The 144,179-nt window shown below is 40.7% G+C and overlaps 1 protein-coding gene and 1 long non-coding RNA gene across 2 annotated transcripts; one reads left to right on the top strand and one right to left on the bottom strand.

The window, feature by feature from the left end:
- Window positions 1-52,198: 52,198 nt before the first annotated feature.
- On the bottom strand, window positions 52,199-60,136 carry LOC124607251. Its single transcript, XR_006978793.1, has 3 exons — window positions 59,797-60,136; window positions 57,966-58,170; window positions 52,199-52,279 (listed from the first exon to the last, which is right to left on the bottom strand). It is a non-coding gene; the product is annotated as an uncharacterized LOC124607251 (long non-coding RNA).
- A 1,663-nt stretch (window positions 60,137-61,799) lies between these two features.
- Window positions 61,800-126,241, top strand: LOC124605101 (splicing factor 3B subunit 1). Its single transcript, XM_047136550.1, has 21 exons — window positions 61,800-61,947; window positions 62,413-62,591; window positions 62,724-62,810; window positions 67,069-67,195; window positions 88,806-88,885; window positions 93,024-93,227; window positions 97,841-98,045; window positions 98,261-98,551; window positions 99,033-99,173; window positions 101,754-101,935; window positions 105,622-105,903; window positions 107,450-107,807; window positions 109,621-109,766; window positions 110,649-110,921; window positions 113,051-113,272; window positions 113,585-113,767; window positions 113,889-114,077; window positions 118,867-119,042; window positions 119,632-119,904; window positions 120,205-120,421; window positions 125,614-126,241. The coding sequence occupies exons 1-21, from the start codon at window positions 61,920-61,922 to the stop codon at window positions 125,770-125,772; spliced, it is 4,002 nt and encodes a 1,333-aa protein (XP_046992506.1). The 5' UTR covers window positions 61,800-61,919; the 3' UTR covers window positions 125,773-126,241.
- Window positions 126,242-144,179: the final 17,938 nt, after the last annotated feature.

Below are 144,179 nucleotides of genomic sequence, written 5' to 3'. Positions count from 1 at the left end.
TCATACCGCTAATGTTAGGCGCGGATCGTCTCAAATTAATTAGAAATTCTGCGGTGACATAACAAGAATGCATAAATTGATATAAATTGATTTTTTTCTAAAATGACAACACGACCTCTCCCTTTTTCATTCTACATTTAATTTATCACTGCTTTCAGGGTTCAAGTGATACACGACAAACAAGTTCAATTACTTTCAACTCTCAATAAAATAATTAACATTTACACATTGTATATGTGATTATTAAATCTTTATCCCCATATATGAGAATGTTATAACTAGCAAGCATTTAAAACCTCATCAGTGAGATTTACATCTACGTTGTCGTAGCTGTTCAATGGCCTAAGATGGTGGAGAATGAAATTTTATCTTTTAAACTAATCCAACTCTCATGTACTCAATGGTGAGTATGTTAGTATTCAATTCTTGAAATTCTCTATTCAATGCGTACACAGGTTGGAGTGAGCAAACTCTCGACTCAACATTTGATGTCACCTAATGCGCGTTGGTACATTACCATTCAGGAACTGTGTCGGCGTTGTCTCCGTGCTGGATCTGAAACGCTAATTCCCTACTCTGGCCTTGACTGAGACAGTCAGTCTCAACTTTGCTTCGTTAAATTTTCCCTAGTCGAAATAATGGCTATTGCACACTCGGTAAGGGATGGAGCGACGTGCACAATGCTCTGCCCACAAAAATTCCCGCAGGAATATGAACTACCGCTTTACACCTGTCGCCACAATACGTGAAGTGTACCACTCTCACTTCGCAGACGTAAAGGTCTCAACGTCTTCGCTATTTTTCCACAAATAGCTGTGGCCTGCTGCGATACGAGAGAGCTCTGTTAATTTAGTTCTCAAAACTGTTTTGTACGACGTGACTCTCCCCACCGTGTCTCTTCTACGACACAGTATGGCTTCAGCCAACTGCTTCCTCGTTATGGGCGAATTTTTTATTTTTCTTACCGGGTCGCCGCTAGCCTTGGTAATGCTGTCTAGCCATTTACCCGCAGTCTCAGCTGTGTTTATTTAAAAGGTATTATATTGTTCCCACCCTATTTCTTTCTGCGCTGCAGCTGGCCCTTCTTTTGTTAATGTTAATTGGGTTTTCCCAATGCCATTAGCCATGTGCACAGTCCGCCTCCAAACTGCATTCACTTTATCTCATTTATATATGCCCCTGTCGTTATAAGAGTAGATATTGTTTTGTTATTCGGCACATGAGATTATTACAAATGTTTCCTGTTAACAATATAGAGTTATTTTCTGGGGATTTTATTCTGTATCGTAATTACAAAGCTCATGTAAGGTCCGAAAAATGCGGACGCCTCACAATTGGCACTGGGACAGGGTTGATGTCCAAGCTCGTCTCACAAGTGCTGTACTGGCAACAGATCACAGTATCTTGTTGGCAGTGGGAGTACGTCAACATCATGGATACTCGTGGCGTACGTGGACGAGTATTGGCCTGAAGAAAAATGACATTACAATACTATGAATGAAAAATAAGAGATGAGAAAGCAAGATGTGTCTAACTTACCATTGTGCCTTGTGCGTTCCCTCATTCATTACCAGCCGTGACATTTAGTCATACCCTATTGGATCCCCTTATCATAATGACAGGAGTAACACGACTCTGCCTCTCCCAAATATTGGAAAAATGGGACCTCTCCCGAGGTTGCGGCCATACCCACCGATGATGATTACCCAGAAGTGCGATTTATCGCTGAAAGCAGTGTGGCATCATTCAACAACAGCCCATTCTTCCTGGTCACGCAGCCACTGCAGACGAATCCGTTTGAGTTGTGGTGTTACCGGCAGCCTAGGCATGAGACGGCAATTCCCTAGACCGTCTGTTGCTAATCTCTGACCAATGGTGCACCATGACACAGGATATTGCAGGGAATCCATTAGTTGTTGTCATATGGGAGGTGCACATGTGAAAGGGGACGATGCGCTTGGTGCACATTACAGTGATTCCAACTTGTGGTGGTCAGAGGTGGTCGACCAGAATCTTGATGACCAGTACACCTGTCTTCCTCAGGTTCCCATGTAGTCCAACATTGGACCGCCGTCACGTCCGAATGTTCCAGAGATCTATATCCTGCGCTATTCGTCCACCCAGCCAAGTGGAGACCCACAGTGGGGCCCTTTTCAATCTCAGCCATGTGCTGATAACGCTGTCTCAGACGAGTACGCTCCTCTCATTTGCAGATAAGAGCTCATCTTACTTTTTTTCCAGTGGGATGAGGTGTCGATGCAGTAATCATTCATGGCGTCACCAAAGAGATACTTAGGGACGGTACATTTATTGTGGAGGGAATGAAGTAACTGTTATTAATAAATATTTTCTAACAACAGTTGTCTTTTGCCACTCAACCATTAGGAGGAGTCTATGGGTCATAAATACGAGGGTTGGAACTTTAACAGTGGCAACTATTTATTTAAAGCTCGTACAAAATAGATACGCGTTTATAAATTTAACTGACCTTCAAAATAGACACCAGCATTGTGTGTAACACGTTGCCAGTGATGTGGAAGTCGTAGGATACTCTTATTAGCAGTGCCAGTTGTGTTGACAGTTCGAGCGGCGCGGTCTATTACCGGACGAATTTGTAGCAGCTCTGAAGCGAATGCCGTGAAGTGTTCTCTTCAATTTAGAAATCGAGTTGAACTCACTCAGGGGAGTGCAGTAGGTAGTATAGCACTTAGCAGCCTCATCAGTCAAACAAATCAGTAACAGCTTGCACTGTACGTGACTGAGCATTGTCCTGCAATATGATGGTCATGTCCTGCAGAAAGTGTCATCACTTCTGTCTCTATGTTGTTCATTTTTGGAACACAACCTGCGACCAGCTTAGAGACGGAAGTGATGACACTTTCTGCAGGACCTGAGCATCATTTTGCAGGACAATGCTCAATCACGTACAGTGCAAGTTGTTACTGATCTGCCGGCCGCTGTGACCGATTTGTTCTGGGCGCTTCAGTCCGGAGCCGCGCGACTGCTACGGTCGCAGGTACGAATCCTGCCTCGGACATGGATGTGTGTGATGTCCATAGGTTAGTTAGCCTTAAGTAGTTGTAAGTTCTAGGGGACATGACTTCAGATGTTAAGACCCATAGTGCTCAGAGCCATTTGAACCATTTTTTGTTACTGATCTGTCCGACTGATGCGGCTCTAAGTGCTGTGCCACCTACAGCACTCCACTGACTTAAGTCCTTGTGAGTTCAACTCAGTTTCTAAACTGAAAGAAACATTTCACGGCATTCACTTCAGAACTGCTACAAATTCGTCGGGCAATAGACCGCGCCGCTCGGACTGTCAACACGACTGTCACTATTTAGTTTCAACCCTCGTAACACCTTTCGGTAGTTTTACAATGCCAGGGAACGTTGATACTAATAAATAAATGAATAACTTTGGCATAATCGATGATGTACGGCCTAATACCAACTACACCGATTGTACTCTCAAGTTGCAGACTGTGTGCCATAGTCGGCAGTCGTCGATAGGATTCCTTTCGATCTAGTCATGCGGTAGACCGAGCTCTCATACCGTTGATAGTCGTCTTATAATCAATGTGAGCAGGTTGATTTTACGGTGTTCCATAAATAAACGCACCATAATGGCATTCTTTGTAAAAATTATTAGCACAAGAATACTTCTTCACGCTTCATTACGTAAAACATAGACAGGAATATTGCACTTTCAGAATCCGACGGCGCTCCTTCGGTTCTGCAAGGGGACATTAAACTACGAGAACATCTCCGCATAACAAGTAGGTAGAAGTACTACGCAGCGGCTCACTAAGTCAGTTCAAGGACGGACTGGCTTACTTATTGCAAAACTCGGGTGGGAAAACGTGGCCATGTACACTGTACGCCCCTTATACCACAATCTACGGACTGACCAGATAAACTGAGACATTTCTGGAGGTTTAGCACGAGTGGGGAGGTTCTTGCATTCTTCGCGACCTGTACAGTGCTCACTAAACATCTGACGCTCTTCACGCCTCTTATATACAGGGTGTTACAAAAAGGTACGGCCAAACTTTCAGGAAACATTCCTCACACACAAAGAAAAGATGTTATGTGGACATGTGTCCGGAAACGCTTAATTTGCATGTTAGAGCTCAATTTAGTTTCGTCCACCTACGCTCAATGGAGCACGTTATCATGATTTCATACGGGATACTCTACCTGTGCTGGTAGAACATGTGCCTTTACAAGTACGACACAACATGTGGTTCATGCATGATGGAGCTCCTGCACATTTCAGTCGAAGTGTTCGTGCGCTTCTCAACAACAGATTCGGTGACCGATGGATCGGTAGAGGCGGACCAATTCCATAGCCTTCACGCTCTCCTGACCTCAACCCTCTTGACTTTCATTTATGGGAGCATTTGAAAGCTCTTGTCTACGCAACCCCGGTACCAAATGTAGAGACTCTTCGTGCTCGTATTGTGGACGGTTGTGATACAATACGCCATTCTCCAGGGTTGCATCAGCGCATCAGGGATTCCATGCGACGGAGGGTGGATGCATGTATCCTCGCTAACGGAGGACATTTTCAACATTTCCTGTAACAAAGTGTTTGAAGTCGCGCTGGTATGTTCTGTTGCTGTGTGTTTCCATTCCATGATTAATGTGATTTGAAGAGAAGTAATAAAATGAGCTTTAACATGGAAAGTAAGCGTTTCCGGACACATGTCCACATAACGTATTTTCTTTCTTTGTGTGTGAGGAATGTTTCCTGAAAGTTTGGCAGTACCTTTTTGTAACACCCTGTATACAGGCCTGGTAACAACACTAAACACGAACAATGCTAATGCACTGTAGTGGCTGTTGTACCTGGCATTGACAACTGCAGTTCTAATCATTCACATATCTGTCCTTGAAGTGTACATGACATCTGACGGTGTCTTCAAAGTGGTTCGGGCAGTCTCTCTTTATCTCAAATGCCCCAATTTTGTAACAGTCTATTACATAATGTAAGGTGATTTCGGTCAGTTTTATCATTAGTACTATACTGTAATATACCTTTAGGGGGCATATTACTGTTTATTTCTGGCCTCGACACTGGGCCTGGTTTGGCGCTCGCCAACGCGCAGCGATGGTAGTGTAAGTATGCGTGAGAGAGTCGCTTCGTGTCCGATACCCAGACCTCTCAGACACTCCGATCGGTACAAAACGTTGTATGTCGATAGAGTATCAACCAAAGCTCCGGTTTGGTTCGTACTGTCTGCCGTCGTCCAGAAGAACGGGCATAAGTAAATGTAACACCAGACCTACGGAGCACAGGAAAAACATAATGGTGAGCAATTAACTCATGCTGCTTCCGTCGGGAAGTTGGTAGAGCATTTGATCATAGTACCGAGAGTCCCAGTTTCAAACCCAATTACGACATTTTTTTTACTGTATTAAGCGTGAAAGTGTTGAATGGGAAAACGTGATTATGAAATGTAAAAGGGCTCTTTGGAATTTACAGCAATGTTCTCTCGGCAGTCTTCTTTCGCTTCGTTTCTTTGAAAGTAGTAAAACCATGGAGCACACTTTTAGTTTTACAAAATACACTACTGGCCATTAAAATTGCTACACCAAGAAGATGAAGTGCTACAGACGCGAAATATAACTTACAGCAAGAAGATGCTGTGATATGCAAATGATTAGCTTTTCAGAGCATTCACACAAGGTTGGCGCCGGTGGCGACACCTACAACGTGCTGACACGAGGAAAGTTTCCAACAGATTTCTCATACACAAACAGCAGTTGACCGGCGTTGCCTGATGAAACGTTGTTGTGATGCCTCGTGTAAGGAGGACAAATGCGTAACATCACGTTTCCGACTTCGATAAAGGTCGGATAGTAGCCTATCGCGATTGCGGTTTATAGTATCGCGACATTGCTGCTCGCGTTGGTCGAGATCCAATGACTGTTAGCAGAATATGGAATCGGTGGGTTCAGGAGGGTAATACGGAACGTGCTGGATGCCAACGGCCTCGTATCACTAGCAGTCGAGATGACAGGCATCTTATCCGCATGGCTGTAACGGATCGTGCAGCCACGTCTCGATCCCTGAGTCAACAGATGGGGACGTTTGCAAGACAACAACCATCAGCACGAACAGCTCGACGACGTTTGCAGCAGCATGGACTATCAGCTCGGAGACCATGGCTGCGGTTACCCTTGACGCTGCATCACAGAAAGGAGCGCCTGCGATGGTGTACTCAACGACGAACCTGGGTGCACGAATGACGAAACGTCATTTTTTTTTCGGATGAATCCAGGTTCTGATTACAGCATCATGGTGGTCGCATCTGTGTTTGGCGACATCGCGGTGAACGCGCATTGGAAGCGTGTATACGTCATCGCCATACTGGCGTATCACCTAGCGTGACGGTATGGGGTGACATTGGTTACACGTCTCTGTCACCTCTTGTTCGCATTGACGGCAGTTTTAACAGATGGGTTACGACCCGTGGCTCTACCCTTCATTCGATCCCTGCGAAACCCTTCATTTCGGCAGGATAATGGACGACCGTATGTTGCAGGTCCTGTACGGGCCTTTCTGGATACAGAAAATGTTCGACTGCTGCCCTGGCCAGCACATTCTCCAGATCTCTCACCAATTGAAAACGTCTGGTCAATGGTGGCCGAGCAACTGGCTCGTCACAACACGTCAGTCACTACTCTTGATGAACTGTGGTATCGTGTTGAAGCTGCATGGGCAGCTGTACATGTACACGCCATCCAAGCTCTGTTTGAGTCAATGTCCAGGCGTATCAAGGCCGTTATTACGGCCAGGGGTGGTTGTTCTGGGTACTGATTTCTCAGGATCTATGCACCCAAATTGCGTGAAAATGTAATCACATGTCAGTTCTAGTACAATATATTTGTCCAAGGAATACCAGTTTATCATCTGCATTTCTTCTTGGTGTAGCAATTTTAATGGCCGGTAGTGTAGGTCCTCCTGCTGTCTTGGAACTAGCTGCTGAAACACTCCTTTGTGTTAATTCGTCCCCATTAATTAATTTTTTGGTCATACCAGAGCTACGACTGTGTTTAGTCTCTGGAGATTCATTCAACGATAGCTTTCCCAGTCTAGCGACGAGTAACTGCCGTGGTCGTACAATCCTGCCCCAGTCGAACTGAACTTATTCAGTCCTAAAACACGTCTATGGTGGTGGTCTATTGCCTCTGTTCTTATGCACCATCGCGTGTGCAGCGTGACGTCACCCAGAACACGTTAATGCTATGTCTGGGGACAAAATATAATGTATAATTCCTTCTGAATGTAGACCTGTAAGTAATTACATGCCACCGTATATCAATTTGTTACGTTTTAATTACGTTCTATTACGTTTGAAATTCTCAGGAAAACAGTTACACATTAAAAATCGGAAGATCGGACTAAAAAGGTCGTAACGAAGGGTTGTAATTTTTCTCCCTACTGTTCAACCCGTACGTCGCTGAAGCAATGGACAAAAGATAAGACGGTTGCAGAAGGGGGAATGAAATTCAAGGTGAAAAATATCAGATGTTAAGATTCGTAGATGACATTATTATCCTCGTTGAAAAAGACGCATTATTACAGCACCAGCTGAATGGAATTAACAGTCTACAGAGCGCAGAGTACAGACTGACAGTACATCAAATAAAATCGGAAATAATGAGCTTAGCGGCAAACTTAACACAAAAGTTGGGATCACGTAATTGAGGAAGTGAAGGAATTCTGATACCTTCTTGCCAAATAACGCATGTCGGGGGTAGCAAAGAGGACACAAGGAGTAGACTAGCAAAGGTAATTAGGGCTCTCCTCGCTATATTAAAAAGATAACAATAGTTATTTAAAAAATAATAAATAGTAGTGTCAAATAAAAGGCCTCAATTTCAGGAAGAAATTTCTGGCAATGAAATACACTCCTGGAAATGGAAAAAAGGACACATTGACACCGGTGTGTCAGACCCACCATACTTGCTCCGGACACTGCGAGAGGGCTGTACAAGCAATGATCACACGCACGGCACAGCGGACACACCAGGAACCGCGGTGCTGGCCGTCGAATGGTGCTAGCTGCGCAGCATTTGTGCACCGCCGCCGTCAGTGTCAGCCAGTTTGCCGTGACATACGGAGCTCCATCGCAGTCTTTAACACTGGTAGCATGCCGCGACAGCGTGGACGTGAACCGTATGTGCAGTTGACGGACTTTGAGCGAGGGCGTATAGTGGGCATGCGGGAGGCCGGGTGGACGTACCGCCGAATTGCTCAACACGTGGGGCGTGAGGTTTCCACAGTACATCGATGTTGTCGCCAGTGGTCGGCGGAAGGTGCACGTGCCCGTCGACCTGGGACCGGACCGCAGCGACGCACGGATGCACGCCAAGACCGTAGGATCCTACGCAGTGCCGTAGGGGACCGCACTGCCACTTCCCAGCAAATTAGGGACACTGTTGCTCCTGGGGTATCGGCGAGGACCATTCGCAACCGTCTCCATGAAGCTGGGCTACGGTCCCGCACACCATTAGGCCGTCTTCTGCTCACGCCCCAACATCGTGCAGCCCACCTCCAATGGTGTCGCGACAGGCGTGAATGGAGGGACGAATGGAGACGTGTCATCTTCAGCGATGAGAGTCGCTTCTGCCTTGGTGCCAATGATGGTCGTATGCGTGTTTGGCGCCGTGCAGGTGAGCGCCACAATCAGGACTGCATACGACCGAGGCACACAGGGCCAACACCCGGCATCATGGTGTGGGGAGCGATCTCCTACACTGGCCGTACACCACTGGTGATCGTCGAGGGGACACTGAATAGTGCACGGTACATCCAAACCGTCATCGAACCCATCGTTCTACCATTCCTAGACCGGCAAGGGAACTTGCTGTTCCAACAGGACAATGCACGTCCGCATGTATCCCGTGCCACCCAACGTGCTCTAGAAGGTGTAAGTCAACTACCCTGGCCAGCAAGATCTCCGGATCTGTCCCACATTGAGCATGTTTGGGACTGGATGAAGCGTCGTCTCACGCGGTCTGCACGTCCAGCACGAACGCTGGTCCAACTGAGGCGCCAGGTGGAAATGGCATGGCAAGCCGTTCCACAGGACTACATCCAGCACCTCTGCGATCGTCTCCATGGGAGAATAGCAGCCTGCATTGCTGCGAAAGGTGGATATACACTGTACTAGTGCCGACATTGTGCATGCTCTGTTGCCTGTGTCTATGTGCCTGTGGTTCTGTCAGTGTGATCATGTGATGTATCTGACCCCAGGAATGTGTCAATAAAGTTTCCCCTTCCTGGGACAATGAATTCACGGTGTTCTTATTTCAATTTCCAGGAGTGTATACATGTGCAGCGCAGCATTGTAAGAATGTGAATCATGAACTGTGACAAAACCAACTACGGAGAGAACACAAGCCTTTGATTTGTGGTGTTACGGAAGAATGCTGACAATTAAATGCAGTGGTAACATAACAAATTGGGAATTTGTTCGCGAAGATTGTGAGACAATTAATATGTAGAAAACAGTGCCTAGAAAAAGGAAGAGGATGACAGGATACGTATGAAGACATCAGTAAACAGCTTCCAAGGTACTAGAGGGAGCCGTAGAGGACTAAGGCTGTGGAGGAAGACAGACACTGGAATAAATACATCAAATAATTCACGACGGTGGGTATAAGTGCCACTCTGAGCCGAAGGGCGTGTCACGAGAGAGGAAGCAGTAAGAAGACGGGTGATAAAAATAGCTGACAAGTCTGTTATACTATTGCACAGTGATCTTTGCAGGCATCTGTATTACTAAACGGCTAATACGAGGAGTGGTTTTTAGTTGCAAGTTGCCTATCTAACGGCTTCCAGGGGCAAGAAAAATATAATTGTTCTACATTACATGTCGCTATTGGCCGAATTCAAAAATTTAAATTCTGTCCTAGTCTATTCATTAAGAGCTATTCTCTTAATAACCTAACACAGTGATGACAGTGGTACAGTTAGAGACTGTGCATATGTCTTGATGCAGGCTAACTCACGGCCCGCAAATTACCCAGACCATATTCATTCACTACTCGAGAACAGATTCACTTAGCGACTTGCAGAAAACTTTACAGATAATTTCAAAGCTTTACGAAACTTATGGATGTCAATCTTATTGTGTGGACGAGCAGATGATGATTTCCAGGGTGTAAATTTTAAGTTGACAAACCAGAATAACTCGAAAATAAAGCTTCACACGAAAAAATGTGTAGAATCCAAACTTGATGATTTTCGAGAGGGACATCTGCTGGTGCTAAAATTAGTCCGCCACACCAGCCCCCTGGGGATTGGGGCGGGAAGCAACTTTAAAATTTCAAATGGGAACACCCTTTTTATTGCAGAATCAGATTCTACATAAAAAAACTACGTATATTTTGTCTTAAACGTTTGTTTTGATTCTTGGTAGTTGGCGCTGTAATTCAAGAAACTCCATGTTCTCATTTTTGCGTCGAAGATGGTTACAGATAAATAAAAAATGCTTATTTACTTCATAAATTTTGATTCGCTAAAACTAAAACTCTCCCTCTCTCCCCATAGTGTGGGGTTTGAGAGAGAGGAATTAAGAGTTTTACAAATGTTGACCACGAAACAAACGAAGCTTATCAGAATCTGCGGAAAAAATAATATTTGGGTCAACATTTGTGAAACTCTAAGTCCTCTCTCTCCAACCCCACCCCATGGGGAGAGACGGAGAGTTTTAGTTTTAGCGAATCAAAATTTACGAAGTAAATAAGTATTTTTTATTTATCCGTAACCATTTTCAACGCAAAATTGAGAACATGGATTTTCTTGAATTACAGCACCAACTACCAAGAATCAAAACAAATGGTTCCAATTATTTTTTTTATTTTATTAATGACCCAAATTTTTTTTACAAATAATTGCTTTATAATTAAACTGAAATGAAACTACTGAACATATTGCCAAATGGCTGTGTTACAATGTAAGTTTGACCACTAGGAGTGCTGTATATAAGTTTCATCTCTCTAGCTTGAGTGGATTTTGAGAAAATGTTCCTTATATTCGAAAAATTCTAATTTACGGGAAATGGCTATCAAAGTTTCTCAATACATTCCTGCACTATAGGATGGATTATCAGGGTCTTCTTCTTCATCCTCCAAAAGCTTCCTCTTCTGTCTTCTTTTCTGGCCGGTTGTTCCATCATACTTCATATGCCTTTCTCTTCTTTCTGCTCCTCTTGTCCTTTCTCTGTCAATATTTCTAGTGCTCGTACAGTGTTCACCCCAGCTGTAAATCCTAATGCCTTCAGAACTTCACACTTCACACTGTGCCCTTGGTTGTAGGTTGCTATTGCATCATAAATGCCAAAGTGCAGTGTTTTTATGCTTGCAAACACCCTTTTAGGAATCACTTTCAAAATCAAATTGTTTACGCTCTCACTAAGATTCTGCGTCTTTCCGTGTAGACGTTTGTGTAACAATTCTGGTTGTGCTAAGTCATGAAAAATTGGTTTTATTGCATTTATCACAGCTGCTGGCAAACCATGTTTGTGATCATAGTCCTTTTTTGCATTGTATTTGCACCAGGAATCTTTTGGGCACAGGTTGTGTTGAGGGTATTCATTGGAAGAGGCAGTATGAAGGAACGATGCCCACACTGCTTTTCGCATGTCACTAACATTACTAGTATTTTGCCTTATAGCATACCCATAATATCTCTGTAGACGTTCAATCACCTCATCAGTAAGCCTGCCTCTCCCTCCTATTGTCTTTCCATCACTGAGCTTACTTGAACCCAAAGTTTGTTTGAGCCTTCGAAGCTGTGCACCCATACGCTTTTGCACATGCCCAATGCATTCCAACTTTTCAACTACAAATGCATTTCCATATGGTTTCAGTTCCTCTGTAGTCTTGAAACCTTTGGAGTCACTATCCCAAAGGTAGTATTTGTACCTAACGTTGTATCTGGGAACTGAACGTTCAAAAATTTGTTTCACTCCATCCACTTCCATTGCTCCACTTGATCCACTAAAATTTGCCTCACAGGTTCCACTGTGCTCTCCTTTCATTTTATTTTTGCACCTACAATGTTTTGATAATATTGTAACATCTATCACTTTTGCACTATCACCACAAGTAGCAGTTACAACCCCATTCAGGGATTTATGACCCCTCTTTTGCCAGGAACCATCTAATGCCACTACCAAATCCCTCTTAGCGCTTCATTTGTCAAAGAAAACAATGTAGCCAACCCTTGTACACTCGCTGTATGCGTAACATAAGGTACAGTATGCGTAACACGCCGAGAAAATCCCAAGCAGTTCGCCAGGAAGTCACGAGACGGTGTTAGATGCATTCAGCGGCCGCCCATTTCCTCTGCAGGCGTGGGGGAAAATGGTAATAACTCCACTTCTAGGGCGCGTAGAACAATAATTCAAAGTTTACATGAAAGAGGAACGTTCCAATTAATTTTGGGTAGCAAAAAAAAAATCTTAATTTTTTGGATTTGACGACCTCCGGCTCCCCTTAAGACAAAATTTATGTAATTTTTTATGTAGAATCTGATTCTGCAATAAAAAATGGGGTTCCCATTTGAAATTTTAACGTTGCCTCCCGCCCCACCCCCAGGGGGCTGGGGTGGCGGGCTAATTTTAGCACCAGCAGATGTCCCCCTCGAAAATAATCAAGTTTTGATTCTACACATTTTTTTGTGTGAAGCTTAATTTTCTAGTTATTCTGGTTTGTCAACTTAAAATTTATACCCTGTATATGAGAAAAAGTGCCACCACAGCTTCATCTTGAGAATGTCTTTATTTTACCACACGACTAGTTTCGGCGGCACATTACCGCCACCTCAGTGCCACCACTGCTGCCAAAAGAGTGTTTAATTTCTTTGGCTCATTTGCTAGCACATGTACTATTGGCATAGGAGACAACACGGTGACGAGTATAGAGTCGTAGTGAAAGCTAGCCTACGTGTGCTAGTAACATGGATCCTACAGTAAATGCGCCAAGGGAATTAAACACTCTTTTGGCAGCAGTGGTGACACCTGAGGATGGCGGTAATCTGCCGCCGAAACTAGTCGTGTGATAGAATAAAGATATTCTTAATTAAGATGAAGCTGAGGTGGCTCTTATCCTCGTACTTTACGTAGCTTTTTCTCGCTGACATACCCCGCAAAATGACGAAAGGAAAAAAGTATATCGCTTACCACATTTTCACTGTTCATCAGTAAACACTTTAGCACCAAGCACTGAAGTTTCAGTTTATCACTTACTTACCTACTACTAACTTAATTCGCAACCCATTTTTTAGACTGCATCCAGATGTACTCGTGCTACTCCATGCAGGGGACAGCGGGGAATACCGTGCACGTAAGCCATTTTTCAAATATTTCGTATTTTTCGAACTCAATTGAAATGCTGAACACCTTTTTTTGGGCAAGAAGACAATGCCCCACATGTTTATGGCTTCATATTTGCTATATGAGATCGATTTACGTTCCTACAGCTGTTTTACAAAAGTGTTACGTTGCACGGTAATACCGCACAATATATCTTATGATACAGCATAGCACATAAAATGACAAAAACTCTGTAAAAATAAATCAAATTAAGAAATTCAAAACTCAGAATTTATTTCGAACTGAAAAACATAAATTTTACAACTTATTAAAGTTTCTGAAGACAGAAAACGCTTTTACTGGTAAAACAAAATTATTGGATTATGGTGTCAACTTGTCTCTAAACACATTCATCCCCTGAATGAGATTTTCACTCTGCAGTGGAGTGTGCGCTGATATGAAACTTCCTGGCAGATTAAAACTGTGTGCCCGACCGAGACTCGAACTAGGGACCTTTGCCTTTCGCGGGCAAGTGCTCTACCGTCTGAGCTACCGAAGCACGACTCACGCCCGGTACTCACAGCGTTACTTCTGCCAGTATCTCGTCTCCTACCTTCCAAACTTTACAGAAGCTCTCCTGTGAACCTTGCAGAACTAGCACTCCTGAAAGAAAGGATACAGTGGAGACATGGCTTAGCCACAGCCTGGGGGATGTTCCCAGAATGAGATTTTCACTCTGCAGCGGAGATACCCTTCTCAATATTAGCAATCCTCGTGAAGGCTTTACTAAAGATAGGACAAATGTCGTAAGAAGTTATTTTCTGGTGGGGATTAGACTTCATAAAATTGTCACATTCTTGATTAAATGCAGCCTTCAGGCTACTGAAAAAGTCCACATCTAAAGGTTGTAGCGTGAGTGAGCAGTGAGGCGGCAGTGTTACCACTACTATTCCATTGTCTTTACAAAAGTTGTAGGCTTCTAGAGAGACATGGCTAGTGTGATTGTGTAAAATCAGGAGAATGGTGTGGTCCTTAGAGGCTTTGGTAAAGTTAGCAAAATGTGTCAGCCACTTTGGGAAGAGCTCCTCAGTCATCCAACCATTCTTGCTACATTCCTATATTTAATTTGGTGGTCCTCCTCTCTGTAGGGCAGGCCTCATCCTAAGCCTCGGAAAAATAAACATTGGAGGCACATATACCCCACTGGCACTCACTGCACAACACACTATAATATTTTTCTCACGCTCCCAGCTTGTTGCTGAGCCAACTTGTTTAGTTCCTTTGGGTGCTAAAATTTTTCCTGGCTTCCGATCCGTTGTTAGTCCTGTCTCATCAAAATTGTAAATTCTGGAGGCATCGAACTTATGGACATCCATCACAGTGGTGAGATTCGAGAAAAGAAGCTTAACTTCACTTCAATTAAAAGCTGAGATCCGATTGAGACTGGTAGCCTCAGGTTTGCGAATGCTGACTGATGGATTTCTTCTAAGAAACCCAGAGAGCCAATCCTGTCCAGCTCTTTTTGATATTTATTAAAATTATGCTGAATATTATTTGCTTCGACATATTCATAAACTAATCTCCTCAACTCCACCGACGATATTCCATAAAATGTCTTTGCTAGCACAAGAACATGCTTAGCTATATCATCTTCCTGTTCTTTTGAAAATATAGGCTTTCTTCCCAAATTTACATTAGAGCAATCTCCTGTTTTTAGCCTATCTTTTAAAGTAGAAAGAGGTATTCCGTACATGCTTGCAGCTACTCTCTGTGGCTTTGCATTTTCTATAACATCGTGGAGTGCGCAGTTCATTTAATGTTCCGTCCACCCTTTGCCCGTTTCTGTGGTTCTGGCTCTGTTTCTCACCATCTGTGATTAAAAAAAAAAAGAAAACTTGTAAGAAGACACACATACATACACACTTCCAAATATGTAGTTCATGCAAATACCAAAAGAAATTACCATATGGAGCAATACCGTTCACCACGGGGCAATACCGTGCATCGGGCACGGTATTGCCCCGAGACAACATGACTCGCCATTGTAAATTCTAACCCAACAATCACGAAATTTAACGTCTAACATTTGATGTTTAAAAGAAGATCAAGAAATGCGTAATTAAATAGAGCTACTTTAAATATTGTTGCTATTAACATATTTCGTTGAACGGTATAGACCCCTCTGTATCTGATTATAGTTACTTCCGCTATGTGGCAGCACCGTGCAGCGCTCTTTGCGCTCTCTGGGAAACTGGATAAAGCGGTGCACGGTATTACCCCGCTGTACGGCATTGCCCCGCTCTCCCCTACCTGCAAAATTACATCGTTTTGCGACTCACAGTTTAGGAAATACGACATTGTAAACGTTGAGATGCATGAAAGAACGGAGCTTAAAACAGAGCGCAAATTACCCCCACTGTACTCATACAGTGTTTGATAGCCAAAGCATTTAGCGACTTCCAACAAACTTTAAACACAATTTCATAGCTTTTCTAATATTTTTGTCGCTGACATGTTTACCATCAAATATTTGAAGCATTAAATAATTTGTAGAGTTGGAGTCTTTACAGAATCAGGGGTAAATTCATAAATCACTAGCCAGATAATACAGACAATAGCCAATGCAGCATCGTTAGACGGTAAGGCCAGACATAAGGAGGAAGAGTTCAGTTGACAGGTGCGGAACGGAGTGAGGTGCAGCTGGGCGGAGCCGCGCGGGCGGCAGCAGCCTGTGCCACGTGTCGTGTGTGCCACGTGTCGTGGGGCACGGTGCCACCCCGTCGCTGTCTGTTACTCCGGGGATCGCCTCGGGGAACTTCGGCTCGGAGAAAGACAAATGCCGTAAACCGCGACAAGCGCGAACACGGTGGAAGCGAGGCACGTAGTCCTGGAGCTCAAACGTACGTGGCTCTAAGGAAGAGCAGGTGAAGTAGCTACACTGCTGGCCATTAAAATTGCTACACCAAGAAGAAATGCTGATGATAAACGGGTATTCGTTGGACCAATATATTATACTAGAACTGACATGTGATTACATTTTCACGCAATTTGGGTGCGTAGATCCTGAGAAATCAGTACCCAGAACAACCACCTCTGGCCGTAATAACGGCCTTGATACGCCTGGACATTGAGTCAAACAGAGCTTGGATGGCGTGTACAGGTACAGCTGCCCATGCAGCTTCAACACGATACCACAGTTCATCAAGAGTAGTGACTGGCGTATTGCGACTAGCCAGTTGCTCGGTCACCATTGACCAGACGTTTTCAATTGGTGAGAGATCTGGAGAATGTGCTGGCCAGGGCTGCAGTCGAACATTTTCTGTATCCAGAAAGGCCGGTACAGGACCTGCAACATTCGGTCGTGCATTATCCTGCTGATATGTAGGGTTTTGCAGGGACCGAATGAAGGGTAGAGCCACGGGTCGTAACACATCTGAAATGTAACGTCCACTGTTCAAAGTGTCGTCAGTGCGAACAAGAGGTGACCCAGACGTGCAACGACGCCGGCTGATATGCCAGTATGGTGATGACGAATACACGCTTCCAATGTGCGTTCACGGCGATGGCGCCAAACACGGATGCGTCCATCATGATGCTGTAAACAGAACACGGATTCATCCGAAAAAAATGACTTTTTGCCATTCGTGCACCCAGGTTCGCCGTTGAGTACACAATCTCAGGCGCTCCTGTCTGTGATGCAGCGTCAAGGGTAACCGCAGCCACAGTTTCCGAGCTGATAGTCCATGCTGCTGCAAATGTCGTAGAGCTGTTCGTGCAGATGGTTGTTGTCTTGCAAACGTCCCCATCTGTTGACTCAGGGATCGAGGCGTGGCTGCACGATCCGTTACAGCCACGCGGATAAGATGGCTGTCATCTCGACTGCTAGTGATACGAGGCCGCTGGTATCCAGCACGGCGTTTCGCGTTACCCTCCTGAACCCACCGATTCCATACTCTGCTAACAGTCATTGGATCTCGACCAAAGCGAGCAGCAATGTCGCGATACAGTAAACCGCAATCGCGATAGGCCACAATCCGACCTTTATCAAAGTGGTGATGGTACGCATTTCTCCTCCGCACACGAGGCATCACAACAACATTTCACCAGGCAAAGCCAGTCAACTGCTGTTTGTGTATGAGAAATCGGTTGGAAACTTTCCTAATGTCAGCACGTTGTAGGTGTCGCCACCGGAGCCAACCTTGTGTGAATGCTCTGAAAAGCTAATCATTTGCATATTACAGCATTTTCTTCCTGTCGGTTAAATTTGGCGTCTGTAGCACGTCATCTTCGTGGTATATCAATTTTTATGGCCAGTAGTGTATTTTTGCAGGAGAGGTAAAGACGATTATATCGGCTCAGACGGACTGCGTACTGAAGCGCCGCTTCCGTGACGAGGAGGTGGGCCGACCCCGGATGGAATCGGCCCTGCGGATTTACGACAAGGGTCTGTGAACTGGCCGGCCTGGATGTGATTTTTAGACGGTTTCCCACATTCCATTAGGTGAGTATCGGGCTGACGCAAGGTTCGCCTCAGTTACACGATTCGCAAACGTTTAGAAAGCTGTGACTATTGTCAGGCTTCCCCGACAATTCTATTGCAAATTTCCCTCAGAGCTCGATTCGGCGACGATCCCGAGAAACGTATTTGCATTTAGAAAGCCTTCCTTCACTCCCACGCGAATAACACTACTCGCAGACAGTTGAAGTACACATATTCCGTCTAGGGGATAACAGACTTATGACAGGAAGGGCCACCCCCTACATTAACCATGCGAAATCTGTTAATCACCATGCTGACCCAGCGTCGGTGCCGGACAAAGGCACAAGAAAAAGAAGAAGAGACAAACGTGGTAATGCTTTGCAATAGTGAGCGCTGCAAGTGGTGGTTAGCACGTTACAAAATGTTTACATATGCTGGTGCTTGTTACGTTTCATGAGCCAACGCTAGACAAATATTTCATTTAATTTTTTTCTGAAACATTAACCATCACAGATACGATTTAGTACTGCCCTGCACATGGAACACTTATTAAATTTCCTGAGCAGTTATCTTGCTGCAAATCATAATTTGGTAGCATACTGTGAACAGAGAAAATGTGCAGAGTAATAAACTAAGGCGTATTCAAGCGACTGGGTGGGTAGAAAATTATTTTCACAAATGTGCATCACACACACTCTCGGTCTGTAGGCCATATTTCGAGACGCAATTGTCTTCTACATGACGCTATAAGAGACAAGACAGGACGAAAATGTGGAGTACGAAGAAGACTGATGAAAGAAAGAGCAACAGAAAATGTTTACAGTTGTCTAAAGAAACTGCAGATAGATGAGTTACATACTAAAGTAAAAATATCGCAAAACCAACAAGGATATGAGCAACATAAACGAACGTTGCTCGGCGTCTTTCTACACGTAAAAGATGATGTTGTTGTTGTGGTCTTCAGTCCTGAGACTGGTTTGATGCAGCTCTCCATGCTACTCTATCCTGTGCAAGCTTTTTCATCTCCCAGTACCTACTGCAACCTACGTCCTTCTGAATCTGCTTAGTGTATTCATCTCTTGGTCTCCCTCTACGATTTTTACCCTCCCCGCTGCCCTCCAATACTAAATTGGTGATCCCTTGATGCCTCAGAATATGTCCTACAAACCGATCCCTTCTTCTGGTCAAGTTGTGCCACAAACTTCTCTTCTCCCCAATCCTATTCAGTACTTCCTCATTAGTTATGTGATCTACCCATCTAATCTTCAGCATTCTTCTGTAGCACCACATTTCGAAAGCTTCTATTCTCTTCTTGTCCAAACTATTTATCGTCCATGTTTCACTTCCATACATGGCTACACTCCATACAAATACTTTCAGAAATGACTTCCTGACACTTAAATCTATTCTCGATGTTAACAAATTTCTCTTCTTCAGAAACGCTTTCCTTGCCATTGCCAGTCTACATTTTATATCCTCTCCACTTCGACCATCATCAGTTATTTTGCTCCCCAAATAGCAAAACTCCTTTACTACTTTAAGTGTCTCATTTCCTAATCTAATTCCCTCAGCATCACCCGACTTAATTAGACTACATTCCATCATCCTTGTTTTGCTTTTGTTGATGTTCATCTTATATCCTCCTTTCAAGACACTGTCCATTCCATTCAACTGCTCTTCCAAGTCCTTTGCTGTCTCTGACAGAATTACAATGTCATCGGCGAACCTCAAAGTTTTTATTTCTTTTCCATGAATTTTAATACCTACTCCGAATTTTTCTTTTGTTTCCTTTACTCCTTGCTCAATATACAGATTGAACAACATCGGGGAGAGGCTACAACCCTGTCTTAATCCCTTCCCAACCACTGCTTCCCTTTCATGTCCCTCGACCCTTATAACTGCCATCTGGTTTCTGTACAAATTGTAAATAGCCTTTCGCTCCCTGTATTTTACCCCTTCCACCTTTAGAATTTGAAAGAGAGTATTCCAGTCAACATTGTCAAAAGCTTTCTCTAAGTCTACAAATGCTAGAAACGTAGGTTTGCCTTTCCTTAATCTTTCTTCTAAGATAAGTCGTAAGGTTAGTATTGCCTCACGTGTTCCAGTGTTTCTACGGAATCCAAACTGATCTTCCCCGAGGTTGGCTTCTACTAGTTTTTCCATTCGTCTGTAAAGAATTCGTGTTAGTATTTTGCAGCTGTGACTTATTAAACTGATAGTTCGGTAATTTTCACATCTGTCAACACCTGCTTTCTTTGGGATTGGAATTATTATATTCTTCTTGAAGTCTGAGGGTATTTCGCCTGTTTCATACATCTTGCTCACCAGATGGTAGAGTTTTGTCAGGACTGGCTCTCCCAAGGCTGTCAGTATTTCCAATGGAATGTTGTCTACTCCGGGGGCCTTGTTTCCACTCAGGTCCTTTAGTGCTCTGTCAAACTCTTCACGCAGTATCATATCTCCCATTTCATCTGCATCTACATCCTCTTCCATTTCCATAATATTGTCCTCAAGTACATCGCACTTGTATAGACCCTCTATATATTCCTTCCACCTTTCTGCTTTCCCTTCTTTGCTTAGAACTGGGTTTCCATCTGAGCTCTTGATATTCATACAAGTCGTTCTCTTATCTCCAAAGGTCTCTCTAATTTCCCTGTAGGCAGTATCCATCTTACCCCTAGTGAGATAGGCCTCCACATCCTTACATTTGTCCTCTAGCCATCCCTGCTTAGCCATTTTGCACTTCCTGTCGATCTCATTTTTGAGACGTTTGTATTCCTTTTTGCCTGCTTCATTTACTGCATTTTTATATTTTCTCCTTTCATCAATTAAATTCAATATTTCTTCTCTTACCCAAGGATTTCTACTAGCCCTCGCCTTTTTACCTACTTGATCCTCTGCTGCCTTCGCTACTTCATCCCTCAAAGCTACCCATTCTTCTTCTACTGTATTTCTTTCCCCCATTCCTGTCAATTGTTCCCTTATGCTCTCCCTGAAACTCTGTACAACCTCTGGTTCTTTCAGTTTATCCAGGTCCCATCTCCTTAAATTCCCACCTTTTTGCATTTTCTTCAGTTTTAATCTACAGTTCATAACCAATAGATTGTGGTCAGAGTCCACATCTGCCCCTGGAAAAGTCTTACAATTTAAAACCTGGTTCCTAAATCTCTGTCTTACCATTATGTAATCTATCTGATACCTTTTAGTATCTCCAGGGTTCTTCCATGTATACAACCTTCTTTCATGATTCTTAAACCAAGTGTTAGCTATGATTATGTTGTGCTCTGTGCAAAATTCTACCAGGCGGCTTCCTCTTTCATTTCTTAGCCCCAATCCATATTCACCTACTATGTTACCTTCTCTCCCTTTTCCTACACTCGAATTCCAGTCACCCATGACTATTAAATTTTCATCTCCCTTCACAATCTGAATAATTTCTTTTATTCCATCATACATTTCTTCAATTTCTTCGTCATCTGCAGAGCTAGTTGGCATATAAACTTGTACTACTGTAGTAGATGTGGGCTTCGTATCTATCTCGGCCACAATAATGCGTTCACTATGCTGTTTGTAGTAGCTTACCCGCATTCCTATTTTCCTATTCATTATTAAACCTACTCCTGCATTACCCTTATTTGATTTTGTGTTTATAAGCCTGTAGTCACCTGACCAGAAGTCTTGTTCCTCCTGCCACCGAACTTCACTAATTACCACTATATCTAACTTCAACCTATCCATTTCCCGTTTTAAATTTTCTAATCTATCTGCCCGATTAAGGGATCTGACATTCCACGCTCCGATCCGTAGAACGCCAGTTTTCTTTCTCCTGATAACGACATCCTCTTGAGTAGTCCCCACCCGGAGATCCGAATGGGGGACTATTTTACCTCCGGAATATTTTACCCAAGAGGACGCCATCATCATTTAATCATACAGTAAAGCTGCATGCCCTCGGGAAAAATTACGGCTGTAGTTTCCCCTTGCTTTCAGCCATTCGCAGTGCCAGCACAGCAAGGCCGTTTTGGTTATTGTTACAAGGCCAGATCAGTCAATCATCCAGACTGTTGCCCTTGCAACTACTGAAAAGGCTGCTGCCCCTCTTCAGGAACCACACGTTTGTCTGGCCTCTCAACAGATACCCCTCCGTTGTGGTTGCACCTACGCTACGGCTATCTGTATCGCTGAGGCGCGCAAGCCTCCCCACCAACGGCAAGGTCCGTGGTTCATCGGGGTAAGTAAAAGATGATATCTATTCAAATTTGGCGCCGGCTGCATAAGACTGGCGTTAGTAGCGGCACTGTGTGGAGGCAAATCAGGTTTGCTTCAAATAGACGCTGTAACAGTCGTGAGAGTTAGTTACTTTTGAGATTGGTCGTGGTGAGTTGATGTAAGTCAAGAACGCCTTTAAGCCGACAAAGACGCCATTGTCAACACTTCATCGCATTTGAAAGGGGTCGTGTAATACGGCTACGAGAACCTGCTGTTCCTTCTGCGATATTGCAGAGAGACTTGGCAGGACTGTAGCCACTGAACACGATTGCTGGCAGCGGTAATCACGATAATGCACGATCGCAAGAAGACCTGGCTCCAGACGGCCACGTGGCACTACCGAGAGGGAAGACCATCGTGTTCAACGTATGGCACTGGCGCATCTGAGCAGCAGTTGGAACCACAATGACACAACGAACTGGTAAAATCGGTTGCTTCAAAGACAGCTCCGAGCCAGACCCCCATAGCGTGCATTCCACTGACCCAAACCAGCGCCAACTGGGACTTCAATGGTGTCAAGCAGGAGCTCACTGGATGATGATGATGATGATATTTCGTTTGTGGGGCGCTCAATTGCTCACGTATAAATTACCAATCTTTTCACAGTCAATGCAAACACCGAGTCCCCAGGCGGAGAAAATCCGCGACTCGGCCAGGAATCGATCCCCGGGACCCCATTATCCAGATGCAGCAATGCTAACCATTAGACCACGAGTTGCGGATAGAGTTCGCTGGAGGGCAAGGTGAAGATCTGTTGTGTTTTTGAATCAAAATTTGTTCTGCCTCGGAGCCAGTGGTGGTTGTGTGTTGGTTATAAGGAGGCAACTGAGAGGCTGCAACCAACCTGTCTGCATGCTAGACACACTGGACCTACACTTGGAGTTACAGTCTGCGGTGCGATTTCATATGACAGTAGGAGCACTCTCCTAGTTATCCCATGTACACTGGCTGCAAAACTGTACGTCAGTCTGGTCATTCGACCTCTTGTCATTCATGAACAGCATTCCAGGTGGTGTTTTCCAACAAGATAACGGTCGTCCACATACCGCTGTTATAACCCAGCATGCTCTACAGAGTGTCGACCCTCCTGACCATCTACGAACCTCCCAGGGTGAACACTATTGCTACTAACGATAAACAGTGACGCTTACTTACGAGATAAAGGGGGTAAGGCAACACAAAACAAAAAAGCCAAAACTGACTGGTTTAAGGTGTGCTTACAAAGTGATTAAAGGCGACACATACTTTCCCTATGATGTTGCTTTTAATAAAACTGACTTTCAATAAATTCACTCTCTCACCGCCACTGTCGAATAATGTCCTGGATCATACTCACGGTAACGTGCGAAAGTCAGCCCAAATTGTGGTACAAAACACCACAGGACCACTTCTGGCCTCAACTTCAACCTCCACACACCTCATTGGGCCGCCGACGCACTCGATGTCTTGGGTCATTTCAGAAGAGCCGAAATCGTGACTGATCGTACCACAGTAGATGCCCCCAGTCACTGAATGTCCAGTATCTGTACGGTCTGGGCCACAGTAGAACATGCCGCTGCGAACAGTGTCCTTTTTCGAGGTACCAGACTCCAAATATACAGCGCATGCAGTTCGCTTCACACTACTCTGTCAGGAACTGATTGAGATGAATCTGCTGTCAGTAATAGCAGCAGTTCCCGAAACCGAATGTCACAGAAAAGGCGTGACACTCGTTTCCGGTCCTTGTTAATTAAGTCAGTCTCACACAGAGTAAGGTTCCCTGCAAGATTACTTGCTGGCTCACACAATGGCTCCCTAATAAGGTCCGTTAACTTCTAGCCTGCTCCCTTACAGGTAGCTTTGCATGGTTTCCCTGACGATCCCGGCGCTGTTTCCCTAGCAGGACGCCCTTAATGCTACCAGCACTGGCCAGTCAGGAGTCCTGTTGGCGTGTGACGTCACAGCCTGGAGACAGAACAGAATGTCATGTACGTGCTGGCTGCTCTGCAATCCTTCTCTCACAACTTAAAGAAAAAGTTCACTTGCATCTCATTGCCTCATTCCTCAGCTTTCAAACGGTTCAAATGGCTCTGAGCACTATGGGACTCAACTTCTGAGGTCATCAGTCCCCTAGAACTTATAACTACTTAAACCTAACTAACCTAAGGATATCACACAAATCCATGCCCGAGGCAGGATTCGAACCTGCGACCGTAGCGGTCACGCGGATCCAGACTGTAGCGCCTAGAACCGCACAGCCACCCAGTCCGGCTCCTCAGCTTTATAGTGAACTGTCTATCATTTCGTTAATGATATGGTTATTGGGATATTTCGAAATTAAGAAACCTACTGCACGAAATTCGAATAGTTTTCAATTAAAAAGTGGTGGACGCTATGTCTTTGGGTCGCTACATAAGAAATGTAGACATACTAAATTAAACTTTAAACGTTGTTAGGAGCAGATCTATATCTGTCTCCAATCTCGAGAAACTGGATTGTATAAGGGGCGATCAAAATGTTTCCGTTTAAGGGCGTTTGCCGCGTATACGCAACCCAGTGCAACTCCGATGCGGGTCTGTAAGGACCGACATGTAGGCAAGGTGTTAGTGTGGGCTTCGGACGGAAACTTTTTGATCACCTTTTATACATAGTACACTTACTTCCATTAGTATATGCCAAAGATAAAATGAGGATTAAATATTCAGAACATCCCACGTATTTTATAAAAGTTTTGAGATAATAAAACGAGTTTTCGGCAAACGATAACTGTTCCGGAGATTCGACAGGAAGTACACCACGCCATTCGCACCATCAACAGAACAGGCTCTGTGTGGGTATACTACGCCTTCCACATCGCTGGCAACGAGTTATACACAACGCTGGTGACTACTTTGAAGGACAGTAACAGGTGCAAACATGTAACTCTTTTGTATCGGTTGTGAATAAATGGTTGCCATTATTTAAATTCCAACCTTCGTATAATGCCCGCCCACACACGGCGACAGTTTCTACTGCTTGTCTTCGCCCTTGCCAAACCCTACCTTGGCCAGCAAGGTCGCCGGATCTCTCCCCAAGTGAGAACGTTTGGAGCATTATGGGCTGGGCCCTTCAATCAACTCGAGATTTTAACGATCTAACGCCTCAATTGAACAGAATTTGACACGATATCTCACAGGGGGCTATCCGATAACTCTATCAAACACTGTCGAGTCGAGTAAGTGCTTGCATAGGGGCCAGAGGTGGACAACACTTTATTTACTTGTTCAATTTTTGAAGATCGATCTTTTGAATAAATCATCCAATTTTTCTGGAATTGAAATTATATTTTTGTCTATGCATTCATATAATTCCTTCATGATACGTCGTTTTCCTTTCTTTCTTTCTTTTTTTTTGTCTTAGAGTGTAAGTGGGTTTCCCAGCAAAATATCCAGTCCCTCTTACTTGATACCACAATGTAATAGTCCTTAAACGCTTGTCATTATGTGGTACCATGTAACCATTATGTGATATGGGCTAATTTTGGTAGCAAACATCTTTGCAGGTTTTTTTAATAAGAATAAACACCAGTGCATTATTTATTAATGTGTAGTTGTTTATAATACATGAGATCAATGATAAATAACTGTCAAAGACGAATAAACACCAGTGTACTATTTATCAATGATAATTAACTGTCAAAAATGACAATATAAATTATTTATGATAGCTACTTGAATCTCTTAATTTGTATCTTTAATCTTTCCACATCCCCAAAGACTGTCTTTCGTGATGGGTCGTATCAAACACGATATATGAATGAGAAACAAGGTAACTGAACCAGAGAATCCGTGCCATGAAGCCTCGTCTCGGAATGCAGCACTGCTCTCGAAAGACTCCTTACGCTTGAAAGGTGGCTGCACTGTGCCACTGCGCCAGAGATTGCGCCAAAGAGTACTATTAAGCCGCCTCCACAGTGGTTGTCGAGAGTTCATGGCAGAGAGTGCTTGTTGAGAGTTCGTGGAGGTCAGTGCTAGTAGAGAGCTCGTAGAGGACAGTATGTGTTAAGAGTTCGTACCGAGATGTGCTAGTTTTATAGTTGCTGGGGACTTAATTAATTAACTGTGTTTACGAAAATTTTCTTACATTGTTCTTTGCAGTCAGATAGCGTAATAATACTAGTCTGGGCCAACCGATTACGAGACTGCGTAATCGGACAGACATACAGCTACCTAAAAATCATTTTCTATCATAATATTTAATTAAGCCCCCATGCAGGTGGCGACCCTACAAAATCCAAGCACAAATGTAACTGTTCTGTATGTGGGAGTGTGACTCAACGTCCACATCTGGCACGGTTCTTTTCCAACAAGACAAGAATTTTTTTAAATATCCACTATGCTGACGTGACAAAAGAAATTTAGAAAAACTATAATTACGCAAGAAAACAGAATTCACTCTAATACAAGAACACAAGCCAGATGCTTTGTTGACTGAACCTGTAGTGACGCATTATTTCAGACACACAATTAATAAAAGAACATTGTAATTTTTACCTTCATATATATTGACGAAATGCACTCATTACAATAACATCTGCTATCTCTCCCATCAAATAACTGCATAAAACATGGAACAACACTCTCCACTATTACATCTTACTCCGACTTCACGACAAGCAGTGCCCACTAGCACATCTCGGTACGAACTCTTAACACATACTGTCCTCTACGAGCTCTCTACTAGCACTGACCTCCACGAACTCTCAACAAGCACTCTCTGCCATGAACTCTCGACAACCACTGTGGAGGCGGCTTAATAGTACTCTTTGGCGCAATCTCTGGCGCAGTGGCACAGTGCAGCCACCTTTCATATGCCCCTCCTCCACAGGCCAGAATTTGATGGTATTTTTGCCAGCATTGGTGGTGAAAATACCACCAAATTCGTCCACAAAAATACAGACAAAAACAAAAGATAATATTAATACCTAAATATCACATAATTAGTTAAAAATTTTGGCTTTGCACTGACCTTTTACTAACCTAATATATGAAATACAGTAAGCAATACAACTTCTTTTCATACATGTGACTTTACATAATAGTTTACACAATATACAAAAAATCAGTTTATACAAATGTTCACATAAAATGCTTTCAATGATTAGTTTATACAAAAAAGAACACCAACAGGTAACATCTTTTCAGTAAAAGCAGTCCATCAGTTGCACCCAGTAAAGTTTAGCAGGTACACCCAGCAACAAGTCACATTAGTTCAGTAGAAGCAATCCATCAGATGCACCCAGCAATGTTAAGCAGGTGCAGACGCCAACAAGTGACTTCATTTCAGTAAAAGCAGTTCACCAGTTGCACCCAGCAATGTTGAGAGCAGGTGCAGACACCAACAAGTGATACCATTTCAGTAAAAACAGTCCATCTGTGGCACCCAGCAATGTTGAATAGGTGCAGACAGCAAAAAGTAACATCATTTCAGTAGAAACAGTTCTAACAGTGGCACTCAGTAAAGTTCAAGAGGTACACACAGCAACAAGTCACATTAGTTCAGTAGAAGCAGTTCATCAGTTGCACCCAGCAATGTTGAGTAGGTGCAGACAGCAACAAGTGACACCATTTCAGTAGAAGCAGTCCATTAGTGGCATCAGCAATGTTGATCAGGTGCACACAGCAACAGGGGACATCTTTTCAGTAGAAGCAGTCCATCAGTGGCACCCAGCAATATTGAGTAGGTGCAAACAGCAAAAAGTCACATCTCTCAGCAGAAGCAGTTCCATAAAATTCACTAGCACTGATCACACTGTTCATCAGAGTTTATGATCACAAATTAAACATGTCCTAGTGGCACCAATCATGTAGAAAGGTACAGGTAACAGTCCATAATTTTTTTTTTTTTTTTTTTTTTTACAATCACTGATCACATAGTTCATCAGCAGAAATTAAACACGACCAAATGTCACACATCATGTTGAAAAGTGCAGGTAACAGTTCAGAATATTTATCTTCACTAATCAGACAGTTCAGGCATGAACAATAGTTTGAATGCACATACAAATGCTTTTACAGTAACATACAAATCATAACAAACACACAAATGATGTCAGATAATTGTCCTATTAACTATTACAATACACACATACCAGTAAACCTATAATATTCATGGGTGTCAGTGCAAGCCACTACCAACAAATAAAATAATATTTACGAGATAGGTGGGTAGGATTAGGAAAGGAAAACACACAAAACACACTCATTCCTCTTTCATTCACATTAAGTACTACTGTGTAACTGAATAGTGTTAACTGTGTAAATGTAATTCTGTCAAAATGTGATGTTCATCATGTGTATCAAGTAATAGTGGCAGCAATGTATAACAGTCACTAATAGTTAGGTCAACGTCATAGTCATCATGTCAAGACCAATGTTTGCCAAGCCAGATCAAAATGTACTGTTGTTGAACAACTGTCAGTGAGCCAAGATATGCAATTACTTCCTCTCTCCAAAAAAAAGTATATACTGCTTAGTTATTTAACAAAGTGTGTGTATAGACTATCTTCCTTCTATTTTAGTGTTCTAGTCTGCTATCTTCATCCTCCTTGTTCCATAAGACCAACAAAAAAAATATGCTCCTCACTTACTTTACCTCTTATCCACCAAAACTCCAATAATCATCAGCTTCACACAATCTCAATAATACCTCAATAATACCTCTTCAATACGTCTTATCATCAATATCATTTACCTTACCTCTTGTCCACAAAAACTCCAATAATCATCAACTTCATATAATCTCTATACCTCAATAATACGTCGCTACATATAAACCTCAGCACCAATATCATTTCACTTCCATAACAACTCTTTCCTCTAGTCAGTCTCCTCGAACAAGTACAGATAAAATCCTAATGCAGCTTCAATTCAGCATCCCATACAATCCGAAGACACAGTGTCCACACGCAACCTCTGTGTAATCCATCTGACCCAAATTTTCTACTCATTATAAATTATAAGATACATTTTGGTTCCTTGTCCATCATTAAATAAAAGAAATGCATACCTGACCTCTAACAGACTTAGTTCGAATAACTCTCAGTAATTAAGTACGATTACGGAGTGTGAATGATCACAATATTTCACAGTGTGTACACCACTTCAAGAATCATAGCAGAAGCAAACATGTGGAGTATTTTTTGTGTCAAGTGTCACTTCCTATTTCAATTGCTCACGAAAATGCAGTGTGATACTGTCAATGGTCTAAACCTAGTTTTGGTCTGTCATGTCGTTAGCTTCCTTCCTATTAGCATAAATTTATACAGCTTCCATAAAACCTCAGCTCATGTGACTTCAATGACTTTCTTGTACTAATGTCGTTCGTCGAATTATAGCAGTTAATTTTCTTATCTTAAAAACATAAGGCACTAAGCGTAAGCAAAACAAGCAATAGCGAGTAAATATACCAGTAGAGAACCGAATGTCAACAAGTGGATGCAGCACAATTCCTACAACGAGGCTCTGCCAAGCGAACAATCTATAATTAATACCATAGTGTGACCTAAACTCTATGTTTATACACTGTACATCAGCATTTCTATACACCAAATTAAAGAGCAGTTATGGCAACAAAACAGAAATGTGTAAATATGTAATCCATACGCATAGCAGTAAACATATATCTTACGTAATAAACAAGTCATTAGCATCATATCAGCATAAGCAAATAAATGTTCATATGTCATCTTAGTAAGTAAACATGAAGGCGCAAGCAGATAAATCACAAAGTATAACTTACATACCTACACATATCAGCACAATAAATCAGGTGACAATTATAATTTAAATAAATAAGCACAGCAGGCACATAATTAAAAAAAATATGACATCAGTGAAAAAGCATAGCAGCCAAGCGATGCATAATATACACAAGTTACAACCCAGTTCATTAATAATCATTGTCAAATTCAGTTAACGTACGCATGCGCGTCGCTTCACACGTAAATTCATAGAACATGAAATTAGCACAAAGTATGAATCACGTAATCGCAAGCAGCAAATTACGTCTAAAGTACGTACCTAAGTGGAAATTTGTTACCTGAAAATAAACTCAATTAATAGTTACCTTTTTTAGTTTATTAGTTTCTTCTTCGAAATTACATTCTTCCTGAAAATTTCTCGATAGCAAGTCGTCTTAACGTCGGACACGCACAGAATTTACCTGAAGTTCTTAAATACTTTATACAACCGTATCCTGCAAAATACTGAATGTTAATAACAGAATTCATCAAGTCACTATAGCTTTATACTGAATTTAGTCGGAGAAATTAGACTGTGTGTTTGTTTACGGCTGTCAGTGCATTCGCACTGAGCGCTCGATCAGCTGTAGGCGCGTGACGTAGGAAGCAATTGTTCGCGGTCAACGACTGCCTTGTGCGGCGCGCAGACTTGACTGTTGCTTTGAGTATGTGCCGCCGCCAAAACACAGCGCGGTATCCTTGTACTCTCCGCATGTTTACATGTAGCTGTTAGTTCTCCAAAGTATGTCATTCCACAAAAATTTTTACGTTAGATATATGATGTATTCCCTTAGAGCGTCGAGATTTAAGAGTTTCTACTTCGACAGTGTTATCATGTATAATTTTGCGAATTCTATATGGACCGTTATAAAGCAGAAAAAATTTGCGACACAAGCCTTTTCCTTTGTGAGACAAACGGTGGGACTTAATTAATACCTTCTGACCAACTGACAAGATTTTTAAACGACCAGGACGTTTTGCTGATTTCTCTCTTCTTGCAGCCGCAGACGCAATATTTCGTAGAGCCAGGTTGACAACTTCAGAATGCCGCAGTTTCCGTGAAGGCGGAAAAGGAATGATTTCAGATATGCGATTTGTTGGTACTTTATTTTTTAATATTAATAGAGGCGGTAAAGAAGTTGAGTCATTAGGAAGTTCATTCAGAATGTTTTGAAAAATATGAAGGTACTGATCCCAAGTTCTGTGATTCTGATGACAATAAAGACGGCACAATTTATTGATTTCCTTCATCCATCTCTCTGAAGCGTTAGATTGAGGGTGAAAAAGTGAGATGAAGATTGGTTTAATTTTACGACGCTGAAGAGTACGAAGCCAAATTTTAGAACGAAACTGTGATCCATTATCTGATATAACCTTGTCCACATGACCAACTTCCTTAAGAAAATGTTTGATGAAAGCATTAGATACTGAACGAGCTGTTGCTTTGCGTAACGGTGTAAAACACACATATTTTTACGTCAACTCCACTGCTACGAAAATGTACGCAAAACCATTAGTAGAACGAACCACTGGACCAAACAAATCGACTGCAGCCATCTCCTTTAATTTCGCTGGAATGATGGGAAACAACGGTGCTCTGTGAGAAATCGTTGGAGGCTTAGCCATTTGACATAATTTGCATTTGGCAAGAACAGATCGAATACGTTTTTCCATATTACTGAAGTAACAATTTTCTCGTAATTTATGAAAGCATTTTCGGGGACCAAAGTGTGCATAACTGAAATGCGTATACCAAATCAATTTATCGACCCACTCATCAGGAATACAAACTAACCAAACAGAGTTGTCGACCGATTTCCGTTTAAAAAGAATGTCATTGCGAACTAAATAATGCTGTCTAATCGCTACGCTTTCCTTTCTCCTCCACTTCTCCTTAATGTCCTTCCAGATTGGATCCTTATTTTGCTCCTTAGCGATGTCCTGGAGCGAAGACGAAATAAAGTTCTCAAACGCAACACCTTGAATGTACATCAAACAATAATGGTTTTCTTTGCAGTCCTCTTCAGCACTTTGTTTCAAACCCATAGGTGCACGTGATAAAGCATCGGCAACAATATTTGAAGAACCCTGTATGTAAACAATACTAAAATCAAATTCCTGTAGGTACAACGCCCATCGTGACCATCTGCCATGAGTTAATTTTGTTGACATAAGAAATTCCAGAGCCCGATGATCGGTATAAACCTTAGTATGTCTGCCAAACAAAAATGTCCGAAATTTTGTAAAAGCCCAAACAACAGCCAAAGCTTCAAGTTCCGTAATCGAATAATTCTTTTCTGATTTAGAGAGAACACGACTTCCAAATGCAATAGTCTTCTGTACTACAACGCCGTTTTCTTCTATTTCTTGAAATAAATGTGCACCTAGGCCTTTGTATGATGAGTCCGTCGCCAAACAAAATTCTTTAGATAAATCCGGATGTGAAAGAAGTGGAGCAGCAACTAAAGCATCACGAAGCTGTTCAAATTCTGACTGAGCTTCCTCATCCCAACACCAATTAGATTTCTTTCCAGATAGTTCACATAAACGAGGTGTGGCCAAATCGTCCAATCTAACAAAGCGTCTAAGAAAATTACAGACACCAAGGAAACTACGAACATCACGTTTTGTAGTAGGAACAGCATAATTACGAATAGCATCTAATTTTTCTGGATCAGGAAGAATACCTTCTGTAGAAATAATGTGACCGAGAAATTTCATCTATGAACGACCAAATTCAGATTTTTCTAAGTTCACTGTAATACCAACTCTTGCAAAGATACGTAACAATGAATCCAAAATTTTGTTGTGCTCATTCCAAGAACGTTTAGCAATAATAATGTCGTCAACATAAGGAGTAATGTTGTCACGAAGAGAAACAGGTAACATTTCGTTTAGGCTACGAATGAATGCTGCTGAAAATATAGTAAGTCCAGACGGTAAATTCCAAAGTCACTTTTGGGTAAAACAGTCATATCCGGTTATTGTTCACTTACTCACTAGATAGATTGATAGTGGAAGAGTTGGTTTGACAGATGCAAAGAATAGTAAAAGAGTCGGCAGCGGTACAGAAAACTAAAAGAGAAATAGCACCACTACAGCTCGGGGCCCTATGCTCGCTAGGCACATATTCACTTAGAGTAGTGAATCCCCTGAGGACTTTAATAACTGCACATAATTTCAAGTTTGTTACTTAATGGTAAATTTGGCGGAAGTGCATGCATAAATTGATCTAGCCATGAACATGGATGTATGTCATTCTTAGAATTGCGGAAGATCTTAAATTTCCGGACAGTCAAAAAGTGTTTATAGTCAAAGTTTTCGCCTCGTGGCGACGAAGACCTACCGCGTCTGTCCCAGTCCGAATGTCGATTATTGTAAAGTTCGCGCGCCTGGCGCTCTCTTGTTGCATCCCGTAAATGAAATAAATTACTTTCTTCATACCCCTCTGCTATCTGTGAATCTAAGTTTCTTCTACTGTCTTTTCCTACTATTTCGCCTTCAATTTGTTTGACTTGCTTCCGTAATGCCTCAAATTCCTTTTTCACGCGTTCATTAAATTTTCCCTGATTTTCAACATGCTTATTTATGTTCTGGTATTCTTCGGTTTCTGCAAATGGCAATGGAGCTGTATCATCCGAATCTCTGTCCCCATGTAAACTAAGATTTGTCAGTTTATCTGAAATTTCCTCAACTCTTTCCGATAAGTCACCTAATTGTTCTTTCTGTTTATTTACGTCTTCCGTAAGTGTCGCGACTCGGGTTTCGGTATCGTCACATTTAGTAGTTAACTGTTCACACTGTTGCGTTAAGTTATTTATTCTGTAATTTGGTACGGATTCCTCGATTCTTTCAATTATTTCTTCCTTATCGTGTGCACGTTGTAAATTTAATTCTGAAAATTTCTGTACTATCACGCGATCTCTTTCTTCCTGTTCTCTATCCTGTTCCCTTTGTCTGATTTCTACTGCAATTAATCTATTATTGTGAGCATTCAAAATTGGTTGCACTTCTTCTCTGATTTCTTTCTTTAATTCATCTTTCATATTTTTGAAACATGTTCCTATTCGTGAATCTATCCGAGTTTCCATTGTTCCCAACCGTGTTCCCATTGTTCCCATATCAGTTTTAATTGTTCCCATCTCTGTTTCTAAACGTGTTGCCACCGTTTTTAATTCAGATCCCAAATTTAATATTGCACCCATCAACTGCTCCATAGTAGCCGGTTCGCAATTCTTTTCGCGCCTAACATTTCCCGCAAAACCAGTTTCCTTCGTAATAGCTGTAAAGCTATCTGTGTTCGATACTATTCCAGAATCTTCTATCGTTACTCTCGTATTCTGTGAATTTTCTGATTGAGAAAAATTTTGAAATGGTTCCGGACTATTTTCCCGACTTATTACATTGTTTTCCACTTCATTATCCATCATACTGTTTTCCTCTGTTGGCGAATTCGCCATGTTAACAATTTCGTTATTCTCTCTATTCATCATTTTTGCCTTTTTCATTGATCGCGTAATCATTTACAAAACATACGAAAGATTCGTCACTGTACGAAAATTACACACAATGACTCTTTATCTCCAACAATACTATTCACATGAAATGTCTCCCTCAGACACGATCAATCGAACAATTGAAATAATTGCACTAATTTGTCAAACGCGTATACAAGGCAATAATTTAAATTCTGAGAAAAAAATATCATTAGAAGAATGCCAATTACCAAATCTACACATGCAATATAACCTACAATTACTAAACTACAAATTACTACAACAATACTACAGTCTACAATTTTCACAATCAGAAGAATCCAAGGGACGATCCTGGCAGGGTCGCCACCTGCATGGGGGCTTAATTAAATATTATGATAGAAAATGATTTTTAGGTAGCTGTATGTCTGTCCGATTACGCAGTCTCGTAATCGGTTGGCCCAGACTAGTATTATTACGCTATCTGACTGCAAAGAACAATGTAAGAAAATTTTCGTAAACACAGTTAATTAATTAAGTCCCCAGCAACTATAAAACCTACAAAATCCAAGCACAAATGTAACTGTTCTGTATGTGGGAGTGTGACTCAACGTCCACATCTGGCACGGTTCTTTTCCAACAAGACAAGAATTTTTTTAAATATCCACTATGCTGACGTGACAAAAGAAATTTAGAAAAACTATAATTACGCAAGAAAACAGAATTCACTCTAATACAAGAACACAAGCCAGATGCTTTGTTGACTGAACCTGTAGTGACGCATTATTTCAGACACACAATTAATAAAAGAACATTGTAATTTTTACCTTCATATATATTGACGAAATGCACTCATTACAATAACATCTGCTATCTCTCCCATCAAATAACTGCATAAAACATGGAACAACACTCTCCACTATTACATCTTACTCCGACTTCACGACAAGCAGTGCCCACTAGCACATCTCGGTACGAACTCTTAACACATACTGTCCTCTACGAGCTATCTACTAGCACTGACCTCCACGAACTCTCAACAAGCACTCTCTGCCATGAACTCTCGACAACCACTGTGGAGGCGGCTTAATAGTACTCTTTGGCGCAATCTCTGGCGCAGTGGCACAGTGCAGCCACCTTTCACGCTATAGAACAAAATCACCCCTACTGACGTTTCTACATGCAACGCCTTACGTACACCTTCTTCTGTCGCAACTATACACACTCGAACCAAGGGAGACCATTATACATACAGCTGGTAGCAGAAAAAATTACTTAATTGTTTCCGCTGCAGCTCAAATTTCATGGCACAACCAGTGTTATCCTGGTAAAAACAAATAATACCAACAACAAAAGAGAAGAAACCTCCTGACAGATTAGAACTGAGTGCCGGAACAGGTCTCGAATACGGGAACTTCAGCCACACTCCACTGCAGAGTGAAAGCTCATTTTGGAAACAAAGGACATACTTGGCCGTTACAACAGCTTCTTCAGTTATATCATAAATGATTGGACAAGAAACCACTGAATAATCGACGTCAACTGGATAGTCTTTGCCAAGTCTGATACCCAATAGTTAATACACTAAAACAGTAACACCAGAACGGATAGCAAGCACCGAAGTTTTATTCATTGCATGCGTACAGTATAGCAGGAAAAATACACGATTAAATTTGTAGGTGATTTGAGGGCACACAGAATTCGAAATCCAGTTCACGGAGCTACCACGTCTTACAGTAGCCATGGCTGTAATCCGACTGGCATCCAGTCAAAATGATCTCGAATGACGTCATTCCAGGCTGCTTCAGCTCCCTGCCAGTCGCGGCGGCTGACGAGCGGTCGCTAGACAAGACGTCACCAGATGAGACAAAGTGCGGGCCCGAACAGCAGTGCAACGATCTCTGTGCTGAGGTAGGGTCACGCCGCCACTAAAAACATGCAGTCATGCATTCTGTTGCCGAAAGATGACGTCACGGAAACCCCGAAGGTAGGGCACAGCCTCCGGCCTCGACACGTCATAAACGTAACGGCTGCTGTCCAAGTCAGCGGCTGCGCGATCCAGAGGTGATCATGTTGTGTGGACAAAGACATCTCATACTATCACGCTGGACAAAGAGCCAGTGTGATGTTGACAAAAGCAGTCTGGGAACGTTCGTCCTCTTCGGAGCCTACACCTAAGGATACACCCACGAACAGCCGCCGTGGCGTCTTTCTGAGGTCCGCAAGACGTCTGTTGCACTGCTTGTCTGGATCCATCACTTTCTGTAAAAAAGGCCATTTCCTGACTCAAGGTAAGTGACGCGACTGTACGATCCAGTATGGCCGAGACAACACTGCGCATGTCCCCTCCGGGACTAGCCACGTGGGGCTGTCGAGATCCTGTGTGGCGTTGAGTCCTCCTGAATCCATCTATTCCATAATTCACGAAAATTGTGGTGTCTCGACCAACACGAGCAGCAGTATCGCGGAACAGTAAACTGGCGTGTCCTCTCGGGTGCTAGTCGTGTGGGGCTGTCGAGATCCTGCGTGGCATTGAGTCCTCCTGAATCCATTTACCCCACAATTCATGAAAATCGTGATATCCCAATCAACATGAGCAGTAATAACGGCATGACACTGCCGATGTTGAGTTCCGACGTGTGCGGGTACACATTCCTCCTTCTTACGTAACGCAAACACCGTCTTCCCATACACTACCAACATTCGAATGTGGTTTCTGAATGAGAAACCCGTTGATTAACCGTTCCTTAGACAGGGTGTCACAGAAGGAATGGTCAGCATTCATAGATATGACAGAAACAATCATTCGAAGCAACAAAGTCTAGTAGCCATGGCCTCTAAAGTGAATATTTCTAAGCTATGAGCAGTTGTTTAATGGAAGAGATGTGTTTTGCAGAAGCGAAGATGAACAAGTGTTCTTAGCTCTTAAGACGCACATATTAAATACCTTGTTCACTGGACATTTTTCCATATTTTTGTGTACACTAGCACCTGTAAAAATATGGAAAACAAAGAGCTTGCAGTAGAAGAGATTTGTTTCACAGCATCCAAGATGAAAATACGTTCGTAGCTCCTAAGGTATGGACCTGAGAATTAATATTTACTAGACTTTTTGCTTCGATTGATCGTTCCTGTCACATCCCTGAATATCGAGCGTTCCTCCTGGCCACACACTTCAAAAAATGGCTTTACTTTTCCTACTTTGTGTAATTGTGCTGAAATGCTTATCGTTTGTATATTCAAGCACGTAGTAGCCTTCGTGACAGTCTGAAATCCGTTGCAGTCTGCCTTCATGATGTCGCAGCTGCAGCATCCAGCAATGTAACACGCCCACTGTACTCCTCTAGTAGCAGAAGTGGTGCGCCTACAACGTTCCAATGCGGCAACCGGTGCACCTTCCCTGTCTCGATGTTGGTCGCCGCTGACAGGCGTTCGGTTTGTCTGTCTTTCCTCAGTCCCAACTACTACACTGGTGTGCAAAGGTTAAGCGGAAAGTAACCATCGCATGATATGTCACAGCCAAGTAACACAGCTCGACAAATTCGTGCTATATATATAAAGAATTGCTGCACTATAATGCAGAAGATAACTGAACGAAATACGCAATAAGACGAACGGAAATGACATTTTTATTCGAAAACAATACACTGACGTGACAGAAGTCATGAGATACCTCCTAAATCGTGTCGGACCTCCTTCTGCCCGACGTAGTGAAGCAATTCGACGTAGCATGGACTCAATAAATCGCTGGAGGAATCTTGCAGAAATACATATTCAGTCATGCTCTCTCTACCGCCGTCCATAATTGCCAAAGTGTTACCGGTGCAGGATTTTGAGCACGAACTGAACTCTCGATTATCGCCCATGGTCTGTCGATGAGATTCATGTCAGGCGAGCTGGGTGGCCAGATAATTCACTCGAACTGTCCAGAATATTCTTCAAATCAATATCGAACAATTGTGGCACGGTGACGTGGCACATTTTAATCATAAAAATTGCACCGTTATTTGGGAAAAGAAGTCCATGAATGGTCTTAAAGTTGCCGAACATTACCATTTCCAGTCAACGATCGGTTCAGTTGGACCAGAGGACCCAGTCAATTCCACGTAAACACAGGCCATACCATTATGGAGCCAACAGCAGCTTGCAGTTCATTTTTGTCAACTTGGGTCCATGGCCTCGTGGGGTCTCTGCCACACTCTAACCCTACCATCAACTCTTACCAAGGGGAATCGAAACTCGTCTGAACAGGCCGCTGTTTTCCAGTCTCCTAGGATCCAAGGGGTATGGTAATGACCCCCAGGAGAGGAGCGGCAGTTGATGCTGTGCACTCGAGTCGGTCGCCTGCTGCCATAGCCCATGAACCCCAAATTTCGCCGCACGTCGTCACGAATACATTCGTCACACGTCCCACACTGATTTGTGGGGTTATTTCACGCAGCGTTGCTTGTCTGTCAGCACTAACAACTCTATGCTAACGCCGCTTCTCGGTCATTAAGTAAAGGCCGTCAGCCACTGTCTTGTCCATAGTGAGAGGTAATGCCTGAAATTTGGTATTTTCTGAACACTCTTGACACTATGAATCACCAAACACTGAATTCGCTAACGATTCCCGAAATGGAATGTCCCATACGTCTAGATCCAACTACCATTCCGATTTCAAAGTCGGAAACTTTTCACTTGAATCACCTGAGTACAAATTACAGCTCCGCCAATGCAGAACCATTTTACATTTTACGAGGGTTGGAACTTCAATACTGGCAAACATTTATTTACAGCTCGTACAAAATAGATAAGTGTTAGAAGTTTTACTGACCTTCAGAGTAGTCACTAGCATGGTGTATAGCCCGTTGCCAGTGATGTGAAATTCGTAGGATACTCTTAGCAGTGCCAGTTGTACTGACAGTTCGAGCGGCGCAGTCTGTTGCCCTACGAATTTGTAGCAGTTCTGAAGCGAATGCCTGCCGTGAAGTGTTTCCTTCAGTATAGAAATCGAGCTGAACTCACGAGGTCTTAAGTCAGGGGAGTGCAGTAGGTAGTATAGCACTTAGCACCCCCATCAGTGAAACAAATCAGTAACAGCTTGCACTGTACGTGCTTGAGCATTGACCTGCAAAATAATGGTCAGGTCCTGCAGAAAGTGTCATCACTTCCGTCTCTACGCTGTTCATTTTTGGAACAAAACCTATGACCAGCTTAGAGACAGAAGTGATGACACTTTCTGCAGGACCTGACAATCATTTTGCAGGACAATGCTCAGGCACGTACAGTGCAAGCTGTTACTGATTTATTTGACTGATGGGGCTACCGCACTCCACTGACTTCATCCGTAGTGAGTTCACCTCTATTTCTAAACTGAAGGAAACACTTCACAGCATTCGCTTCAGAACTGCTACAAATTCGTCGGGAAACAGACCGCGCCACTCGAACTGTCAACACAACTGGCACTGCTAAGAGTATTCTACGACTTCCACATCGCTGGCAACGGGTTGTACACAATGCTGGTGACTACTTTGAAGGTCAGTAAAACTTTGAAACACGTATCTATTTTGTACGCTCTGTAAATAAATAGTTGCCACTATTGAATTTCCAACCCTCGTATATGCGTGATACTAGCGCGATATGTATATGTGATAGCGATACCGCTATCACATGACTCCACTCAGGTGTAATTATACTGAAGTCACCGCGATTGATGATGGTCCCCTGGACATAATAAAAGGCAGGACATTGTACTTAATAGAGTACGTGGTCACCACACATCCACTGACGCGAATAACAAATGCTGAATGTTCGTCGGTTCATGTGGTCCAGGTGTTATGGTGTGGGGAAGCACAATGTTGCATGGGCGAGCTGAACACCAAATCTTTGAACACGGTAAACTCACGAGTAAACGTTGTTCTGACACTATGCTCCTTCCTCATGCGCGTCTTATCAGCGGTGCATTCGGCCCTGACTTCATTTATATGGATGACAATGTGCGATCGTATCAACCGCACAGATGGAAAAGTTGTTGGGTATTGGGCGAATAGACTGGCATGCCCGTCCTCCCGACTTAAATCCCATCGACCACGTGTGGGATGCGTCGGGGAGGCGTATTGTAGGACATCGACGTGTCCGAACAGCCATACATCTGCTATCGATCGCTCTGGGTGAAGGAATGGAACGTCTTACCTCAAGAAGTTCACATGGCTCAAATGGCTCTGAGCACTATGGGACTTAACATTTGATGTCATTAGTCCCTTAGAACTACTTAAACCTAACTAACCTAAGGACATCACACACATCCATGCCCGAGGCATGATTCGAACCTGCGACCGTAGCAGCAGCGCGGTTCCGGACTGAAGCGCCTAGAACCGCTCGTCCACAGCGGCCGGCTCCTCAAGAAGCCCTTCACAACCGTTCACTGCGGTCCGTGATGGTCACATATCCTATTAGGAATTATACAAACATGCCGTCATTTGCCCTTCGGACAGATTGCTATGGACGACATAGTAATAAGCATCCTGACGTAGAGAAACAACTGAAAGATTTGAAAGCAAATAAGTCTCCAGGTCTGGATGGAATCCTAATTCGGTTTTACGAAGAGTACTCTACGGCACTGGCCTCTTACCCAGCTTACATTTATCGTGAATCTCTCTGCCAGCACAAAGTCCCAAGCGAGTGGAAGAAAGCGCAGATGACTCCAGTATATAAGAAGGGTAAAAGAACGGACCCGCAAAATTGCAGGTCTATGTCGCTAACTTCGGTTTGCCGCAGAAACCTTGAGCATATTCTCGGTTGGAATATATTAAACTTTCTTTTCCACGAATGAGAATGATTTTAAAATGCATCTCTCATGCGAAACTCAGCTTCCCATTTTCTCACATGATGTACTGCAAACTATGGATGAAGGGCAACAGATAGATTCCGTATTTCTAGATTCCCGGAAATTATTTGACAGGGTGCCCGTTGCAGGCTGTTAACGAAGGTAATAGCATACAGAATAGGTTCGCAGATATGTGAGCGGCTCGAAAACTTCGTAAATAATAGAACCCAGTATGTTGTACTCGACTGCGAGTGTTCATAAGAGACAAGGGTTTCGTCAGGAGCGCCTCAGGGTAGTGTGATAGGACCGCTGTTGTTCTCTATGTACGTAAATGATTTGGCGGACAGGTGGGCAGCAATCTGCGGTTGTTTGCTGATGATGCCGTGGTGTACAGTAAAGTGTAGAAGTTGAGTGACTGAACCAAGATACTAGACGACTTAGACAAAATTTTCAGTTGGTCTGATGAACGAAAGTTGGCCCTAAATGTGGAAAAATCTAAAATAATGCCGATGAATGGGGAGAAGAAACCTGTAATTTTCGGTTACAGTATTACTAGTGCCCTGTCTGACACAGTCATGTCATTTAAATATCTGGGCGTAATGTTACAAAGAGATGTGAAATGGAACGAACACGTGAGAACTGTGGTAGGGAAGGTGAATGGTGGTCTTCGATGTATTGGGAGAATATTAGGAAAGAGTGGTTCATCTGTAAAGGAGACTGCATATAGGACGCTGGTGTGACCTATTCTTGAGTACTGCTCGAGTGTCTGGGATCGGTACCAGGTCGGACTGAGGGAAGACATCAATGCAATTCGGCTGCTCAGGTAACCACACGTAACTGTGACGGAGCTGCTCCAGGAACTCAAATGGGAATCTCTGGACGGAAGGCGACGTTCTTTTCGAGAAACACTGTTGAGAAAATTTAGAGAACCGCCATTTGAAGCTGCCAACATATACTATCTAATCAAAAGTATCCAGACACCCCCAAAAACAAACGTTTTTCATACAAGGTGCATTGTGCTGCCACCTACTGCCAGGTACTCCATATCAGCGACCTCAGTAGTCATTAGACATCGTCAGAGAGCAGAATGGGGCGCTCCGCGGAACTCACCGACTCCGAACATAGTCAGGTGATTGTGTGTCACTTGTGTCATACGTCTGTACGCGAGATTTCCACTCCTAAACATTCCTAGGTCCACTGATTCCGATGTGATAGTGAAGTGGAAACGTGAAGGAAAACGTACAGCACAAAAGCGTACAGGCCGACTTCTTCTGTTGACTGACAGAGACCGCCGACAGTTGAAGAGGGTCGTAATGTGTAGTAAGCAGACATCTATTCAGACCATCAAACAGAAATTCCAGACTGCATGAGGATCCACTGCAAGTTATATGACAGTTAGGCGGGAGGTGAGAAAACTTGCATTTCATGGTCGAGCAGCTGCTCATAACCACACATCACGCCGGTAAATGCCAAACGACGCCTCGCTTGGTGTAAGGAGCGTAAACATTGGACGATTGAACAATGGAAAAACGAATGACGGTACACAATGTGGCGATTCGATGGCAGGGTTTGGGTATGGCGAATGCCCGGTGGACGTCATCTGCCAGCGTGTGTAGTGCCAACAGTAAAATTCGGAGGCGGTGTGTTTTCCATGGAGGGGGCTGGCATCCCTTGTTATTTTGCGTGGCACTATCACAGCACAGGTCTACATTGATGTTTTAAGCACCTTATTGCTTCCCACTGTTGAAGAGCAATTCGGGGATGGCGACTGCATCTTTCAACACGATCGAGCACCTGTTCGTAATGTACGGCCTGTGGCGGAGTGGTTACACGACAGTAACATCCCTGCAATGGATTGGCCTGCACAGAGTTATGTTCTCAATCCTACACAACACCTTTGGGATCTTTTGGAACGCCGACTTCATGCCAGGCCTCATCGACCGACATCGATACCTCTCCTCAGGGCAGCACTCCGTGAAGAATGGGCTGCCATTCCTCAAGAAATCTTCCAGCACCTGACTGAACGTATGCTTGCGAGAGTGCAAGCTGACATCAAGGCTGAGGGTGGGCCAACACACTATTGAGTTCCAGCTTTACCGATGGAGGGCGCCACGAACTTGTAAGTTATTTTCAGCCAGGTGTCCGGATAGTTTTGATCACACAGTGTATATTGCCCGTAAGGACTGCGGCTATAAGATTTGAGAAACTAGGGCTCATACGGAGGGGTATAGACAAACGTTTCTCCCTCGCTCTATTTGCCAATGAAACAGGAAAGGAAATGAGTAGTAGCGGTACAGGATACCCCCCGCCCCGCACCGTACGGTAGCTTGTGGAGTATCTATGTAGATAAACCTTGTCTCACCTTTTCAAATGACCAGAGGACCATGAAAAATCGTGGTGAATTCAGTGTAATTATTGTCTTTGAATAAATGTCTCATTAGTATTCGTTTCACTGCGTATTTCATTCAGTTATCTTCTGTACTATACGGTGGCAATTATTTCTATTTATGGTCCAACTGCACAGCTACTGCCATTTCGTCGCTGTTATCGATACATTTAAATAAATTTCCCTTGGCTATTACCCAGCAATTTACAATATTTATATTATAAATACAATCAGTTATATACATCCAGAAATAAATATACTATTTTATCCACTACATATTAAATATAGTGTCTGTAATAGAAGTAGAGTACAGATTATCAGCAAATATTAAATGGCGAAAAATTCTGGATAGTGCAGAAGGTATTTTATATGCATTTTCGATGTTACAAGTTGTCTGCTTAAAATGTACCTCTGTTAGAGACGAAATTTTGAAGGCTACGTATAGCGCCATCACCTGTCGGAACGTCATGAAAGTACAGGGGCTGAAGCAGGGATATTCCACGATGCCCCACAACGAATTCCACATTCTTTTCGACCGAAACTGGCCAAGAAATGGTATTGCATTTCTAACTGAACGCCCCTCATATAAGGCTTCTGAGCCAGCCGGACTGGCCGAGCGGTTCTAGGCACTACAGTCTGGAACTGCTCGACCGCTGCGGTCGCAGGGTCGAATCCTGCCTCGGGCATGGATGTGTGTGATGTCCTTAGGTTAGTTAGGTTGAAGTAGTTCTAAGTTCTAGGGGACTGATGACCTCAGCAGTTAAGTCCCATAGTGCTCAGAGCCATTTTTTTTTAGGCTTCCGATCGTAATTATGTGGAGACACTCTGGAGACTGGCCCTGCCGCGTGTTTCCGTCTCTGCAGATAAATGTGTGCCGTGCCTAATGGCGACAAAAGTATTGGTAATTACGCCCAGCAAGAGTACTGGTAATTATAAGTAGATAAGACTTAATCCGTGCGTTGTTTCTATATCAGATGGAAAGCGCGATACAACCGATAGCTGGAGGTTGACCATCGAACAGGAATTGCTAGAATTTACGTGGGACATGGGCGCTATAAGCAACCGCTGGAATTGGCTATATCTGTGAGCGAGAGTGTGTGTTGCTTGTGGGTTAATTTCCATTCTTGAGAAACACGTCACTCGGATTTGGTGGGAGACAGCCTTCGTACTGCGTTTGCTGTTTAGTAACTACAGAAACCACGGGCAAAATGGTATGACTGAGGAGTATGGAGTTGTTTGGTGAGCACCTAACGTGTAGACTGAACGATATGCTATTCGGAGCTATCCGCTGCGCCATGGGATTCTTCCTTATGTGTTTTAAGGCTGAATTAACCTCGGCGTTATTGAAATGGAAGTTTACGGATCCCCTTAACTTCAGTTGGAATTTTATATGCCACTATTATTCCTTTCTATTGGCTTTGAGCTCTGTTGATTTTTTTATAAGTATTGTGTGAGTTGCTGCTGAACTCTATTGTATACTCAGCGTAAATGCAAGTTCAGTTTTCCTGCCTTACATGGAGACATGAGCGTTATCGTTCGAATTTTTCAAAAAATGGCTATGAGCACTATGGGACTTAACTTCTGAGGTCATCAGTCCCCTAGAACTTAGAATTACTTCAACCTAACTAACCATGCCCGAGGTAGGATTCGAACCTGCGACCGTGGCAGATTTTTCGCTCAAGAACGAAAGAAACTGGTACACCTCCCTAATATCGTGTAGGGCCGCTGCGAACACGCAGAAGTGCCACAGCGCGACGTGGCATGGACTCAACTAATGTCTGAAGTAGTGCTGGAAGGAACTGACACCATGAATCCTGCAGGGCTGTCCATAAATTCCTAAGAGTACGAGGGGGTGGAGATCTCTTCAGAACAGCACATTGCAAGACATGCCAGATATGCTCAATAATGTTCATGTCTGGTGAGTTTGGCAGCCAGCAGAAGTGTTTAAACTCATAAGAGTGTTCCTGGAGCCTCTCTGTAGCAGTTCTGGACGTGTGGGTGTCGATTGTCCTGATGGAATTTCCCGAGTCCGTCGGAATGCCCAATGGACGTGAATGGATGCAGGTGATCAGACAGGATGCTTACGTACGTGTCACCTGTCAGTGTCGTGTCTAGACGTATCAGGGGTCCCGTATCACTTCAATTGCAGACGCCTCAGCCATTACAGAGCCTCCACCACCTTGAACAGTCCCCTGCTGACTTGCAGGTTCCATGGATTCATGAGCTTGTCTCCATACCCGTGTATGTCGAATCGCTCGATACAATTTCAAACGAGACTCGTCCGACCAGCAACATGTTTCCAGTCAACAGTCCAACGTCGGTGTTGACAGGCCCAGGCGAGGCGCAAACCTCTGTGTCGTGCAGTGATCAAGGATACACGAGTGGGCCTTCAGTTCCGAAAGCCCATATGGATGATGTTCCGTTGAATGTTTCTCACGCTGACACTTGTTGATGGCCCAGCATTGAAATCTGGAGCAATTTGTGAACGGGTTGCACTTCTGCCACGTTGAACAATTCTCTTCAGCCGTCGTTGGTCCCGTTGTTGTAGGATGTTTTACCGGCCGCAATGATGGCAGAGATCTGATGTTTTACCGGATTTCTGATATTCACGATATACTCGTGAAATGGTTGTACAGGAAAATCGCCACTTCATCGCTTCCTCGGAGATGCTGGGTCCCATCGCTCGTGCGCCGACTATAACAGCACGTTCAAACTCACTTGAATCTTGATAACCTGCCATCTAGCAGCAGTAACCGATCTAACTGCGCCAGTTGCCGATCACAGCGCCGTATTCTCCCTATATACATATCTCTGTATTTGAATACGTATGCCTACACCAGTTTCTTTGGAGCTTCAGTGTATTTATACACTCTTATGTTATTGGTCTCAGTACTCTCAATTTAAAAACAAGCTATGGAGATTGATTGAGGTTTCTGTCTGTCCATGTTACAAATATTCCTGCCTATCGCGCGCGAGCTCGGTTTGTAACTTATCAGTATCATTTGTGCTAGCTTTGGTACTGAGGGTTAAGATTACTGCTTGCTGTTGAAACCAATTAGACATTGTTTTTTATATTTTATTTACACATCTTTTATCGTTGCCCATTTCCTTCGCAATGTTGCTTTATAGTGCACCATTGCCTGTTCTGATCTGATAACAAAATGTTATTAATTTCAGATTTATTATCGTGAAACATTCGATAATTGAAATGTTGTTCTCGATGTTTTTGTTCACACTGTGCTTTGACCACGGTAATCTATGTAGAAACAAAACTATCGGAGTGGCATGAAAATCAACGGTTTGATGTTTCGAGTTAAACTGCTCAGTTTCTGGTTGTAAAATAGTATTGTTCATATGCTTCCATTGAGATTTCTCAGGCTTGGCGTGTTAAAGAAATACATAATATCTACTTGGTGTGTGCTTTTAAAAATAAAGTTGTCCAGTCTGGTTTAGAAGTTATGTTTTTGTGATATGACATACCACTCCAAATTTGTCGCTTGCTACAGTATATCACTTATTTGGTCAAAAAATGAATCGCACACTTTTGTAATAATATGAAGCACGGAAGGAGTTAATATGTTTAATTTAAAGGGAAGTGTAAATTATCACAGTCAGAGCGTTTGTTGGCGGGAGGAGTGTGGCGGAAGAGGTGCTGCAGTGGGTCTACAAAAGCTATAGCGCGGCGCCAGCCCGCCGTAGCCCCAGCAGAAGGCCTTATACAAGAACTAAGTGTGGCCACGCACAGACACTGACTCACTTGACTGCCTTCTCTCAGGCGTCAAGTCAAATTATGAGCTGTTCCTGCAATTGACACCTGGAGCTACAATAATTAGGGGGACATACCTATGTTAGTCTCGGCTATAAAGATGTCTGTCGTTTGCTGCACTATATTTGTGAACGAGACCAGCAGAGACTTGAAAAATCTTTTAACTAAGTACAAAGACTTTCTGGGAGACGTTCAAAGAATTTAGGGATGGTTCATTTAAATATCTAGTGATGTTTATCAAATATTCCTCCTTGCAAAAAAAATGTGAATCTCCCAGAAGACACGGCCAAATGTCAATGTAATTTTTACATTTACACTGGCTACTATGTAAATATTTAGAGCTGCAATTCTCTGTGACAGGTAAAATGGGCGCCAGAATGCATTAATGCTGTTCAAGTTTAGTGCAGTTACCACATCTGATAAGGTATGATGTGTCACATCATTACCACCTCACAGGCGTCATAGCAATCAAGTTTCCGTGAGATGCCAACAGCAGTCGTGGGGGATCCAGTGGACCGATTGGAGTATGCTCACCGAGTTATGTTTCTAGTAGTTCAGTACTGCCAGCACCCCTCGGCGCCACAATATATACACTACTGGCCATTAAAATTGCTACACCACGAAGATGACGTGCTGCAGTCGCGAAATTTAACCGACAGGAATGCTATGATATGCAAATGATCAGCTTTTCAGAGCATTCACACAAGGTTGGCGCCGGTGGCGACACCTACAACGTGCACACATGAGGAAAGTTTCCAACCGATTTCTAATACACAAACAGCAGTTGACCGGCGTTGCCAGGTGAAACGTTGTTGTGATGCCTCGTGTAAGGAGGACAAATGCGTACCATCACGTTTCCGACTTTGATAAAGGTCGGATTGTAGCCTATCGCGATTGCGGTTTATCGTATCGCGACATTGCTGCTCGCGTTGGTCGAGATCCAATGACTATTAGCAGAATACGGAATCGGTGGGTTCAGGAGGATAATACGGAATGCCGTGCTGGATCTAAACGTCCTCGTATCACTAGCAGTCGAGGTGACAGGCATCTTATCCGCATGGCTGTAACGGATCGTGCATCCGCGTCTCGATCCCTGAGTCAACAGATGGGGACGTTTGCAAGACAACAACCATCTGCACGAACAGTTCGACGACGTCTGCAGCAATCGGAGACCATGGCTGCAGTTACCCTTGACGCTGCATCACAGACAGGAGCGCCTGCGATGGTGTATTCAATGACGAACCTGGGTGCACGAATAGCAAAATGTCATTTTTTCGGATTAATCCACGTTCTGTTTACAGCATCATGATAGTCGCATCCGTGTTTGACGACATCGCGGTGAATACACATTGGAAGCGTCTATTCGTCATCGCCATACTGGCATATCACCCGGCGTGATGGTACGGAGTGTCATTGGCTACACTTCTCTGTCACCTCTTGTTCGCATTGACGGCACTTTGAACAGTGGACGTTACATTTCAGATGTGTTACGATCCGTGGCTCTACCCTTCATTCGATCCCAGCGAAACCATACATTTCAGCAGCATAATGCACGACCGCATGTTGCAGGTCCTGTACAGGCCTCTCTGGATACAGAAAATGTTCGACTGCTGCCCTGGCCAGCACATTCTCCAGATCTCTCACCAACTGAAAACGTCTGGTCAATGGGGATCGAGCAACTGGCTCGTCACAATACCCCAGTCAATACTCTTGATGAACTGTGGTATCGTGTTGAAGCTGCATGGGCGGCTATACCTGTACACGCCATCCAAGCTCTGTTTGACTATGCCCAGGCGTATCAAAGCCGTTATTATGGCCAGAGGTGGTTGTTCTGGGTACTGATTTCCCAGGATCTATGAACCCAAATTGCGTGAAAATGTAATCACATGTCAGTTCCAGTATAATATATTTGTCCAATAAATACCCATTTATCATCTGCATTTTTTCTTGGTGTAGCAATTTTAATGGCCCGTAGTGTAAGACAGCCGGCGGCAGCTGAGCAGCCCATTCACATTCGGAATCCCATCGCTACGTGAAACTACAGACGCCACCTAGTTGCGGCTCTGTCACCCTCGTTGTTGCTGTTGTAATAGCTGAACTCTGTTTCTTGCCGCATCACTTATAATAAATCTTCATGTCCTTGGAGAAGTACAAGTAAACGTTAGTTCCGAGAACATACCTTCACCGAAGAGTCAAGCAGTATATTGCTCCCTCCTACGTATATCTCGGGAAGAGACCATGAGGATAAAATCAGAGCCATTAGAGCCCACACAGAAGCTTACCGGCAATCCTTTCCACGAACAATACGAGACTAGAATAGAAGGGAGAACCGATAGAGGTACTCAGGGTACCCTCCGCCACACACCGTCAGGTGGATTGCTGAGTATGGGTGTAGATGTAGATGTGGATTTATTGTCTTAACTTGTTCGCTAATCATTTACGCTCCTGTCCAGCTTTCCTGAGATGACGTTACGACACTACTGTGTAGCACAGCTACCCTTACTGTTGTGTAAGCAGTCGTACACATGTGTAAGGGGGTGTGAACAGCGTCATATGTTATGTGGCCATTGCGAAGGATGCAGAGATGCCACGTACTCGTGGGAGACAGCGTTGCCAGGTCATAACAGAGTCTGAAAGGGGTCACATTGTGGGTCTCTACCAGTAGACTGAATTGTGCAATATCTAGATTTCCGGGGCATTTGGATGTGAAAGCAGCCGAGTATTGCACTGCATGGAAACCTCAGGGCAGGCAAACTCATTGTCAAGATTCCATTCGACCAGATCTGACCACCCCAAGACAGGATTGCCATATTGTGTACCAGTAGCCCCTACACATCTGAGCCTGTCATTTGAAAGTAATGGACTCCATACAAAATTCTGTATCATCCCACAGCATGTGTCAGACTAGCAGCAGCCAGATTAGGGAATTACCGTGGCACAGGTAGGCTGCCGTTATCACCACAGCATAGAATGGCTGCGTCTGGAGAGATTCTGTGGCAAGGAACTGTGACTGCTGACCAGTGAATGGCGTCACATTGTATTCAGCGATGAATCGCGGTTCTGCAGTTCCCCTCACAGTCATCGTCGGGCAGTATGTCGGCGACCTGCTCAGAGGCCATTCTTCCAGCGTTATGGAAAGGCACAGTGGAGTTACAACTGGCGTCATGGTGTGGGGACGCATAGTGGATGACTTAAGGTCATGGCTCTTAGTGACTGACTGCACTCTGACGTGACAACTGTAAGTCACTGACGCCCTGTGACCTCAGGTGTTTCTCCACATATGGTAGTGTCCTGGTCCCACTTAACAGGACAATGCTCGTCCACGCCTGGTAGGTGTCTGTACGAGCTGCTTGCGTGCTGATGTGCTACTCTCATTGCCAGTAAGACATTCAAATGAGCCTTCGACAGAAAATGTGTGGGAACAGCTCAGATGTCAGTTCCATCCCAGTGCCAGTATCCGGCATATCAAGGATCAGTCGTGTGCAGTGCTCTCAAAGTGAATGAAGAAGGGTCTGTCACAAGAAGAAATGAGTAATAAAAAATATGTTCGCAAAACAGTTTGTCGCACCAAAATCATGTGTTTAAAAATCAAGGCAGGTGTTAACTCGCTGATAAAATTCATATTTACATCGTTTAGTTTGTAGATGACAAGCTATCAATGCAGAACACCATAGAGGCAGTCCTGCTAAACCGTATAATGTAAAATTAACGTAAGAACAGAAACTAAAGAAAACTGTCTTTAGGCCCCATTTTGTTAGCTCAGTTACAACCTAAAATATGTTCACATTTTACAGTGTTTCAATAAACAAAAATCCACTGATGATGGCACAAAGGTGCCGAAACATGTTTCGGTTACAAGAAAAAGCAGTCCAATAATTTAACTACAAATGCACTAAAAATACAACAGCTGCATATCCAAAAAATGAAATCGTTTAATGTATTTGAGATGACTGTAATTTAAAGTTAAATTAAATAAGAAAAAAACACTTAGTATCATTTTTACAAGTGAATCAGCAAATTAGATGAGTTGCAACATCCATTCTGCAACGAGTATTCTACAATGTTTGTCAGTTTTCCAATATATTGCCTGAAGCACCTGTAAGTTATTGTCACACCTGAAGTCACACGTGATAATTACATACTTCTTCACACACAAGACAGTTTGTGTCTATTTATTAATAAAAGATATAAATTTCCTGTGTGAGTCTGACCACTGAGTTGTTTCCCCCCTGTATGGCAGCACGTGGGTCTGCCCCTGAAAACTCGGGGTAGGCTGATTGTAGGAAGCTAGGAGGAGCAGGTGAGGTAGAACACTTGGTACTGCAAATAAAAGTGGTTTTACTATGTAGTTCACTTCGGCTGAGATGAACACGTAGGTGAGAAGCCGTACACCAAGTTACAAACGCTCGCCCGCTATGAAATAGAAAAAATTGCTTGGTCGTCTACTCAGAATCAAATGGGCTGAATCTGGAGCGGAGCTCGTAGAGCTGCACAGCACCGGCTAGGGGGCGCTGTCGTCGGTGTCGGTGTCGTAGTGCCAATCTAGCAGAGCGCACCTACATTGTGGCATCGTAGCTATTGATACCACAACCATCCCCCCTGAAACAGCACACCATCGTTGACTAGGGCTTCTGACGGTGGGTGGAGGGACCCAGGGGCTGCGCAACTGAGCGGGTGGACAGCAGAACTGCTGGGGCGCGCTGGCCACTCGGGTCCCCAAATTGCTCGCAAGGGGGGGGGGGGGGGGGGCGAGGAAAACGCCCCGTGGAAAACCTGCCCAGGCCGCGCACCACCACTGGGTATGCTCAGATGAGGAGGCGGAGCAACGACCTCCATCGGCGGCGGCGGCGGCGGCAGCGGCGTGACGGCAGCCTCAGCGTTCATAAGTTCAGGCACCGGGGAGCAACGCGGCGACGGCGACGGCGACGGCGACGGCGACGGCGACGGCGGAAGCGCCGTCTCAGTCGTGGACTGAGGCGGCGGAAGCCGCGAAGCCTCCAATTCTGTCGGAAAACAACCAGAAGCAGAAAACCAAGGACAGCACAAACGGATCTAGTTCCGGTGTCGCTTGACAGTGCCGGAGGGAACAGAAATGACTAAGGCATGGCCAAGCTGGCGAAGAATGTGCCCCTGCTCCCAGCGCTGCCTGCCAGAGAAAACGCGATGGAACAGCAAATCATGTGGCGCCAAGCCAGAGTGAGACGAAGCAGTGGGAGCGCGCGGCGGCGGGTGCAATAGCTGCAGGAGCGGCCGATGGGCGCGGCCATGTAGCAATTCCGTTGGGGAACGGGTGCCGCGTGGTTGGGAGCGATATGAAGCAAGGAAAATCCACAGCGCGCGCTCGCGAGAGTGAGTGGCGCGAAACTTGGTCATCTGCGACTTAAATGTATGCAGAAAACGTTCAGCCTCATCCTTCAACTGGGGGTGCAACGGGGCTGAGGTCAGATGGCGAATGCCATTAGCAGCAGAGAACTTCTCAAACTCTGAGGACATGAATTGTGGGCCTGAATAGTACTGGCAGATGTAGTAGAAGACATAGGCACAACAAAAGGAAAATTTCTGTACGCATCAATGACTATCAACCAGCGGGTGTCGCAGAAAGGACGTACAAAATCAATATGAATGTGCTGCCAAGGCGCAGTATGGGTCGGGCATGCAAAGAAGTGCTGAAGGGGAGCAGATTGATGCTCCACACAAGAGCGACAATTAGCAAGCAAACTCTCAATTTGTTTATCAATGCCGACCGAAGTGCAGTGACAATGCGCTAATTGCTTTGTCCGCACTATACCCCAATGACCAGCATGCAGCAATCGGAGGATTTCCGATTGCAGCGAACGAGGTACAACCACACGAGACTGATCATTGTCAGTTCGTAAGAAGATAACACCATGGTGTACAGGCAAGTTGTAACGTTGCACAAAGTAACGTCGAACAAGTGGATCACGAATCTGTGTAGCAGATGGAGGCCATTGAGTACGAATATACTGCAAAAGAATCTGCAAAGAAGCATCAGCAGCTGTCGTGGAAGCAATGCAATGAAAATCCACAGGAAAACCATCAGCTAATTCCTTATCTTGCGAATCAATAAACATGCAGGACAATACGGAAGAATCAAACAATTCGTCAGGACCGATAGCAGGACCGATAGGTAGACAAGACATAGCATCGGCATTGCCATGCTGGGCTGTAGGCTGAAACAATATTTTGTAATTGTAGTTAGACAAAAACGAAGACCAACGTTGCAATTTTTGTGCAGTACGGGCTGGAACTGGTTTTGACGGGTGAAACGACTTCAAAGGCTATTGGTCGGTGACCAAATAGAACTTGCGGCTGTACAAATAATCATGAAACTTTGTTACTACATATAAAATAGCTAAAGCTTCTTTCTCGATTTGAGAATAGTCTTGCTCGGCAGAACTGAGCAACTTAGACGCAAAAGCGATCGGGCGATCGACAGAATTAATGCAGTGTGAGAGAACCGCTCCGATGCCGTGGGAAGATGCATCGACAGCCAAAACAACTTGTTTGGAGGAATCGAACGGAACCAAACAGCGATCACTCAAGGCAGATTTAAGCTTTTGAGAAGCAGCATCACATTCCAAAGACCAAAGAAAAGGAACGTTCTTACGCCAAAGGCGATGCAAAGGCGCTGCAATCTACGCTGCATTTGGTGTAAACCGAATGTAATATGTAATTTTTCGCAACACAGACTGAAGTTTTTTCAAGTTCCTGGGTGCTGGCAAGTCTCTAATCACACGGAGATGTGACAGCAAGGGGAGGATACTCTGCCCGTTAATCATATGTCCTAAATACTGAATCTCAGTTTGAAAAAATTTGCACTTGTCTCTGTTACACTTAAGTCCTGCCTGCAAAAGTACAGTAAATAAGGCACGCAAATTCTGCAAATGTTCATCAGGGGTCCGACCTGATACAACTATATCTTCCAGATAATTGGAACAACCAGGGACAGTGGCACACAACTGCTGCAAATAAGACTGAAAAATAGCAGGAGCCGAAGCACAACCGAACGGAAGGCGGCGAAACTTGAACAATCCAAGACTGGTGTTGATCACAAAATAGCGCTGCGACTGTTTGTCGAGCAGAATCTGAAAGTATGTGTCCCACAAGTCAATCGTGCAAAAGAATTTTCTCGCACCAAGCTTATCAAAAATGTCTTCAGGATGCGGTAAGGGAAAGGTAGCTACCACTGTCTGGGGATTTCCTGTAGATTTAAAGCCAGCACAAATACAGTGACAACCGTTTGGTTTCTTCACACGCACTAGGTGAAGCCTATGGCGAAGCAGAAACTGGTTCAATAACACCACTGTGTGACGGTACAAACCCCCAATTACTAGATGAACAGGTGGAGTATGCAAGAATCGCTTTGTGGAGAGCGAGCGAACTACATGGTGCGCGATTCGCGGAAGCGCGTGGTGCGCCCGCTCGAGATTTGCAACGGTCGCCGGGTGGCCACGTAGCCTGCAGCTTGGGGCATTGTTTGGTTTTTCGCGGATTACGCGAAAACTATGTAACTTTCGGTGAAGAGCGATGCCGCAGTGGATTGTGGTCAGCAATATGCACCTTCTGAAAGATCGATCTTTATTTCAAGTCACGAGACGCAAAAGTTATAGTAACCTCAAAATAGAAAATTCCTGGCAGATTAAAACTGTGTGCCCGACCGAGACTCGAACTCGGGACCTTTGCCTTTCGCGGGCAAGTGCTCTACCATCTGAGCTACCGAAGCACGACTCACGCCCTGTACTCACAGCTTTACTTCTGCCAGTACCTCGTCTCCTACCTTCCAAACTTTACAGAAGCTCTCTTAATCTGCCAGGAAGTTTCATATCAGCGCACACTCCGCTGCAAAGTGAAAATCTCATTCTGGGAACCTCAAAATTGGTGAATAAAACGTTCAAATGTGTGCGAAATCTTATGGGACTTAACTGCTAAGGTCATAAGTACCTAAGCTTACACACCACTTAACCTAAATTATCCTAAGGACAAACACACACACCCATGCCCGAGGGAGGACTTGAACCTCCGCATGGACCAGCCGTACAGTCTATGACATGAAGCGCCTGAGACCGCTCGGCTAATCCCGCGCGGCAAATCTCTTAATACCACGAATACTGAAAGATTAATAAAAATAGTAAATAACTTACAGGGATGAGCGAGCACTCAAAAATGTTTCGTCATAGCGGAACGAGTGCCGTAGTCATATGTTAAGGTTCATATATAATTAAGCCCGTGAAGAGCAATAAACAAAGTTTGAGGGAAAAGTCTATAAAATTCAATAGAAAATTCATGCCGTAAAGAACGGCACTATATAATATTTTGGGTGGCATCACGCGTATTTTAAACTAGTTAAGTTATACTATATACTTAACTTGCAATAGTTTTCATTGTTTGCAAATTATTAACATTTATCGCCCATAATTAATTATTATAGATATGAAGATTGAGCAGCGCAATGTGTAGATCGCTATAGATTACGTCTAAAAACGGTGGTATATGCAGTTCTATGTTAAAACTTTGCAGCACAGATGTCAAACATTTGCGCTAAATGGCGAAATTTTGCAAAAACTAAAACTTGATTTATGGGCGATAGAATAATCCTAGAAATTAATGTAACATAGTAAATAAGATGTACTTTTAAGCGCGGTTCCGATGGTGCACTTATTTCTGTCGAAGGATGTATGTATGGAACCGCGCGACCGATATGGTCGCAGGTTCGAATCCTGCCTCGGGCATGGATGTGTGTGATGTCCTTAGGTTAGTTAGGTTTAAGTGGTTCTAAGTTCTAGAGGACTGATGACCTCAGAAGTTAAATCCCATAGTGCTCAGAGCCATTTGAATCATTTTGAAGGCTGTATGTATCAAAATTTGTAATCTTAACTGGTGAGACTGGTACTTAAATAACCAGTGGTTTGGACATGCGAGCCTATATAAGCGAGCAGCCACCTTGGCCAGGGGTCAGTCGGTGAGTCGTTTTGGAGAGTGGGTGACGAGCAAGCCTCACTGGAGGTGGGCCCAGGGGGTCGTTTGAGAATTCTTTTTCGCGCCGATTTATTTCGACAAAGAGTATTGTTTAATAGTGCAAGTGTGCAAGCAAATATTTGGTGAACTGGAAATGCTACGATTATTTGTGTGAGTGCGATTTACGAGGTATACATCGTCGTAAGTGAACATGCGGCGAACTGTGATTACGCGCCAAAACTGCTAGAACAAAGAGGACAGTGGGACTTGTGGTTCTGTTCGTATTATTTGAATAAATTTCGTTTATAGCAGCCTACATTATTGCTATTGGGGGCTCGAAGTCAAATTATTATTAAAGTAAAACTGTAAACTGTCTCACTAGTTCTAATTTCATTGTGTGAAAGAAAAGGACAACGCCAATAAATAGTGATTGAACTGTGTTATGAAAAACATTTTAGTATTATAATCGCCTAATTCTTGTTCCCTAGCATAAACTGTACTTATGTGTGAGTGAATAATTAATTAAAGAACTATAACAAATGCGCAGGTGTGGAAGTGTGCTAATGCACCAAGTGTGGAAATCATCCCCTGAGACATACGTGAGAGCCAAAATTTGCAACAACATTTTTTTAACCAACATTTGTATATGCACATTTCATGTGAAAATTCCGCAACCGCACTTCTTTATTTACCGTCCCGTCGCTACTGTCTTGCAATTGCGTAAGTTCAGCAGCTATGGCGTCGCGCAGTGTGTGCGGTACCAGGAGTGAGCGCCAGAAAATAGGCATGGCATTGTCTTTTAACTACAACATGTGCTGCGAAGTCTGTGGCACAACCAAGGCCATCAGAAAAGAGTTCAGCAAAATCATCGCAAAGTGCAGAAACACTGTCTGCATGGTCACTAGCGTTGATGCAAAGTACATTGTCTCGAATCACGAGGCCAAAAATGTTCATATCATCACTAGAGCAGAGCACATGCAAAGATACCGTACGTGTCATTGCACTATATGTGGCTTGCAAACTACAGACGCCGAGCACTGATTTCCTGTCCAGTAAATGCAGTCAGTGTGGAATGTGAACGACGAAGCGGGAGCAAGCCAAGCAAGTCATACGTCGATCTGTTCAGTAAAAAAACCGACGCACCAGTGTCCAGGTGCATACGAACAGAACGTCCACAAATGCTCAAAGTCACAGAAAGTTTCCTCGCATTGCGCTGAATGAGAGAGGAAGTCTGGCAAAACTTGATTCACACGACGAGCTGTAGAAGTACGTGAAGCAGAAGGCTTTGAATAAATGGCATTACGCCCATAGGCTGATGTGAATGATGATCACGGTGATTTCCATTGCAAAGACGGGTTTTTAAATTTGAGGATTTGCTCGCGGATGCGGTGACTCACCACATTCTGTGCAATAGCATCTCTAATCATTATATCCGCAAATGAGCGTCCACATGAGCAATTAATGTTACAATCACAAGTTAGTCCCTGAAGTCCGCTAACCAAGATTTATTGGACTGAGTAGGGCCACGCCGGAGACGAAAGAATTTGTAGCATGCAGCTACCACATTGACACTATGACGGAAGTGGGAATTCAAAGCGTCAATCACTTCGTCGTAAGTCGAAGTTTCTAGGTGGGTGGTGGGAAACAATTTCACGAGCACACGGTATAACACAACATGCGCGTTGGCAATGAAAAAGGCAAGCCACTCTATACCTGGTAAATTGTATGCTGCGAAGTAAGCCTCGAGCTGGGCGATGTATTCTGGCCAGTGTTCAACGTCGTGATTGAAGGCACGAAATGGTGGCGCCGTTGGCGACGGCGTCGGTACAGGCAGTGGCGTCAGAGGCGCCGACGTAGCTCCAGTTTGTAGTGTGACCAGTCCTTTTATGGCAGCAAGCAACTGCGTCATTTGCTGAGCCTGAAAACGTACAAGATCGGACAGTAAAGCCTGTTCCTGTGGCGAAGCCATGTTCTACACAAATGAAAGACTTATACCGAAAGGTTGGAACGCACATTCACTCACACGTGGATAGCACAAAAAAGATAAAGCAGTGCCAAGCTAAAAAAAAAAAAAAAATAGGAGAGGGGAAAAAAATTTTTAGTCCTTGCTCGTCGCCACTTCTTGTATCCCGCCCGGATGGTGGCGCATGGGTCTGCTCCTGAAAACTGACGGTAGGCCGATTGTAGGAAGTTAGGAGGAGCAGGTGAGGTAGAACACTTAGTACTGCAAATAAAAGTGGTTCTACTATGTACTTAACTTTGGCCGAGATGAGCACATAGGTGAAAAGCCGTTCATAAAGTTACCAACGCTCGCCCACTATGAAATAGAAACAATGTTGCTTGGTCGTCTACTCGGAATCAAATGGCCTGCATTTAGAGCGGAGTTCGTAGAGCTGTACAACGCCGGCTAGAGGGCGCTGTCGTCGGTGTCGTAGTGCCAACCTCGCAGAGCGCACCTACATTGTGGTATCGTAGCTATCGACATCACACTGAGAATATTTTGTAAATAAAACAGTCTCGATCGTTATTAACATATTCCTTATTTAGTATGCCATTTTGACTACTTCTGTAATCAGATATCACCAATTAAGATTAGAAAAACATAAAGAGTGACACATGTTTGTTACACAAAAGAAGGTAGAAAAGATGAAGAGTTAAAAAGTTAAAACATTCAAAAATATTTTTAAAAGTGCACTCACTATAAACTTAGAACTTGCAGAACAAGGTGTAGTATCGATAAACCTATCCACAATCAAGGCGTCATCTAACAGTTGGCTCAAACTTTTGCACAAATATGTAAGTTCTAGCTGCCAGATAGCACTACGAAGGGGGCTGTTGCTTTCAAATTTTATTGTATTACTTACATTTCGCTCTCTCTTCATACTTACAGATAGATAGGTAGATTTTAAAATATAAACAATCAGAGTCAGATTATAAAATACAATTCAAATAATATCAGGTTTTCAGACGGCATATGCACATCACTTCTACACAAACAGATCGTTGTGTATGGACAGGAGATTTGCGCAGATACGTAATCTGCGCAAACCTTGACGTTGGAATCTGAGTTTTGAGGAAAATGGCTCAAATCTGTGGGCACCAGTCACGTGTGCACACATAAATCGTAGTGTGTGGACGAAAGGTCGCAGCAAATGCTGCGCGCAAAATGTTTTGAGTCGACTATTTATTCAGTCTGTTGTTTCTTTTTTGTGTGTGCACAGTGAATTTTGAAGTGGCAAATATACTTTAGTGTTCTGGACAGTTCATTGCAGAATTTATTTATAGGACTTAACGCATATTAGTAGAAAACTAGGAGCAGGAAGTACGCTTCGAGGTAAGATGGCAGAATGTACTGAGTTTCAAACACGTCTAAAATATAAAAATATTATCTGTAATTTGTCACAACAGATATACATTATGGGATAGAGATATTTTATTTCGTCAAGACATGGCAGAATATACTGAGTGTCAAACATGTCTAAAATATATTGTCTGTAACTTCTCACAACAGATATATATTACAGGATAGAGATATTTTACTTACCTTCAAGATTTCCTTCTTCAGGACAGTGCAAATAGCTTTCCTTGTGTTACCTATGATTTCGTTGAATTCTTGTTTCGGAATTTCAGCCAAAAATTACATGTCCTTCTGTTTCTTTCTGATGCAAGAAATCGTAATGTCAATTTCAGCTGCTCACGTGGAGAAGTTGCTCTTCTCATACAAGTATTTTTTCCTTGGTGTATGCTCGGTTTACACTAGCAAGTTATTGCAGCAATTTACTTGCACGGAGGAACTTGCTGCGCGATTTGCGAATGTAAACATATCGCCAAGTCGACTTGCGACTGTAGCAATTTATTGCGGAAGTGACTTGTTGCACGTTTTCCGCTTCCAGTGTGAACACCACGCAAGAAGTATCTGCAAGTAACTTGCCGCTTTTAGCATTTATTTCTATTTCCTGCAAGTAGGGAACGCAAGTTATAGTAAGTATGTTGTCTGCATAACATTAATATTTAACATTTTACTTAATGTGGTGACTTAATTTTATGCAACCATCTTACGTATTATATGCAAACAAATTTCAGAAATGGAGGAGAAACGGGAATGGATGAAGCAGGGTACAGAACATTTTATTGAAGCCGTGGAGAGCTACCCCGAAATACGGAACGTGCATAACCGAGACTTTAAGGATAGAGTGAAGAAGATGAGCGCTTTAAATGAAATCTCGTCGATATTCGACACATCTATAAAAGAAGTACATAGGAAGTAGCATAACTTGAAGACACAACCCCTTTACCACCTGCATCCACTCACTTGTTGTTTTAAGAGTCTAGAAAAAGATGATGTGTAATTATGAAGTGTTCTATTTACTTAGCTTTTCACTTTCCATTTTATGAGCATTAGAAAAAAAAACATTTTTATAAGCATATCAGTCTGTAAAATGCAGTTTATTTCAATAAAAATTTGATTTCATTGTTGGGTTTTCACATACCTTGAAATAATTTTCCCTTTTCAAGATGTTAAAAAAGGCTCTACATACATCGGGTACGATCAGAGAAATCGTGCAGACGGGAATATGAAACAAGTACATTAGGGACTTGTATGAGTCTCCTACAAAGAAAAGATTTCAAAATTCAAACTTTTTTGGTTGTATGTTTCACATAAATAAATGAAATGCCTATTTTATTCGTAGCTCACCAGTAGCTATAAATCATAGAGCGACTAGCAAACGTTCCTTTGCTAAAATAGCAGTACCGAAGTTTATGTCTCGTTTTGATATGACGGGCGCTAGTAACATCAACAAATACTGAGGATCTTTTGAGGACATTCTGCAAAAGTATCCATGCCCTCGATACTAAGTTCTTGCAAAAGGTTATTACAGGCACCACTTTGCGATCTTCTTATTATCTACTCTATAACCAAAATACTCCTCTTTTTCTTTTCCACGTTTTTCATTACAATTACAAGAGCTGCAGCATATCTCACCCGCCTACTTGTCATTTTACACCTCGGCTGACACTCGTAGTGGTACTGAAAGCATATGTAAACAGTATCAGCAAGTTGTTGACGCAAGTTTCTTGCCAAAGAACTTGCGGAAGAATCTTGCTTAATTCTTGCGCTGATGTGTAAACAGCAGCTAGCAATAACTTGCAACAATAACTTCTGCAAGCGACTTGCTAGTGTAAACCCAGCTTAAGATGGGCTATATGTCTGTTTGTTGAATTTTGTGTGCATTTTTTTTTTTTTTTTTGCAACACATTTGCGAAATAAACTTAGAGGTTGTGAGAGCGTAGTCGCTTGTCGCCAAAAATTCTTTCATAGACCGACAGATGGCGGGCCAGCGGTAGATGGAAACTTGTGTGGTGTCGGCATACTACATTTTCAGTGATCGCATGCACAGACTTTTCTGCATATATTGTGGCAGACAGTTTAGGACGTTATGCCGTGTACATTTTAGTTCATTGTAGATTCTGAAACACTGTGTTTCTTTCTTTTTGACGAACAGTAAATGAAATCAGATTTTATTCTACTTCAAAGAATTGTTGTGTACCGTCTCATGGATACGGTTTCGCAAATACGTGAAATAATCTAGACTTGTAATATCTTTGACTGTGGTATAGAGGTTTGTTTATTAATCGCTGACTGCGTATGATCAATGTTACGTGAAAATGGCTACCATACCAAGAACTCATGAAGGTAAAAAAATTAAAGTTTTATTATACCTGTGAAATTACTTTATTGAAATATTTGTTATACTTTTATTGAATTTTAAAATTTTGTACAACTCAACACTCTCCAAACTGTGAATTTCGAACAGATGACCTTTGTGTTTACTTTTGTGTAAATATTGCTATAGAATGATCTATTGTGCAACAGTTAATGAGATCCCCATAAATATATGTTGTAGCTTTTGTCACTTTGTCTCCCTGAGTTAATTTGCGGTGTTTGGTATTTTCATTTCACGGTACAAAATTACCGTAAATGTAAGTTTTGATTAGACTTTGATATGGTCTTCAGTATACAAACAAAACAGTGCACAATTTCTGTTTGACCTAGGAAGTTTCAAAAATGTTTACCATATCTACGACTTATAACCGTCGTTCTTGTTATTTCTTATAGCCTTGACGATACTATGTTTTTAACATCTTTTGTCGTTTGCAGATATTGAAGCTCAAATTCGCGACATACAAGCCAGAAAGAAGGACTTAAACGAGGAAGTCAATGAAAAGGATCGTGTTGGATTAGGAGAAAGCGGATACTATGATCGTGACATATACGATGGAGGCGGCAGTAAATTTGACGGATACGTCACATCAATTGCTGCAAATGATGAAGTTGAGGTATTTGAAATACAAACCTGGAATATTTATTTCTTACGTTCGGTGATAAATTTTGAGTTGACAACCGCATTGCTTTTAATAACGTTAACCTTTTGTGATGTAAATGTTTATTTTTTGTATCCATGTTTACAGGACGAGGACTATGACGTAGTATCCTTCAGCCAAAATAAAAGAGCAGGCTACACAGCCCCAGCTGCTCTTCTTAATGATGTTGCTCAGGTAAGTTTAGTCTGTGAATAGGACATATTTGAATGACCTTTATTGTGTACTTTGCTAACAGAAGTGATGGTACAGTATTAAAAAAGAAGAAAATAAATGTGTGCAGTTGTAAGCTTAGGAAGTGACAGTTTAGGAAGCCGCATAAACGCCTCAACTGGAAAGATGATTTTCTTACAAACATGTCCTCCACTGTTCCCAACTTTGTTCCTTGCAAAGATTTCTGGCCATACTTGTGGCAAATCTCATAGAGCCGATTCTATAAATGCTGCTCACTGGAGATCAGTTTTGACCTTGGTTCACAAATTTGCTGTGTTGTGTAACACTAATTTGAACAAGTTGCAGAGTAGTTCTAAATGAATGGAAAATATGTTTGGCAACACTGGTGATTCATCTGTCCATCAACATTATAATTGTACTTATAGGTTGGAGGTTTTGTGTTTTGAAGATGGTGGAAAATAAATGAAGAAACTTCTCATACTTCTGCAGAGCCAAGAGAAATCTAAATAGTCAAATATCCATAAAGTAAACAAATAGAAACAATGTACTTCTCGGCACTTAAGCTCTTGAGCACAATGCTGTGTGGACGAAAGTTTTGTTAGCTCCATGATTTTAAAGCTGCTGTTATTCAGTGGCAAAGAATCTGTCAACAGAAAGTGGCAGTGCTATACATTTTCATGTGCACTTAGGGAGAGTTGTCATCAACACAAAGGTTTGTTTGACCAGTGATGTATTTTTTGGAGGTGATATACTCTTCCGTTCCTCAGATGTCCATCCTGATATATATGCACCAATAGTTTAAGTTGGACTGCAAACCATAATGCAGTTCAGCATTTTGCCAATTAATGTTGCCAGAGGAAAAATGTGGCTGGAGGGGAGAGGACCATGTGGGATCAAACTCTAGGCATTTGGCACATAACCATTGAGCCACTGGTACACAATTTTATTTCATTAACAACAGATAAACATGACTTTGCTAATAGAGTACATATTGTGATGGCTGTGCTGATTTATCCACATGTCTGTCAGTCAAAGTGCGTGCAGTTGTCATTGCTAATTAAGCACATGTAGGAGTTTAGTAGTTCGATTATTACCCTCATGTAACCAGTGACATGCCTGGAATTTAATATGAATTGTGTAGTTTCTGCTGTTCAATCGTAAGGAGATTTTTTTGTAAGTGATGTTGGTTGGAATATAATAGTCAGTCACCTCCCTCCCCGCCCCCCCCCCCCCTCCTGTCCCCCACTCCCCCCCCCCTTTCCAAAATCTTCTGAACAGTGATAGGCAGATCTGTTCACAACATGAAACTCGTTCTTCTTTTGTAATGACACTATTCTGGGCTAAGAATAGCGAAGCAGAGTGGAGCAAAGTAGGGGCAATGGTGTCAGTTCACTGGTGCCTTGAGATGCAACAGCTTTGCATTTCCATACTACCTTTTTGTACTCCCTATTAACATGCAGTATTGAATTTGCATTACACGATCTGTGTTGCTTAAAGAACACACTCCTGTGTAGAAAATGATACTGTTTTCATATTATGTTTGTGTCTCAACAAAAGCAACAGGACTTGCATTGTCTTTTACAACAATCAGTGTAAGTCATGTTTAATTGGCTTATTCAATGCAAACAGGGTGCTCAAATGGTCTAAACCCTTCTTGTAAATACGATAACATGAAAGTAATATAAGCATAAACTGCTCTAAGTATTTACTGATCACTTTAACGTGCATGCAGTTTTCCGCACTTGGGCAAAGCGGTATTCCTTAACAGTGGGATGATATTTATTACAGATGTTAGAGATCAGAAATGTGTTCCGTATAACTGCTTTAAACTAGGCAGCAGAGCCTATGACATCATCACTGTTTTCTCGGAAACCTGACTTGAGTCTCTGGCAGTGTCCAGTTATAACTATAATCCTGTCACTTGAGTTTTGTCAGGTATATGATGAACTCCACCAGCAAAGAAAGCACAAGTATCAAAGTTCATAGCTACAAGCCTGCTGTTTGCCCATAAACACAAGTTGCCGTGACTTCTACATAAATAGTGCTCTTCTTGGTCACATAGATATAACAACAATGTTGCTGTGTACTTCTGCTTTCATTTGACTGAGCACATATGTTCTCTCATGGGGGGGGGGGGGGGAGGTGGAATAAACAAGAATATAATCATTTTGTTTTCATTGGAGGAGCTTTGTATGTTTTTCATCTGGAGGGTGGACAACAGCATTGAACTTTTTCCAGGCAGTAGACTTTCTCTAATGGAGCACATTTGCAATTGTATATACTACATCATTTAATTTTCGTCTTGCACTCTCCTCAGTATCACAAAAGACAGCTTCATTAGAGGTCGTCTGAACCTGACAACTGGTCATTTCACCCTACCAGTTATATGTAAGTTGGAAGTGATTCAAGTGCCACAGTACTCAGACTTGTGGAACTATAATGGGAAGGAAGAAAGCCATTATAGCACTGATGAAACAACAGTGTCTTGGTTTCTAAGATATGCAGCGCTCAACATTAGACTCATATTCACTCTTTTTCTGATGTCTTCAGACATTTCACTCAAAATATTAAATACAAACCAAGTCTACAAACAGCGAAGAAGACAAATTATGACAGAGGGTAAATTCTACTTAGTTCAGAATCACTTCCTTCCTCAACATCTGTGCTCCGTGGAAGAATCACTTGAAATACCCAAGAATATAATTATATTTGCAATACTACCTTCTATATTCGGAAATACGGAAGCGTCTGATCCAGCCTGTCTGCTTTGACCCATGATGTCACAAATATGGCGGAAACGACCATAAACTACAATTCCAATATGGCGCATATAAAGTCAGTACGTACACATTATGAGGACAAAATACATCGAAAAACAAACACACACACTTTCCACAAAAAGCCTAGTGACACTAACGGGACAAGCGCGGGAAATGGGGTGTTTTTGGGTGGGGACAAACTAAATATAAACAAATTTAGACACCCACCCCCATACAAAACCACACAAGATGACGAGAAAACCGACATCACAAAACTCCCCAAATACCACTAAACACAATATCATCTGGAATCAGACACTTCCCTTGACCTATATAGCTCAACAGCAGCTCCCGATCCCATAAATTAGGATCAAACACTTCCCTTGGCCTATATAGCTCAAAAACATCTCCAGATACCAATATCAACATACACAGCCACACATTGGGGTCGAAGACTTCCCTTGACCAGCCCAGTGTTAATTTTATCCGTCATATCCATTCCTGAACCAAAACAACAACCGATTAATTTTACTAAAATTACCACACAATGTACAGCGAACAACACTAAATTAACCTTAACACAAAATTGTTAACTCACTGAAACGAATTCCACTACAAACACAGCCGACACTCGAACAATTCTGGATAATGAGCAAAAGCAAACTGAGCCCATTACACCACACAAACGAAAACCCTCAACATACCACCAGAGAGCACAACAAACCACAACATAACGACATCTACAAACATACCACACTCACAAACCGAACTCCACGCAGTCATGACGTCATGTACGACAACACCCTTAAGTCACGGGTCAAAGCCGACGCGTGGGATCGGACCCTTCTGTCGACCCCTATATTCAGTCCTCTTTTTTTTTCCAGGCTGCTTTAAAAGCTGCTTTTGTGTGGCGTATAGCTTTACTCCACATCTTTTGGTTTGTTTGTGTCAATGGTTCCTCTGAATTTCTGCTACTGTGAGTGGTAGTGGTATGGCGGGTGCCTAAGAATCTTGTGACTATGTTCGTTGGACATCTCATTAACAACTTTCTGTTTAACTGTGGCATATTTAGTTTCAAGAGTTCAAGCCTTGCCTTAGACATCAGCTTGCACATAACAGTGTTATGTTTTAAGCATTCAAACAGTTCACTTTTCTCATTTCCATTGTTGGAGCTTTCTATTTAATACATACATGAGTGGTATGTAGCATTATCCAGTACAGTGACAGCTGATTAGAGTTTTCTAATAGTTGCCCCATGAACCACTTCAGAAAACTATTATTCATCTCCTCATGATAGTCACTTGTTTTCCTTGATTTGTAAATCAGAAGAAAAGCAGAGATCAGTGCAGCAAAGCAATCACTCACTGTATTTGGAAACATATTCAAGACAAAAGTATCAACAAGTATATCAATCTCATAAATCAGTCCATACTCTATACTCTGATGTAGGGATAAAGGATAGCATGTCATTCTAAATTATTTCTGTTGCATTTTTTTTACAGAGTGAAAAGGACTATGACCCATTTGCTGAGCGCCGCCGTCCAACGGTTGCAGAAAAGGAGGATGAGTATCGACAGCGGAGGCGTCACATGATAATTTCCCCTGAGCGGGCTGACCCCTTCGCAGAAGGTTTGTACTGTAGTATACTCTTCAGTTATTGCTACATTTAATTTCCATGCACAATCTGAATTATGTTTATGTTGGAATGTGGTGAGAGGCACTTAAGAAATCAAATGAGAAACATTCTGTAAAGTGGCTGACATGAAAGATTGTTGTTGCTTTGAAGTGTGTTTCATTTATACTTTATGGCATTGTAAGAGTTGGTAGCTTCAATTAAATATTAAATAAGTAGCTTGTGAAATAATTAATAATCTCGTAAGGTGTGTTATCGAACTGTAACGACGTCTTGAGTTTGCAATAGAAATCCGAAAATGCTGTCTGCATTTAGATGGTGCTGTAATATTGTAAAATTCCAAAATTAGTCGTCAACGTTAGAAGGTGGTGTTGAAAGAAGCATTAAAAAAATATGTAAATACCAATGCTCAAATGCATGATGGCTCATTTTTAGCATGTGACTTAGTGCGAACGGGGTCATGTAAGTCCAACATTAAAATATATTGGAGTCATAAAAGGGTGAACCAAACATTCTGCAGAAAGATAAAATGTAAAAACTATGGAATATTAAAGGTTGAATGGGAAGGGATTTTATGCTGGTCTGCAATTAATGTAAGAGAGAGATAATAGAAAGAGTGATTTCAGTAAACCCATTCATGAAGTCTGCAAATGAAGTAAATGTATGCAATAGAGATGAAACCCATAGGTATGATGACATGGTCCAGTGAGGAAGCTGAAGATTTAAGTGCATAGAACAAAGTGTGAGGGTTTACTGAAGGAATCTCATAAAGATTCTAGATGTCTCATCAAGTAAGATGAATCACTATTAAATGAAGTGTTCTTACTAAACTGGAATGACAATGTGAAGAAGTAGTGTTTCGAAATGCAGTATGTCACCTCATCAAACGGTGCCTTTTACCCAAGTGGAAAATTTTATCACTGTGTATTTGAAGTAAATTTGAAATGTGCCTCTTATTCTGTCTATGAAATCATCTAATCAGTATGGAAATGACATGGCCAGAATTTGAGTCAGAAAGAGTACAGAATTAGAGATGGTTATTTATTTACATTTGTGAAAATTTGTTGTGAAGAGAACATATACTGCATCAGCATTAGTATTTAATGTGTTGTGAAAAGTTGAATAAAATTATATTGGAAGTACTGATTTAAAAAAGAGAGAGAGAGAGAGAGAGAGAGAGAGAGCGACAGCTTGAAGCTCTAGAGATATGTATAATAGAACAGTTGTAAACATTTCTTGACAGCAGCATGTTGTTAAGAAAATGCACAAGTTAGGTCTCAGGAATGGGAACTATGAGGGTGAGAAGGTTCTGCAGTATATGGCCAAAGAAATGAGCAGGACTAAAATATCTGTGTATAATCTAGATAAAGTAATTGGTACTGTTGTAAAATATAGTTTACTCTTGAGTACTTCTTTGGGGGGGGGGGGGGGGGTCAGGATTTGGCAAACAGTGGCAGCTGTTATAAAGAAAACTATTAGTTTGCAGCACAAAATCCTCTGAGACTGGAAAGTTCAAACAAGAGGCAGTTGCAGAGCTATGTTTTAAGTTTTGTAGAAAATAAGTATTCAAATAGTGGAAAAAGTTGATGAACATAGCCTTAATTTAAGGCTCTGAATGACCCAAAATGAGTTGGCAGATAAAGAAATGATCAGTGTTCTATGGGGGGGGGGGGGGGGGGCAGATAAAAGATAGTTAATAAGTTTGTTATGGGAGTTGATTCCAACATACCTTGGATGTTGATGAGAGAATTGGATATAACATTTTGCGTTAGAGTGTTGTTTACTGTTCGGCAGTCTTTTATAGAAAGTTGATAGACCATTATCTAAATTTACATTGGCAGTTTATAAGGGCTAAAAAAAAAATTATTAGAGCTGTTGAGTAAGAAATATAAAAATTCTTCAGTAGCTCATTGATTAAAAAAGAGGAAGAACTTTTGAAATTAGTCATTTCTGTTCCCTCTGAATTATGTCAAATCTGTTGTTTTCATTAAACTCACCATCTTTGAGGCTTCGTTCACTGACATGATCTCCCATGGTGAATTTTAGAGTATATGTAGTTGGTTCAAATCATAAGGATGACAGGAATTTCCATCACCCCTGCATGGCAGACAAGGGGAGATAAGCTGACACTGAGCAGTTACTGATTTTAAAGCTGTATAAAGTTGCAAAAGTTGCACAGAGTTAATTCTAATGTCTCCTTAGTCCCTTGTGAAATGAGGACAACAGTTGTTGCCAACAGTGATCTGATTGATACACATTGAACTTTCACAGGTATGATACACTTAGGTGAGAGTTTTGAGCCCCTGTTTTGTACACCAGCCTGTAGTTTTATGCTGTACTGTATTATCTTGTGGTCTGCATTGAATCTAGAAGGCAGTACACAAAACCGGGTGAAATACAGTATGGCCATGGCAGTTGTGCAGTATTTGGAGCATTTTGTGTCCATGTCAGCTTTTAATGTGACCTCAATTAATTCGTAACAGTCATCTACTGACTGAGTAAAAGTTCAGGTAAATAATTTTTTTTTTTTCATAATTTCATTATGAAGCATTCACTGTTTTTGTTTGTGCAAGATTAGTGGTCTTTGACGTAAGTATTTTTCCCTCCTGGACATAGCCCTTAGCCATTGTTACACTTAAAGTTTTTCTTCTTTTGTACAGTTTGTCATTATCATCATCTGTTTTTAGTGTTAGGCTTTTCCACCTGTTTTGAACTCGACATTACACCCACTGTGAGTAATATACAAAGACAGGCCAGTACTTACCTTAGCTCAGTGCAGCTGACAGTCACACAAAAACTGACAAACATAAATGGGGAAAATCTAGCTTTCGAGATTTTGCCCCTTCGTCAGAGGAGGAGGAGGTGGAAAAAAGGGAAGAAGGAAAGGTGGATGTAGGTCACTCACAATTTAGATTATGGGGTAACAAGGAGAAGGTAAGCAAAAATGGAGTAAATGATGTGAAAGGGAAGTCAAAGATTGCACATCATAAGTACTGTGTCGGCTTCAAAGCAAAGAGGATAGTTTGAGAAGTGAAGAGGTATATGTGAGTTGAATAAGAAAAATAATACTACAGAGAGAAAGATAACAAAGTAAAAATTTAAAAAAAACATGAAAAGTGAAAAAATTAGAAATGAAAAATAAATGAGTAAAGAAACAAAGAGGAGACAGGAGTAGAGGTTCGCATAAGTTGAGTCCAGGGTGATGGTGGGATGAAAGGATGTGTTGGAGTGCAGGTTCCCATCTCTGCAGTTCTGAGGATCTGATGTTGGGTGAGAGCAAACCAATGGTTTGTGTGGTGTAGCAGGCACAGGGGTCTGTTGAGTTAATGCAGGAGGGCATGCTCCACCACAGGGTATTGGGCATCCCCCAACGCACGGTTCATCTGTGCACGTTCGTGCTTTCAGTCAGTTTAGTGGATGTCATACCAATGTAAAAGACTGTGGAGAGAATACGTCAGCTGATAGATTACGTATGTTGTTTCACATGTTGGCTGTGCCCTAAGTAGTACATGTTTTATCCAGTGGTGGTGTTGGAGTATGTAGTTGTGGAGAGTGCATGAAGCATGATTTTCAGTGGTGTCAGTTACAGATGTAAAACCTTATGCACAGATGATCTGGGAATGTCATAATGCTGGACAAGTATATAGTGGAGATTAGGACGCTGACGAAAGGCTGCTGTGGATGGCATGAGGATGATATAGTGGAGGGATGATCTCATTTCAGGGCTCGATTTGAGAAAGTCCTAATCCAGGCAGAATAATTTGTTAAGGCATTTAAGGTCAGGATGGGTGGTTGTCAAAGGGGGTGCTCCTTTGCGGCTTAGAGGCAGAAAGGTTAGGATGAAGACTATGTAGTACTGTGTAACAACGAACTGCTTTCAATGAGCTGACATCACAACTGGTAGCATTTTGCGGGAAAATATTGTGGTTGGTGGTTTGAGAAGCACTACTTTCAAAGTAAATTTCCTTTTTACACGAAATGAATTGTGTTAAGTGTGAGAATGAGTGATGAATTTCTTAAATCACTGAGCATTTGACCCTCATTCAAAACTTAAACTTTGAGAACTAATCACTTAGAAAAATTTCGGGTCCACAAGACCAGCCATTAATGCCATTATTTAAAATTTTACCGGCACATTTGTGTTTGATATATCTTAACGGTAAAGATAACACATGTCGGAAAATAACAAGTATCAAGGTTAGTTTCTCATATTTATTTCAGTTCTTTCGTAGATTAAAACTGATGCAATAATGATGGTAAGAAGTGTAATTAAAAATTCTTTCAAAAAAAGTGTATGAAGTGAGTTCTTGAGCAGTTTCACACATAATTGGCTTTTTTATGGAAAAGTCGAAGTGCAAGTGTAATCAGCCAGGTAACGCATGAGGTATTCAGCACACAGCAGTGAAATTTATAATTTTTCTTTTCAGAAATATTAAGCTGCTGCAATTTAAGCTGTCCTCTTACGATCCGGCGTAACCACACCTTCAGAAAAAAACAATAAAAAATATTCGGCGCCCAATATTATATGTGAAAGCTTATCTTTTCTCGTACCTGTACTGCATGTATATTAATTTAAACCATTAATTTTTCCTATCGTTGTGTTCCCATAACTAAACAGTGATGTTATTGACTGACTACATAATGTGTCCTATGCTCAGAATATTAGCTGTCGTTGGCTGGTGAGATCACGTGACAAGCTCTGATTGCCCGACAAAAGCGCATCACACAGCATAATCTTTATTTCAGTGTTTTGGAAGCTACTATGCTGTATTTGATGGAAATTGAATTTATGCTTTTGTGATATGAAAATATGCAGTTTACGTGTTGACATGCATCAAATATTTCTCCAAAACACGTTTGTTTTTTACTAGGTTTTGATTCCTAAAGTGCTTGGAAGTTCTATGCTGGTGCATAAAACCTTTACTATTCAAAGGATTGATAAGTTGTACAGCTCCGAGGGTATGTATGTTATCACTTAACACGGAAAAAATGTAATCCTACCTTGGATATAGTGCATTTTCATCTGGTAAAAAGTGTGTTTTTAATGGGGAGATCTGGGAAATTTTTTTCTTGTCTTCCTATACATCCTGGTGTAGTTGTTGAAGGATTTGTCATTAGGGCAGAAAAGTTTACCACAGATACCTAGGCTGCAGGGAATGGAGCATTTGATGTGGAAGCAATGGGAGCTCTGAGAGTGGAAGTACTTTTGTTTGTGGGTTTGTTATGGGAAAAAGTTTGGATGTGAGCCTCAGCTGCCAGAAAGGCAACATAGGTTCTGGAGAAGGACCAGGTAAAATTCAGGTTATTAGAGTTGAGACTTTGAAGGAAGTTACAGAGTTTATTTTCACCACGAGTCCAGACCCCTAAGATATTGTCAGTAAACCTACACCAAGCCAGGGCATGTAGCTGGTGGATCTTCAGGGGCACTTCTTTCATGTGGCACTCAGAAAGGTTGACACCTCCACTGCGTCCTTCCCTACCCTGTAACTGACCCCACTACAAAACATGCCCTATGCATCCTGCAACTACATACTCCAGCCATGTTCATTAGCAAAACTTGTATAGTTCAAGGTAGGGCACACGCAAAATAGCATGTCATCTACACCTGACATTTGTTCACTGCACAGTCTTCTACTTTGGTATGACAACCACCAAACTTGCTGAGCTCGTGAATGGGCACAAATAAACTGTCCGCCTGGGGTTGCCCAAGACCCAGTGATGGGGGATACCTTCCAGCATAACTCTGGAACGCAGGCACCTGCTACACCACACAAGCTGTTTGGATCCTCCCACCTCTGACTCAGAACTGCGCAGATAGGAACTTGCACTCCAGCACGTCCTTTCATCCCGCACCATCACATAGGACTTGAGCTACGTGAACCTCTGTCTTCTCTTTGGTCCTTTACTCATCCTGTCAGTTTTCATCTTCTTTCATTTTTTATTTCATAATTTTCCTCTTTTTCATTGTTGTTATTCATCTTTCTCATCTCGCATAGACCTGTTTACGTCTCACTCTCTCCTTTTTGCTTTGAAATTGACGCAGTATTTACGATGCACAATCTTTGACACCCTTTACTCCATCCACTTTTAATTCTGTTCCTCCCTCTCTCCTCCCGATGATGGTTTTTTATTTTATTTATTTTCATCATTGTTTTGTGTGACTGTTCTCTGCACTGATGGTGAGTGTAGGTAATTACTGGCCAACTTCTCTGTCTCTTTGTATATTTTTATCATCTGTTTAAGAGTGTTCCCTTTTAATGAATTATAGATTACATCCACTGTTTCTTTGCATCTTGTTTTGAGCCTGCTGACTGTGGAAGCTATCTAGAGAGGTGATGCTGTGGTTAAGACACAAGACTCTCATTCAGGAGGACAGTGCTTCAGATCTACTTCGTGCAATCCATCTTTCGGTTCTCCTTGGTTTCCATAAATCACTTAAGGCATTATTGTAATGGTGTCTTTATCAGCCTTCCCTATCCAAGTTTGTGCTCTGTCTTTAATGACCTCATTGTCATTCCTGCCTCACTTCTCTCTTTCTCCCACAGAACATAGCTGTGTCGTGCAGAGCTTCATGGTGAAGTAACACACAAGTAAGAATGGCACTTACATATTGAAACACTTAACCGATTTATCTATGCTGATCATGCAGTCACTGAAATGCATTTGTTTCTGTTTAGTGAGGGGTGTAGCCATCGTAGCATGTAAAAGATATAATATGGTATTTTGTACCTCGTTGATTTCGAGACAATCTCCAAGAATGTAGACTTATTGCGTCTGCAGGTGTCTTTGGATGTAAGTTCACGAAGTGGTACCTACAGTGTTGAACATAACCTAGGTAGTGGTAGTTTAACAAAATGATTGTGATGATTCATGTGTTGAGTGAAGCGAGTGTTAATTCAGAATTTTAAACAAGTAACATCTTTGACTATAAGGAATTTTGATGTGGTACCCAGCAAACTTGTGCTAGTGTGACTGCAAAGCACGAACTAATCATTGTCTCACAGCATTACTTTTTTTCTTTAGTTCCATTCCCAAGAGAGTGAATTCTCATTCATCAAAAATATTAGCTTAGGATTCTGCTGATTCAGATTATACAGAATTAAGGCTTCCAGGAATAGTTGATAAGATATGGATGCACTTTTTTCTACGTGCATCGTCTTGTCGCTAAAAAAACTTGATAAAATAATCGGCTGGAGAGGAAAATAGCTCTTTTGTGGAAACATTATCTTTCAAATGATTCAGATTCATCTCCTGATATTTTCTATTGTTTCCCCAGGTACACAACATAATAAATTGAGATAAGGCCAACTAATTCACAACTACACCAAGTTTCACCATGTTCATGTGAAGCCTGTTATGACCAAGCCTAAAATGGAGTATCTTATTTTGAATGCAGTAGATGAAAGGTTAATCTTCACATGGATAAATGCTTTGTCACGTACCATGGACAAATGACTTATGTGCGATTATTTCTGCTCCTACAAGTAATTGGAATAACTGTACATTCTCATAATGTATATAAAATTATGTATGAGAAGCATGAAAATTTGCTGGAAAAACACATGAAAGAAAATTTATTTTGGAGTTCTGTAATTTTGTTATAATAGCAAAGCTATATTATAATTGAGTGCCTAAGGATTTGGAGTAACTTTTCTCGCTAATCACTGTTTGAAGCAGATTTTCCTTAAAGTCTTCACAGTTAAGTCTTGCACTTATTATCCACTCAAGGAACAACACATTTAAGACATTAAAAATTTTATAAGTTAGAGCAAGGACGCAAGAGTTAAAAAAAAGTTTTTGAATACAACCACAGGTCTTGCTTTGTATCTTTTTGTTGACCAATTTTGGCCATCAAATGTGAAAGGGCATCAGGATACACACTGTAAAAGATATAAATTGAGCTAATATGGAAAATTTACATTGACATGACGTGAAGTACAAAAGGCGTTCAAAAAGTTTTGCACAATCTTCTCTAATTTTTTAAATTCTATTCAGAAGAAGAATGAAACTTTTTGTCAACATACTTGAAACATTTAGCTATACATTGAGCCTACTCAATGTAGCCTCCATCTGCTGTGACACGTCTGGCCCAACATTCTTTGCATGATGTAAATGCACTTTGGTAAAATTCTGGGAATTGACTGTTACACCATTGCTTGACGCAGGAAATAAGGACTTTCTCACTATCAAATGTTTTACTGCGCAGGTGGGCCTTCAGATGACCAAAGAGGTAAAAATCAGACGGAGCCAAATCCGGACTGTAGGGAGGGTGAGGGACAATTTTCCAACCCATTTTCCTGATTTTTCTCCTGCGTCATATAGACTGTATGGGATTTGGCATTGTCATGGTGTAATCTGATGAGAGCTGACCCTGAAGCTGTGGTCTGTGAGTCGTGATGGCATGTTGCAGCTTGTCCAATGACAAACACTAATGGTCCCGGTTAATTATGGAGCCAGGTTCCAGAAGGTCAATGAAAATGACACCACACTGATCCCAGGAGGAGGAGGCCATCACATTTCGGCCTGCTGTTCGTGAAAGTCTTTGTTTCTTCTTCCGAGGGCCTGGATGACGCCACTCCATGGATTGGGTTTTGCTCTCAGGTTCAGACAAAAACAACCATATTTCATCCTGGATAATGATGCTATCAAAACACTGTTTCCACTCTTCAGTAAAGGTCTTCATGAGACCCTCGCACACATTCTTCATAATCATTTTCATTTCTCTTGTTATTAATCTAGGCACCCAACATGCACAGATTCTTCTGTACTCTAGTGACTATACCAGTGATACCACACTACCCAATGACAAAAGAGTCATTTCAGCAAGCTGTCGTGTCGTCACACATCTGTCATTTTGGATGATTTGATCAATGGTCTTCTTATTCACATCACTCGCTGCCGTCAATGATCTACCGCGTCGTGGATTGTCCAGAGAGAAATTACCTTCTTTAATCCTCTTCGACCACCGCTGGATACTGCTGTGATCCACTGTGTCCTCTCCATAAACAGGGAGCAACTTCCTGTGAATCGATGTAGCAGAGTCATCGCTGGTCTTGAAGAGGAACTCCATCACCTACCATTGTCACAACATGATGTCTACTTAAAGGTCCATTATGGCTCACTTCTAAATAAAAGAAAATAATTTTATATACCATCTTATAACTAAATGTTCCAAGTATGTTCACAAAAAATTTCATTGTCCTCCTGCAAAAAATAAAAAAAATTAGAGAAGACTGTTCAAAACTTTTTGAATGTCGTTTGTACATAGTGTGGTTCCAGTATTGTGACTTCAGTTTAAAGTTAACTAATGGCTCTAAAGATTGAACTGGTTGTACTAAAGCACTTAAACTTACTTAAAATACATTTACACAGAAGTAAATGATGACATTGATATTGCCAAGATGAAATTGACTCTACAACAGTACTTGTAACATCCATGGTATTTTGTATCCAAAGATAATTTACAACTACAGAGAATGAAATTTACATTTTATCACCTCTTTTTATGGACGTGTGTATGGACATCTCATATCTGTACTTATCTGCTTATCTTTCAAAAAATAGGAGTTCATCTGTAAAACTTAAAATAATTCAAAGTACATTATAAAAATACATATTTAACATATCTATACAAAAACACTTTTTAAAAATATTTTTGTTAGGATAATGTGACCGATATTTTAGTTTGATTGCTTATCTACAGCACTTCATTACATAACTGGTAGAACCCATGTGAATCAAATTCGTTTTTCTTCATTTAATAAATTCTTTAGGTTTTCTTCTTTTTTACAAAAAATCCAAATTCTTCCAGAACATTTAACAGTGGGCCTTTATCTGCAGAATGGATAATTTTCATACTATCTTGTATCTCACGAACTGTACATTTATAATACTAAGGGGGGGGGGGGGGAGCCATTAAGAAAAATTTATGGTAAAATGCTGGATAAACTATTACCCATTGCTAGACCATCTCCCATGCAATAAATTTTTCCATGAAAGGTAAATTACCTGACATCAACGCTAACATGCAAAAGGTATAACAGCTCTACAATCTCACCTACTGCTATAGTTTTATGCTGTAATAAATTATGATTAATTATTTCTAATGTTTCATCAATTGGTATGTTCATAAACATACTAATAACATACGAAGAGGTGAAAATCACATGTTCTGGATTCCTATTTATTCTTATTTACTGCATTGTTAGCAGACTGGATGCAATTTTTAATGGTGAAAGTTTTGTCAGATTTTTACATACTTTTAAGCTTTGTATCGCATATGTAATTTAGTTCACTATAGAGAGCATAACAGATTGTACTACAAGATGTTGCCCAAGACAGAAAGTGAAAGTAGCATTTCTGATTAGCAGTGCCCTTAGACATGCAGTAAAAAAAAATTACACGAAGAGAATGTACAAAAGAATAAATACAGTAAGCCAGGAGAGTATAAAATGAATTGCCAAAATTGTCAGAGCTCATACATTGGCCAAACTGGAAGAGTGTCTAAAACACATTATAAAGAACATTACAGTTTAAATTCAAATCATACAACATACATACATTACGTGAGATTCAAGATAGTATAAAAATCATACACTCCGCAGATAAAGGCCCTCTGTTAAATGTTTTGAAAGAATTGAAAATGTTTGTAGAAAAGAAGAGAAACTGCAAAATTTACTAAACGAACAAAACAAATTTAATTTGCATGTGTTATACCAGTCATTTGACGAAGAGGTGTTGATAAGCAACCAAAATATAGTACCTGCCATATTATCCTAACAGAAATATTTTAAAAAACAGTAGTTTTGGTTGCATTTTTGTATAGATGTATCAAATATGAATTTTTATAATGTATTTTAAAAGATATTTAAATTTTTTAACGTACTCGTATTTTTTGAAAGATGAGCAGACATGTACAGATATGAGATGTCTATACACACGCCTTTAAAAAGAGATTATAAAATATAATTGTAACTTATCTTTATGTACACTCTACCATGGAAGTTACAACTACAGTTGTACAGTCAATTTCATCTTTGGCACTGTCAGCATTATAGTTTATTACTGTACTTTAAATGTAAGTTTATATACTACAGTACAGTCAGCTTAATCTTTAGAGCTGTAAAGCCAGCTTTAACTGTAAGTCACCATAGAGTATGTAGTTTAGTAAAATCAATGTAAATTTTCCATATTATCTCAATTTGTGTCTTTTACAGTGTATATCCTTATGATGATCTTTTTCATTTGAAGGGCAAAACCATTAATAAAAAATACAAAGCAGGACTTGTGGCTGTTTTCAAAAACTTACAGCTAAGTTCATGTTTGTATGAGCAGCTCATCAGTGTAGAATGGCATAATGACGTATGATGATGATGTCAGTTCACTGTGTTCCAAACGTTAAGGGATGCTCAAGGAGAAAGTCTTGGGCGAATAGGACAATTTCATCATATCACAAACTTATACAAACACACGGCAACTTTGTCTCTCGGTATTGCATTAGATGTCTTACATTAAAGTATGTTGTCTGAATGAACCTTTGTGACAAATTAACTGTGTGCTGGATCAAAGTTTGAACGTCACCTTTTCTGTTCATGAATGACTGGTTGTGTACACCTCAAGGATTGATTGAAATCGTCAGCAGCAGCAGCAACAACACCACTTACTTTGTTTAAAAAGGTCCAGTGCACAGTTTCCTCACATTGGTTTGCTTGTAAAATATATTATGAAATGTTAATCATTAGTGTAGGATCCCTAACTTATGGAATTTATGGCTCATATTGAAGATATGTTGTGCAGGACAAGAACAGTGTGATCATACTGAAAGAGAGTAGTGTCATCAGAGATAGAAAACTTCTGATTTCTCAGATCAGGTTGAAATGCCAATTACTTCATAAATGAAGTTGTTTTGTTTACAAAATTTCAGGGACAAGTTTCTTTCATATCAATAATATTTGGATAGCTCATAATATCACTCACCAAAAGATTGTTCAGAGAATATTTATTGTAGAGTTTGTTGAAATAGAAATAGTTCTCCTACATTTAACAGGTGAATGAAAAGTGTGGTAATGAGCACAATTGGTAACATAAGTTAATTCCAGAGTGCAGATCTTAAGCAGTCGCACTGCATTTTCTTCTTTCGTGTTACATGTATCTTTACTGTATTGCAGACTTCTCTGGCTACTGAACTACTCACTAATAGTTTTGAAGAAACTGGGATGTGGTTTTATTCTTTTTACACCAAGTTCGGCATAATACTGTCACAGGGTCATAAAGACCTGACCTCGTTGTCCACTTGGTTCTTGCTTGTGCGCACTTTTCCCATTTTTGTCCCTTGAGTTCACTGTTCTTTGGTTGTTATTTGTCTTTAAATAGTGTTGTTACCTACAGATTTATGCATAGTGCAGCCCTTAAGAGCAATATTCACAATTTGTATAACGGGCCTTCTTGAGAGACACTTAAGAATTTCTACTGTTATATCCTGTAAACTTGTTCCTTACAACTCGGTCATTGTTGCAGTATTATATTCATTGTTGTCTATACTTTGCAATTACTGTTATTCCTGACAGTTATTTTAAAGGGGTATGTTAATTGCATGACATTCATAAATAATGCAAGTAGAAACGTGACACATACTCATCAATTGTTTGTAACAAAATGCATGCTGTTTTCATCCCATACTCGGAACCCAAACTGAAGTCAGGCTGGAATCCAGAAATTGGAAGATTGTTTTCCTTGACATTAGTGTAGTAGTTGGAGATTTTGTGGGGAGACATTATGATGCTCTTCTTTCCAATTTTTAAACACTTACTTCCTTTATCTATTTTCTACTCAGTTTTAGTTTTGTGTCTGACACTATGTGTATAATTCTATCTCTTTCAGGAGATGCACGATTCTGTTGCGTTTGTTTCTCTTTAATTACAGCGGCACCCCATTTGTTCATATACAAATAATTCTTTAATATTTGATTTTCTATTATAGCCAACTAATAAAAAAAGTCTCACCTCGTAGTTTCATCTCATATTTGTATGGATTTTGTTCAACTTTAGCAAACTTCCTTTCTCTGCTGCACCTGAATCTTTACTAGGAGACACCTAAGATTTAGAAACCAGAAGATTTTTTTCTGTTACTATTTTGTATCATAACTTACTTTTGAAGAAAATTCACACCACATTTGCTTTCTGAAGACAAGTGTAATATCTTACAGCACACCTCATTTGATTTCTGTGCCAAAATTGTAATGAATTAACCTTTTTTTTTCTTTTTTTTTTCTCATCGTAGCACTCTGAACTGTATGATCAGTTGTATGAGCGTATTTGTCACAACAGGAAAAAAAGAATGCTCACCACATTCCAGTGTCAAAACTTGCACAAACACGATTTATTACGAGTGAATGGATGTATGTATGTGTGATTTAGGCATTTTGAGCTAGGCAGGCAGTAGTAGTCTTACTGGGTTTACATACATGTAGCATGTATGTGCGTATGTAGTGTGGTTGGTTTCCATTTAGCTTTCTTTATTAAATTGTAATTTAAAAGTTTAAAAGATAAGTAGGCTTTTGTTCTGTCATGGCTGGGGAGGGTTCATTTAGTATGTGGGGTGGGTTGGTTTGCAAGTTAGCCTTTACTAATGATCTTCAATTTTCTTTCCCTTTGAGGAAATCCTTCAGCGCAGTCAAGGAACATCATCGCCAAACTGGAAATTTCGAGGACTGGTCTATATTGTAACAAAACATTCACAAATCTTACATTTCATTATTTCTGACAACACTTTCAAAGATCTAATTAGTGCTTCTGCATGTAAGTGAAATATTTGTTTCCTTAAAAGGCTTTTTCATATTAGATGTATACGGTACAGAAGATACAGGGATGGCATATTAATTGTGAATGTATGTATCGATTGTATCACATTCAGTAAAGGAATCTGCTGGCAGTGTTTGGCATTGTCCAAATGCTTATCTAAGCATTCATCTTGTTTATTTACCTGTCTGTTACTCATCTATTCACCTGTATAGTAAGTGGCTACTTTCATTGCTTTCATTATTTGAGTTCCACCCAGCATTTTACAGTATCGTATTAATGTTGTACTACAATTTTTGTCTTGTAGGTGTATATCATCTCCTTCACCTTAAAAAGCTGAAAATTGTGTAGTTGGATGAGTGTGGCTGCTGATTACAGCAAATCTTTTTGTCCCCTTTCAACATTTACTTCAGCTTCAATTTTATTCTCACAATATCGTTTATTCTGATGTATACAATTCTGATATTTTTGGTGATTCTGAGCATTTTTTCCATTTCACAGATACGTTATTCTGTGTTCTTCAGTTTGATCATAAAAAGTTGTAGCTGACCTGTCATAAAATAGAACAGATTTAGTACATGCAGCACAAAGATACAGTTTTAGTATTGCTTGTTAAGCTAAATGATTGAGTAAAATATGTAGAGTGAGAGCAGATATCGATTTGCTGTCCATTCAACCTGTAGAGTACCTGAATCAGTGCAGACTACTCATGGCTGGATGCTTCTTTAAATAAACCGCAGCAGCTTCTTTACTTCATCTTTCTCTACATTAGTTAGTGCTCAATCTCTTGTGGCCTTGTTGTCAGTGAGACATGAGACTAACTTAACGGCATGTTTTTATTTTGCATTTTACGATCATATTTTCATGATTTTCAGTCTTGTTATTCAGGTCTTTTATACTTAATTGAAGCAAGGTGTCAATTCCTATTCTAGGCAGAGATATTCTGAATCATGAGCTGAGCTGTTTTCTGTTAATTCTATTTCAAGAACAGGTATCACATAACACTTTGTAAAGTACACTCCAAGACAAAAGAAAAAGACACGCCATGAAAGAATTATCCGAATAGGATTGAAATTGGTGTACGTAATGTTCATGTACAGACAGACAAATTATTACAAGTTCAGAATACTTCTATGATTTATTCAAGGGAAAGAGCTTCACAAATTGAGCAAGTGAATAATGTGTTTCTCTACATCTGGGCCTTGTGCAAGCAGTTGATTGGCTTGACACTGTTTGATGGACTTGCGGATATACTCCTTAGGTATGTCATGCCAAATTGTGCCTAGTTGGCATGTTAGATCGTCACAGTCGTGAGATGGTTGGAAGGTTCTGCCCATAATGCTTCAGACATTCTTAATTGAGGAGAGATGTGGTGACCTCGCTGGCCAAGGTGGGGTTTGACAAGCCTTGAAGACAAGCAGTAGAAACTCTTGTCATGTGCAGGTGAGGCATCGTTTTGCTGAAATATAAGGGCAGGATGGCTTTCTATGAAGGACAACAAAATGGGGTGTAGAATATCATCAGCATAACACTGTGCTGTAAGGGTGCTGTGGATGGCAACCAAAGGCCCCTGCTATGAAAAGAATTGGCACCCCAGACCATCATTCTGTGTTGCCTGGTCATATGGCATGTGACGTGTCAGTTTGGTATCACACCACTGTCTGGGGCATCTCCAAGCACGTCTCTGGCCTGTAATCTCATTGACTGGAATAGATTTGTCTTCAGTGATGAGTCCTGCTTCAGGTTGGTGACCAGTGAAGGTGTGTTTGGAAACGCCCCAGACGGCAGTGGGATACCACCCTGCCTGTTGCCCACCATATGGCTTGACAACTAGGATTTATGGGCTGGGTGCCTTGTCTCTTCATAGCAGGACCCCTTTCGTTGTCCTCTGCAGCACCCTTACAGCACAGTGTCATTTTAATCATATTCTACACCCTGTTTTGATACCCTTCATGGCTGGCCATCCCGGGCTCATATTTCAGCAAGATAATGCCTCCCACATATGGCGAGAATTTCTACTGCTTGTCTTCGAGCTTGCCAAACCCTGCCTTGACAAGCAAGGTCACCAGGTCTCTCCACTATTCAGAATGTTTGGAGGATTGTGGGCAGGGCCCTCCAACCAGCTCCAGATTTTGACAATCTAAGTTGCCAATTGGACAGAATTTGGCTGGATATCTCTCAAGAGGACATGCAACAACTCTGTTAATCAAGAACTGCTTGCATAAGGGCCAGATGTGGATCAACACGTTATTGACCTGCTCAGTTTGTGAAGCTGTTTCTCTTGAATAAATCATACAATTTTTCTGAAATTGTATTTGTTTGTCTGTAGATGTACATCACATTTACCAATTTGTCCCATTCTGATAATACCTTTGTGGTGTATTGTTTTTTTCTGCCTTGGAATGTATTATCAGTAATGAAGAACAGTAGGGAAGCTATGCATGGGAAAGTAGATGTGCTATGTACAGCTATTTATGTAAATGTGGTCCGCAACAATAAAAAACATAAAATTTGAGGCTGATGAAAGGGCACTCAACTTACTCTACTAATTATGTGGTACAACTTGACCATCAGGAAGGTTGCATTGATGGTCACATCCTTGTGGATTACAAACTTGTTTGTTAATGGAAAAAAGTGTGTGTGTGTGAGGAGGGGGGGGGGGGGGTTAAATTGTAGAGGCAGGCCAAGGCTCAAATACATTAAGTAGATTCATATGTAGTTTGTTTCCTCCATAGCATGGCAGTAGCATTACCACCGACCACGCAGGGGGGCCTAATTTCGATTCCTGGCAGGGGACAGGGTGTTGTGTGATTTTCATCATCACTGGCACTCGAGTCACCGAAGTGGCATCAACTAAGAAGACTTAAAATACGGCGACTGAATCCTGAAGGGGATATCTCGGCCAGTAAATGCCATATGATCATTTCATTTCACTATCCAGAGATGAGGAGGCTTTCACAGAATAAACTAGTAAAGGAGGTTGCATCTAACTGGTCTTTGGACATACTAGAACTACTAAACATAAGAAAAAAAGGGTAGATAAAGCCATGAGAGTGACAGTATAATGCTACAGTATAGCTTCTTGATTTTCGTTGGAGACAAATATATGATTGTTTGATGCAGTGTCTTGCTCTCTTAGCAGGAGACTGCAATATAAAATGGGTATTTCTTATATCAGTTGGTATTTGGATAAAATCTGCTAATTACACCCTACATTTCAGAATTAATATGCCTTCCAGTTATAAACGATAACACTGTTTTTATTGTGCATAAATACAAGGGATATTTTCCTGGTAGTGATACACAGTTTCCACTTTTAACAATCTTCCTCTGTTGGAATGTTCTCCTTTGCCTAAAATCTGACTTTTTTTTAATAGCGTCTAAATTAGAATATTATGCTTTACAGAATGTTTAGGGTAACAAAGCATGAATATGTTACAGAAGTGTCATGAGGTTGAGGTCTGGTGAGATTCTCTGATTTTGAGAGTTGTGATTAGTGTGTCATGTATTGAAAGGACTAGCACAGTCATTGGCTTAAGTGGAGGTACATACCATTATCACATTTGTAAGGAACAAATATTAAAGGAGAGCAGTCCATGTTCTGTCACTTCCAAGGGACATTTTTGTACCGACTGGTTTTTTGTTTTATGCATTAACATTTAAATATTTTCACATTGCAAGTATATTGTGGAAACAGTAGCAAGGCACAGCCATCCTAATGTAGGATGAGGGACAGATTAAAGTTTTAATGTTACATGTTGCAGCAAGTTTTGTTTCTGTAAACGGTTAGTTGTATTCCCAACAGTTCTTTTCCTGTATGTATCAGAATGATGGTTACAGAGAACTGATTTGGGAAATGGTCAGAAACAAATAGTAGATACACGCAACTCTCACTGATTGAGTTACAAAAGGAGAACATTCCAGACACCCGGTTGACATGATAAATTTGTAATATGAAAAAGCCTCAGAAGATAGGGAAAGTAAAAGTCATTCACAAATTGTAAGAAGTATTTTTACTGGACACAAAGGAAGAACCAACACGGATCAACTGCGGAGAAGCTGCAGGAGAAGTTTTCTTGGGTGTGTGATTGTTGTGTGAGAGTTATCAGAAATCTATTAATCACCCCAGCTTTTTTCTAGGTGGCTATTAAAATTCATCCATGGATCAAGATGTTTGCAAACAACCGTTTGCTGAAGTGTAGCAGCAGGATGGGCATGTACGTATCTTGGCAAGTTCAACATATGCCCAAGCTCAAGCAGTCTGAAATTGTTCAGTTTTCATTGTCTAGATTTTTTTCTGTAATGGAACATATCATTTTTTTTAAATGTAGGAAACGAGTCTTTTATGTATGTTTGCTGAGAAGGAATTAATCTCATTTTTACCATTCATTTGTTAGCTAAGTTTCCGAATTCATATGCCATGTAAAACTTTGCACCGCAATATTCAGTATGTTTTTAGTTTAGATTTTTTGTAACTACAGTGTAAAGATTTTGATTGCTGAACAGCTCCCTAATAACAACTGCAGAGGCTTATTTCTGCTTGTGTGTTCCTTGTTATGTTCTCATGTAATAATGAAGAGCATATCTGTTGCATTTTAGCTTCTGAAAGATCTTGCACTACTACCTCCTACATATTTAGGTACTTGGTAAAAAGTCAGTAATTTTACTTCAGTGTAGGTGTGATTCTCCCCCAGTCAAGATGTACACGCAAAGTTAAAAAATACATAAGCTCTTATTGACATATCCATATCACATGATAAACGCAAATTTGTAGAGAATTAGTGAGTTACAGACAAATAATGGAATTGGAAACAGGTTGTACTTTTCATTAATGAGCTTATGGAATATTTTATGAATTTATTCTTCTGGGACAAAGGAAATAGGTGTATTGGTTAAGGAAGGGAAGGAGGATAGTAGTAAGATGCACAAGAATGTGTATTAACATTTTGCTATCTGATGGGAGGAAGGAAGGAAGAAGGAAAGGAAAGGAAAGGAAAGGAAAGGAAAGAAATAAAAGGAAGGGAGGGCAAGAAAACATTAATTAAAAGATAATATGGAGATAAGAATAGGGTGAACAGAGCTGTAGGACAATAAGTGAATATAAATTGTACTGTGGAGGGATAAGTTTCCATTGTATTTTGAAAAAGTTGTTATTTTAAAGACTGTAATATTCAAATATTATAATAGTTCTTGCAGGACAGTTGTAAACATATGACACATGTTAAAATTGTCGTCATGACCTGGTTAGTGGCAAATTTTATTGAATTAATATCTGTGGCATAGCCGTTTTCTATCGGATTATTGTTGGCGTGGTACGTAACATGTATTATTAATGATTTCCAATGGTATTTGTTCTACTGTTCTCTCCTGAATCAGTTGTTGTGCAAAATGAAAGTCTAGTAGAATGGAAAATTCCATGACAATATATTTTCATATTGTAATACTACATGTGAGTAGCAACTCTGATTTTTTTGCCCCTCTTCTTTTTTGTACTATTCTTGTAACAGGCACTTGCAGCAATTATAATTGAAGCACCCTACTCTGGTATTAGAGTATGATACAGATATTTATCAGAGTGGACAGTTTTGTTTCAGTAGCATGTTGGATCTGCTCTTTGGTATGCAGGCTGTTGTGACTGAATTTTCACTGTGTCATTCAGAAGTGCAGCACTTTTTTTTGAAACTGTTTATTGTTTCTTCTTCTTAAAGCTTTTTAACGGTTGTTGTGCTGACGAATTTTTTTGCATCAGTCACATTGTTGTATCATAATGTCTTAATCAGAATTTTTCTACAAATTTTATTTTAAGCAAAAGTTTCAAAATATATGCTCTGTCTGAGTGTCCATATGGATGCTCAATAAGATTCACAAAGGAAAAACCTGTAATGTAACATCGTAAAAGTTCAAATACACTTTTTACTGCATTTTGCTTTTTTGTGGTTTCTGAATCTGCAAGTGACATTATAATGGAATGGAGCTAAAGAAATTTGGCTCGCAGTTAGCTTCCAGTTATGTTAAGGAATGTTTTGAACATGAAATGAAACTATTTCAGGATTTCTCTTCAAAATGACATATGTATAATATCTGTGCAGTGTTTGGTTCTTCTTCTCTGCCTCGTGATGGCTGGGTGTTGTGTGCTGTCCTTAGGTTAGTTAGGTTTAAGTAGTTCTAAGTTCTAGGGGACTTATGACCACAGCAGTTGAGTCCCATAGTGCTCAGAGCCATTTTTTTGTTTGGTTCTTGTGCAATAAATAATTGAAAGTGTTTCCGGATTTTATGTACACCCTGTATATAAATTCCATTTGCAGGTTTTCTTATGTCGTATGCATTGCTTTCTTCTGCTTCAGCACATATATAGTCATATTGTCAGGGTAACCTTTAATTTCAATTGCGAATTGTCAGAAGTGAGCCACTCATAAGTGGCAGCAAACAATAGGTACCAGAAATGGTAAAAATGAGGCTTATTTTCTGCTACAAACTGTTCCATTCTGGAAAGGAATTGTACCTCATAAAATTTTCAGTTACTCCTGCAAATTTGATTTGAATAGCTGTTTAAGCTGTAAGTCTTGTTAGAAAATATTAAGCATTTGTGGCTGTAATAATGACCAGCTTAAACATTGTGAAGAAAATATGGTATATGTAAATTGATAATTTAGCTGTGTTTAAAGTAATTTTGAACAATTTGAAAATCGAACTGGATATTTCGGACTGGGGTGGAGGAGGAGGAGGGGGGGGGGGGGGTTTGCAGAAGAGCAGTGAGTGTATATGTTCTTTTTGTTTTTTTGGATTACAAGATTATACAATGGACTAATACAAACACAGGTTATGGAGAATGTTCTTCTGGGGAAGGGGGGGGGGGGGGGGTAGGAAGTTTGAAATGAGATAAGAAAGAATAGTAGATGCAGTTGCGGCAGAGTTTCGTTGGAAAGAGAGTTCAGTCCATGCCATCCACTAATTTTAAGAATGCAAGTTGCAGAATATGTAGGTATTGTCCCATATGCTTAATTGTAATAGCTTAAATAAGCTCTGCCCTTATATGCATTTTTAAGTAACAGAAGATGGCAGTTTTGTTTGATTATCCGTATCTCACATTATCATTGCATTGAAATCAAGATGGAATGCAACTGTGGCTTTTTCATAATTCTGTTGTGGAGCTTTTTATATATTTAGCAAACCACTTATAATTTTCATTGCATGCACTTCTCTCATGTCTAACATGTTGATATTATTCATGAATGACATTGTTGCTGGTTAATTGCATATTAAAATTCGTTTCAGATCCAACGACCATTTGACATGTTGAAATCCTCATTTGTTTTGTAGGTCTGGGATAGAACGCTCAGTCTTCCATTATCATACGTATTTCAGTAACACTCTGAACACAGTTGCTTTCATATTTGGATTTATTGTATCAGCATCTTGCATCTTTTGAAAATGAACATTTCACAATACAAATTTAGTTGTAACACTGCTGAAATAATATCAGGCATTGACTTGGCTTGGGCAAATGTTCCAGTGGTGGCTTTCACAAATGATTTTGTTTGTGAGTTAGTTCTAACATTCTTGTTGTGTGTCTATTCCCGTCATGGTGACATGTTCAGAGTCTTGTAGATATTCTGTTTATATCCATCTATATTTGTTGTGCTAGCTGCCACTGTTTTTCAAAACATATTCAGCAGTTAAAAGTCATTAAGTAGTTTCATTATAATACATTCAAAGTAATAGCAAATTATAAAAAAATAGATTTAATCTAGTTTAGGTCTAAGGTGGTGTAAGCTGTGCCTGTGCTAATACTGTTCTGTTGTGGTTCCAGGTGGGAAGACACCTGATCTTGGCTCTCGAACATATACGGAGATCATGAAAGAACAGTTACTGCGTGGTGAGGAGACTGAGGTTTGTAAAATCTTATTCATTTCTAATGGCTTGTGGTCTGATAGTCACCCGTTGTCATGTCTCGATGGTTCCATGAAATAATTTCAGAATTGAAATAAGTTTGGCAATGTTAAACCACATTGATGCAGCTTTGATTAAATTTCCTCAGTAAGTCATGCTGGCAACTGTGATTATTATGTGTATCAGGTATTGTTAAATGGTTTTGCTTGAAAGTAAATCCTAGCCAGAAGCTTCACTTTCAGGAAGAATATCCAAAACGTACGCGATACTAATCAAAATACAGATAATCAAAATAGTAAAGATAACCACTGATCATATAGTTGAATGATGGACAAGCACATAAACAAGACTAAACATATTGCATTCTCATCAGCATGTCCTGGGAAACAGTATTGTCACTCTGCCTTAGCCTGTGTAAGATTGTGGTAGTTTTTGAGTACTGTACCACTTATTCATCAGTTAAAAATCATTAAATATTAGGTTGATGCGTAAGTTCATACCATTTTTGTTTTTCATGTTGATATTATGGTTGATATGGGTTAATTTATTGATTGTCATTTTTTATTTGTAGTTCACTGGTGCTATTTGAGTTTACATAATGTGATTTTGTCATTTGGAGATACTGAGTGAATTTGTGAACCCTGTAAAATGGATTGCCAATTGGAGAAATCGGAAAATTTTCTCTGTTTGAGTTAGATAGAGGAGTGACAGCAGCTGAAGCAGCCAGAAACATTTGCACCATCTATGCAGATAGTGTCTCTGGACCGAACATGGCAAGAAAATGGTTGTCTCATTTTGAGGAGAATCGTTTTGACATTAGTGATTCTCCATGTTCAGTAAGACCTTTGGGTTTGATGGAGATCATTTACATCCACGCATTAATCCACATCATTGTGTACTTGAGACCCGGCAGATGTGATGAACTGTTCAACCATCGTGCAACATTTGCATGCAGTGGACGAGGTACAAAAAGTGAATGTACGGGCACCGCATGCTTTAAGCCAGTACCACAATACCTCTACAGGCTCGTGAACGACACTGATCATTTCTACATTAATGGTAACAGGAAATGGTGTCTTCATGCTAACATAAGGAAAAGAAAGGAGTGGTTGAGCCCAGACAAAGCAGAAACTCCCTGCACAAAGACATGCGTGCATCCACAAAAGGTAATGTTATGCACCTGGTGGAACAGCAACATCGTGGTGCACTACAAACTGCTGTCCTGTCATGTAATCATCACTGCTGACATTTATTGGCAACAACTGAGATGTCTTGTAGACCAAGTCCAAGAAAAATGACCAGGAAGACAGCGTAAAGTGATGCTACTCCGTGATAACACCCACCAGCATTCTGCTAGGCTCACAACAAACACTACGGGATTTGGATTGGGAAGTCATTCTGCCCCCGCCTTATCTGATTATGTGCCCTCAGATTTTACCCTTTATGGGCTCTATCGAACAACTTCAAGGAACTTCCTTTCTGGATGAAAATGCACTCTGCACATGGCTCGATGAGTTTTTAGACCTCAAAACCTCATGATTTCTACAGTCGCGGAATCAAAAAGTTACCCCAGCGTACGCAGACTTGTAAATAGTGAAGGAGAATATATTATTGATGATGAAAGTCTGTTACGTGTGTCAGTTGTGTTTATTAAATTTATAGAATAATGCTATGAACTTGTGCACCAAATTAATAGTTTCATAATAATACATTCGAAAAAACAGTAAGTTATAAACAATAGATTTAATCTGATGGTTTCCTCAATGGGCATGCTGACATCCGTTAGTATCCTGGTATCAGCTGTTCGTTAAATGGTTGTGCTCGAGTTTTCATCGTAGCTCAGAAACTTAACTTTTTGGAAGAACTAGTGCTGAGCAACAGTTGGCAACTGGCAGACTCCTGTCCAGATATGGGCTGAAGAAAATTGAAAACTGGACCACCAAAAAAATATTTTCTAACTTTAATTTCTCCTCAAATTTTAATTCAAGAGACAATTCTCTTACTTTGTGCATGCCATCAAATCCCTTCGCACTGTTAAAATCACAACTGAACTGCAAGTGCAAGAACCTTTTATAATGGACTCTTGAATCTGTCCTCTGCTAACATTATGCCTTATGTTCTGCAGCATTGCAGACAGTCTGACAGTTAGTCATATTTTGACTAAGGATTGGTGCAGGGACCCCGACATTAAAATAAGGTAAAAAAATAAACAAATTTAATTCTAGTGTGTGGCTGTGCACACACATTTGAGTGTCTTGATTTGATGCTCTCAGAGATTAGGGTTATGTTTCTTTATTTTTTACTTTATTTTAGCATCAGCAGTGCTGAAATTTTACAGAGAAAGCTGCTCTGCTCTCCACCAGTTGTTTTCGAACCTTAGTTGACAAAGTTGTTCGTTGGTACATGGGTGGTAGCAGGACGGCTGCCAGGAGGGGTGGAGGTGGGCTGGCATTTGTTGTCATGTTCGCATGCGAAGTGAGTGTTTGCTTATTTTTGTTGTTTATTGCCATGTGGTAATATTGTTTTGTGCATCAATCAATGTGTGTCTTAAATTGTGTAAAACTGACGGTGAAAATATAAATTGCACTAACATCAGTTTTTGTGTTATTTTTTGACATTGATGAAGGCGAAGTATTTAAAGATGAATTCCTAGTACTATTGCCATTGAAAGGCAAGACTCGTGGAGAAGATTTTGATGAACTCATGGCAAAATCAGACAGTAGTTATGATGGAATGGTTTCCCTTTTAACTTGCAGGGCTCTTATGATGATGGGCAAAGAAAAAGGCTCGGTAAAGAGTATCAAGGATAAGACTGCTGGGTTCAGGCAGTTTAAGGAGTTTGTCAGACTGTGTGTCAACATATTCTGACTGACTGCAGCACAACAGTGTTAGCTAGCTAAGTGAAGACAAAGTAATAGCACGATCCTGGCGAATAAAACAAGTAATATCATTCTTGGAGAACTTGGGTACACAGGAAGGAAGGGAATACATGGAAATACTAACAGATGCCTGCAGTATACTAGCTGTGGCTTTGTTGAAAGACATTCTGAAAATTTAAACTTGCTTGACATTGAATTATAAGAAAATTTGAAGTGAATATGTGGTTCAATGCAAAGTGTGTCTGCTTTCCATCACAGGCTGGATATCTATTGAAAAGATATTTGAAATCAAGAATTTGTTTTTCAACAGTACTTGAATATAAAAAAAGAATTTGAAAATAGACACTGCAGTGTCTTTGTTTTATGGCAAATCTTGGCAAGGAATTTTCAGAAAGATTCCAAGACTTTACATAAACAGGGAAGTTCACAGTTCTTCAAATTCCTGTATGGAGTTTCTCCAGTGGCAGAATGGACTAATGTGGCTGCAAGTTGCCCAGTCTTCCAAAGTCTTCATTTCAAATGAAGATAATTGAATTCCAAGAATATATTTCCTCGTAAATGTACGAAACTAGATCCACTGAAGTATTTTGGGGTAAAAATCTTTCACAAAATTACTCATATGCAAAAATTGTCTGTTTACATGCCTATTTTGTTAGCTCCATGTACATGTGTGATTCAACTTTTTTAAACATAAATTGCTTGAGAAATAAAAATTGTGCAAGGTTAACAGACTCTCACCTTGAAGACACTCTTCGCATAAGTTGTTCCTTGCAAGAACTGGACTGTAAAAATTGGCTCAAGACCGCAAATGTAATTTCCACTATTAATTTCTAACCTGTCTAGCTCATATTATTTTTAAGAGTAAAAATTAAAAACTCATTTGTACCTATAATATGATTTTATATAAATAAACCACACCTTTTTGAAAAACGAAAATTTACCTACATTTGAATTTTTATTTTTTCTCTGGACCACGATAAAATTTTACAAAAGCATCCACAACTCACTAAACTTTACTTGTGTTGTTAGAGGTGATGGCTGAGGGCCTGGGAGGGAGTCAGTGGGGGAAAGGCAAGGGTCCAGGCAATAAGGATAGTATGTGGTGACCATTCATTCAGAGGGAGAGCTGAGTGGTCATAACCACATAATCTGCTTCCCATCAAAGTCTTATCCTATCACAGCATGTGTGTCCTAAAAATTTTTCGTAGTCACAAGATGATCCACAGATTTGTAGTGAGAATAAATTTTAATGTTTTCAGCTGCGTAAGAAACTTGTCGAGAAGTCAAAAGAGGGCACACTTAAAGCAGTGACAAATGGAGAGGTAGCAAAAGCAGCAGTGAAACGAAGAGGACGCTGGGACCAGACTGGAGGTGAGGAGGCTGTCCCTGTCAAGAAGAAGCCAACAGCTCCGGTCGTCGCCGCTAGTGCGCAGCAGCAGAGCTCAACCTGGGACAAGGAGGATGTAAGCCATTCACATTTTTATACCTGTTCTTGCTGGTAAATTTGTCTCCAGTGATCTTTTTATTAACAAGATGATATATCCTAGTCTTCCTCCCTGCAGCTGAAAATCACTAGTGCTCTTCTCTCGCACAGTAGGAATGTTTGTTGAAACATTATACTAGTTGAATATTTTTACCTCCTGCTATCTATTGACATTTCAACTTAAAAAAGAGGAGTGAATGTCTTCATACGTTGTTCCATATTGTAATTTATAATTAGTTCATAGTTCGGCACTTAATAATGCCATATATATTACACTGCAGCACAGTCTGCTGATAACATTAACTGTCAAAAGTGGTGTTACAGAAATAAATGCCCATGTTATGCATATGGATCGAGCAGAATCATCCCTCTAATTTATATTATATTTTCCAGCCTTGGGAAAACTGCCCTCTCTATCACTACCGTATTCCACTCTTCAATTGATAGTTAACAGATACCTTTTCAGAAACAACTTGGTTACTTCAACGTGACTTGCATGCTGTGTATGAAGCAAAATAGGTGAGCTGCTGTATTATCCTGCAGTGGCTATCCCCCTTTGTCAACGGTATCAAGAGCAAGCAAGAAATTCATACCATTCTAGCACAACATATTATTACAATTTTAAATTAGTTTGCAAATGTTACTTTCTTGGGTACTCGAGTGTTTGAAGAGGCTTCAAAATTTTGCACTAATTTTTGTATTGTTGAAATCAAACCTCTTGTCTCTGTGAAGTATTCGGAGTTAAAATGTAATCTGAGAGGCTGTTGAAGGTGACCTGAGCTAATTTAACTGTTGTTTAGATTTTATTGGTTAGGTATAAGTGTTGGGGGTGCTTCCACTATCCCAAGAACATTTGAAATAGCAACATGTCAGTGCTTGGTTTCCAGATCTCCATGCCAGTGTTTGGGTTCCAGATCTAATCTGTTTGGTGCAGACTTGTATAGTAAAGACTTTTGATTACAGTTGTGTCGTCCCTTCTAAGACAGAGGAGAGGCATTTCTAGAATGAAAGGGTGGTCACAGCTGAATACTGTAGTTTTTGAAAACAAGTACAGGTTGGAGAAGGAAGAGGAAAAAGGATAGATGTGAATGCTGGTACTAGTATGTCTTGGGAGAGAAAGTTCTTGGGACAGTATTTTGATATAAAAACATATACTACACATGCATGATTTTCTTTCCTCCAGAAGAATGATGAAGACACAGTATCACTGAAACATCTAAAAGCTGTCTGTTACAGAAAATCACTTCACCAACTCTTTCTGGCCTGTTTCTTCATGGTGAAACACAGCCATGAACAGCGGTGTTTACTGTCTATGAACAGCTTGACATTCTCTGGGTTGCTCTTCACTGACATCCTTACAGACATAATTCATTCCCATGTCACATAACCCTTATTGGGTTAGCTGAAGGTGGTGGTAGTAGGGCAGGATTTCCGTTATGGCACAGAAGATTTTATCATTCAACTCAAAGAGCTTAGTTGTTGGATTGGCTGTGTCTAGTGCAGTCTAGTCTTGTATATGTGTTAACCAATAAAAGTTCGTCATCTGAATTTGCTTTTGTCTCCAGCGTTTTTGATATGTGTTTCAGTATCAGATGAATTGTGGCTGTTGCAGTCATTCTGGAAAATAAAAAAAATTAAAATTCTTTTACACAGTCATCCTAGAGTTCTAATTGTTGCATACCACCACAAAAAGTTTGTTTTGTTTTCAGTACTCTTAGTGTGATCCTTTATAACACTGCATTAAAATTTTTAAACTGTTTTACTTCTTGTTATGTAACATTTTATTGATGTTATATCTTTTCCATAAGTGGGCAAATGAGTCTTGGAGTCCTCTCAGTGTTCTTTTTTGTCTTCACCTTTTCCTCAAGGAGAACATAAAAAACTAATTGGAGTAGAGAGTATTTCGTTCTATTGAGGGAAATTACGGTAACTTAAAGTTGTTCCAGCTGTGCCCCAAGTGATGTGAGCAGTCTCAACTTGCCTTCTGAGCAAGCTCAGGCACACGTTCACACCTCATTCTGTCACATGTGCACAGCCTTTGTCACTGATATTGTGATACATTTAAGTAACTTAAATATGACATTTCAGGGAAGGGATCTAGTTATTATTGACTTTTGTGACAAAGTTATGTGTAAATAGACAAATTGCATGTACTTGAAAGGCAGACTGTTACAGTGTATGTACTTCCTACCTGACCCCCCCCCCCCTCCCACGGATTATCTTCCAGTTAAAGAAGTCAAGAATGGTGAGCTGTTTCCAAAATCCTCATAGCTCTATGAAGGTGCTTTGTTAACAACTACTGGTTTCATGACAGCAGAAACACATCTTCAGGCTTATCTGCCAAGAATACAAACACTGTGTGGAAGTTTTTGAAACAGTAGAAATTCAGACTGTAGATAGTGTTGCATTCAACAAAAAAAAAACAGGTACTCACAATGGCTATATGTTCATAATGTAAATGGACAGTTATGGAGTCCCAGCATTCGGGAAGTTATCCACATTAAGAGTCGAACCACATTGGCGGACTGTCGTAATAAAATTGAGTACACCAGAAAGATGCTTGTCAAAATGTACAAAGCATAACTGCTGAATGAGAGAGGCAGAGAAGAAAAAGTGAGGAAAAACAAATAGTGAGTGAGACACTAATGTGCACAGGGATAAAACATGTAAGAAATAACTAACATCTAGGGAAATTGCTATAAGTACACAGAAAGTGTAATCCAAAAAATAGTACTCTAGAATGGGACTGAAATATTGAGAATGGAAATAAACGGGAAATAGCTTACAAGAGAACATACCGTAGGGTATATTACAGGATTTGATAAGACACCAGCTGTATAGAACTGAAGTAAGTAAAACATAAAATCGTGTGTGATTCTCGTACTTCCACTGTATTGCTATTAGGCCTATGGGGGGTAAGCAGCTTGTGGAAGCTAACAATACCACAGTGCCAAAGAGGATGTTATGATTTTCTTATTGTAGCTGTTCATGTGTTTATTTTTTCCTCTTTGGAACAGTGGCCTTCCACCTCCCAGGATATTGCGAGCGTTTATGGGCTGCTTACACATCAGCCTGTTAGCTGTGCAGCAGAATTATGTACATCACACATGATTTTTTAAGTTTTGGTTACATCTTGTTATGTAGCTGGCATCTACTGAATCCTGTAAAATATTGTACATGATGTTTTCAGGTTTTTTCCATTCACAGTGTTTCAGTTCCCTATTATAGTGTTATTTTTTAATGATGTTTCCCATGTATGATAGTAATCTTCCTAGATGCTAGTTTTTATCCCAATGACATTAGCATCGCATTCATTATTTGCTTCTCCCCAGTTTTTGCTAGGCTTGGCACATTCAGCAGTCGTGCATTGTACATTTTGACAAGCATCTTTCTGGTGTACTCAATTTTATTATGACAACCCACCAATGTCATTTGACTCTCTTAACTTGGATAACTTCCTGATTCCTGGGACTCCATAATTGCCCATCTCCGTTATTAAAATGTAGCCATTGTGAGTAATTGGTATTGTTTGGACTTGAATGCCAACATTATCTCTTGTTCTGCATTTCTACAGTTTCAAATAACTTTCACAAAGTGATTTTTATTCTTGACAGATAAACCTGTAGAAGCGTCTATACAGACGTGAAACTGGTAGCTGCAAATAAAGTGCCTTTGTACAGCTACGCTGATTTTGGAGACACCTAGTTACTCTTGACTTCTTTGTTATAACATTTATGATAATTTGAATGATTGTTGAATGTTGAGTGTTTCTTATTATTATTTACAACCTCCAAAATTACTTTCAGGCACACATTTCATGAGTCATAAACATAACATTGTGAAACTTCTTCGGAGTTTTTGACACATATGTGTAGCCTAGTAAGTAACCTAAAATTGTTTAGTACTCTTGTTTCCTGTTGTGTCAGATATTGAATCTTTGGAAATGCAATTAGAAGTGACTGATTTACAAAATTACTCTCTATGAAGACAAGTATTACAACAGCACAGAATTATTATAATGGCACGATGATGTACATGTCAAAGAGTTTTTCAAGCTACCCCACTTTCTGCAGTGCAGCCCAACGAGGCACTCTGCATCTTGTGGAAGTATTTCATCACTCATGATAAAAAATAAATGTCACAGTCTGCAAATTTAATCAGATGTTAATATTTTTACCTGGGTTGATTTTTTCTTGTAGAATTGTCCTCATAACTGCATTTGTTTAATCAATGTTAACTGACTAGCCAGTATTGTGTGCAAAGCATTGACTGCCAATGCACAAGCTGTTTTCAGCCTCTGCTCACAGGCATCCAGTTGCCCATGCATAGGCACTTGAACTGGATCAACCTGACTCAAGGCGTTTTCTCATGCAAATCTATTTTTTAACCTTCAAGCTTAGAAGTAGCACGATGTCTTTTGGCCTCAATGTTGTTAAGTATGATACAAATGTCATGTTCTGTATTTCCATGGAAAGTGTGTAGTTTATGCTTCTGTGTGTCTTCATATTGTAAGAGTATCATGTAGACTTATGTTTACAAAGTAGAAATATTATGTACAGTTAACTTTAGTAATGTTTAATTTTTCCTGGAAAGGCCACCCCAGCTTCAACAAGGTGGGACGAGACTCCTGGTCATGCAAAGGGTAGTGAAACCCCAGGAGCAACGCCTGGGCAGAGTACACGGATGTGGGACGCAACACCGGGACATGCGACACCCGGCCGGGAAACGCCACAGCATGACAAGGGAATCTCGAGCTCACGGCGCAACCGGTGGGATGAGACTCCAAAGACAGAAAGAGGTACATCGTATATTACTTTTTATTCCAAAGTAGTTTTTGTCATGTGTCTTCTCTGCCTTAAATGTTTAAAAGTTCATTTAAAACATTTACTCATTTGGTAAAGTGGTCATTGAAATATAGACAAATTTTCTGTTTTCACACTTCTCGTATTTATGAACTAGCAAAATTCTTTTTGCTGTAGCTAAAACATAACATTGTATAACTATCTATTGCAGAAACACCTGGACACGGTAGTGGGTGGGCAGAAACACCTCGCACTGATCGGACTGCCGGTGACCCCATCCAGGAGACCCCGACACCGTCTGCTAGCAAGAGGCGCAGCCGTTGGGATGAGACCCCATCGAGCCAGATGACACCTGGTGCAATGACCCCACAGACTCCCGGCACGCCACACACACCACATGGTACTCCACACGGCACACCAGGGGCCACGCCATCACTGATGACTCCGTCCGGTGTTACACCAACTGGTCAGAAGGCCATGGCGATGGCCACCCCTACTCCAGGTTTGTGATGTTCAGATAGAAGTAATCTGGCATTCGAGGAATGATTTCTGTAAGAAACTTACAGGAAGTTTTATAGTTGTTACTGTTTGATGGTACAGTTTAATTAATGATTCTGCATCACAATGTTGAATATTTGAACTTCTGTCCCAAAACACAGAAGTTGGCTGTTGGTTACAGCTTGTTACACATTCTACTTTATCACAGCACTTCAAGGAGTTATACCAGTTTAGTTCATTCTATAGCTTTGCTCCAATCTTATTTCATGTTTTCTTCAGTTTTCTGTTCTTCATGTAATGCTGACCTGTGTTCTCCAAAGTTATGTCAGTTTATTTATTGACACTTCAACATTACTGAGTAAAACTTTAATTTTTTTTTTTTTTTTTCCTATTGTATTCAGTGTGATATATTGATTACCGTTTAATGAACATCTGTTATATTTTGAATTGGGTTATTTCTTCTAGATGTTCTTTCATTTTTACAGGGCACTTGGCGACGATGACTCCTGAACAGTTACAGGCATACCGCTGGGAACGTGAGATTGATGAAAGAAACAGACCGCTCTCTGATGATGAATTGGATGCAATGTTCCCACCAGGCTACAAAGTGTTGCAGCCTCCAGCAGGTCAGTGCACAAATATTTACAGTGAAATATTTCTGGGGTTGGGAGTTACACATAATCTTAAGACTATGAAATACACAGATACATTAAACAATGGAAAATCCAGGGTGGAACGTAACAATATTTACAGATAATACACAGATATAGATGTACCAATAATGTTGTGTTTCCTTCCTTATTCTGGTGCCAAAAATGAGACTCCTCAATGATCTGTTAGTTAGTATTTCAGACAGACTATCTATGTAGCAGGTGAAAATCCAGTATGAACTATGTGTATCAGGATAGGTGCCCCCTCACTGACAGGCTGACAGATAACAAAGAGAGATAGCAGTTTGCATGCACATGTAATCACATTTACGCAATTATAAGAGGAGCATTTTTCACAAAATTGTCAGTCGGAAAATATGGGATTGTCTTATATTCACAGATTAAACTAGTGCTGCTGAGGTCAACATTTTACATTGTTAAAAAGATTGATATAGGGGTTGTTTACATTTACAGATGAGGCTTTGACTATTGAGGTCAAGTGCAAATTTAATATGAAGAATTCAGAGGATTAGGTCAGGTAAACGATACTTGCTCTCGAACATGCTCAAGATTTCTCAATACACTGAAGTGCTCAATGCAGAGTCGAGATTGCTCAAACTATTGCATGTCATTTGATTCGTGCAGTGCTAGTGCAGTGGATACTAAAGAAGCTATGAACTAGCCACAACTAAAATGTATTACATCTATTATTTCGCTTAAAATTTGACAATTTTATGATACACAACCATTCTATCATGCTATGAACTTGTATTTGACTAGGTTTGCAATAAAAGTTCTCATCCGTGTATGGAGACCGTAACAAACATTTATGGTGCATTTAAGTGAAGGTAATACTGAAAGGTGAAAATGTTCTTCAGTAAACATTACTTGATTCTGAACACACGCCATTATTTTATTTGGTTATGAAAGACTGTAATTATTTACCAAGTGGGTTGCAAATGAGAAATTCAGTCATTGTTCATGTATTAGAATACCGGGTAAAAACATTACCACTTTTAATCAGCTTCAGGACAAGCTGGTAACATTAATACAAAGCAAGAAAGAAAATTAACCCAGAGTTAAATGTCTAAGAAATAAAATAAATTATATTAAGTTGACCTTAATGATTATCACGAGAATGAGTTACAGTGGCAAGACCCCATGTAGGTAGTACTGACAATGTCACTAGATCCGGGATGAATGAAAGCTTGAGAATCGGACTGAATCAAGATTGTTGTCTTTTATTCATGTATTAATGGTGTTTTTTACATTTGATGTCACACTGCGGGATATTTAATTCTGTGTTTCACAGTTGCTCAAGCACAGCACTACAGAAGGGCTGGATGGGGGACAATGATAGCAGCCATGAGGGGCGGGAGTGATGAGTGGGTGGCAGCAAATTTTGTCGGGCTGCCAACCAAGAGAATCTACACCACGTTCTTTGGATTTTTATGAGTGTTCCCATGTTTTAACTACAGTTTGATTGAATCCCTTTGAATTGACTTTAAAACCAGTCGAATACAGTTCTGCAGGAGACAGAGTCTAGACAGGGGCCAGTTGCATACGTAATGTGTTTCCGTGAGCAGTGTATTGAACGAAAGAGGGTGTGTTGGCTGATGTTTCTCTGCAGCCAGTGACAGAGCGGCAGGCAGGCAATATGTTTGTAGCAAGAAATATGGTAACATTCTCATGTCAGTATGAAAGTGAAATCCAATATGTATTCGGCAAAAAACAGCTGTGTGCTACTGTAACCTCCTCAGAAATTGCCACATATTGGAGGGAACAGCCAAATATTGCTGACAACAAAGATATAAGTTTAACAGTGGTGCTATTAGGATGACTGTGATGATTAAAATGGTGATACCCCAGACATCAGGCTTGTAGTTAGTAAGCAAAAATGTAATGAAGATAATAATTAATGTAAATCATTTCTTTATGTTTATTTCCCCTTGTATTATCAATAAATGGCCCAAGTTTAGAACAGGTATAATGCTAATGTTTTGTGCAGATATTTTATGTCAATAAAACAGTTTGTAATTTTAATAAGTCAGAATATGAGTTACAATTTTTTTCAAGGATCCTCTTAAAAATGGGGGTTGTCTTATATTCAGGATTGTATTATTCTCGGATAAATTTGATGATTGTTTTTATTGCATCCTGAACTTTCCATTGTCCAAGATGGTCTGTTTGGTGGGTGGTGGTCAATCCTCATATACATACTCCCTTTAGTAAACATTAAATTGCAGGTCAAAGTAGTTCAGAGTTTCCACAATTAATTTAAGGCACCATTGATGTGTTTTAGTGGGTTTGTTCATTTAGAAAGTCCTTGGATGAAATACTGGCATATCAGACATTGTGTATGTTCTTTGTAGAATGTAGAAATTGATCCAACACTCATAACGGTAATTAAAATGGTAATTAATGCTGGTTTAGGTTGATGGGCAGCCTTAATTTTATTTTCAACATTTTTTAGTTTATATTTTGATATTGTTTCCTTTATATTTTAAACCAGTCTCACATGTCAGTTTCAGATAATACTGTCTCTTTGTATCACAGGGTATATTCCAATACGCACCCCGGCCCGTAAGTTGACAGCAACACCAACACCTATAGCTGGCACACCGGCTGGTTTCTTTATCCAGACAGAGGATAAGACTGCAAAATATATGGACAACCAGCCTAAAGGAAATCTGCCCTTCATGAAACCAGAAGATGCACAATATTTTGACAAGCTGCTGGTAATTTGGAATTTCTTAAAAATATATTGCAAATATTGGTTTCATTTGTTACATGACTTGATTCCGCTAGCAAATTAGTCTGTTCTTTGGTTTTAAAACCTTCCATTTGTGCGATTTCTTCCATTTGGCTACTAATTGAGAAGTAGATAATTTTTCTTTATTTAATTGTAGTTTCATGTGACTGGCAATTTTCTTATAGATCAAACATAGTACCCTTGTTAAGAATGTGAAAAGTTTTAAAAATAATTTATAATTTGAATTCAGCTACCATTAACTAATGTTATCAAATGAAAAGCAATTAATAGTAATGATCATTCCAAAATAAAATACTTCCTGTAGAGAAATAGGTGCTAGTGTGTTATTAATAGCCCTTTTCAGTAATCTAGGTAACAGTATTCCTCCTTGCGAGTGGTCCAACTAGTAAAACAACTGAACTTTCACTTATTGCATTTTAGATACGTTAGGTCTGAAATTTATTACATTCAAGCATAGTTTGTCTTTTTGATGATTGACAACCCCTTTCTCATCTCACAAACAACTGCTAGTTAACCCTCCAGCCATGGGTGATGTAGATGTGTATTAAAAGGCCCGTGATAATCACAGCAGACTTAATTTCCACTATGTTAGGCCATTGGAAGTCACAGTTTTCCCTTCAAATATTTTTCTGCTGCTCTGGAACATCGAATGTTTGTAGTTTTCTGCATGAAAGTGCAGGAGTCGTATTTTACATGTTATCCGGACTCACTCACACATATACCTTCTCATTGCAGCTGTATCTTATTTGTATTGTCGAGCATTTGTCTGGAACCTTTCTTTAAGATAAACAACACTCAGAATATGTATAAATAAGTTTATCTTGCTTCATAGCATTGAATGCAGTTTTTCACATTTCCTTCATTATTTACATTGTCTGTTACAATTCAAGTCTAAAGTAAATTTTTGGTTTTCTTGTTACATTACAATATTTCTGTCGTTACAACCATTTAAATTAACAAATAAAAATGCACCATGGTTTTGTACAGAAAAATCAGAAAATTGCCTACAGTTAGAGGGTTAATTTGTGGTAAAGCAGTGTGCTTTCATCACCTTTTTTTCAAACATTGATTTGGGGCTTTCCACTTTGTATGCTTATAATTTGTAGTCATTTTACTGTCTTTGACACTCCCTCATATTTGTAACAATTACATTGTGTTCAGAATTAAATTGATCACAAAAGATATTTGCAATAGACCTTTTTTCCTCCTTCAGTTGCTCATCTAATTTATTATGGTGTCCCATCTCCTCCCATAGCATATGAAGAGCGGACCTACTTCTACATCCTGGTTCTAGTCATATTTGTTCACAATGTAACATCTCAGACTGACTGCTGTCTGGCCAGAGCTGGAGTCAACCATGTCTCTACATATAACATACATCTTTACACGCGTTAGAAATGACTGAACCAGGGTGTATACGACCCGGGAGATCCGGGAAAAACCCGGGAATTTTTTCGGCTGGGAGAAAACCGGGAAAAACTAGGGAATTTTTTAGAATTCCGGGAATTTTTCATTGTTTTAGTTACCAGTTAAATTTTTGTGATTTTTGACTGGTAAGAACCAAAACTCTCACGAAGGATATTACTGTATCCCGCTTGTGCAGAATAATACTGCAGCACCAAAACATGAATGAGAGAAAAATAAAACTCCAGTAGCAAAGGAAATGCGCGATATACAACAACAAAACACAGTGCTCTTACAAGCGTCTGCCAACCAAAGTGTGTCAAAGGCTTTAGGAAGAATATACAGTGCGTACTAACAACAAATTGCCTCTGATGAGCATGACGTGACAGCTGTTTACATTAGATTCGTTTGAGCTGTTGCGGGAGGGCGCATGCGCAGTTGAGTCGCGTATGAGTAGTACTTTCTCCCGCTTCTGGCTACAGATGTGTGGCTGGGCGCCACTATCTAACATTGCCCCAGTTCGGAAATATAGTAAATCCGGGGCTGATGCATGCAGCATACAGCAGTCGATGTGACCTGTGTGTACGTTCAGTGATTTTATTGTTTCCTCTTTGTTTATGGCTCTCACGTTAAATGAAAACGGATTTGTGTGACCGGGAGCTATCAAATGAATTAAAATAGCTTTGCATAATTACGGAAGGCTAAAATAAGTTGTTAGTTTCAGGTTTTATTTCCACCTTTCTGACAGTCAAGCATTAATCGCCTTGCAGAAGAATGAAGTTATTTTTGTCGCTTTGCTAAAGAGATTTGGCTTTTATTAATCTTTTGCGTTGAGGCAGTCAATTTATTTGAAACTAAGTGTTTGATTTCACACTGTTGGCTAGTTTCAACTGTTCGCTGTATCTGAAGTGCACGTTTCCATCTTCTAGCTCGTATGGCATTATGCCGTAATAAAGAACCAAACATGATATAATACGGTACTGGTACTCAAGAAAATTTACATCCGAATCTGGACATATGATTGCGCACTTTAAGGCGAATTATGCATTTTAGTATGGTTCACGAGTTTTATGACATAATGCAAGATTTTTTAATGTTTTACACGTACGAACATGCGGGCTTCCTGTGTCATCGTAGCTGAACAAGCGCGGTGACACCTGTTATCTGGCGCTCTCTGGTGACTGCTGAAACGAACCAATTTGTAACAGGTCACGGGAAAATATTGCGAATGGTGGTTTGAAAAGCGTTACTTTGAAAGTAAATTTCCTTTTACGCAAGATGAACTATGTGCGAGAATGTACAATGAATTTCTTAAATCGCAGAGCGTTTGACTCTCATTTAAAAATCCACTCTTTGAGGATGACCATCTTCAAGGATTTCTAGCCTAGATCACACATTTACGTCGTTATTAAAAATTTTACTGGCACATTTGTGTGATGTATCTTTAAGTGTAACATTCGCGAAAAGATGAGCATTTTATATGTGGAAGGTTAGCTTCTCTTGCAGCTTATTTATCTTTGAGACCAATATTATTTGTGAAAGCTTTGTTTTTCTTGTAGCAAGACTATGTATATTAATTTAAACCATTAACATCTCTTTTTCTGTGTGTTCGCGTTATTTAAGAGTGATCTTGCAATTGGTTGACTACATCACGTGTCCTATGCTGTCATAAGGTGGCGAGATCACGTTACATGAGCTATGACTGGGATACAAAAGCATATCGCAATCTCAATTTCATTGCTTCGGAAAATAACATGCAGTGTTTGGCGGAATTTGAATTTATACCTCCATAAAAAATGCAGCGTACATGTTGCTGCACATCAAAGATCTTTCCAAAACGTGTTTTTTTCCCCTCGGTTTCTTTTCTAAAGTGCCGGCAGATTCTACGTCTTTGTAGAAAACCATAAACATTCATGACTGATAAGTTTTACAGTGCCGAGGAAAAGTATACTGTCACTTAACACGGATAAAGTGTATTTTCACCCAGGAGAAAGTGTATTTTCAACCGGGAAAAATCCAGGAATTTTTTTCCTTGTCCACGTATACACCCTGTGAACATTCATCTGTTCTGTACTCATTTTCCCCATCTAAATTTTATCATACCAAACTAAACATTAATTACCCAATCTTGAATACTTCATTTTTTCGCGATGTGTTTTAATTGTAACTTGTAAGGTTTATTTATAGAGATGTTATCACTATTGGTGAGGAATGTTGGCTTCATACATTTGCTCATATGATTCACAGGTGGAAGTTGATGAGGAGACTCTGAGCCCTGAGGAGCAGAAGGAGAGAAAGATAATGAAGTTACTTCTGAAAATCAAAAATGGAACACCCCCTATGCGTAAAGCGGCTCTTCGACAAATAACAGACAAAGCAAGAGAATTTGGTGCTGGTCCATTGTTTAACCAAATACTTCCTCTGTTGATGTCACCTACTCTTGAAGACCAGGAGAGACATTTGCTTGTGAAAGTTATTGACAGAATTCTTTACAAGTTAGATGATCTTGTGAGACCGTATGTGCACAAGGTATGTAACACATTTTATTGAGTGTGCAGTTTTACAATTCGTCATCAGATCTGCTAAATGTCTCTCTCTAATACATTATTGCTGAAGGAAATGACCAATAAAAAAAATTGAAATAATAAAACAAAGAAAGCTGGTGACTCAGTAGCTCAAGAGTCAGACTACAAATACAAGATTTAGGGATTAAGTCCTCTGTTTGTTCAAGGGATTTGTTTTCTGTCACTTATCATTTCTTTCATTTTTCTGGAAACAAATAGTTACAAGCAGTAACAGACATATCTGACTAATTTCATGCCTTAAGTGTTTTTTAACAACCTGTAGTTTTTATTGATCTTCCTCATTCACAAAATGGTTTAGTGAAATACAAACAGTGGAATGTCCAGATTGGAATATCAACAATATTATGAAAAGTATGGGCTGCTACTCACTGTAAAGATGAAATATTGAGTTGCAGACAGGCACAAGAAAAGACTGTTACACATTACCTTTTGGCCAAAGCCTTTTTTATAATGTTGTTGTTAGTGAATAACAATTAGAGTAAATTGGGTCATTGCAAATAATGAAAAGGTGTGCATTTGTCATTTAACAATGTATGAACAAAACAAAAGAAGTCACACGTGATCAGTTGACAAATAAGAGTAATTTCTGTAATTTTTATTCACTGTTACAATAACTAAATAAAAAAAGTAAAATTATAAAAGCAGGAGTTAATGAGAATTTATTTTTGTATAATTTTTTGTTGGAATGGGATAGCCTTTCTGTTTTCAGTGACCTTGTTTCATTCTTAATTTATACTTTGCTGTATCAAAGAAAAATTCAGTTAAGAAAAATAAATTTCTGGTCATCGTTTACCTTCAGGAGGTGAAATTTGTAGCACTGCTGATAAGATGCACAAGAGAGAAAAAAGTCACACTACCTACGTTTTGGACTAACAGGTCCTTCATCAGGAAGGAGGTATATGTTAGGCATGGTTAAAAAGGGAGGTCAGTTCCCTCATACCTCCAAGATGAGAGGAACCCACCTGTTTATTTATAATCTTAAAGATAAGCAAACATGCATCACAGGTTACTCACTAAAAACGCACACATTATCATTGGGTATTGTTTCCATGCACACTGATGTTGCATAACTACAGTTGATCTAAAGCTCAACTAAGCCCTAATGTTCAGTGCAGTATAAATATGCAAAGCTGATCAACTAAGCCCTAATGTTCAGTGCAGTATAAATATGCAAAGCTGATTGATTTATTTCCTCCCCAAACCACAGGTAGTAAGAAAGAGGCTCTGTAGAAGGCAGTTGGTTGTTTTCTGCGTGGCGTATTGTATCTGCAGGAAGCTGAAAACAGTTGTCTTGTCTAATTTTTGTGTTTATATTTGGAGTGGAAAGAGTGCATTTTGTTGATAAAAAATGTGTATGCCATTTTCAGCATATTCACTTATTGTAGAGATGCAAATGGTCCTCCATTCTTCTAATCATTTACACAAGTTTGTCAATTATTTTATTGTGTGTTGTTATGTGCTATACATTTAATTTTATGGCCTCTTGACAGATTCTGGTGGTTATTGAACCACTTCTCATTGATGAAGACTACTACGCCCGTGTAGAGGGTCGTGAAATTATTTCAAATCTGGCTAAAGCTGCTGGTCTGGCAACAATGATTTCAACCATGCGTCCTGATATCGACAACATTGATGAATACGTGCGTAACACGACAGCCCGGGCATTTGCAGTGGTTGCATCTGCACTTGGTATTCCATCTCTCTTGCCATTCTTGAAAGCCGTGTGTCGTAGCAAGAAATCGTGGCAAGCTCGTCACACTGGTATCAAGATTGTGCAACAAATTGCCATCCTAATGGGGTGTGCTATCTTGCCTCATTTGAAGAGCCTTGTAGAGATTATTGAACATGGTAAGTGGGCAGCGATAAAACAATTCTTGGGTTGATTTCTCAAAACAAATTAATACTTTGACAAACGTTTTTCCAAAACATTACACTGTTGAAATAAATCTTGCCACTTATTTTGTGTGTCTGCATTTTGATACTTAGTTCCCCAGTAGTGGGACTGACTTTCTGAAACCGTGGTTTCTGTGATGTAGGTTAATATCCCAGCTATCACAACCTGCAGTCATTCACCTTGGTGGGCCTTCATTTGCAAGTTATTGACGGAAAAAAGTTGGAAATTTTACGCAACCCTCAATACCGTTACTATAGTAGCTTCACATTGACTGTTTGCATCGTGCTATGGATAGGTAAGGCTCTGAAATGGAGCAGGTCATGGGTTCGAATCTCACCAAGTAGTTTTATATTTTTATTTTTTAAATTCGTATCAAAATTATTTTGATCATTGTTTTTATTCAATTAATTGGTTCGTGTGTGGTTTCATATTTCTATTCCTTGGCCACATCATTTTAATCATCATATCAGCTCCTTCATTTTCCCTCGTATCATTTTTTTTTCCCCACTTAAAATCTTCGTTCATGTTGTTTTAATTTTATATATTTATTTTAATTTTATTTCTTTTGTTTTATTGTCCTATTTTTCTTCAAAGTTATTGCTGTCATTGTTTCTATTCCTCATTTTTGTTGAACTTAGTGTTACTTACACTCCTTTTCTTTGTTTAAATTTTCATCTCCATTATTTATGAAATAAATAATAGGAAAAGGAATTTAATAGGAATTTAGGCTGTGTTTTAAATGTTTGTACGACGATTATCCTCCAGAAGAGAAATGTACGTCTTGTAATGAAAACTACAGTTTTGACACTATTGTACAGCTAATATAAATAGATTTCATCATTTGTTTTTTAACCAATAGATCAGCGTTTTCAGATATTTAAATATTAAAATAGATAAATATAATTAAATTCACATTCATAAAAATTCAAAGTGGAAATGGAAAGTTATAAAGAGAAGATAAGAACAAATGAAAAATTAAACATTCAATGATTAAAATGTAGCAAAGGAATAGAAATAAAAAAATTACATTAAAACAATTAATTGAATAAAAATAGTGATCGTCACCAGAATGAGATTTTCACTCTGCAGCGGAAGGCAAAGGTCCCGAGTTCGAGTCTCAGTCCGGAACACAGTCTTAATCTGCCAGGAAGTTTCACGATCAAAGCCATTTTGATAAAGGTTTAAAAACAAACAAAAATTAAGCCACCTGATGAGATTCAAACCCACAACCTTTAGCATGTGAAGAAAGGCCTTACCGTAGCCATTCGACCACACAAATACTCTACAAAAACCTTATCTTTTGGTGCTATTGAGCATCACATAAAAGTCCAACTTTTTCCGTCAGTCACTCGAAACGAGGGCCCACCACGGTGAGTGGCTGCAGGATGTGATGCCTGATATCTTATCTACATCACCATATAGGTGGTTTCAAAAAATCTGTTCAATCTCTGGGGAGCTCTGCTTGTTAGTAAATAATGTCTTAGCTCTCAACAAAATGTTAAGCTAAATAATAAAGATAGAATATTTGGTTTGTTCAGAGCGTATTTGTATATCCAGTGTATTACATGAAATACAATAGTGGTAACTGTTAAAATTCATGAAGCTGATTCAGTACTGGGATATTTGCACAATAAAATCAGACTTATATTTGCAAATCCCTTCTGTTTTCCAGAATCAGTGGGTTTTGATATTTGTAGGCTACTTCAAAACACCTATGGTTATTTGCAAAATTGCAGCACTATTAAAATGATCACTATTCTTTCAAAGGTCTCGTGGATGAGCAGCAGAAAGTACGCACCATTACTGCCCTTGCCATTGCAGCTCTTGCTGAGGCTGCCACACCATATGGTATTGAGAGTTTTGACTCTGTGCTGAAACCTCTGTGGAAAGGTATCAGGACGCACCGTGGTAAGGTAAGACACTGTTTTCAATTCATCATCTCTAGCTCAACTTGATAAATTCTCTAGTGCAACATTCTATTCAGCCAGGCAATATGTTGCACATATTCATCATTCTGTGTTATCTTACCATTACAAAAGGTGACAAATTTCTTTGCGCAGCTGCATTGTTCCTTATTCACATTTTAGTCTCCTTCTCTTTGCCTTTCTCCATCCCACTGCAGTCCCTCCCATTGATGTCTCAATCACTTCCTTAATAGTCAGGCTCTGTTTTTCCCTGATATATACACATTCGAATATGGTACATGATTAGTTAAATAAATGAATGGTAGTCCTCATCATAAGTAAATTATCCATGATTTTCTTAATCTTACACTAATTTTTCCTCCAACAACGAGAACTCCAGGATGGAACAACAGTAGTATGGGAAGAATAGATTGCTACTCATCACATATAGGTGCCATTGAGTCGCAGACAGGCACATTTGCATTGTGCCTGTCTGGGGCTTAGCACCACCTCTGTGTGATGAGTAGCAATATACCTTTTCCATATTGTTACTAATTTTATCATCCCCTATTCATAATCCTATAAAGGTTTAAACATGATTCCTACAAAAGGGAATGTCCAACTTCCTTTCTCATCCTCAAAACATTTGGGGCTTGTACTCTGTCTTAATGACTTCTATGTCGACAGATTGTTAAATCCTAATCTTCCTTCCTTATTACCTTGGTATCCAGATTTAAATAAATAGTTGCCGCATTCATTTGGTGTAGAGAATGTCAGTGCGTAGTCATGGGAGTCATGATGAAGGCTATTTTTTATGAATTTGTTGCTCTTATTGTTTAATTTTATTGTTAGTATGCCATCTCATACTCGTACATTATTTGTTGTTGACAGGGTTTGGCAGCCTTCCTGAAAGCCATTGGTTACCTAATACCTTTGATGGATGCTGAATATGCCAACTACTATACCCGTGAAGTGATGTTAATTTTGATTAGAGAGTTTCAGTCTCCTGATGAAGAAATGAAAAAAATTGTGCTGAAAGTAGTGAAACAGTGTTGTGGCACTGATGGTGTGGAATCGCAATACATTAAAGATGAAATTTTGCCACATTTCTTTAAACATTTCTGGAACCATCGAATGGCTCTTGATAGGCGTAATTATAGACAGGTATGTAATCATAAAGTGTGCATTTCCGTGATATATACCACAAGTTATGCACATTTTTGTTTAATTAGGTGTTCATCCTCTGCATTTTTAATTACTTTTACATGCTTTAATGTTGTTTCTTATTGCTTCTCACAGATACTTCTTTTGTATTTACAGTCTCATTACTGATATGGAAAAATATTTTCTATATTAAATTCTATGTGAATGAATGGTAGCTTATCTTGTTCATACATAGAGCATAGTTAGAAGGAAGCTGTCATTTGAATAATTTTTCATCATATATTCTCGCTATGCTTCCTTTCTTAGCGTTTAAAACATGAAGGGTATGGTGGATGAAACACATTTCTCTGACAGTGTTTAAAGTTACTAGTTGCAGAACAGACATTATTACCATTTTAGGAGCTATGATACTGTGGACAATGTTCCATAGTTCGTTTATAGGAAGTATATATGTTGCATGTGTAATGTAAATTTACTTAGAAATAGTTTCCTTTGCGTTACCTAGTAAATTAGTGACTTTGCTGGTGACATGTGAACTTTATCAGGCCCTGTTCTAATTTTCTTGTTAGCAAGTTTCATGATGAGAGAGAGATGACTAAAAATTACTTGTACACTCCTGGAAATTGAAATAAGAACACCGTGAATTCATTGTCCCAGGAAGGGGAAACTTTATTGACACATTCCTGGGGTCAGATACATACATGATCACACTGACAGAACCACAGGCACATAGACACAGGCAACAGAGCATGCACAATGTCGGCACTAGTACAGTGTATATCCACCTTTCGCAGCAATGCAGGATGCTATTCTCCCATGGAGACGATCGTAGAGATGCTGGATGTAGTCCTGTGGAACGGCTTGCCATGCCATTTCCACCTGGCGCCTCAGTTGGACCAGCGTTCGTGCTGGACGTGCAGACCGCGTGAGACGACGCTTCATCCAGTCCCAAACATGCTCAATGGGGGACAGATCCGGAGATCTTGCTGGCCAGGGTAGTTGACTTACACCTTCTAGAGCACGTTGGGTGGCACGGGATACATGCGGACGTGCATTGTCCTGTTGGAACAGCAAGTTCCCTTGCCGGTCTAGGAATGGTAGAACGATGGGTTCGATGACGGTTTGGATGTACCGTGCACTATTCAGTGTCCCCTCGACGATCACCAGTGGTGTACGGCCAGTGTAGGAGATCGCTCCCCACACCATGATGCCGGGTGTTGGCCCTGTGTGCCTCGGTCGTATGCAGTCCTGATTGTGGCGCTCACCTGCACGGCGCCAAACACGCATACGACCATCATTGGCACCAAGGCAGAAGCGACTCTCATCGCTGAAGACGACACGTCTCCATTCGTCCCTCCATTCACGCCTGTCGCGACACCACTGGAGGCGGGCTGCACGATGTTGGGGCGTGAGCGGAAGACGGCCTAACGGTGTGCGGGACCGTAGCCCAGCTTCATGGAGACGGTTGCGAATGGTCCTCGCCGATACCCCAGGAGCAACAGTGTCCCTAATTTACTGGGAAGTGGCGGTACGGTCCCCTACGGCACTGCGTAGGATCCTATGGTTTGGCGTGCATCCGTGCGTCGCTGCGGTCCGGTCCCAGGTCGATGTGCACGTGCACCTTCCGCCGACCACTGGCGACAACATCGATGTACTGTGGAGACCTCACGCCCCACGTGTTGAGCAATTCGGCGGTACGTCCACCCGGCCTCCCGCATGCCCACTATACGCCCTCGCTCAAAGTCCGTCAACTGCACATACGGTTCACGTCCACGCTGTCTCGGCATGCTACCAGTGTTAAAGACTGCGATGGAGCTCCGTATGCCACGGCAAACTGGCTGACACTGACGGCGGCGGTGCACAAATGCTGCGCAGCTAGCGCCATTTGACGGCCAACACCGCAGTTCCTGGTGTGTCCGCTGTGCCGTGCGTGTGATCATTGCTTGTACAGCCCTCTCGCGGTGTCCGGAGCAAGTATGGTGGGTCTGACACACCGGTGTCAATGTGTTCTTTTTTCCATTTCCAGGAGTGTATTTGAAAGGATAATTAACTGTAATTTTCGGTAGTGTTTGCTGTTCAGGTGTTATTTGCTTGCTTTTCTTTTTCATTATGATAATTATCTGTTTCAGTTGGTGGACACTACAGTGGAAATAGCAAACAAAGTAGGTGCCTCTGAAATTGTGAATCGGGTTGTGGATGATTTGAAGGATGAGAACGAACAGTATCGTAAGATGGTGATGGAGACAATAGAGAAGATAATGGGTAATCTAGGTGCTGCAGACATTGACAGCAGATTAGAGGAGCAACTTATTGATGGTATACTATATGCATTCCAGGAGCAGACCACAGAGGTATGAGACATGATTGCATTTTTAATTAGCTTCTTATTTACCTGGCTCCTTTGCTTTGTTTTCTGCAGTAACTTCTAAAATAATAAAATTTCAATTTGTGTTGTCATGTAGGCTCCTCATAAATCTCTACGTCTGTACATTAGTTAATCAGTATCTCTTCAAGTTTTTCGTAATCAGCTTTGTAGTTAAGATGCCACTATAAAAATTTGCCTTTTGATGTTCTGCACCTGTTTTAAACTTTAATTTTTGATGTTGTGTTAAACTGATACTATTATCTATGTTGTTGGCTCAAGGCATATTTCCCCATTTTAGGACGTTGTGATGCTGAATGGCTTTGGAACCATAGTGAACCAGCTTGGGAAACGTGTGAAGCCTTACCTTCCACAGATTTGTGGTACCATCCTGTGGCGATTAAACAACAAGTCAGCTAAAGTTAGACAACAGGCTGCTGATCTTATATCCCGTATTGCAGTTGTCATGAAGACTTGTCAGGAGGTGAGTCACGGTTGTGATCTCCATACACATTACGTTTGTCTGTGAAACAATCTTTTGAGGATAGAAGATTTAAAGTTATTTGTGAATTGTATAAACACACAATGAATTTCTTTGTGTGCAGGAAAAGCTCATGGGGCATCTTGGTGTTGTGCTGTATGAGTACTTAGGAGAAGAGTACCCTGAGGTATTAGGTTCCATATTGGGTGCTCTGAAGGCTATTGTTAATGTAATTGGTATGACTAAAATGACGCCACCAATCAAGGATCTACTCCCTAGGCTCACACCAATCTTGAAGAACAGGCATGAAAAGGTTTGTAGATGTTGTATTTAGTGTACATTGTTTTGTGTTGACTATTTCATATTTATTTGATGGGTATAGAGATACAATGTCATCTTAAATGTTTGTTCATAACTTAGAAATTGAGTGACTACAAGCTCAGAACAGTACACTTTGCTTTTAAGTGGTTTCCAGGTTAGTTTGACTGAAATGGAAATGAGTTAACACTTTCAACGAGGGAATCTCCACACCAAGAACTTTCTGTGAACCAGGATAAATCTGGTTTGCTTTTTAATGCCATTTACAAAATAAATGAATGTGACAGGTGTGTGATTCTTGCATCATGTAAATAGGAAAAGGAAGAGTATTGTAGAAATATAAGTGTGTATGGCAATATATATTTCAAATAGACATTCTAATGAGAACAAGACACACATGAAAGCTGAGAAAAAAGGTTCTCATGTACTCCATCTCTTGAGTGGTACAATTATTATCCTGTCTGCACAAAGATAGTACTGGAATATTTAAAACTGGATACATGTAACTGAGACTGTTTTATATGTTCGCAATGTAATTAATTTTAGTACGATAATCCTGTAAGCACTGTGGGACACACCTAATGTGCTTACCAGTCTCCCCCTTCCCTCCACAGGAAAAACATAGTTGGAAGCTGTATTCACTATGTTTGCAGTCAGTGTGTGATGACAAAGTGGGTAGATACTGGAAAAAAAAACTTTTCAGCCAGTTTCTTCCCACTGTCGTCATATAATTTGCCAGTGAATTATTTCTCATGGCATTCTCTGTGCATAGATGGAAAAATAGTTTGTTCCACCAATTCCATCTTCTGGAAGATGGATAACATCTGAAGAGCCAATATGCTGTGTCAACACAAGTTTTATTCTTATTGTCATCAGTGATGTCTGGCTTTGTTTTTGGCTGTACCTCTCTTGACCCTCACAGGAATATAGAGGGTGGTTTTCTTTATGTTCAGTGGGAAGATTGTAAGTATATCATTTTGACTTCCACTTTACTGCCAGGAGATGTGCTGTACTTTGAAAAAAACACCTAATACCCAACATCCCCTGAGAAGGACACGTTTCATATGTTGCAGGATTCAGGTCAGGGTGATTACTATTTCATTTACTCAGAAAGAAAGGCCTCACTTCATGAAGAGACTCGTGCATTTCTTTACCTCTGCCAACACATTTAGCATTATCTTTAAGATATAATCTGGAAAATGTAATACAAAATCGATCACAAATTGTTTCAGCAATTTGAGGATGCACATATTCAAAATAATAAAAAGAAAACAGTAAATTTCATTTACTTTCACTGCTGACCATTTATGCCATCTTCTTCTTCTTCGGTTATCAACCCACAGGTTGGTTGGCAGCAGCACGCCATTCCATTCTTTTGTCAACTTTATTTATGCCATATAGAGTTTATTTGTAAACAAAATCAATAAGGATTCCATATAGGAATATCAACAGTATAAGGAAAAGATAGATTGCCACTCACTGTAAAGATGACACGTTAAGTTTTAGACTGACACAACGAAAAGACAGTTACACGTTAGCTTTCAGCCAAAGCTTTCTTTAGAAAAGGAAACACACATTCGTTCACATAACCAAGCACACCTCATGCACACATGACCCACATGACCACAATCTCCAGCAGCTCAGAACTAGAATGCCATACATAGAATTCTCTCTCTCTCTCTCTGTCTGTCTGTCTGTGTGTGTGTGTGTGTGTGTGTGTGTGTGTGTGTGTGTGTTTCTTTTTTTTCTTTTCTGACAATGGATTTAGCTGAAAGGAATGTGTAATTGTCTTTCCATTGTGCCTGTTTGCATAACGTGTGATCTTTTCCTTATATTGTAGAGTTTATTTTTAGGTTGTCTTTGTCTCATTGTTACAATAGTGTCATCAGCGTCCTGATTTGTTTCACTTTTGATGTGTCAAATCATGCAGTCATTACAGGAATGACTAAAATATTCAAACTTCTCAGTGATATCTGCAAAATGAGAAACTGCACCCACTTCTTCAGGGAAAACTGACACTTGTTGATTGTCTAGTTCTGACGTATTTTACTCACTCTCCTTAAACATTTACACATGATGTGGTACTACAGACAGTGACTTATGGTCTGTATCATTGTCTGGATAGAGAAAAAAGGTCAAGGAATGTCCACACAAAGCCTCTTTTCTCATTTGAAAACACACACGGGAACAAAAGCACATGCAGAAAAATAAGTAGAAAGAACTTGTCTATGCAGGTGTATTCTTTCCCACAACTTGCCTGGTTTTGCAAGCAGTGTGTTATACGTCCGTACCTTTGCTTAGCAATTTGTGCGTGTGTATTGTGATGAAAAGCAACACAAAAAGAAAGCCCTAAGCCAACTATGGGTAAAACATTATCTAAATAAGCACAAGAAATACAAAGTGATGGTGATATTTGTTTGCAGATTTCATGAGGAAGTCGCCATGAGATTTTAGATTTTGTGTGTGGGAAGCTGATTGACTTTCATACATCCTTATATTTTATTTTATAAAATATTGATTAAACAAAAGATTATGTATAGATTAATATCCTCGGACTCAATAAATTCAGGAATGCCATAGATCCTAGAATCCACTTGAACAGAGGTTGTGTTTTCTAGTTTTGTATTTTTTCCGCCTCACCAATGTCCTCCCATTTCAGTTTGTAGTAGCTACACCTGTCTCACCTTTTCCATTGTTCAGCTGTCACTATCCTCAGTTGTGCCATTAAATTGCAGTAGTGCGAATTTTTCTCCACAGTCTCCATATACATATCGGTGGTATCTAACTAAGGTAAACACAAATAAGAACTTACAACTTAAGATGTCAAAACACTCATTAACACACACCAAAACACCATATGGCAGAGCAACCTGCTCCTACACACACGTTCTGTAAATTTGAAGGTTTCATCTCTGTTTTCCTACTTAAAGACTTGTCTTACTCTTTACATTACGATAATGCCCTCCAATATGAAGAAATTACGCTTGTCTCTTTGGACTGCTGGAAATGTAAAGAGCCATTCACATCTACAGTATTTATTGTGCAATAATATTGACTATCTCAGAGCAGTATCGATAGTTTGCACAATATATTGAAGGTGACTGCGGAGTTTTAAAAATATTGACACTTGCTCAGTATCTTATGCAATATATTGTACCATGTAAGGGTGATATTTTGCAATACATCGCAGTTCCTGCCGAGACTTCATGATATGCGGAAATGCAAACAACTGATAGGGCAACCCCCTAATGAATAAGAATAAATCAGGAAAGACAGATGAAAGCAACCATCTCTGCAAGTGCATTTAGGGAAGTAGTTTGATTATGTATTTAATACTTACTCTGTAATTAGCTGTAGGAATATTCAACAAAAGTGGCAGGGAAATAACACTCAACAGCTAGTTCGTTCATTTCAGAAACTTCAGTGGGTTATTTATTGCATAAATACACAGGATTAATAGCTACTGATCTTGTACAGTAATTTATCTCACTCTTTTCAGGTTTTCACTCCAGGCAAATGCCGGGATGGTTCCTCTGCAAGGGCACGGCCGACTTCCTTCCCCATCCTTCCCTAATTCGATGAGACCAATGACCACGCTGTCTGGTCTCCTTCCCCAAACAACCAACCAATCTTTTCAGGTTTATAGACCAATTCCAGGACTGTGTAAGGGAAATCCAACGAGTGTATAGGCAGTGTCAAGGCATAATGATCACCAATGCATTGAAAGATTCCTCATTTACTTTAAAAAGAAAACTCAGAATATTAGTATGGATGTATGTAGAATGCCTACCAAGCCACTTTTTCACCCATCACTGCTCCCTCTTGCTTACTCCCCCCCCCCCCCCCCCCCCCCCCCCTCCCCCAGCAGTTAGTGACAATCACAGTACATGCGCATCCCGCATCATCGAGCACTAAGATCTTTTCTACAGAGGCAGAGTAAACATTGCACAACAATATCGTGCCATTCTTGGCCTTGCGCTTTCACTCAGTACATTGGCACAATTTGTCACACAGAAGACACTGAGCGTGTGAGGGCCCCCGTGACCGTATGAGTAAAATTGGCAATAGGCAGCACTGCGTGACAGGCATGTTGTATGGGAACAGTATCAGTCTGCCATATATACCTGCTTTGCAGTGCAGCCTACATGTCACGTGCAAAAAAGGTTTTCTGGGCCCCTATATGTAGGCAATCCTTTTCACAGATGTTTTGTGTTAAGAGTAGTATCGGCCTGCTTTATTGAGTTGTGTTGCAGGGGCTACTTGGGTTGATGAGCATGGCTCAGGACAAATTGAGATGGATGAATATGGGGATTGATAGTGAGGGAGACGAGGAAATAGACAGAGAGAGGGGAGGAGGGGGAGATGCATGAGAAAGTAGGAAGATTTACAGGGGTAGTAGGAAGTTGGAAAAGGAAGAGATGGAAGGAGGAAACGGGGCAAAGTAAATGGTGAGAGGGAGGGGAAGGAGGAAATGGGGGGAGGATATGATCAGAGGGAGTGGGATAAAGATGTGGACATTGTGCATTTGTGGGGGGGGGGGGGGGGGGGAGATAGTTACAGGTGGGGGAGGAAGAGGCGACCACAGAGTAGAGGGGGGGAGGGGCTAGGTGTGCTCAGTATAGGTGTCAAATGCATACGCAGCCAGAGCCACAGGGAAAAGGCTAGTAACATATAAAATAAAGATTCTTTTTGTGTTACCTACTTCACAACTTTGTTGATATACAATTTGTGTAATTAATTATACACAGTCAAATAATTGCTTTACTACATTATTGTTAAACAGGGTGCAAGAAAATTGTATAGACTTGGTTGGAAGAATTGCTGACCGCGGACCTGAATATGTATCTGCTCGAGAATGGATGCGCATTTGTTTTGAACTGCTTGAGCTGCTAAAAGCACATAAGAAGGCTATTCGAAGAGCCACTGTAAACACATTTGGTTACATAGCCAAAGCTATTGGGTAGTCATCATGAAGTCATCTCACTATTTTTAAAGTTGAAATGTAGTCACTGCATGAGGTACACAGGGTTATAGAATATGGCTGGAAAACTAACTTTTGGTTGTTTTTTATCTGGATAGACATTGCTTAGGTATTTGTTTATTTTTGTAATGTGTTTAAATAGACATCATGGAAGGACAGGCTGTCACTTGTTTGTTGACAGAACTTTGAATTGATAGTCATAGCCACAGCCAGTTTTCTAATTCAGTTTAGTATAAATATAAAACTTGTTTAACAGAGCAGTTGTTGGCATTGACTAAATGCACCAAAAAATTTGGTCGACCTGTTCAAGTATATTCCCATAAGTGCTTTGCAGTGCATTGTCTTCACAGTAAGGTTTTAATAGTTCCAGTTACAAATTCTCATAAGCCCAGAAGGTAAATTTTTGTGTTGTAAGTTTTCTCTAATTATTGTGTAATGTGTCTAGAAGGTAGGTAGATTTTTAGTGAAGTTATGCGGTGTTTGTTAAATATATACTCAGCTTTAAGATATCAAGAAGCAGAAATCAGAATGGTTGTAATTACATATTCATTTTTTTTTCTTTTCACAGCCCCCATGATGTGCTGGCAACACTTCTGAACAACTTAAAAGTCCAAGAGCGGCAGAACCGTGTGTGCACCACTGTTGCTATTGCCATTGTAGCTGAAACATGTTCTCCATTCACTGTACTTCCTGCACTCATGAATGAGTATCGTGTTCCTGAACTTAATGTGCAGAATGGTGTTCTCAAGTCTTTGTCCTTTTTGTTTGAATATATTGGCGAAATGGGAAAAGACTATATCTATGCAGTCACACCTTTGCTGGAAGATGCTCTAATGGATCGGTTAGTGGCATTAATATCAACATTTTAGAGTTATCACGCCAAGAGTTTGTTAATAGATATTAAGATAATATTATTTTCAGTTAAAATTAATTTTTTTTTCTCTATGTGTACTAATGTTAAGATGTCTAAAGATGCTTGATGTTGCAGCTTTTGTTTGCTCCCATTCCTGGGTAAGGTAACTGTGATCAACAATGTTAAAGTGGTATCCATTGCTGTTTGAATGTGTAATGCCGAACTGAGCAGCCAGCTATGTTGCACAGTGTCAGGCATTGCCATTTTTAATCATTCACATTGTTACAGAGACCTGGTTCACCGACAGACGGCATGCGCAGTTATCAAACACATGGCCCTTGGTGTGTATGGGTTTGGATGTGAAGATGCATTGATACATCTTTTGAATCATGTGTGGCCCAACATATTTGAGACCTCCCCTCACCTCGTTCAGGCATTTATGGACTCCATTGAAGGGTTACGGGTAGCACTTGGTCCTAACAAGATACTACAGTACGTACTACAGGTGAGTTTTTACTCTAAAATTAAAATAGAATGGAAAAATTTTCGTTGATATAGTGCTGAATTGGAAAATGGGATTTTGTTTGTTTGTAGAACTGTAACTGTCCAGAAAAAAATTGCCTTTTGAGAAAATAAATGAGCAGGAGTGACAATAAAATTGAGTCACATAAATCTTATTTGAGTAGAAATCAGAACTCGGACTGTAATGAAGGAGAAATCTATCCACTTCCCCAGCACTGCACAAGTTTTTGGCTACTTGTGTTAAAAAGAGGACATATTATTGTTTCTAAGTGCTCGGCTTCTTGGATCTTTAACACTTTCTAATAGATTATGAGACAGAATTGCTGGCCAGTACTCAGCTTCAGGTAAAATGCATAGTACTGCCGATAGGCACACACATAAGTAAAAATGTAGCACTACCTAGCTCTCAGAACTAATAGTTCCTTTGTCAGGGAGGTGAGGGGGATCTGTCCCAGCTGCAGCCCAAATTTTAATTCATTTCTTCTGCTTTGATCACCTGAGTGTTGTTGAGATTTGCCCTTACATTACTGACTTCATAGTAAATACCTTGAAGACGTCAGCTCCAGACATTTCACCTATGCTCATAATACAGCAGTGGCTGCTCGAGGGAAGATGTTTGAAGAGTAAGAAGAAACACTCACTTAAAAGTGTAATTAGTCTATCATTTTTAATCTCTCTTCTTACTTAATTAATAATCTTGCAGACACTCAGGAACAACGTAGTGTACGACAAGAAATGCTTGCTTACATGAGATATTCAAAATGCCGTCTCTTAGCATTCATACATGCGTCAAAATGCTGCTGTAGCAATTCCCAGAGTTCCTTAGGTCTCCCTGAGAATTGCATATGGGCTTGCAAAACAAAACAGGAAGAGAGACTGCGTCTAGTACAGAAGCTCAATACATGAAAGCTATCAATGCTCCAACAAATAAGTTTTGGGGGATTAGGTCTGGAGAACATCAGAGCCGGGGAATCGTTTAAACGTCTCTTATTCATCTGTCACAGAATTTGTTACATACAAGCTGACTGACATGAACACTGAAATGAAGAGCTCCATTGTGCAGGAAACACAGGTTGTGCCACATTGATAAAGGCCTGTTATCTATAGGGTCAGGTGGATTATTCTCTTGAAAGCATTAGTTCATCCATTGAGCCTGTGTGGAAGTATGTGAGGCCCTAGCCGTCAGTCATCAGTGCTAAAACCAAACATTGACAAAAATATTTGTTGATGACATGCTTAATCTCTTATTATAGGATTTACTGATTGTGAAAACATGGTAGCTGATGGTGATGTAATGTAGAAAATGAATACTAATATCGAATCTATGTCCACATGACATAAAGTAGTTTATTTGTGTGTGGAAAACGTATCCTTAAAGTCTGGCCATACTTTTTCCTTAAATCTTTTATTGTGGTAATGTTACGTGGTATCCATATTACTTGTCAATTAGATTGTTTGCTATGCGTGTGACTGTGTTTTTTTAATTTGAGGATTTACATATGGGAGTTTAATGCTGTTTTCTTTAAAACCCTCAGAATGTTGGTGGCATCAAATAAAAGTACCAGTCCTAGTTAAATTAATTAGGAACAAAGTGCTAATTAATGTCTGGCATGCCAATTAGGAATGCAACACAATACTATGTCTTGCCACTAGAGAATGATTGATTAGTGGCATCTGTTCAGGTCCACTTAAATTTTCTCATGTTAAACATGACCAACCATTTGCAGATTGCAAAGAACTTTTCAGATTAATGAAACTATGCACCTTGTGTGACAGTTTAATTAAGAATAGTTTCTGGAATTACCACATTATACAAGGTGTTTCCAAAATTCTTTTACAAACTTTGGGGACAGGTACCTTACACCAAACCAAGGAAGGAAAAAAAAATTCACGTAAACACGTGTCTGAAAATCACGTATTTTTGAGTTATTAATGAAGTTCAATTTTCAGCTGCTATCCAGGTACAACCAACTACTTCACTTACCTGTTTGACTCATTGTATCCTGGATGGTGTCGTGTCACCAGGGATACTTGTTTACATTTGTCATTCATCTGTCTTCAGCTTGTCAATTTTGTACATTTACTACAGGTAATGAGTTAATTGAAAGTACTCAATTCATACATCGCAGGATATTCATTTTGTAAGCAGGCAGACATGATTTTTATGTATGGCTGGGCAAGTGGTAATGGACACGAGGCTGCATGGGTGTATTACACGGTCCTTCCAGACAAAAGCCAGCAGAGTCATCCAATCTTTAGTGCTGTATAATGTCACGTTGGTGAGACAGGATCCGTAGCATCACAGACTATTGGCTGAGGAAGGCCATGTGTTGCTCGTACCCCTGACCAGGAAGAGCACATTCTATGGGTTGTCGAGTGAAAGAAAAATGTCGCTGGCATGTATTGTATCTCCAAGTTCACCATGGAGGATCCTTAATAAGCAACTTGTATATCCATATCATCTTCAGCCAATCACCCATCACGGGAGAGCTTTCCCAATGTTCTGTTGCACAAACTACCGATCTGTTGTTCGTCTCTTCAGTTTTGTTTACAGGCAAATCAATGTTTGAAAGGGATGGAATAACAAATTTACCCAACCAATGCATATGGACTGATCGCAATATTCATGCTGCGGTACAGGCTAGACATCACTATCTCTATAATGTGTGAGCCGGAATTATAGGTGACTGTCTGGTGGGTCCATACAGTCTCCCAGCACATTGTGCAGGTGCTGTCTACAGGAACTTAATTTAGAACACCCTCCAAGAGGTGTCCTTGCAGATCTACCATGATGGGTGGATAGGTAGAGGAGGGGCAGTTCCATGACCTGCACATTCCTTACCACAGTCCTTTGGCTTTTGAACTTTGAGGTCACTTTTAAACAGCTGGCCTATGCAGGAGCCCATCTGGATGCAGAAATCTATCGTGTCATAGAAGCTTCTTTCTTCTTCTGGGTTGGCCCCACAGCCCCAATAAATTTGTTAAGTGACATGATTTCATAAGGATGTGTTTTAAATTACTTTGTTTGCACAACTGGTTTCAGGTACTTCAAAGTGCATCTGTAGTAATGGATGTGGACAAATCGTTGCAGTGTATTACAAAATCATGTGGATTTTCTTGTATTCTTACACTACGATACCCCATACGATGATTTTATAGTATTTTAAGTCTCGTCTGTGCCCTACACCAACAGCATAGTTATAACTAATTTGTATAACCTCAGTAATGTATTTGACTGTTTTATGCTACCCTGCTGTGTTGTTTTCTTACCCATGTCATACTCTATATTCCCTGTGAGCATTTTAGCTGTTAATGTGTTGCTTCATATTGTTATTGTACCCTCTGTTTTCTTTTTATCATTCCACATTTATACCAGCATTTGCACTAAACGAAATAAAGTTTCATTTTCATGTTAATGTATTTGCCATTGTTCTTGTTCAATATATGTTTATGTTATTGCAAGTAACATCTCAGCTGGTGAAAAATGTAAAATAGTTGTTATATTGTATGAGATGGCTTGTGCTATACTGTGCAGTATACAGATACAGATCATTTACAGCACTATATACATTTTGACCTCTTAATACTATTTGCTTTCCCTTTAATGCAGTGTTACAACTTTACCTTAACTATGTCCTATACAGACATAGGATATCCATTAGACTTGGCAGGTTTATTTGGCATGCAATTGATTTCTGATGCCTGTTTATTTAGTGGTGTGCTGTAATTGTGAACACTTCTTTTTCAATAAAGACACGGGTATAACTTCATGCATTATTCAACGTTTTGTACTAAAATGTAAAGTTCAAAATTCAACACTGTGTGTGCCACTTATCAATAGTGTACTAAACATATAAGGTAAATATTTAAGTTTTGTCGATGAAATATGATGTCTTGATGGTTATACTGAAACCCTCTGTGTTGGTGCTTGTGTGTGACACCAATTAGAATTTGAGTATCGATGACTTCCAACATAACTGTTTGTATAAGACAGATATGTACTCTGAAATCATATCAATAGTACAGCTCCTTTCATTTTTATTCTCTGACTGACAGTTAAAATTTTTGCATGCATTCATGCCCATGTAACAATCATTTGAACTGGTGCATATAGTGTGATTTCTAGTAAATGTTAACATTTTATTAGAGCAGTAGTGTTATTGTATTCAAAAGCGCTCAGCATGTCATGTGCTTTATATTTTAGATGATGACTGGTGACAACCATGCTGTGCACAGATATGCGTGGCTCAGGATTTTTTAATGAATTGACAATGATGTGTCCACTTATGTTACTATAGATGCAATTGAAAATGGGCTGTTTCTGAAACAAGTAATGCAAATAAATTAATTTAAAACACAGCCTCATGGAATCGTGTCATTTTTCAAGTGTCACAAGAGCCTGCAAAACCATTCAAAACAGTCAAGGAATGCAAATACACTTCTCGGGTTTGCCACCGGATTATATTGTGTAACTCGCACGATATTTCATCCGTGCAACTGCTCGACATCATCAGGCGGTGGTAGCTGTTACTACTGCTGCTACTGCTGCAAGGTTCAGCAGCTACCACCACTTGGTGATGTCGAGCTGTTGCACTCGTGAAATATTGTGTTACACAGTACGATACGGCGGCAAACCCGAGAAGTGTATTTGCAACATATCCATTGGGAAAGCATGAAAAGTCATATCCGTCAAGGAATATGTGAAAGTGTTGATTCGACAAGTGCACGCTTGTTTAGAAACAAGACGACGACATTTCAAGCATTTATTATCAGTTTGTGTTGATGAATTCCAATCCTCTGATTGTAGACTTCCATTAATAACTCTGAAACAAAGGATTTTCAGACATGTTTATATGAACTTTTTTCTTATTTGGGTGAAAGGAACCTGTCTCCAAAGTTTGTAAAAGTATTTTTGAAACACCCTGTATATTGCAGACACACGCAACACGAGCTTTACAGTAATTATTTAATAACCAGTTCTAAAGAACAGTGGAATTGAATAGTCAATATAGAAATCATACGTTTAAATGGTTTTTAACTGTGATGTGCAAAACTTACTAATTCTGATTTTGGAAAACAAATCAGAACTAAATATTGATCCATTTTTTTGCCCAATGGTTTTGGTTGCCTTTCTGGGTAACACGAACATTCCTCATTGTTTTTGTATTTCCACAGGGTCTCTTCCATCCAGCTCGTAAGGTCCGTGATGTCTATTGGAAGATCTACAACTCACTTTATATTGGTGGACAAGATGCACTTGTAGCTGGATATCCTCGAATCCAAAATGATCCAAAGAACCAGTACATCCGCTATGAACTTGACTATGTTCTTTAGCCACATCTTTCATTCCTTATTTTCTCTTGTACAAAGCCATTACTCAGTATCTTATATTTCCTGAATGCCGCATGAACGTATGTATGTCTGCGTGTGAATATGTAAGCTGTGTTGTTTTTTTTTTTGGAGTTTTTTAAAAATAACTTGTGTTCTCTCTCTCTCTCTCTCTCTCTCTCTCTCTCTCTCTCTCTCTCTCTGTGTGTGTGTACATGTGTGTGTGTGTGTGTGTGTGTGTGTGTGTGTGTGTGTGTGTGTGTGTGTGTGATAGGGCATTGTGACGTACCAAAAATTCCTGGTATAGTTTACAGTGACTCGTATATATTTATGTAAATTTTGCCATACTATAGAATTCTATTTACTTTTGTAAAAGTGCTGTTGTGCAGCAGTTTCGCACACTATTAATTATTTTATGTGAATGTAAAATAGGAATTATTTTGATTTTTGTTGAATAAAGTCTTGATACAACTTCTATTTTTTTCTCAGTAAATTTAATTAATATTTTAATGTGTGCATTTAACAGACCTATTTATCACGTGCTCTTTTCAAAATCCTGTTTACGTACTTCCTCCAACTTCACATATTATGCTGACTGAAGTCTTACTTGGTGTATGGTTTTAGTCTTTCCCAGTGTATAATTATTTTAAAATGTTATTGGGTATTCATTTGGATCACGCCACCCAGCCAATATGCAAGAACATACAAAGTTGTCGCCTCACTTGCCTCCCACAGTGCTGTTCTTCATGTTATGAATTATGGCGTATAACGTGGCGTGTACATCAATGTCTGTGTGAAAATGTGGATGGGGGATAATAAAAAGCCTATTATCTGTACAAATTCAAAATGTTGGTCCTGCAGCAGTTGCCACATCGTGATGTTACTTTCCTGTAACACCTTCACATGTCTTTATTCTTCTTACCTACTCTTTCTTTAGTATACGCTTGTAAATATTACTTCTTGCATAGCAGTTGCAAAGAATGTTACTAATTTATTACAAAATTGGTGCTTGTTTTAACCCTTTTGCTGCTGTAGATGAGTATACACGCCCTACTCTGCCATTTCCCAGGTGCTGTGAACATGTATAAGTGAGATGCTTGGGTTTTCCTACAGTGCTATTGATGTCTGTATGGGTCCTGAGTAACCAACCTCTCTCTGCAGTTACTTCCATATGTCTACGAATAAAGTATTCATTGTTTTATCATACAACATATGTGCCTTTTCTGTACTGTCATTTGCAGACAACCCCATTTTGATATCTTGAACAGTTTGTGAAATATGATGATTGTTACGACAGTCTCCAAAGTGCTCATGCTATGATGCACCCTAGGCAATAGGAATGTCTTCTTTTCTCCCATCCTCACAACCAGCTCCCATGTGTTGATGCGAAGTGGTCATTTTAATTTCTGCTGTGCTAGTGATGTGCGGTGGGAATGAGAAGAACCATACAGTGTTTCTGGACACAAGTTCTACGATATGATTCCTGATTGCTGCACTGATGATCTTGAGTGAACTTTCTGGTAAGTAGCTCCATAGGCACTCAGCTCTCCTCCACAGGACCAGATGGCTTTTCCTTCATCTAATAGTACTTGTGCTGCAGTCAGTTCTTTCATGTTTTAGTCTCTTTGGAGAGTCTGCCTTTCAGTCTCATGTTAGACCATTAAATATAAAACTTGCAGTACCATGTCACAGTGCTTTAATTCGTCATGTTCAAACCCTCATCATTTCCCAATCATACCAGATCAGATCACCTTGCACTGTGCATTTCTGTAGTCAGTTTTTCGTAGGCTGTTTAATTCTGCCTTTGGCCTACATGGCCACTGAATCCATCGACCCCCTTGCTAGAGGAGCACAACACTTGCTTGAGTGCACATGCATGTTAACATTACTGAGAACCCACACAGAACAACCGGTTGAGTGAAAAACACTTTTTGAATCTGTTTTTGTGCAAGCTGTGAGCTGTTTTGTATACCCATGTTAGGTTTATTGTGTGTTCAAATCATGGCAACCAGTACATTTGATTTTTTGCAAGAACTTGTGTGTCCATGTGGGCCACAGTGGGGTCCAAAAGTTGTGCTCAGACTGTTTATATACGTGACAAGCACCGAATTCTTCCAGCTCTTGGTAATTTCTGTAAGCTCCACAATGACTAGAGAACTGCATTTCTATTTCATTTAATTGCCATCTTTGTATTTTTTTCGCACTGGACTTCTTGTTTTTTTAAGAAGTGCAAAATTAATAGTTAAGTGAACTCAATAAAAAATTGATTGTGCTTCTTTGCAAACCTAAGGAGAAACCCTGATTATTCTGTAGTGTAACATGCATTCCCACCTCCCTTCCCATCGTTACCTTGTCTAAAATTCATATTTTGTGCTTGCACGAGTTCTGTCTCGGCCACGAGGATTTTTATCTTCTTTTCTGGAGACATGTTGTCTCAGCTCTACCAGTCTATAGCTCCATGATCATGTTTCAACACAAGTGGCAATGAGTTTATTCAGTAGTCAGGATAACAGTCAGCTTAGTTTAGTAAAGGGTGGGATCACTTTAAGTAACATTTGACTCAATCCTGAAACTTGGCAGGGAGGTATTTACTGCACTTATAGGCTAGACCAGCAGTAGGCAATAGTTTTGGCCACTTGTAGGTTGGGGCCTCGTAATGTAATGGAGGGCTGAGAACACAGGAGTGACTGAGACAGTTGGAGGAGATGTTATTGACATAGAGTATGTGGTGTACATCAGATGAAAACTGCACAAAGTATTCCCACTGGCAGAACTATCAGGGCAACATTTGGGTGCCTTTTTTTCTGACAAAACCACTTTGTGGAAGCAGAGGTTAGCAGAACACCGTACCTTCTGAAATGATTCCAAGCAATAACAAACTTTGAATTTCAGAAAAGGTATAAATTGTTACATAAAAATTCTGACAATCTTGGTGGGCCTCACAAAAGCCATTAGCAGGCCATATGTGGCCTGCAGAGCACCTTTTGCCCACGCCTGGGCTAGATAATATTGTACCCAGTTTCCACACCAAAATGTAAGCATTAGCATGAGGGAAATTCAAAATCTTGTTTGCTCCATTACAAGTGAATTTGAACTTGCTAATCTTTTGATTAATTTCACTTGATTTTTTCATGATTCATCATGAGAACTAAATCACCTACTTTGAACATTGGAAATTTCAGATTCTCGCCATGCTGATGAATCCTACCTTCAGCTTATTTTAGCATATTGTCTCTACATAGTTGTTTTTCTTCTTGTCTATCATAATTTCTTTGCAAGGAAGTAAATCTAGCAAATGTTCCACTAGTCATTTTAATTTCTCTATTTTTAATATTCCTTCAAGTAAAACCTATACTTTTATTGTTTAACATGTTCATGCTTTGTTCAAACTCTGTTACATACTCAAAGATCTGTGGTTTTGCTGGCAACAAGTCTCTTAGCTGGAACACTTGATAGGTGGTAAGTGAATATATTCACAGCCTGTACTTGGTTGTCTGCCATACTATCTCCCCATTGGTCTGAGCAAAATTGAGTATGTTTATCAGATAACACTCTCTTTGGTTTACCTGTGTTCACATAATAGGCCATGTTCATTTTATTATATACAGGGTGTATACGATCCAGGAAAAACCCGGGAATCTTTCCATCCGGGAGAAAACCAGGAAAAACCCGGGAATTGTTTAGAATTCCGGGAATTTTTCATTGTTTTAGTTTTCAGTTAAATTTTTGTGATTTTGACTGGTAAGACCAATACTCTAACAAAGGATATTATTGTATCCCACTACTGCAGAATGATACTGCAGCAACAAAACTTGAACAGGAGAAAAAAAAAAGAAAATAAAATTTAAGTTGCAAAGGAAATGCAGCGTATACAACAACAAAACAGTGCTCATACAAGCGTCTGCCAACAGTAAAGTGTGTCAAAGGCTTTAGGAACACTAAGCAATGCTTTATAACAACAAATTGCCTCCGATGAGCGTGATGTGACAACTGTTTAAATTAGATTAGTTTGAGCAGTTTACGGGCGGGTTCTTGCGCATGCGCAGTTGAGTCCCGTATGATTAGTACCTTGTCCCGCTTCTGGTTATGGAAGTGTGGCTAGGCACCACTACTTAATATTGGCCTGGTTCGGAAATATCGTAGATCCGGTGCTGATGCACAGAGCAGTCAGAGTTGTGGGGAGGTGGGTCCTCTCCACGTGAGCTGTGTTTACGTTCAGTGATTTTGTTGTTTCCTCTTTGTTTATTGCTCTCACGTTAAATGATAACAAAATGGATTTTTGTGGCCGGGGGCTATCAAATGAATTAAAATACGTTCGCATAATTACGGCAGACTAAAATATGTTAATAGTTTCAGATTTTATTTCCACCTATGACAGTCAAGCATTAATCGCTTTACAGAACAATGAAGTTATTTTTGCTGGTTTGCTAAAGAGATTTGGCTTCTATTTATCCTTTCTACTGAGGCAGTCAATTTATTTGAAACGAAGTGTTTAATTTCGCACTATTGGCTAGTATCAACTGTTAGCTGCATTTCAAGTGCACGTATGGCATTATGCTGTAATAAAGAACCAAACATGAGTACTGGTACTCCAAGAAAATTTACATACGGATGTGCATTTTAAGCCGAATTATGCACTTTAGTATGGTTCGCGAAATCCTGACGCTATTGAAGTATCCTTCGATGTATTGTTTCTTTTATGACATAATGTAAGATCTTTTAATGTTTCACACATACGAATGTATCCTTCGATGTCTTGTTTCTTTTATGACATAATGTAAGATCTTTTAATGTTTCACACGTACGAACATATGGGCTTCCTGCCTCATCGTAGCTGCGCAAGCGCGGTGACGCCAGTTATCTGGCGCTTTCTTGCAACTGCTGAAACGAACCTATTTATAACAGGTCGCGGGAAAATATTGCGAATGGTGGTTTGAAAAGCGTTACATACAAAGCAGATTTCCTTTTACGCGAGATGAATTATGTGCGAGAATGTACTATGAATTTCTTAAATCACAAAGCGTTTGACTCTCATTTAAAAATCAACTCTTTGAGGACGACCATTTAGAAGTATTTCGAGCCCAGAAGATGAGACATTTGCGTCGTTATTAAAAATTTTACTGGCACATTTGTGTGTGTATCTTAAAGTGCAACACGAGCAAAAAAGATCAACATTATATGTGGAAGCTTAGCTTCTCTTCCAACTTATTAATCTTAGAGACCAATATTATATGTGAATGCTATGTATATTAATTTAAGCCATTAACTTTTCTTGTTTGTGTATTCGCGCTACTTAAGAGTGATCTTGCTATTGGCTGACTACATCACATGTCCTATTGCTGTCATCAGCTGGCAGGATCACATGAATGAGCTATGACTGGCTTACAAAAACACATCGAAATCTCAATTTCAATGCTTCGGAAAGTGACGTGTTATTTGGTGGAATTCAAATGTATACCTTCGTAATACGAAAATATGCAGCGTACATGTTGCCCAAGGTCTGTCAAAACGTGTTTTTCCCCCTGAGTTTCGTTTACTAAAGTGCCGGGAAATTCAACGTCGGTATATAAAACCGTAAACATTCAAAGGACATGACTTTTACAGTGCCGAGGAAGAGTATACTGTCACTTAACACTGAAAAAAGTGTATTTTCATCAGGGAGAAAGTATGTTTTTAACCGGGAGATCTGGGACAAATCCGGGAATTTTTTTTCCTTGTCCACGTATACACCCTGATATACTGCCCTGCCTGTCACTTTCCTCGATGGGTACAGCTTTACAAATTTAGAAAAAAGTTCCACAACCACTAAAATGTACGAAAAGTTATTTGATATCGTTGGTAATTATCCGAAAATACCTAAGGTGATTATATCTGACATGTTGTCTGGTTTAATTGTTTGTATAGAATCTCTGTTTGTGGCGTTCATAACTTTGGAATTTTGACAAGTGTTGCAGAATTTAATCCTCCGCATTAATCTCCTTATTAGATTATTAAAGGTTATACACTCCAACTTATAGTAATTTTTTTTCTTTTTTTGGATCCACAATGGCCATATGACAGATGAAAACAAGCCATCGCCTCAGTCAAATTGTGATGCCCAACTGGTGCTCCATATTCCTGGGTTAACTTCTTTCTATGGATACAACACCCCTTTGTATATTTTATAATAAGTTCTAGCATTGATGGCATCAGCATCGTCAAATTTGACCTTCCCCAATTTCAAATCATCTGCATATTCTTGCAAATATTTCTTATTACATCCTTACCTTCTACAGCTTTAAAATAACTAAGCCAGAATTTTCCTGAATTCTATTCAGAATCTCATCGTTCCTGGTTAATCTCGACAATGCACCAGGAACATAGTTTCCTGTATCCTCAACATATCTAACATCCATGTCATACTGTTAAAAGCACAGCACCCATCTCATGAGGCTTATGTAACAGTCAACAACCCTTTAGAAAAGTCAGTGTTTGGTAGTCTGTGTGTATTATGATTTTATTTCCCCAAAAGTAAATCTTGAACTTCCTGAACCCACAGACAATGGCTATTGCCTCCTCCTCAGACAGGGTGTAATTTTTCTGAAACTTACTCCAGGTACAACCGGCAAAAGCAACAGGTTCCTATACTACCTTGCCATCTATTTCTTTCTTCTGAAATACAGACACTTCTAACTCAAAATCCAAACTGTCACCATGTGGAATGGCTCACTTAAATTTGTGTGACATAACTGAATTTCTCTAGCCAAATTATCTTTTAAATTATTGAAGGTTACATTGCACTCCTTTGTCCAAATGAAAGAGCTGTTCTTTTTAAACAAATGGTTCACATAAGGCTATTAAACACTTGGTTGTTTACATATTTGTGGTAAAAGGAACACAGGCATAGAAAGGCCTTTAATTGCTTACTTGACTTTGGTCTAGAACAGTTTCTTATAGCCTTCTCAGAATCTTTTTCTCTGCATTTACCATTATAATGTGTCCCAGGAACTTCATTATTTTGTTCATGAAATCACATTTCTTCAAGCTCAGCATCATTCTTCAAGCTCAGCATCAAAACTTTAACACCTTGTCCAAAACTATTAAATGCCTCTGCCAGGTTTTAGTGGCAATCATTACATCGCCAATGTACACAAATGTTTGAAAATTTAATTCATTACCCAGTATTTGATCTAGTACTCTAATAAATACTGAAACAGAAATGTTCAATCCGAAGTGTTCAACTTCATAATGATAGCACTTGCCATCAAGAAGAAATGCAGTATACTTCCATGATTCTGGATCCAGGACTACCTGTCAGCATCCAGAGTTCAAATCTACATAGGTCATACAATGTGTATTATGAAATTTTTTTGAGTAACTTGTCAGGATCTTCAGGATGATCAGCCTTTCATTTTACTGTTTTGTTTAGTACTCTCACATCACAAACATCCACATAATCTCTCTTTTACTCACAAGCATTAGGACCGTTACATTTTCTAATGTTGCATTCAGTAGCTCCTCACTCAGTCATTTGCTCTATTTCCTCAGTATTCTTGGATATAAAAATGGTATAAAGTGGTCTGAAAAATGGTTCATGTGCTGTCACATTCAAGGTATTTTCGTAACAAACTACCCTTCCCAGTGTATTTGAAAAACCTTTTTTATGCTCTATTAGCATTTTAAATAACCCTTCTTTTCAGCTCCTATTTCATCATTTAGGTCTCATACCCTCATAAAGTTTTTTTTGTTGTTGTCAGCCTCATTAGAATCAACTTGTAATCTTCCTCTTTATTCTGCATTGATATTGAATATTTAAGATTTTCTATGGTAGCAAAAATACTGTCAGTCTCGCGTGATTTTGCTTCATCATGTACACACCTTATGATACTAATACTACCACCACCTTCAGAATTTCTTGCATCATGAAGAACAGGCCAAAACTACTGTAGAAACTTCTCTTTGAACTCCAAGAACATTATACTTTTTATGTCGAAGTTCGAATGCTATCTCTTTGCACTGCTTGTCATGCATCAATTCCTAAATTAATACCGAGCGAGGTGGCGCAGTGGTTAGCACACTGAACTCGCATTCGGGAGGACGACGGTTCAATCCCGTCTCCGGCCATCCTGATTTAGGTTTTCCGTGATTTCCCTAAATCGCTTCAGGCAAATGCCGGGATGGTTCCTTTGAAAGGGCACGGCCGATTTCCTTCCCCATCCTTCCCTCACCCGAGCTTGCGCTCCGTCTCAAATGACCTCGTTGTCGACGGGACGTTAAACACTAATCTCCTCCTCCTCCTCCTAAATTAATTTTCTTTTGGTCCTCTCATCTTAGTTGGTAGCTCTCTTTCGCAATTCCTTATGGAATCCGCCGGATTCAGCTTCTTTGCTTCTTTTGAGGCTCGATTTCTTCTCTTTGCTCAATAGGTCTGATTTTTGAAAAACTAGAGGAGTACAACTCGTTTATTTTGCCATTCCATGCGTAATGAATTTATTTCATTACGAATTTACGTATGTAGTCAGTCATATCACCTACTCTTTCTTGTACTTTTGTGAAACTGGTTTGTACTTTTGTGACAAAGAGCTATAAAGTTAGTTTCCACTTTGTCCACAATTCGACTTTCTTAATGAAACGATTTCCTGCAGTGTATTCCCTAGCATCAGTTCTACTCTTCCTTCTATCATTTGTATTTCAGTATGAGATCTATCGCTGATACCTGTCACTTGGTTCTTGAATTTGTTACTTCATCTTTTACTGAAGAATTGGAAGTACTTTGTTCATTAACCTTTTGGCTCTGCAGATTCAGTATAGCCAAATTCACATCTATCCTGGTTGTTAAGTTTTCATCTAGATCAGAGATTTTATTTTCCAGTTCTCAATTTTAGTATCACTTTGTATCATAATATATTAGTCATAACATATTGGTTTGTGGAACCCTGATATTGCGATTCATTGTGATCATGTTAATGGTCATGTTCTTAAACATTTCCGTGGTTTCAGACCCAGAAGGTTGATGTTCCACCCGCATTGTTCGATTTTGTTGAGCGTTTTGCCGATCGAAAATTGTAGTCTCAGTCTCTAATTTGATCACTACTGATGTGGATTCGCAAAATGAGCACGTAATCTCAAGCACACTGTCACTGCTTACCGGTGGCGCTACCTGATGGCTATTGTTTTCACTCTCTCTCTGCTAGTACGTTTGGGTTGGGTTGTTTGGGGGAAGAGACCAAACAGTGAGGTAATCGGTCTCATCGGATTAGGGAAGGAAGTCGGCCATGCCCTTTCAAAGGAAACATACCGGCATTTACCTGGAGCCATTTAGGGAAATCGCGTAAAACCTGTATCAGGGTGGCAGGACGCGGGATTGAACCGTCGTATAAGCCGGTCCGAGTGGCCGTGCGGTTCTAGGCGCTCCAGTCCGGAGCCGAGCGACCGCTACGGTCGCAGGTTCGAATCCTGCCTCGGGCATGGATGTGTGTGATGTCCTTAGGTTAGTTAGGTTTAATTAGTTCTAAATTCTAGGTGACTGATGACCTCAGAGGTTAAGTTGCATAGTGCTCAGAGCCATTTTTTTGAGCCTTCGTCCTACCGAATGCGAGTCCAGTGTGCTAACCACTGTATCTGCTAGTATGTCCACCATCTGCAAGTACTTTGTCATTGCTAACACTGTCCAGTTTCATCTTTATTTTTACCAGTTCCTGGTTAATGGTAGGACTGACCATACTACTAAATTCTTTTTGTTTCCTCAGTAGTACCCTAATTCAATCTAATACAAACTATCATACGGTACTGAAATTTGTCAGTTCACTACTTTGGAAGTTGTTACATACACTTTACCAGATTGTGGTATTTTGTTCTTATGTGAACAGAACTTAAGTCTATTTTCCCAACAAAAAAAAATTGTCAGTGCTGTCACCGTCGCCACACGTAAGCAAATCCGTCAGTTCCACATGTAACTGATCGTTTTAATTTTGAAGTATATGAATCACGCGTAATCCAACTTTTTTAATGTTTTCGTAGTAGGGAAAAATTTATTTTTACCTAAGAAAATAACCATTATTAGCTAATGTATTAACTGTGTTTACTTTCAGCGGGATTTAGTTTCATACAGAAGGCGACTTTTAGTTACTGGAAATCCAATTTCGATGGGTAGATGCTACGTGAAACCAGCCTGATGTATCGTACATATTCACGGCAGAATGGCACGCGACCTGGCTGCTGTCTTTCGTAAACACAAAAAGTCATCTAACACGACACGCAATCTCTTCCTAAAAAAACCGACATCCATTATGGGCCATAAACTGGACACTATTAAACCTGTCTTACCACACAAAGATGAAATTATTTTTTATTTGTTACATCTTTATAGATTTCTGGCTTTTTCACCAGAGAAGCATTTCCATATACACATTTCCAGATGATACACAGTGAGAATAACAAGATTAAATAAGACAATGAAAAAATGTCTTAACAATATCTATTTAGGTTCAAGTTCTACAGTAGAAAACGACTAATTATTAGTAACTATCACATCATAAACGCTACGTTCCTATTTTTTAACCATTGATTTTAGTGCTGTTCTTGTCATCAACATGCTCTAAAAATACAAATACTTTCGTTGAGATATTTTATTACTCATTTCAATGCAAGTTAACTCTCAAACAGCGCAACGCATCAAATTTTTTTTTAACAATTGTTTCACAGTGCAACTTACGCTGCAACAGCCTTACAAGCTTTTCGGACTGTTTCTGACGACCCTATATGTTTCCTTCACGAGTCAGTTGTTCTACTAACTCGTCGAGGCAGTTTTTGAATGAGGCATTTGGAACAATATCCCATGAAGCCCTCTCCATGCCACCCACCTTAATCATGCAAGTATCTCAGTCTAAGTTTAAACCCCCTCTAATACTACAACAGAGCAGGAAATTTATGTGCGATCTCCTGTAAGTTTTAAATGAAATGTTGTCCAACTAAGTTTCCAGCGGCATATGTTTCTTAAAACAACTCTGCCTGGTCCATTTTTAATACTCATAATCAACTAAATTAACTCACATTTGGAATATATACTAACTTCACTAGATATTACCGCATTATTTATGACTATACACACACAACCACCATTAGTGACCAGCCTGTCTTTCCAATATACATCTAATTGGAAGTGTCTGCATCCTTAGCTGAGTGGTAATATGTTTGCCTACCGTGCAGAAAGCAGGCTTCGGTTCGATTCCGGTCGGGTTGGAGATTTACTCCACTAGTGGACTGGGTGTTGTGTTGTCCTCATCATCCTTTCATCCTCACCGACACTTTAGTCGCCCTATGTGGCATCACCTGAAATAAGACTTGCAACTTGGCAGCCGAACTTCCCAGACGGGGCTTCCCAGCCAACAATACCACATTGTCATTTCATTTCTAATTGCAAGTTAAAATTCTGGTGCTACTCACTTTCGGTTCCATCCAGTTTTCTGTGTACGTGGGCATTATACCATTTATGAGTAAGACAAATTCTGGGATGCTCCTGCAATTAATTGTTGCTGAAGAAATGATTTACGTCCATGGTGAAAAGTCCTGTCCAGTGTTCTTTGTTTGTGGATGATTTCTCTTTGTTCTGCTCTTCTTCAAGCCTTGCAACGACAACTCGTCAGTTGCAACTTACGATTAGGCGTTTGGATGACTGGGCGATGAAGAGTGGATTTAAGTTTTCCACCGAGAAGTCTGTATGTTTTCTTTTTAACCGTTCTCGTTCGATTTTCACCTTTCCTGGGTTGCGCTTGAGGGACACTATTCTTTCTTTTAAAGACACGGTGAGATTTCCGGGGGCTCATTTTTGAGTCGAGGCTCACGTGGTTACCTCATCTTAAAGACCTGAAACGGCAGTCGCTTCAGGCTTTAAGCATTTTAAAATGTCTTAGCCACAGTACATGGGGAGCTGACAGGACTTGTCTGCTCCAGTTTTACAGGGCGTTTCTGCGATCTCGGCTCGATTATGGGTGCACGGTGTATGGGTCTGCGAGGCCTTTGTACTTAAAGATTTTGGACGTTGTCCACCATGAAGGGCTGCGGTTGGCCACTGGGGCATTCCGCACTAGCCCCATACCAAGCCTCTGTGCAGAGGCTGGTGAACCGCCACTTCATATGCGGCGATGGCTACTTACGGTATGCCAGGCGTATAAAACTTTGTCCACACCTGCATACCATACCGTTGCTCAGCCTCCTCTGGCACGGTTATTTCATAACCGGCAACGTGCGACGCAGCCCTATGGGATTCGCGCACAGGATTGCCTCACTGCAATGTCTATGGCTGGTCTTCGTGTTTTACGTCGCGGTTGGAGCAGATCTCCACCTTGGCTCCTCCGGAGACCCAAACTTATTTTAGATTTGACTCGTTTTAAGAAGGATGGCACGCCAGATTTTACATTCCAGTCACTTTTTTTTAACATTTTAGATGTGCATCACGGTTTCACTGTCGTTTACGCTGATGGCTCCAAACAGGAGAATTTCCTTGGCTGTTCTGTTGTGTTCCCTGACCATGTTACCCGGATTCGCCTCCCTGCTGAATATACCGTTTTCGCAGCGGAGCTCCACGCGATCCTGACGGCACTGGAGCAGATGCATCGTGTTCGGGGCGATCGATTTCTTCTCTGCTCCGATTCTCTTAGTGCCTTACAATCGCTGCAGAACCTGTACCCGACTGAAGAGATGGTCCAGCTGATACATAGCCAACTGTACTTGCTCCAACCGCGGGGTAAAGAGGTATCCTTCTGCTGGGTGCCTGGTCATGTCGGCATATGGGGCAATGAACAGGCTGATCGGGCTGCCAAGGAGGCCTGCAGAGAGCAGGATGTGGTCCAGTGTCCTATCCCCTTGCAGTCAGTCATCGCTGCACTCAACAGGAAGTGCATGGAGTTGTGGGAGGACGAATGGCTGGCGGTGACGGCCAATAAACTGCGGTCGGTAAAGTCAACCACTCGGCCGTGGCGTTCCTCCTGTCGGTTGCTCAGGCGGGAAGAGGTGGCCCTCACACGTCTTCGGATCGGGCACTGTCCTCTGACGCATAGCTATTTATTACGGCGGGAGGATCCTCCGTTTTGTGATGCTTGTGGTGTGCACATCTCTGTCCGCCACATTTTAACAGACTGCATTTTATACCGTGATGCAAGGGCAGAAGCACAAGTTGATGGTGATCTGCCCTGTGTTTTAGCTAATGATGAGACGTGTGTGTCTAGGGTTTTTAAGTTTTGTGATGTGTCTGGACTCTGGCCTAAACTTTTAGGCTGGAGGTTTTAGTGTATTGCAGAGTGGCTGACTCCTCCCTTTTTTTCCTTGCGGTCAGCCAGCCACTTCCATCTGCTACATTGTTTTAGCCCCCCTCTCTCGTTTTCTTCCTGTGTTGTCCATGTTTTACTGCTGACGCCCTGCTTCATCCCACGCTTCGGTGTGGGTGAGCACATCTTTTCCGATGATTGTTTCCCGTGTTTTATGTTCCGTTTTATGTAAATATTCTGAGCTTTTTTTTCTTGACACCCGTCTCACTATGATACTGAACGGGCGCTGAAGACCTTGCTGTCGTGCGCCCACAAAACCCCTCTACTACTACTACTACTACTACTACTACTACTCTTTCTCTGATCTGCAACGACTGTTGGTATCTTACGTTAATTAGTGGGACTGATATTCTCTTGCTCTCTGAAATTAGTACGTATCTCACCGGGCTTGTGGTGGGGGTGTGGGTTCTCTATCGTAAAAAATCCACATAGAGCTGCAGTAAGCTGTTTCACATAAAACCTGGCCGGCAGACACCTGCCAGAGTCTAAGTCTGCACCGAGCATGACATGGGACAAATAACCTGGCCATGCTGCTAATTCTATGAGGCTGGCTATCTGCACAGTCTGACAACTCCGTGGGATGCGGCAGTTCCTGAAGGAAATCTTGGCTTCTGTTCGAATTGTTACATCTGTGCTCGTGGTGTAGCGGTGCTGGATTGGTAGTCTTATGTTTTCATCACTTTTTTGGGAGTGATTATTACATCCACAAGAAAACCTAAATCGGGCAAGGTAGAAGAATCTTTTTACCCATTCGCCGAGTGTACAAGTTAGGTGGGTCGACAACATATTCCTGTCATGTTACGCACATGCCGTCACTAGCGTCATATAGAATATATCAGACGTGTTTTCCTGTGGAGGAATCGGTTGACCTATGGCCTTACTATAAAATGTTTTCGGTTCCCATTGGAGAGGCAGGTCCTTTCGTCTACTAATCGCACGGTTTTGCGGTGCGGTCGCAAAACAGACACACTAAACTTAATACAGTGAACAGAGACGTCAATGAACGAACGGACAGATCACAACTTTGCGAAAATAAAGAAAATAAACTTCTCACTCGAGGGAAGACTTGAAGCACGGGACCACGGCGCTCCTGAGCTCACATTCTCTTTGGTATTGCATATCTTGCGCATGGACTACTCAGTTTGTATATTTTGCTCATTTTTTTCATAGTTCCACACAACTTCTTCCTGTTTTCTCGATTGATCTGTGTTCAGTTTTTCAAGGCCTATCCACTGTGCCAACTTATAACTAAATCTGAGGGGGTGCGATGGAGAGGTTCCCTTGTCAGCAATGAACTTCAGGGGACGTCATGTGACGTCCGCCCATAACGAATGATGAGAACAGTAACGAACAAAATTAGAAACAGTAGCGGTAAACAGCTTGTCGTTTGAAAGTAATGTCTCTCGATCGAAACCGCTTGGTGCCGAAATTTTTATAGCGTCTTTCGTCTGAATGCTGAAATCCTGAGCACAGGTACAATGTACGAGGACAGTTCAACAACTAATGCAACAATTTTTTTCTGAAGGCAGGTTGATTCGAGACCACCATACTATTCCCCACTCTTTTGGCTGCAAAACTTTATTTTCCCAGATAATTTCCATTCAATGTGACGGCCTTAGACCATCTTACTGGGCGGGGGGAAGGGGGGTGAGTCATCTATGCCCGCATGGTACCACTCGACTGGTTGACGTCAGAGCCAACGTCTTGCTGCATCAGTAACCCCCACCCCATCATCCGTGTACAGTTTCCTGCGGAATGTATCCTTCATTGAGCCAAACACATGGTAGTCGGAAGGTGCAAGGTCGAGGTTGTGGGGCGGATGAAGAAGAATAGTCCAATAAAATTTAGTGACTTCTTCTCGACCTTGTATTATCATGGAGCAGAAGAAGTACATTTGCATTTTTGTGGCAACAAACATGCTGAAGTCGTTTCTTCAATCTACTGAGGGCAGCACAATAGACTTCAGACTCGATCGTCGCACCATGAGGGAAAACATCAAACACAATAATCTCTTCAGAGTTCCAGGAGGCCGCTACCATGACCGGCTGAAGATAGAGGTTTGAACTTTTTCTGCAAGGATAGGTGGTGTGGCCCCACTGCACGGATTGCCGTTTTGTTTCTGGTTCGAAGTGATGTACACATGTTTCATCGCCTGTGACGATGTTCGACAAAAAACTGTCACGATCGGCGTCGCAACGCACAAGCAGTTCCGCACGGATGCCCCTCAGTTGCTGTTTACTGTCAGACAGCGACGAACCCAGCGGGGACACACCTTTCAGTACCCCTGCTGGTGGACGAGTGTGTCAGCACTGCTGACAGAGACTTTCATTGAGCAGTGAGGTGTCTGATTATGATCCATCGATCACCTCGAATGAGTGTGTCCGCACGTTCCAATATTGCGCGAATCACAGCTGTGTGCGGCCGGCTGGCACGCGACAGACGGGACAGGTTTGCGCGATCTTGTTGCGATGATAAGACGTCTTGCCCAAATCACCGTGCTTTTGTTCATTTCCAGGTCTCCACAGACATTCTTCAAGCGCCTATGAACATCTATAATGCTGTGGTTTTCCGCCGAAAGAAATTCAGTGACAGTTTTCTGCTTGGAACGCATTTCAGTTAACAAAGCTATTTTGAAGACTAGTATAGTGTCGCTACCTTAAAGAATGTCATGAAACTATGGGGTATTTTTTCAAGTGAGATTGGCCGAGAAAAAAAAAAAAAAAAAAAAAACATGTTGCGTTACTTATCGAACACCCCTTGTATTTCACTTCCTGACACACCGCTAATAATAGTTCCGCCGAATAACACTTCTGCAAAATATTTCTCGACGGACTGTCTGCCTCTGGACGCTGCATACACCAGACCTCTCCAGGACCCACTTGGCTGGTGATTGGCAATGGCTGCCGTGACGGCGCTGTATTCCCTCACCCCTCTGTCGAAAGCGTCAGCTAGCGCTCATCGCTTCGGAGAGTATAAAATGCTTTACTGTTGTTGATGCTTCACAAAAAGACTACGATTTGCATTTCACGCTCGACAAAAATGGAGGCGTCTTCAAATGTTTGTTGGCGACTATGGTGGCGCCCTGAGCAGACGTCATATTCTTCCAATGTTTTGGAGAGGAACAGTGGTGCAGCTACTAGTATGGTGTGGGAAACATTGTGTATGACTTCAGCTCATGGCTGGTGGTGATCAACAGGACTCGGACAGACAGCACAACAGTATGTCATGGACATCCTGCATCCTCACGTGTTAATTCTTGTGCAACAGTACCGTGGTACAATTATTCAGTTGGACAATGTTAGTCCGCATACAACACGTGTGTCTGTAAAATGCCTGCGTGACGTTGAGGCATCCCTGTGCCCAGCTATATCTCCAGTTCTGTCCCCAACAGACGATGTGTGGGACCCGCTTGGATGTTAGCACTGCCCCAGTGCCAGTACACAGGACATGAAGAACCAATTGAAGCAGTTGTCGGTTAGCTTGCCTCAGGAGAGAATACAACGGCTTTATGACGCTCTTCCCAACCGAATCTCAGGGCATGCATCCAAGCCAGAGGGGCGGGAGGGGGGGGGGGGGGGGGACAACTAGAGACGGGCAAAGTCGTTCATCCTTGGGAACTAGTTCACTGGTGATAGCTCTTTTTTTAGGAACCGTTCGTTTTTACTCATTCACCGTTCATTATGCTTGGTATATGGTTCTTATGAAAAATTGAAAATTAATAGCATATGTGACTGAAGATGGAAGGTGCCAAGAGGGGGCACTTGCCTCCCCCCTGGAGTACAGAATTTTTATTCATAACAGATTTCTCACACACTTGTAATTTTCGTGATTCTGCAGAACATCTCGTTTAGCCAACTGTAGCGTTATGTGGCTGATCGCAGTGAAATAATATAAGGTGGCGCACGAAAAACCGGCCCCGAATACAGACTACTCGCCAATTACGCACGATTCGTTGACCGCTTCGAGCAGAATAGATCAACATGTAATAATTAGGCAGAGAAGAAATAACGAATAAGCTAATGCAAACAACTTCTAAACAATAGATGTCGACTGGTAAGCGACAATGAGCACTCTAGTACTCGGGGCCGATTTTTCGTGCGCCACCCTGTACCACTGAAATAATATCGTAGGAGCTACCATATTCTCTTTACAGAATGTGACACCATGCACTTGATTACGAAGCACGGGCTTCATTCGGTTGTAAGTCGGTCTGCCTTCCATGACAATGAACATGCTCTTTTACCTCGGATCAAAAAAAGACGAAAAATGGCCACTCCTGTGTACCGTGCCGACGCCCTTTGCATGTGTAATAACAAAAAATCTTGCCTTTTTACAAGTATTTGTTCTAATGTTTATCGAAATAGTGGAGTAAGCTGATACGCCGTTTTGTTACCTGAAAAGATGTATGTATTACAAACCACGTAATTCTTATGTAATTTACGTAATCATGAAATACATTTCAATTACCGGTCGTGGACGCTGAATAGAATACGAAAAGAAACAGAAGTTCAGAGTTCAGAAAAGATTTGAAACGGATCTAGAATGGGCGAACGAATCGAACAACAACAACAACTGGATACTGAACTAACTATGAGCAGTCGGCAGTGGAACTGCGATTAGTGGCCACGCGAAGGAGGACGAGTCCTGGCGAGCGAGACCGAGACACATGGGAACGGGGCCGCGGCTGGAACGAGACCGACCGTTTCCCGTCCCCGGGAACTATAAGTAGAAAGCCGCGACCGGCACCAAGACAGACGGGAATGGGACCGAGGCTGGAATGAGACTGACCATTTTCTGTTCCCGAGAACAATAAGTAGAAAGCTGCGACCGAGACCGAGACAGATGGGAACGGGGCCAGGGCTGGAATGAGACCGGCCGATGTGCCGTTCTGGAGAGAGACCGACCGTTTCCTGTTCCCAGGAACTATATGTAGAAAGCCGTGACTGGGACCAAGACAGACAGGAACGGGACCGAGGCTGGAATGAGACCGACCGTTTCCCATTCCCAGGAACGATAAGTAGAAAGCCGCTACCAAGGCCGAGACAGGGCCGATCCTGGAACGAGACCAGCCGATGTGCCGTTGTGGGAATGAGACTGATCGTTTCCCAT

This window comes from Schistocerca americana, chromosome 3, assembly GCF_021461395.2.
Source record: "Schistocerca americana isolate TAMUIC-IGC-003095 chromosome 3, iqSchAmer2.1, whole genome shotgun sequence".
Classification (NCBI taxonomy): domain Eukaryota; kingdom Metazoa; phylum Arthropoda; class Insecta; order Orthoptera; family Acrididae; genus Schistocerca; species Schistocerca americana.
This window is presented reverse-complemented; position numbering and strand designations above follow the sequence as displayed.

What these genes read in the sequence shown, in the direction of transcription:
- LOC124605101 (XM_047136550.1), top strand. Translation starts at nt 61,920, where the DNA reads ATGGCTACCATACCAAGAACTCATGAAG. An exon ending in CTGCAAATGATGAAGTTGAG is followed by an intron (nt 62,592 to 62,723) that starts GTATTTGAAATA and finishes CCATGTTTACAG; the next exon opens with GACGAGGACTATGACGTAGT. An exon ending in GATGGCCACCCCTACTCCAG is followed by an intron (nt 98,552 to 99,032) that starts GTTTGTGATGTT and finishes TCATTTTTACAG; the next exon opens with GGCACTTGGCGACGATGACT.